This window comes from Trachurus japonicus, chromosome 9 (assembly GCF_045865225.1).
Source record: "Trachurus japonicus isolate A0001 chromosome 9, Traja_1.0".
Taxonomy (NCBI): domain Eukaryota; kingdom Metazoa; phylum Chordata; class Actinopteri; order Carangiformes; family Carangidae; genus Trachurus; species Trachurus japonicus.
In genome coordinates this window covers 22801965-22924502 of record NC_140915.1, presented here as the reverse complement: position 1 = coordinate 22924502, position 122538 = coordinate 22801965, and the positions used below count along the sequence as shown (strand labels likewise).

The following is a 122538-nucleotide window of genomic DNA, read 5'->3' as shown; positions in this document are numbered from 1 at the left end:
GGGTGATGTATCCAGGACAGGTTATAAGATCTGCAGTCTACAGTGGCCCTCTTGGGACACACAGAACTGGGGCCACATTGTTCACCACTGTCATTGTGCGTGAGGGTTTCCCATGGATCGAATGTTACAGACTTCAAACCCAGGGGTCTCAGCGCACTCGTAGCTGTTGTTCAATGGGCACGATGGGAGACGAGGCTGCTCACACACTGTTTCTCACTGATCTGAATGAGACCACACTGGATGTGGTCCCACTGGCTCGGCGTCCGTATGCGCAGAAGGAGTGAGGAGGAGGGTAGAAGAGAAGATGCTAGACACACTGATAACAACAGGACTGAACTGTGAGGAGACAGGGAGAGTGTGAAGGCAACGGAAAACACAGAGGAAGTCTAGACACTCAGTTACAGTAGCAGACTGGGCCAAGATGGCAGAGTTTACCACACAGGAAAACAAACTTCCCGTGCATGCAAACAAAAGGAATCAATTCTGTTCCACACTGTTGATGTGACAGAGCAAGAGGCAAAATGAGACAACTGTCGAGGGTTGAAAACACAAAACACATAATGTGTTTTGATGAGAGCATAATTGTACACATTTAATTGTGTTTGTATTGCCCCCCCCCCCAATTACATTTATCTCACATCTTTAGCAATCTGATCAGATAATGCCACCCAGCCTGGACTGAGACACTGCAATGATTCTTTTTAGCTGTTTTACAGTTTTAAAGGTCATGGGATGTTCAAATTTCATGTTAGTGGAATGAAGAAACTCTCTTTTTGTAACTTTTGATGACATCATGATATGATGATGATGATGAATGGTTGTCTCATCATGACAACAGGTGATTAATACTTGTAGCATCTGTTTGTGTCATAGCCAAGCCAAAATACATTCATAAGAAGAACATACTCATGTATTCTTCAGACATTAAAAATAAAGATTGTAACAGAAGTTGTGGTTTCTCCTCCTGGCTAGTTGTTGAGCCAGAATAGGTGTACATCTTTCCCTCGGTTATTCACTGATCAGTCATCCTGACACTTAATTGACCTCCTCCCTTATGAGGGCAGCAACAACACATCAGTGGTGATGGTTATTTTGAGAATATATATCTAATATATACTATAATTAAGTTGTGATTTAAAGATGAAATAAAAAATCCATGTGATGTACTGACTGAGCCTTGAAGTTTAGCTTCACAACACTTTGTGACATAATTCACCATGTAAACCAGTTACATACTAAACTGGAGTAATCTAATTTTGGTGGTCACAGAGGCGTCTGATAATTATATTACAAGATTAAAATAGAACCAGTCATGGCTTGTGAAAATAGGTAAAACAAGACTTTACTGTGAGAGCTGGAAATTGACAGTGAAAGTGTGATTCCCCTAAATACTAACTATGACTGTAACTATAACTTTGGTTATTTGACACATTTGTGTTAAAATATGCAGTGTAAATACTGCCAGCTGTATAACTTTCAGCAATGCTGACTCCTCCTTTAAAATCATCTCCCATAAATTTGACAGTATAATTTCAGATTCTGATTTCAGGTGACACAGGGGTTGAGTTTCCCAAATAATCTGCGCCCCACGGTGCCAAGGGGAGCGACCAGAAACCTGACCGTGTTTTTGTTAAAGATGTATTTGAGGTTCTCAAAGACTAAAATATGACACCCAGCTTTTTTGTGTTGTAAACAACTGGGCAAATAAGCCTGTCTCTCTCTAAATAAGAGATGAAAGTGATTAATGACAGCAGAATAAAAAAGGGAAAGACAATAGCATGAAGTAGAGACAGCTATCTCATCTCATCACGGCTTGGTTTCAGTCTCCACCTCTGAGCTGAACTTTCCTTCAGATGAACAGGTGGCATGCATGTTTGTTTTTTTTACTTCCTGCTACATCTTCATGTTTGGCTCTAACTGAAGACATGCCTTTGCAGACCTGACTGCATAATTAGATGTTATATAAACCCTGAGCAAAATGACCATAATGCACACAGAACACCATAATCCTAATCATTAGCTTTTCCATTTGAAATAACTAATGCACTTGAAATTCTTTGTTAAATGGTAAACTGGATTCATTATTTCACAAACTTTATCTGATTCCCCTTCCCTTGCCTTGTTTGTGTAATGCTTCATGGGTTTAAGGATAGATTCATTACCTCCATCTAGTGGTGGCAACTATAAAAGTGTTCCGGTTTGTACAGCAGTTGCTTTTCTTTGATCTTAATTGTATCTTTCCATCATATCAAAACATTAGTTATAAAAGCAAAAGCTATTATTGTTTTATTTGCTGGAGCTGTTAAATCAACAAAAGTGGAAACAAGCAAGATTGCTGTTTTATGATGAAAATGACTTCTATTTCAATAACCTAAAATGAACAGAAGGGCTTTAACCACTTAACAACAAATCTTTACACATTTGTCATTTCTTGGCCCATGGCATCAAGTTTAAGCCAAGTGGTGACATGTTTCCCCTTCCTCACACGGTCCAGACACCTACACATAGGTGTAGAGTCTTTGTTTGTAGGTGTATATGTATGTGTGGAGTGGAGTGTCTGTGTCAGTGAATATCAATCACACAGGTTCATCAATGAGAGTACTGATTATATAATTAGGACATTGGGGCCTGAATGGTCACATGGTTTATTGCATTAATCCAGACGAGGCAAGGAGAGAGAAAGGAGGGGTGGCTATAGGGGTTAAGGTGAGATTGTAGGCTGACAGATGGCCTCACTAAGCACCTGCAAATGCTGCCAGGTTTTATCTGCACGGTAAGTGTTTCGCTCAGGAAAATCAGCCTGAACAAGATGGAGGCAAAGCAACAGAAAGGAATAACGCAACACTGCAAATGGACCAACTCTGACGACCTCTCTTACATGATTTTGTAAAGAGTTAAATATACAGAATTTCTCTGGTCAGGTCTGGAGAGCGAGAAACCAGATGGAGCTGATGGATAATTTTCTAGAGGACTGGCCAGAATCTCTGGACATTTTTGGGTCGGTTTGGATGGATGCATTGGAGGTGTCCAGAGCAGCTGGAAACTGGTCCATCTGTCTGAATCTTGTGGAGCATCTGTGTCTGGGTCTGCTGAGCCAGATGGATTTTTTACTGGAAGACCAAGCTGTGTGTTTCAACGTACTGGGCCCACTGTTTGCCGACGACCCATATGTGTGGATGTTTCTCCACAGTTGAACTGGATTGAAGATTTGTATCTTTCTTTGACAATTTTCAGATTTGCTGCTTGGCAAATTTTTGTGAAGCACTTGAAGTACCTATAACATCTCCGGTGATTTTACTGTTTCAGCCAGAAAACTGTGGAAAAATGTATGTCTAACCCTAAAACTGAGTGAGTCTGAAGCAAAAGAAATTTCCAGTAGGCTACACGATGAATAATTCTTTTTGGATGAAAAGTGTCTGTGAGCATGGTTTTATTTTTTCTCCCAGGAGTGAATGAATGTGCATTTCACATGGATAATGGAGCAGAGCTGCATCAAGACTGTAGAACAATGGCATGTGTCTTGTGCAAGACCAAGACTAAGACTAAGACTTTGCAAATCAGTTCAGTTTGAACACTGGATATAAAAGAAATCTTAGAAAGCCACATCTAATAAATATGTGTTAATGTGTGTGTATGTCTGATCAAGCTGTATTGAACATCTGAAAAACTTGTTTTGTGTCATGAGTCTTTCTATGAAGGTGAAAAGAGATGAGAAACTGAAACAGTATTTTATACCACTGCAATAAATTGTCATGAATCTATGTGCAAAAGCCAATGATGATTATTTTATTACCATTAATGACTTTCATTTCTCTTTATCTTAATTGTTCCATAATTTACACACCATATCACCAAGCAATACATTCCTTAGCAGTATCAATAGAGGATATTTGGTAATATGCTTCAGTCCAAATGTAAATCCACAGATGTTGAGACAGGCTTTATTAATATATTGATACATTAGCCTATTTTATTGTATTCATTTATTCATTTTTACTTCCTTACTTACCGGTATTTAGGCCTACATACTTCAACCATTCATTTGTCTGTTGATTTTGAGGGTCCGTTCTTAGGGTCAATAAGCCTACAATACCCAGAATTCCGTGTTGCAGCAGCGTGAGCTTGTCGTTACGCTCGTTACGCAATGTTGTTTCAAAGGTTGTGTACATTCGCCGACGAGAACACATTGTGACAGCGAAATTCAGACGGTTTTATCAGTTTACAGGCTTCAGTCTGAGAGAAGCGGCTTCAAAGGTAAGATTCACGTCGACTGTGCTTCAATTGTGTAACTAAAAGGCTGTTTGTTGATAAAAACACACATTGTGGTTGAGAAATCAACGTTACGAGCTGCTTAATAAACAAAGTCTAATGATAGCTGTCACTTACCACGAAACACAGTGCTCATCCAAAATGTTCCTCGAAAATACGAGACTGAGAACAGACCTACAGTAACTGGAGGCTGATAATAGTTTACATTTTGGGTAGGTTAACAAAAAAACAAACGCTTTAACTGTGTAGGCTATTACACAAACCTGGCATGTTTTACTGTTTATTTTTGCTGTATCAACCCTTTTTTGTCATCCGTCCTAAATCTGTAATTTTAGATGAAAACTTTAATCATATTACGACAATAGAAAATAGGCTAAAGAAATAGAAATACCAGACTGACTGGGTTCAAATTGATAAGCTCTGATGTAAAATAGATTAGACTATAGCCACCATGTTAACAGTCCAAAATATTGCAAAACCACTTATAGCCTAGTCTATACAAACAGAGTTTTTTCTTTCTACCTCCCTCTAGCTGTTTGACCTCATCACTGGATCATGTTCAGTATTGCCCTATGGTATTGCCCCCCTGAGTGTGTTCAGCGTTATCCTGTAGATAAGAGCTGATCTCCAATCTGTTTGCAGTTTGTCCAATGAGCTGCTCCAATCTCCCTCTCTGTCTCTTGCTCCCTCCAGTCGGTCATCATGAGCTCCTGACGTCTGCCTCTTCATTCCTTACCATGAGTGGTGCTGCATTGGCTGTTGTGGTTGTGGTTGTCTTCTTCCTGGCCCTCTACCTCCTCCAGCGTTATGGAGATTTGCGGAAGCAGCAGCGGATGGTCTTGTTTGGGACGTTGCTCTCCTGGTTCCTCTGCTTCCTCATCATCTTCATCCTGCCCCTTGATGTCACCACGGTATGAAACTGTGTCCTGACCGGATAATCGGCCAAACGGTTTAGCCATCTGATTTGAGCTTTTCTCAGACATATCAGTATCAGTGTATGCGTTGGCCGATAAAAACTCATGTTAACAGTTACTTTGCAACTTCAAACATTGCAGGTGAACTGCAAAGTGGCTGGATTAGATTCAGATCTGACATTGGTTTTCCACTGCTAAAAATTAATGTTAGTGTTATTGTTCAATCATGTGCTGTTTATCTCATTTGTATAGGTTTGCCCCACACAATACTGTAGGGCTGATGGTAGCTTATGAAAGGATAGTGTCTAATGTTTCACAAGAGGCTTTTGCTGCTTTTTGTAGTATTTTATTGATTTGGTTTATATACAGGAGTTTATGGCAGTGCTGCACTGATTGTTAAACAATAAATTGTTGTCGCTCAGTTACATATTTGTATCGTCGATTTGAGAGATCGCTGCAAAAAATGTGTGTTCATGTCGGCTATACGTGAGGAATATCAGTCGATTAATCAATTATTGGAATGTTTTACTCCCTAATATTGATACTGGCATCAGCGCCCATATTGGCCGGGCCCTAAATGAAACCACTGCAGCTGTTTAAAGCACGTGTCAACATAAGGTCATTTTTCACTTCTAACGATAAAAACGTAATCAGCAGGATGTGAGTCTGTGTGTGTGTGCTCTGAGAACAATCTGTGTGTGAGTGGCAATGCAGAGCTGTGTGTTTACTTATGCTGCTCTTGCCCCGCCAACATACTTGTGCCATTGTAACGTGATGAAAAGGTTTTATCATGAGTGTTTACCTGACTGTGCAAACTCTGCTCCTCTCTCAGACCATCTACAAGCAGTGTGTTCATGACAATCCAAACCAGCCAGACCCTGTAACTCAAGCGAATCGGACCACAGCCGGCTCATCTCTTGATTCATCTGTGAGGTAAATAATATATTTGATTTAAGAGTACCAGGGCTACAGTTTGCTATTTTATTCTTACATGTTGTGTTTGTTTGAACGCCATCCAAAATCGTACACAGCATTTTACCATTCAGGTCGAAGTGGGAGGTTCCTTTGACATGGTTTTCAATGTATTCAGTTGCTTTAAAGAATAGAAATGACACATTTTGTGTGGTTCATGTGTGTAATTCAATTTGATTGTAGCACAGTTGGTCAGGCCAAGCATATTATGTCAACAATGTGTGTGCCTTTGTGTGTGGCAGTGTACTGAAGGTGTGTGAGAAGCCCTGGAGTTATATCCCAGATGGCGTCCTGCCAGTGTTTTGGAGAGTTGTATACTGGACATCCCAGTTTCTTACATGGTGAGACTCTACCACACATTCGCTCATTTGCTCAAACAAAGACTATAACTTCTGTTAGTTCCACACATTGTTTGTTGGACAGTTATATGGACAGTTTTTTTTGGAGGGGGGAGGATGTTGACTCTCTTTCTTCTGTGTGTGTCACAGGCTGCTGTTGCCCTTCATGCAGTCTTACGCACGATCAGGAGCTTTCTCCAGAGTTGGAAAGATTAAAACAGCTCTCATTGAAAATGCTATCTACTATGGCACCTACCTCCTCATCTTCATCTCTCTGCTCGTCTACGTGGCTGCTCACCCACAGTGGAAACTCACATGGTAGGTGAAGAGTGACCTGACCCACCCATATCCACCTCAAACAAAAGAAAGAAGAACAATTGCTCATGTTGCACCATGATTGTGTTTCATAAGTGGGTATTATGCATTTATGGATTGTGCATTGATGTAATACTTCTACTGTTGATTTACATATCTATTATCTGCCTTTGTAAAAACGTATTAAGGGCAGATCTGCAGACCATCGGTATAGCAGCTGCCAACAGCTGGGGCCTCTTCCTCCTGGTGCTGTTGCTAGGCTACGGCCTGGTGGAGATTCCACGTTCTTATTGGCTCTCATCCTCCCACGGTTACCTGTTGGCAAAGGCCTATTTCAAGGCGGCAAAAATGGCTACTGAGAAGGCTGAAGCGGAGGAGAACCTAGCAGATGTTATGGAGGTCAGTTTTATAAGCGGCTGAGTTCTGTAAGAGCTTTCAGAAAGTGTTAGATTGTTGTCCTTAAGTGTATGAAACACTAAAGAAAATAATCAACAACAAAATCAACATATCACCAGCATTTTGGCTTGTCTGGCTTTTACATTGAGAACAATATTATGTATTATCAGGAGGTGGCTGCTGCACATCAATCTGTCAGGTACAATCACTCTCTCAGGAAGTGTGTGGACACCATTTTGACAAAGGTGAGACATCTGTGAAGATGATTTGTTCCCTAGATCAAATGCACTCAGCAATATAATTTTCCCTTTTATATGCAGATGAAAAATGTAATGTTAACATATTTTACTTTAAATTTCAATTGAGAATCATTTCATTCCAGTGTCCCACTGACTACCAAGAGGAGATGGGAAGAAGTGTGGAAAGCTCTGGTGGGGAACCAAATGTCTTTCCCACCAAAAGAGGACTAATTCAGCTTCATAAAAAGGTAATTACTATGATTTAACCTTGCACTCTCATTTTAAAAGAGGAAATGCCCTGGGTGTCTGATTGTCTGTGTGTGTTTCAGGTGATCTCTGCAGTGCAGCGACACGGTCAGGCTCAGGTTCAGTGGTCTATCTTATTGGACCAGGCTTTTCACCTGGAAGACGTGGCTAAGAGCAGCAGCAGCCTGGTGCGACACTTTGTCCACAGCTTACCCTCAGTGCACCACCACAGCTGGATCCGTAGGTTCATCTACACTCCCACTGTGGGTGAGTTCACTCATTACCTCTATTTTGTGTGTGTGTGTGTTTGGGGGGGTGGGGTCCTGTAGTCTCTCCCATCATAAGTCCCCTGGAGCTGTCCCTATCTGCCCCGCAAATTGTGTGCGTGGTGCATTAAAATCGGAGGACGTGGAAAGTGGCCAGGTATCCACCTCTCCGTCCCCCGAAATGTAAGTGTATGCTACTGCTGTCTCATAGCCTGTCCCACCATGAGCCCCCCTGAACCCTCTCCAGTCTGCCCCGCGATGTGTGAGTGTGTGTAGTGCATAAACCCTGAGAGGTGTATGCTGGGCGAACTATGTGAGGTTTAGGAGGCCAGGCAAGTGTGGGTCCGGTCCGAACAGCTGTAGGATGGGACGATAGGAGCGAGACAGTGGTGCCAGCTAGACCGCGGTGCAACTTTCATATTCAAACAGCCAGTTTTTATGTCCAAGCTTTTGAGAAAAAACCTAAATAATGGCTTATATTTGTACATTTTGTTGAAGTAGTGACTTTGCAAAGGCCTAATTTATCCCAGAACTCCCCCAGTTAAATAGTGGTGGTGTGATGTCACTGCTGAACTGTGTTACTGTTGTTGAAACACAAATCTTAGGGAATCACTGTAATTCAATTCCATGGGATCTCAATTATTGGAAGCTTCAGTTCAAGGCCAAGATTTTGGATGTACCTGACCTGTACATGTCCATGCACATCATAGCAAAAAGTATGAAGAACTGTTGTATCACTAGGACTGGGTACAAGTCAAGACACACTTCAGTAACACAGTTTGCTTGTTTGTGAGTTCAGTATGTGAAATATTTAACTCCAATTCCAGTTTGAATGTTCCTCCTACATTTTTATTTACGCATGTGTGTGTTTGTCGTCCCCAGAGTGGTACTGGGAGTGTGTGTTCAGGCAAGGTTTCTACAAGCTGCTGGCTGTGCTCCTGGGTCTCCTCTCCGCAGCAGTAGTCTGGTCCGAGTGCACCTTCTTCAGCACACACCCGGTCCTCTCTCTCTTTGCTGTCTTTATTTGGATGGCCGAAAAACAATACAACTACATTTGTATCGAGGTAATCGACCTGTAGTCTCACCTCCAATATCTTATGAATAATCACTGAACAAACAAATTAAACAAAGATGTATTTCTACTCTCTTCAGTTGTGATACATTGAACTAATCCAGCCATCCTGTTTCTTTTTTCTTTTCCCCAGATGGCATGCTTCATCAGTATCCTCTTCCTGTGTGTGTGTGTCTACTCCACGGTATTCAGGATACGATTTTTCAACTACTATTACCTGGTGCCACATCACCAAACTGATGCTTACAGCCTGCAGTTCAGCGGCATGTAAATCCGACACACATCCCTCATGAAGTCACAATTTAAACACATATTTACTTCACATCATAGGCATAGAGTGTTGCTTCAGTTATTCAGTTTACAGCACAGCGCCACACTCTACACTGTTCAGTTCTTGTATTATGATTCAAGGTTTCTTCCTTTTACTTATTTTATACTCAGGTTGTTTTGTCGCCTGACTCCTCCATTGTGCCTCAACTTCCTGGGCCTGATTCACATGGACTCTGCCATCTCACACCAGGACAGAATACAAACTTCCTACACTTCTGTAAGTCACACATGCGCGCACACATGCATGCACAAGCCAACAAAGGCATTTATCACATATAAGTATTCATGCACCATAACAGAGAAGAGCTGTTCAGGAAATGCAGTGTTAGCACTTAAATGTACACAGATGGTCTCAAATGGAGTGATGCTATGTCTCTTTCTCTCTCTCTCTCTGTCAGATCATGGGCTCTATGCATCTGCTACCTTTCATATCTGATGGATTCTACATTTACTATCCCATGCTGGTTTTGCTGCTTTGCTTTGCCACTTTTTACAAGTAAGCCAAATAACCACGCTGATCAGATATTAGCTTATTGCAGATTTATCAAAATCAGTAGTATCATAACAAAAAAACAAGAAATAACTGATCAGAAATGGCAAATAAGTAATTAGGTACATTAGAAAGTACTTCTCCATTTCAATGTCCACCAGAGAGCATTGAAAAGTTGTTTTTTCAACTTGACTCGGTTATTTTTTGATGTTGCAAATAATGAAAATGTGTTTGATATTTGAAATTGTCTTTGTAGCCTGGGCTCTCGCTGTTTGAACCTCCTGGGCTTCCATCAGTACATTACTGATGATGACTTGACCTCTGACCTGGTGGATGAAGGCAAAGAGCTCATCAGAAGAGGTAGTTTCATCAGAGAGTTATATTTATTTCTGATGTATCTGTGTATCATTACTTGTTAATCGTATACTATATATTTATATCTGACATGTCAGTTCACCTTAAAGGACAATTCCAGGCATATGGTGGTGTATAGCCATCTGATGTTGTCTGTGAAACATCAGACAGAACTACTGCATAACAGGAGCAATTAAAAATAAAATCTTCAGATTCATCCTTTTAGACCTAAAACATTGGGAAACTATAGCCCCAGGTTGAATTTGCCTGGAATTGTCCTTAAAGTTGTTAAATATGTGAATTTAATAGCAATTTTAATGAGCAAATGCCTGTTAAGAAATTGTAATGACATGAACTTCAATGTGTTCCTATGTAGAAAGAAGGAGAAGACAGAAAGCTGAAGACGCAGAAAATCGGAGATGGGTAAGAAGTTTTTATTCTATCAATTAATTTCTCTCAGAGGCCAAGACAATCCACGCGATCTATTAGCTCACTGTTTTAACTGGTCTGTGTATCCAGGTATTAATGAGCCTGCTTTTTTTCCCCCTGTTTAAGGCCTGGAGGGAGCGATTTGGAAATCATGGGGCCACTGGGCAGAGCAGAGCTGGTTACACTGAGATAAAGGATGACAGCCCTGTAACAGAGACCAAGAAAAGTGGTAGGGATTAAAGAAAGCTACTATACCTGATGATAATATTAATACAAATATTTCTTGCTGTTGCTAACAGTTACTGAAACTGATATGACAATACATGTCAACAGGGGTTGGCTGGATGGCTTGATAATACATAGTACATATCCTCTTTGTCAGGTTTAGGTGGTTTTTTATAGACCATGTACTTACTGCCTGTACAGGAAAGTAAACAAAAGGCACCCCACCCACATAAGGTTGGTTGAGGCTTTGCACTGTGTCAGGGTGGGTTACTGTGGAATTTGAACCACTCATTGACTCCCATGTCCCAACAGTAACTTACATCTACGAGACATCTATTACAAAAAAGTAATTTTATAACGGCTATTCTGTCCACCAAAAAGTAGTGTTAATATCTGCATTTGTTGTCACCTCATATCTTTGTCACTTTGTTGTCATTAAAATGTGCATTTGTGGTTAAGGATCACTTAATTTCCACCATGAATACACCTATACATTGCTCTTTGTCATTTTCAGTCATAACATTCACCAGAGGAGATGGAGAGACAGATGAGCAGCAGACTAGTTTACTGCGAGACAACTACTCCAGTGATGAAGATTCACCAAACAGGAGGTATGGTTCTCATCAAATAAAAACACTTGGTGTTTGATAGGGGCTGAATGTCCCACAGAGCAGCCAGACATGTTTTCACTTACTCTGCCTCTCTGTGTTTGACATAACAGATCTACAGGAGGACGTTACCGGTCTCTGTCACCCCCTAGGATGGGCATCTTTGAAGATGTGTGATTGAGTGAGGGCATGGAGAGAAACCAAAAACCTAACATAAAATGACTCTTACACTAACACTAAAGTACTGTATATTTTCTTGACAAAGGGAATATGAGAATGTGACATGTACATTATCAAAAACAGATGTGAACTCTGTAAATAAAGGTTGTTGTTTTTTTTTTTAAATCTTGTCTGATTTATGGAACTGGTTTGTAGAAAGAGATTAGTAACTGTTAAGGGATGTTACTAAACCTAAGACATGCCCTGTTCGTATACAACCGATCCCCCTTGATAATCTCTTGAGCAACTGCAATAAGCAGGTGTACAGTAAGAGATGAGTGAAACAGTGAGAACATACAAACTCAACCCTGAACTCTCTTGCTGTAAGGACATGTGATAAAACACTTCACTGTGCTGCCATACATCCATTGCTTAGGCTATGTGAAAATTTAATATTGACACATTTCATTGATGAATTAAATGTTAGGCTGTGCAGAAAGGAAGACACATTAACATAACTAAATGCATTTGAACATAGGCCTATGTGATATTCTTTATTGATGTCGTTCGTTAATGTAGCCTCTCAATTTAATTGAATGACAGAAATAGTTTTATTTAGTTAATTAATTTACTTAATTTAACACAAACTACATAAAATGCTCATTTGCATCCAGGTAGCCTATCATACCACAGTAGCCAGCAATATGCTATTTGCACCCGTGGTCTGGACCACAGCCATGTTCATTTCCTGACCTATAGTTTTAGTGATTAATTCAGTCAACTTAGTGAGTAAAACTTTTCGCTTTTCACACAGGAATTGAATGCCAGTCTTTTGGAAGAAAGTGCTACCCTTGGCCTTAGCACCACAATACTTCTTTGTCCTATCTGACCCATAGATCTGACCTGACCACATAAAACCTTTCAGCTACAGAGGCGTTCAGTTCAGGAGCACTTTGCCGACACAATTTGTTTTCTCACATATAAAATCAGACAGCGGTTAGTAACGCTTGAAAGAAAATTCACACCAAAAAAAAAATGATGCAAAAAATAGCGATCGTTTCAACGCTTCGATTTTTGGTCGTTTGCGGCACCCGTACCGTAAACACAAGCGGAATGCGCAAGGGGAAAAAAACACTCGCCACTTGGTATTCAACACAGAAACACAGTCTGCCGTTTGTATGGCAATAATGGATACGAGCTAACTGGCCATCGCTGATAACCCGGCTACGTTTTTAGATATATCGACCAGCGTCACTCTGTGTGCAACACCTTGATATTTATTAATTCCCGTCGTTTCGTGTCTCTGTAATCCACCGGGTGAGTAAACTGTGGTTTGTAACGTTATTGAACAGCAGCTGTGGACAGGCTACGTAGCTAGCTCACCGACGCAGCCTTATGTGGAATCGCTGATTTGCTTTTAGCATTGACTCAGTTGGTCAAACTGCGCCTTTTAAATAATACGTATTTGTAGATTTTACCTTTATTTGTTTACATAAACTATATAGTCGCATGTATCTCTTGCAAAACCACAAGATAAGACCAGCTGTAGCGGACGACAGCCAGAAGTCAGTCTTGACCTGAGTTTAGCTGGTCCACCCTTTTGGCTAACTTAGCTGTTAACGTTAAATGTTAGGTTGGAGACAAGAGGCTCAGTCTTGTTACACTGTCAAACACGTTTTAAGAAGCTGAAGCTTGTAATTTAGCAGCACAGGCCAGAGTTTCCTATTTTTTATGCTGGTGCTTGTTTGTCAGCTTGGTCTTCCTGCGCCTTTAGCTTTTGCTAAACCTCAAGGATTCATTCATGTAGGCATCATCTTTTAGTCCCAAACGCACCTCTGTCTGCTCTCCTTTTTTCTTCTTCTGCCTTCTCTCCTTTTGTAATGTGTATATGAATGCATGTGCTACGAGGGATAAACAATCTCGTTGTGTGGTCATATGCAATGACAATGAAGTGTTCTATTCTATTCCGAATTCCGTTCCGTTCCATTATCACGACTGACTGTATCCGTGGCGTTTGATTTACAGCCGCAGTTTTATGATTTACCACCGTGAAATCAGTTAGTGCTTTAACCTATGAGAAACCTGCAGTAAGTCATTCATGATGTGACACACAAGCGGGTGTTTCCCAACTGGTTTCTAGGTTGTCGTTTGTATGGAAGCGGTCACAGCATGGAGATAGACTGGGGTTGATTGGACGTATTAGTTACATGGACAGTATGCACTGCCACCACCAGATAATAATAGGATACTGTAGCCTACTAGAGACGTGTGTGTGTGTTATGCTTGAATAGCATAGAGTTTCAGCACTCATATGTCCGTGGGAATGTCCTGCTAAATGAGGACTTTCTCGCTGTCTTGCAGGCAGATAAAGAAATGTCAGCATTGACAGGAACAAACTGAGACCTACCTGTTGAGTAATACAGTGAGTGTGTCTGTCATGAAGGTTCCTTAAAAAAGTGGTCCTAATATTTGTGCACTTGAAAACAAAATTGCACATACAGTATAGTTGATTGGCTATGGACTTTTTGTACTCAGCATTTTTTTTGTCACTAAAGACAATGATGCAACTCTCAACTGATGCCAGCAGAAGTTGCTCAGAGCTACTTGCAAGTCTGACAGCGAGTTTTTCCACATCGACCTGTAAAACCATAAATACCTTAGCCATAGCTGGCAGACAGAAATGACTTGTTTCAACAGGTCATTATAGAGTTAAGGGAAAGTGAGCTGACCCTCCCTGTGGTTTCTATTTCTCCAGTCTGTAGACAGCTATGGGTGGGCTGGGGAACGGCCGCCGTGGAGGAAGATCACCCCCTCTAATGATCGGCGCTCTGATCGCCTGCATCCTTGTTCTGGGCTTTAACTACTGGGTGTGCAGCTCACGCAACCTGGAGCTTCAGGTAAGTTAAGCTATCTGTTGTTTATGTGTTTGCATATCTTCAGCACAATGTACTCCCCTTTTTAAAAAACCAACAGCAATCTACTGGAAAAAGTCAAAAGTGGTGTGAGCAGTGCCGGACAGAGACTGTTGAAATTTTAACTTGAAAACAACACTGTTCCTTCACAATCTGCATGCCCCAAATTCATAGAAATGCATTATCGCTGCACTGACACAGTTGTGGTCTCCAGAGCTGAGAGGACGTGCAACCGGATACTTTAGTTGAAGCAAAAAAAGGCTTATGGTTAGCATCAGACAAACACCAGGCACATAAACAAAGTTAAGTTAAAGCTAGTGAGACCTAGTTAGCTTTTTTTTTTTATAATACTACAGTGACAGAAGAGAGGATTGTAGGTGTGAAACTGCTAACAGTGCAGGTAACGTTGCAGGTTTTTAGGTCTTCTTAGTTATAAGCTATAAGCAATAAGTTACAAGTTGTACGGATAAATGCCATGATACAGGGCAGATGAGACAGCGTACTGTGGCCTGGCTTCAGTTTGCTCTCTCAATGTTACCCACCTACCAAGCAGATTAACTCCTTTACAGAGCCAGGACTGTGCAGGGACACACGATGTCATGCTAACTGAATGAACAGCTAGCAGATCATAAGGACATATTATGTCCTGAATTTATTAAAAAATGATCGTAGAGTACAATTGCCCACTTCTGCATTTTAGTAATTTAAAGGATACCTTCACTAATCATACTTACCCGGTAATTTGAATGTAGCTTAAGGCCACATGACTCTGCAGTTCTTTATTCTTCTTTCTCATCAGTTATGTTCCTCATTTGGTCCCCCTTTTTCCTCAGGCTTTCACAGTTTTGTTATGAGAGAGTCTTTTTGTATGCTATGCAATTTTCTTATCAACTGTCACAATAGCCATCACCATTAATTTGGAAGACATCTGTAAGCAACTTTACTGAGGAACTTTTTATTTGGTTGTTGGAACAGGAATAGTGAAAAGGCTTGAGTAAAGATGTCCCGATCTTCTTTTGCTGTCTTGGATCTAAATAGCGTAAAAAAGACCCCCACCCCCAAAAAAACAAACAAACAAAACAAAAACAAAAAGACTACCTACAATAACGCTTTATATTGTGTTCCTATCAATTTTGTCTTTCTGTGTGTGATACAGACTAAGCTCTACGAGTTGGAAGGCCAAGTTCGACGGGGGGCAGCAGAGCGAGGAGTAGCAGAGATCAAGAAGAATGAGTTCCAAGAGGAGATCCAGAGGCAGAAGGAGCAAATCAGCCACATAGAAAGCCTCTACAAGAGACAGCTGGAAGGAGCCCAGAACACTTGCAGCATGGAGAAGGTGCAAACAAACGCCTTCGGGAGGTTAAATGGGAACAAAAAGCAACCGGAACAAATTGCACATAAAACTGTTGTCTATAAACAGCAGCCACAGTAGTTAATTTGGGACCAATTAAAACATTTCTTTCCTTTATTGCTTGCTCACTGTTTTTGTTCTCACTAAACTCATAAATCGAGAGGAGAAATATTGACTGAATATTGATTGTTGTCACTTTTTTTTTTACTTTTAGGGCACACTCCAGCAGAACATTTCCTCCTCTACCAAAACCATACTGGAACTCAAGGGTAACTGTTAATAATTAACTTCTTCATTTCAAAAATGGCAGATTTCAGTCTTGTGAATTGTTATTAAGATTTTATATTGCTTTAATATCTTGTTAGGTCAGTTAAATCAGCTGAATGATGACCTGGGGAACCTGCAGAAGGAGCTACAGGGTTGCCAAAGCAACATCAACACACTTGACAGCAAACTCACTTATGACATGTAAGAAAAAGATTCTTTGCTGTGGTAAAATGTATGCATGTTGATGGAAGAGAGTTAAAGATGAATTGTTTTTATCTTGTTTTATGGTTCATTCATTATTAACTCAACCTCACATACATCACATTAACACAAAGCGCTGTATAATATCAGCTCAGTCCAGTGAATAGAGTTTTGTTTGTGTGTGCTGGTACACATTTGCAGGACCCATTGTCAATCCCAGGTCCTGTCCCAGAAGGAGTTGTGTGATGAGAGAGTGGCAGCTGCAAAACTTGAAGTTCAGAAAAAAATGGAGAAGCGTATCATCCCTGCTGCAGGTGGCACAACACAGGTAGGTTGTTTGATAACATACCAGCCTCTCCCCAAGATTAGAATTGGGGCAGATGGCTGTGAAGTATCAGCTGTACAAGGCCTGATCCAGCTCTCACGCTTTGTTAATTGCAGTTTGAGAAAACCGGTTGTTATTAATACTTCACTTAGGGTAGAAACCATAGAAGAGTTTCTCAACAAAAACATGTGCCACTCACCCATCTTGGTGATGTTTTAATCCACCCACCTGACAACTTTTTCTTAGTTAGTTCACAGTCATTCTCTGCAATCTTTTTGCACACATGTTTGGAAAGGGGTCTAAAAGCATTGACTGGCTTTTATGTCACCTCTTTTTGCAATTATTGTTAAATCCAGCTGTTTGCTTTTGGTAATGTAAAAGATATATCATGATGTTTACCCCTCAACAGGAAAATGCAGTGGATGGAGCAGTCAAAGAGGACAGACCCGCCATGACGGAGGCAGATGGGGTGAAGATGGAAACAGTTGTTAACCAAACTCCAAGTTTGTCTCAACCCAAAGAAAATGAACCCGAACTTCTGACCAATGAGATCATTTTAGACAAAGGTAAAAAAAACAAAAAACATGGAGAGACTGGGAGGTAGTGGCTCTGTGTAGTGAATTGAAATTTAACTTAAAAACTTTAAAATAAGTGTTGTTTTTGTTTTTTTACTTAACATTTGATGCATTTTGTATATGTTTATATATCTACATATTTCCAAGTTCACTTGCAAATACAAATGTAATTCCTCACATTGCACTTGCTTCCTGCTCTCTTATATCCCAGATATTGATGCTCCTGCGGACCTGCAGGCAGTGAAAGAGTCTGTTGCCCCTGATGCAGAAGTCAGGCAGGACATTTTGCTACCACCAGAGGGAGCTGTCAAAACACAGGAGGATGAAGCAGAGAGCAACAAACTCTTGAAGAATAATCTGACTGAGCAGAAAGAGATGAAAGTCATGGATGCTCATGAAGAGGGAGCTCAGACAGAAGGTAAAGGACTTGGAGGATCGTACCATACGACATGCTCAGTGCATCAGTTGACTTTTTTTTCTTTTTCAAATTACTTGTTCTACATGTGGCATACCTTACATTACGCTGTTTGAAGACACAGTTTTCACAATACATCTAAACAAAGTGCTGAATGTGACTTTATGCCCACAGTTGCTCATAGCACTGTAGCTTATTTCCATAACACATTGACGTATCAGAAGTTGGTGCCATTCTGGGTCCGACTGAACATGTGACATGACACATGTTATTCTATCCTCAAATGCTTCTTTTTTGCAACAGGGCAGATAATATATACCGTACATATTTTTGATTTATATTTTTACAAGTAGAGGGCATGTATATCCTATGGATGCATAAGTGTCTGTTCCCTGCTTGAAGTGTGTAACGTATCTGAGACAGAACGGCAGTTCATGGTCCCCTCCACCTCATTAAGTAGCAGCAGTTAAACACAGTCATAGAGAAGAGGAAATTGTTCCTAAAGTTAAAACTCCAATTTGTTCTTGTCTTTTAGAGGCTGACCCTGGGATGGAAGGCATGTTGATTGGCCAGGGGAAGGTAGACGAGACTGCGGTTGGTCAGAAACTGGATGAGCCAGACGAGTATGATGGAGACGAGCAGATAGTGGGTGGAGTCGATTTGGAGAAAGATCACCAAAATAACAAGCCGGAAAACACAGGTGTGTGTTTGATAAAGTCCAAAGTGCATAATCTTTATAAAGTGCAGATTGACTAAGGGATAACTTGATTTAAAGAAATAAAAGTGTGAATGTGTTAATTGTCCTGTTTGATAGATATGGCGGAGGAGCTGGCTGACTATAACGGGGATGATGAGAATGAAGGAGAGTTTGAAGCAGACAAACAAGCTGAACTTGCTCAAAACTAAGGTATACACAGAACAATGCATTGTCTCCTGCACTTTCTTTCACTTGTTTTATGCTCAAACGGTTTTTATGGTGTAACGAAACTGACTTTGCATGTAGTCCTATCATATTTTACTTTTCGATAGCTGTGAGTTCCTATAAATCACTTCTGAGTATCTTTGCTGCATTGAAGGTTGTACATGTCATATTTCTTATGACATGTTCGGTTAAAAAAACAACAAAAAAAAAACTATATAAAGAGCATTGTCTGATGCAGTTTTTATTGTTGAACAAATTTTATCTTTTTGTGTTACATACAGTTTATTTCTCATACAGGGATGCAGCTGGAGAAGGATCCTGGACAGGACACCCGGAAGCAAGACCTGTTTTACACCTAAGCACAATTGCACCGTACAGGTTAACGCATCCCTTCAAACATAGGTGAACACAAAACAGACCCGGAGGGGAAGAATTACTACACGAAACACTTTTCATGAGGATTTACTCCCGTGTCTTTTCATTTGTCATATTAATTCCATCTCAGTCACTTGATTTTATTACATTTTGTTAAATATTTCTTCCTTCGGAATCATCTTCTCTTATTGTAGTACATATCCAAATCACAATTGAGTGCAATATGCCCACACACCTTTTTCCATTAGCATTCATTTCACTGTACATAAAATCCTTTAAGGTCTGTGCTGACATTCATTGCTGTCTATCTTGATGACATGAAAATACTTGGTACAAAGTATTTTCATATCACGTGCTTTGTAGCACATCATCAAGATTTGACAGCATTTCGCTTGAAAAATTCAACATACCTGGTAATCAGTGATAATAGGCGTATATTTGCCTGTCATGTCCACTCTGTAGTGACTGTACCTGGATGATAGTGTGCAGACCCCAGTAGGGTTACAAGATGTCGAATACTGAAGCACGTGTAAATGATCTGAGTGATCCCAGTGACCCACTGACTCCTTCAACAGAGGGCAGGTCTCCTCACTCCGAGGTTCAACAGCATCTTAATGCCTTAAGATACTTTTGTACAGTTTCCAATTGCGAGGATGCTAAATTAGGGAACATTTCATGCAACAAAATGTCCACAATAGCAGATGTTCTTCTTGAACTGTTGTTATTTTGATGTTACCCCATTCAAATGGAAAAAGAAACACAGCAGCTCTTTTGATTCCTCTGCAGCCAAAGATGCTAGTGTGCCACGTAACATCTTATGGAATATAAACTGCTGTAACTTTTTTCAGGTTTTATGATTGCTGTAAATTGACATGTATGATTCATCTCTTCTAAGGCATCACTTTGATTTGGTAGCATTATTCTCAGCTGCACTTCAAATCAAATGTCCTAAGGTTAAATATGTGCTGTTTTCCACATGTAAGATCAGTGACACAGGACAACAGGATTATGTTATAATGAAAGGAATACTCTGGAACATCTGGATATTTGTAAATGAACAAGTTTATTTTTATTATGATGCATGCCTTATTGATTCCGTGTGCACCAGTTTCCTCTACAGCCGTGTACTTCTGACTGTGGACCGGCTCAGATATTTGTGACGTTACTTTGTGGATACTGTCTCTGATCTGCTGAATCGGGTGAACTTTGTACACTTTGTTGAGAATGTGGAAAGAGTTTTCTATGAATTGCTGTAATATTATGAAGGACATTTCCTGGAAGTAGGACCACTGTGTTGTCCGTTAAGGCTCCTGGAATCCAGTAGATGTGAATTGGTCAGTAGGTCTATTAAAATGTATTTATCTGTCCATCTTGGAACTGTACTAGACTGGAAATTGTGTGGACGAGCACAAACCTGAACTAATTATAGGCATCGGGAGTAACAAAAAAGTTACATTTGTGGCGGGTTATTTTGTTGCCTTGTGTTTTATACAGATGTCAGATGACTTGTTGTATTTTTCAGCTATTCAGCTTCATGTAGAAGTGTTGAATGTGACTACAGACCCACAGTTACTCATTACACTGTGGTTGTATTTGCCATAATTTCCATAATGCTTTGACTTATCCAACAGAGAATAACTCACTAAAGCGGTATCTTCATAGAGTGCTGGTATTTGCCTAACTGAAATCTTTAAACACGTGCATGGTTGGTGGAATACAATGGTGTGAAACACAGTTCAGCTATTTTGCACATGGATGTTGCAAGGTCAAGTGTGCAGGAGAGAACTGAATTTTACTACAAGGATAAAGTCCAAGACAATGGTTTGGTCCTTCCTGATGTAAACCATAAAAAACTTGCATTATCAATTTAAAATTTTGTTAACTTATTTTTAATTTATGTTATTGTTATTGGTTTTTTAATCTGGGCCTTGTTATCATGTCATAACCATGTAAATACAGAAAAGCAAAGCTGATTTAACATTAATGGTGCAACTAAGATCAGTGATAACTATTTGACAGTTACAAAATGGGAAACCCCTTTGCCAGTAGGTTAAGATCAGCTAGAAGGCAGTCAGACCTGTTCACCGTCAGCACCTGTAAAGACCATAATCCCTTTTGTTTGCCTTTTATCTCCATTTTGGATGATGTTGCAGGGGAGGCTCCTGGGATATTTTTTATGATGTCATGTTGTTTCCACAGTTGCTGTTCTTCATTGTCTGGCCAATGTGGCAAAGCTTAGACAACTACTGCTTTGTTTTGTCTGAAACATTTCCCAGCCCAACTGTAAATGCTGAACTACAAGTCGATCTACCTGGAGAGAAAATGTATGATTTTTTTTTATTATTATTTAATAAATTTGATCAATGGGTTTGGTTGATTTGTTGATTTTTTTTTGTTTGTTTCATTCTGTACTGCAGAGGAAATTTGTGAAATCTCTAAATAACCATAGCATTTATTGAATAGAGAATAAAATAGTTTTTACTACCACCTTCAAGACTTTTTTTTAACTTGTTTGTGATGAGAACATTTTTATCTTTATCTTCTGAGGAGGAACTGCAAGATTATTGCAATTGAAGAACAAGAGAACACATTTAACACACATTAGACTATTAAGCTCTACTTCAACAGCAAAAAAAAAGACAATGTACAGTGAAATGACAAGGGGTATCTAAGTTTTTAATTTGCATAGATAACAAATACTTTCCACTCTTTCCGCTTGTGACAGTTGAAGATGACACTCAGTTGTTTTACATTTGTGACAGATTTCTGAAGAGAGCTAAGAAAATTAAAAACTGAGTTACAATTCACTACTCAAACACATTCAAGGCATTCGACAACATGTTTTACAGCTATTAATTACACTTTGCATATGTATACACAAATATGACTTGAGACAATACTGAAAGTGTGAAATGTAGAAGTGTGATATCTCCACATCTGATGAATTTGTAGGAAAGGGGCTAATTTTCGCAATGTAACGCTCCTAACACAATACAAAAGAAAAAGTGCAAGATATATATATATATATTTTTTACAGCTTTACCTATTGTGAAAAGTTTGCAGAGACCATTAACAAAAATAATGTTGTTGAACATAAATTTTAATATCAAAGCATTCAATAGCATAAGATTATAAATCGATATTTACCAACATGTTTTATTGATGATTTACTTACATTTGAAATGAACATTAATCATGTTTGTCGATGTCCTACAACTGAAATAATGTGGTACTGAGGCTTCAGCTACACTCTATAAATGAGAGTTAAACAAAGTGTTGAGTTTGAAGGAGGTGAGCGAATGCGTAGTAAACAGAGGTTTAAATAGGGTCTACATGTAAAAACTTAACAGATACCATTTTAAATGACAGCATATCCACAAAAACTTGTTTCGACAGACAGCGCAACAAAGGTGCACTGACCAGCCCCTCCTACTCTAAGGCTCATATCTGATGTTCGTGTGCATAATTATCTTTTTTTCTATACACTCTACTCTTTGTCCCACCCCAACACTTCATTCTGTTGCCTTACTAGGAATATGAAGTGAGGTAAGGACAGAGCTGGGCGGGGCGTACTCATGGTCATCTAACACAACTTTCTAACACATAATTGTTGCCAACCAAAGTGGAGAAAATATTAATCTGATACTCACTATATATAAGGCTGGAAAAATTGCCGAAGGGCCACATGATGTGGTCCACATCCCAAGCAAGCATGGTGAAAGTTGCCTTTGTCCTTGTGTTGGTTCTAGCAGGTGAGTTCCCTTTTCTCTCTTCTTGAAGTTATTTTCTTGTGCATATACCGCACTTAACAAGCAAAATGAGGAGTAGTATAATAGGGTTAAGTACAACAACTTTTAATATTTTGGACCCATCCAGGCTGAGGTGTGCCGCTGTTTCACATGATGTCTGTTCTGCTTCTATACATCAGATGCTGCATTCGGGACCATTGAGAAGAGGATTGTTGGGAGTAAGGCCTGTGACAAGGACAGGCAGTACCATGTGCAGATAGAGTCTGTACAGAGGGGGAAGTTCTGCGGAGGCTCTTTGCTGAACACCCGCTGGGTCATCACTGCTTCCCACTGTGCAGAACAGTAAGACACTGTCATTTTGCCATGTGACACAGCTTTCATGTGTTTACAGAAAGTCAACGCAAAGACTTTCTTAACTGCTGCCATAGTAAAGTTTCAAATGTCAGAACCACTGTATGGAGAGGAATGCATACTATTTGCATGATTTTTTTGACTTCAATCTCCTGACAAAAAGTTTCCCCCTCCTTTGTTTCTGCAGGCATGTGAAACTGAAGCTTGGCGTGAATAATGACGTGTCAGTTTTGACAAAAGCATGGTGGATCGTCCAAAAAGTATGAGCAAACCATTCCAACTGACCGTCAGTTTACCTACAAAGAGGAGGAGAACAAACATGACATCATGCTTATAAAGCTGATTACGGACATGCCTGCTGGCCTTCCCACCATCCAACTTCCTCCTGTTGATTGTACACCACCGGAGAAGGGACAGCAGGTTGAGATTGGAGGCTGGGGTGCCAAGAAAGCGGATGTGGAAAGTGAGCAAAATCTTGCAACTTGATTCAGTTCTATAATAGCTGATGTGTGTATGTGTATGTGTGTATACAGTATATTCAATATAGATATTCAATGAAACTGACATTTCTGTTTTGATTTAAATCATCAGACCCCAAAAAACCAAAGCATTTGAGATGTGCACAGACATCAGCGAATGTGGTGAAAATGACAAACCTGGGTCTAACTACTTCAGTGATGAATCTACCACCATGTGTGCCTTCAAATCTGGCGTGGAGGCCTGTTTTGTAAGCAACACATTTTTTAAAATGTATTTCTGAAATTTTCTGACTGACCTTTTCTTATAATGACTAGTGAATGACTACAACTCATCTCTCTCTCTCTCTCTTGCAGGGTGATGCAGGTTCAGCTGTGGAGTATAATAATGTCTTACATGGGATTATTGTTAGCAACCCTGTGGATAAGTGTGCAAACCCTATTGTGATGCTCAATATCTGTCACTACAGGAAGTGGATTGATGAAACCATGCGGAACAATCCATGAATAAACCTCATACATTAACACCCTTTAGAAATTGATTTCACCTGTCAAATTTGGTGCAATTTGGTATTTTACCTTGTGTATGGAGGCAAAGACATATATTCAAAGTGCTGTACTTGTTCCCTCTGTTAAATCAAACTTGCATAAATTACAACTGGTCTCCCAGAGTCTGTGTGTTGGCTGTTGAAAGTTTATTTGAATGTCAAATGTGTGGTATGCACTGCGTTCAACTTCATGCATCACTAGCTGCGTTTCCATTACAGATTTTCGCAAAATAAAAGCGATATTTCTGAAACTTCGAAAAAGTGCAATTGCTATTTGCGGGTGTTTCCATTGAAAGGTATTTTGCGAATGAGCCGTAATGCGTCTTGCGTTTCTATGGTGACGGCACAGCGATCTCAGCTGCCGACAGCTGTTGCTGTTATTGTTTTTAACAAAGACAAAAACAGCGCTTGATTACTGAAAGGCAAAGCCCGTGTGGCGCTGCAGCGGCCACAAATAAGGACGCACTCACACGGGCCAGTTGTTCCGTGCTGAAGCTCTAATGCCCCCTCCTCTGTCCCCCGCTGTCCCGCACTCACACCACCTCCAACCCAAGCTGCTCAAGCACGGTTGCCTCCGTTGATGTAGAGGGATTATTTGTTTACCAACACGGCGGATGTGCGCTTTAACCTGACTGCAGAAAGAACGGAGCCTTTTAAACACCAGCGGTGATGAGGCGCTGATGGTTGTGTGTGTGTCCACACACCCATACTGGTTTATGTGACTTAAGGTGACATTTCGGCGCAGGAGGGAGTGGGAACGTGGATGCGAGCCAGTCTCCTTCAACCATGCACGGAAAAGGGGAATGATAGAAAAGGTTTTTCTAATTTAATGAGAAACAATGCCCAGGTCAGCAATGCATTACAATAAACATGTGGTTCATTTGTCCCCTCAAGTTACATAAACCAACACAGCGTGGACACACACAACTCCGGTGACGTGTAGAAAAGCGAAAAAAGTGTTTCCACTTTTGCGATACACGTTTGTATCGATACGTCTCAAAAACCACCTCATGAGAGCGCAAAAACTTTTTTGCGATATTTGAGAGTTTTTTCGAAATGTAGGTGTTTCCATTATCAGTTTTTAATTTCGATATTTAGGTTTTGCGCATTTCAAGGGGTAATGGAAACGCACCTACTGTCTCTTTAGGGACTGTTCGTTATTTATCATCAGTGCCACCGGAGGGACTCACAGGACTTTTTTTTTTTTTTACATGACCCCCCTGTCGGAGTCAGTAAATTTTAACATGACCCTGCATTAAGCCTTATCAAAAGATACATGACCCCCCCCCCCCCCACCCCCCAGCCATCGACACGTGACATCGTATCACGTAGCGCGTGACACTACATTATTTCATTTTGACAACTATGTGCAACACCTTCTCATCAATCCATGCCATTTATCAGCTGTTATTAAAACCCAACTCATCAATAACAGAATCGCGATTTTGGACCAGCTCACATTACACAACAAGCCATTAACAATTAATCCACAACTCAAACCGAAGCAACAATAATGTGAACCGTACTCAACAACAACGTATTATTACAAGGTTTACGACAGAAATGACAGACAACTGTGTGTGTGTGTGTGTGTGTGTGTGTGTGTGTGTGTGTGTGTGTGTGTGTGTGTGTGTGTGTGTGTGTGTGTGTGTGTGAGAGAAAGAGAGGGAAAGAGAGAGAGATAAAGTACGTACAACCAGCTAACTGTTAGCTACCGTAGCTCAGGCGTCGGTCTCCCGTCAGGTAAAAGCTGCCGTTTATTCCTCAAATGTAGTTCATGAAGTTGTCTCCGGTACAGTTATCCATCACTGCAGTTGAATTAGCCGCTAGACTGCTGGACGCGAAAACCGAGGGGGCGTCTGTTTGTTTACAATTCATGAAAGCAAGGTGAACGTACGTGGTGCTCAGACTATGTAGAGTTACGCAATGAGGCAGGCAGGCAGCGTAGCCTCTGTACGGTACTGAAGTTAAACTCACTCACCCATAAAAGACGTGCTAAGCCGCGGGCAAAACCCTTATTGAGTTCTTGGCGAAGCGGTTAGCATCGTCGCCTGCGGTGCGGGAGACCCGGGTTCGAACCCCACTCAGGGCAGATCAGGGCAACATAAAATAACGTTGTGATTCGGGGGCCGTTGCTCTCATTGTCATCAGTGCTTGCAGCTTTGAAATGTCCCGTTTTTGTTTTGTTTTCTGCGGGCATTGCAGTGTCCTCCAGACAAAATGTTGAATGACCCCCCCTCACTGACCTTTTTTTTTAGTGGACCCACCCCTCAACAAAGAATATTATGACATGACCCCCCCCCATTTTCCTCCGGTGGCCCATTCCATAAATAACGAACGGTCCCTTATAAGGTGCCTTGGTCTAACGATATGTAACAATATGGCGTTCACAACATAGAATACCAATTCAGAATCATAAAGCAAATAAAAACAGACAGAGAAAGACATATCTAGCTGACAAAGTCCAATGGAATTGCTCTAAATCCTGCACATCATTTTTAAAAGACCTAATCCAGATCAGCTCATCTCTCTGCAGACCTTCCTAATATAAAAGTGTAAACCTCAGGGACAGCCGGTGAAAGGGTGCCATTAGAGTACAAACAATGATTACAGGTTTTAAGTGCAATACAGCCCCAGACAGACCAAGGATGGACTTATAAATAGATGCCATTAAGTGAGTCTGTGAATTAAGGGTCAAAGAAGGCCACTGAACTCTGACATACTGGGTGAGTGGGATCTTTACAGCCTGTGCCAGTTGTACACCGAGTTGAGCAAACGCAAGCACTGCACAGAGGTGTGCACATAAACCAGGTCACCGAAGGAAGGAACTCAACCTCAACATTTATTTTACTGGTTTAAAAAGAAAAACTCTCAACTCTTAACCAAGACTAATTTCATCTGACTGCTTTGCATTATATAGTCAAGGAGAGAATCACTGCATTAATTAGGCATACACAAGGATCACTATTATTTGTGAAGTGACCACCAGTCTCAAGAGTACCTATTTATGGTGGCTATAATTAAAATTAATCCATTAAAGATAATTGTTCTGCGCAGACCTATCTGAAGCACCAGATAATAAGTGTAAGATTCAGTGGGTTAAAGAGGTCTTTAAATCAAAACCCAAAGTAGATCACCTGTCAAGATGGTATCGCTGTACGGCAGCTGTCACATGATCTAGCCATATCTTCATTTCAGTGTCAGCTGGGTCAGAGCTGCGGGGCGTACTACTGTAGGGCGACTCCTATAGGTAAAATGTATCATGTTGTCGAAGTCATAAAACACAATACAGCTTTTCAGGGCAGAGAGCCACAGAGAACCAGCTCAGTGCATGTCTACCACAGCTAACATGTATGTATGTATGTCTAACTCAAGTGTGTCATGTCTGCTTTCAGTTGTATATTCTTTCTGTTTCTGTATATACAGTCAAGTGAAAACAAATCTCCCTTCTGGGACAAATAAAGTCCAAGTCTAAGTCTATAATCGATGATCCTTTCCACATTGTTCCACATTGTAAACTAGTGCTGTCCAAGGGTACAGGATTAAAAAAAATAAATAATTCAGATACACACATGAATACATAGAAAGGTTTCAAAATGGTTTAATGATATGCACACACTTTCATTACAGCAATCTTTTCAAGCCTTAACAAGACAGTTCTGGAGGTGGCTTATAAAAAATGTCATTGGCTAGTTTCTTTTTTTTGCACAAAAAGCACCTCAACTTGTGTCTGACCTGCACACACACAGACATGCACACACACACAAACAAGATTTTCACAGATGCAGATGTGGATATTGTCGCTCATTTAGGTCCAGTTGTGACTCTCATTCAGGTGAAAAAAAGAGTGGGTTGAAACAAACACTCCTTTACACAGCTTTACAGTTAGGTGTATAAACACACTCACTCACACACGCACACAATTGTTCTGACATGGATTGGATCGGGGCCATTGCACACTTGTTCATGTACGGCTGATGCACAGAGACTCATCCTGAGATACAGAGCACAGTCAGATAATCTTGACCACAGGGAAATACTTGTGAGCGGAGAAGTCAAACTCTGGTAGCACCTAGAGGACGCAGACATAGTATGTAATGAACTGTTACAAACACTACATAAAGGTCAGTCAATCACAGCGCCTGGTTATACACACATTACATCACTTTAAATAAACCAATCATTTCACAATTGTGTCCTTTCCCTGTGTGTGGCTGCTAAACACAACTTTTGTATGTTAACCACAGAAGTAAATCATTTAAATTTGAGAATGTGTATATTGTTACCTTGGTCTCCTTCTTGTGTCCTCCAGCCAGGAGCTTCATAACCACAATGTTGGGTTTGGCTACCTTCAGTATACGGTTCACCTGTTGGCAATTTTTGATATCTGGTTACTGACAATGGAAAAGGTAAAAAAAAACATGCAAAGAAACACTATATCTTAGGTTAGTGCCATGCAGCAGAAGAATATTGTGATCCTATAAAAGGAAAGTCATAGACCTGAGAAGTACCACAGGTCTTAGGGAGAAAAACTCTATTCAGAAATAGATTTTGATGACAAATAAATTGCATTTATTTAACAGCAGTTTAATGTCCTGACCTCTGGATCTGGGCTGGGCACATTTTCTAGGATGAGCTTGGCCTGCTGGAAGTGTTTGCTGGCTGCCAGGTAGAGGTCAGCAGAGCCTGGGGGAGGATTGTACTTCTTCAGATCAGACATCTCCTGCAGGAGGAAAGAGCAAAGTCAGGGGGAGCATAGAAAAGCAACGACAACAAGAACGAAAGGGATAAAAAAAAAGAAGGATAAGGGAGGATATGAATTACTCCCCCTTGCACAAACAGTACCTTGAACTGGATGTAGTGCACAGGTGGAGGGGTGACCACACTGTTGAAGGGGGCAAAGCGATGCTCATAGCGAACCTGCTCGCTGTCCAGCTCAAACTGAGGCTTACGCACCTTTCCATCCATATCCAGAGCTACCATGGTCTGAAGAGAGAGAGAGAGAGAGAGAAAGGGGTAAATTACACATCAGTGTGCAAGAAATGGGTGGGAAATGGTTGTGAATTTATGCCTTACCTTGTACATGCCAGCACACATGTTCTGGTAGGCTTGACTCATGGTAATCTCCTTACTGAGGGGACGAACTGAAAAGTAATTCCAGATATAATACCGTTATCTTAAAGATTCCACACTGACATAAAATGAGAGTATTTCTTTACACTTTTGAGCTGTGTATCACACACACAAAGAATCAACTGCAGATAAGGATGATGCAACAAAGCGGACCTTTTTTCTTCTTCTTGGTCTTTTTGCTGCTGCGTCCTTTCAGCTGCTCCTCCAGAATCCGCTCCTCTGCCATCTGAGAGGAGTCTGCTCTGCTCAGAGTGGACATCAGCCACGCGTAAAGGAACTCCGATAGGTACCTGCAGATAGAAAACAGGCAGATATTCACTCACAGATAAACCACAGGTCTGTCAGTATCTGCGCACGATACCGACATAATGTGCCTCAACCGAAGCAGCAGCAAACATGCAGGTGTGTGCTTACCAGTAGATGTAATAGTACTCGTGCATGCTGTAAAGCTCCAGTTCAAAGCCACTCAGCAGGTACTGGATCATGATCCTCAGGTTGTGGTAGAGGATCCAGGTGCCGAGACAGGCTAGGTGCTGTCGCTGGGGCTCAAGTTTCATTAGCAGGCTATGCAGCGCCGCATCGACTTTCTCTGCCTGCAGAGCACAAAAGAGGACTTCAGTATTTAATATTCTAATACCCTAATACCGGTAATTATCAATTTGTGTGGTAGTGGTATTGTATTTAAACGCTGGAAGGAAAAGAAAGGAGATAAACCACACAAGAAGCAGCCCCAGTTCACCTCATCCTGCAGCGTGGCAAACTCCTCAAGAATGTGTCCCAGCTTGTCTCTCTGCCGAGCTCGGTTGTGCCCGTGAATCTGGATCAGACTGCAGAATGGCTAAAGGGAAAGAATAAATATGTGTGAGGAGATTATATGTGTGTGAGAGTGAGAGTATATGTGTGTGTATGGAGAATATATGTGTGTGAGAATGCCAGAATGAATTATGTCTTGTACGGCCCCTCATAGGAAAATGTAAAAAAAACACACACAGTGCGCACGCAGTTACATTCAACATCCAAAGTACCAAAAAATCCTTTTAAAGTAAACTCTAAACTTCTTGTCCTTTCATTTCAGTTGATATCACGTCTCTCATCGAGCTCTTTTTATTAAAGCGATATTAAATCCCCCCTCCACACCACCTGTTTTTATTAAACTATTGGGGAAAAAAATGCTCCATTAAGCTCACTGGGTAACTGAGGTATTAAAATATATCAAACTGCATCAGATGCACAGACTGGTATGAGCAGTAACGGTGGCGGTGGTGACATACCCTGGAGCAGTGTGTAACAAAAGAATCAATGTAGTCCTTGGCCTGGTGGTTATTAAACAGACAACACCTGGAGAGAGACAGGTACAGACACGTATGCAAACACATCATCATCATCATCATCATCATCATCATCAAACTCAAGATAAAGAACAAAAACAATGACCCAAATTAACCAATGATGAAACCTACTTGTAGGAGAGGACAGGTGGGCTGACGAAGTATCTCAGAGCATCTTTAATCATGTCCTGCATCAGGTGTGTGCCAAACACCTTCTTATTATCTATCAGGAACGTTGTCTGGATTTAGAAAAAAAAAAAAAATCAGTTCAGTATTCATTTTTGCGACAACAACATGTAACAAATGCCAAGAGGTTTCTCTAAAGACACCAATAGTGATTTCTACTACACACAGACAGGAACGACTCACTTGAAGTAGAGATCTGGAGAGCACACAGGGAGACTGCTCACTGAATTCACAGAAGAAGTCCTTGTGAAGCCAGAGACACAATATTTAAGTCAACAACAGTTTCCACCTTTAATATTTACATGTTCTAGGTCAGGAGATTTGGAGACTTTTTTTGTATATGTGCATGTCTGTTGTTTTTTAACCATCTGTACTTACCAGTATGCCATGTAGGTTGGTGGTGTTGATTACGTCACAGACAGTCTTGATACGTTCAATAAGTTTGCTGAAGTAGGCCACCATGTCCTCCCTCTTAATGATCTTAGCATAGCGAGGGAAGGTAGGTGGCAGAAGTCTCTGGTTGACCAGGGGCTCAAACCCCATCATGATAGGGTGGTCTGGGGACATGCAGAGAAAAAAGCCCACAAAGGTTAACACAGGTCACATTATGTAGTTTGAATGTTCCCTATGAGTCTCCGATTGTAGAGCGACATAAAAATTAACTGAAGTTTTTACACAGACTTAGTTGTGCGTCTCTGTGTCACAATATTTCTTAAAGTAGAGGAGGTACACTGGAGTGGACACTGGATGTAACTGTCTGGGTGTTGCCACCACAACCTCTTCACTGGATGGCTGGAGAGCAAGAATGCGTATAATGGGTAAGCGATTTTGTGTGTGTGAGATACTGTTCCAGTTAAATATGTGTGTGTGCGCGTGCATGTGTGTGTAATACTTTAGTTTAGTTGTTGGTTTGTAAATTCATGCCAGGACAAATTATGGACTTGACTGGATGGCTGAAAAGTGTGTATGTCTCAATGTGTATGTGCGTGTTAAGTGTGTGTGTTACCTCCTTTAGTGGTGTCATTCTGGGACTGGATGCCGTGCTGAATACTGGAATGAATGGCTGATAAGAGGTCAGCTGCCTGAGCCACAAGTTTCTGGGCCTCGCTGACTGAGCTGGTCTGCAACAAAACACACATGAAACCAAATGTAAATAAAATCACAGACTCGATATATATGTATATAAATATACACACATGTGTATTTCACATGTTTTTAAAAAGTGTCTGTCATTAACTTTGTCACAGGCTTGTTTTTGTGTATTACCTCCTTTTTGGTAAAAGCAATCAGTGCAGTAAGTAGAAGCCGTGTGAACTTGATTCTATTGAAAAGTGCCAAGTACTGCTGATGCTGAAAAAAAGCAAAACAAAACAAAACATAGAGCAAAATTAAACAGGCACATGTATACATACAAAGCTATTAATACAGACACAAGAATTTACAAAGGCTGTTTTTTCCCCCTAACCACCCAGAATACGTCTATTTTTGGCTCTGATATTTTTCTTCCTTTAATTATGTTACTATTATGGACCGGCTGGAAATTCCAGTCTCTAAAGGTCATCTCAGGCCCACAGTCAGATATACAGGAGATGGGAACAATTTTTAATAAGCAAAATATTGAGAGGGTACATGTTTCAGTGTATGACTTAAATGTTAGGATACTAAATACTATTCCAAAAATGTACCTTCATCCGCAACAACAAACAAAAAACTATGCAACTTACCTCCAGCTCCACCTCTGGATCTCGCTGCTCACCCTGTCGACTACGCGTGCTCTGAGGGAGTGAAGGGTTTTAATTAGGAAACTGTGTAATATTCAGAATTATTAGCAGTTGCACTGGCAGTAAATCATTGAAACGGCAAATACAGGTGGTTAAATTGGTCATGAACACATACCTTAACTTTCCTCTGTAACTCATCCTCCACATCTTTTAGCATACCTGATGGGATGAACACATGACAGAGTTAAAGGGATAGTTCAACATTTTGGCAAATTGGCCCATTGCCATAATCGCTATAGTCATAGCAGTAGGTTCGTTACCTTTAATTGTAGGTGTAAGCTATTTTTAGTACAGCGGAGCGCAGCAGCTGGCTGCTCAGAGCTACGCTATGGAGGCTAAGGGAATTTCTTGGTTTCCCTCATTAAACTCATCAAATTCAACATCCCAAAACTCCACAGCGCTTTTGTAGACAAGTTGTGAGCTGCACAACCACCACGCTATGAGATAATGACGGAACGATACGAAACGGAGCCGTTTCGAGGTAAATTCATACAAAACCGCTGATGCGCGTTGCGTTCAGGGACAGTTTTTCAGCAAGCAGGCTCTGTATTTACCCTGTATTTACCTCGAAAACGGCTCCGTTTCGTATCGTTCCGTCATTATCTCATAGCGTGGTGGTTGTGCAGGTCACAACTTGTCTACAAAAGCGCTGTGGAGTTTTGGGATGTTGAATTTGATGAGTTTAATGAGGGAAACCAAGAAATTCCCTTAGCCTCCATAGCGTAGCTCTGAGCAGCCTGCTGCTGCGCTCCGCCGTACTGAAAATAGCTTACACCTACAATTAAAGGTAATGAACCTACTGCTATGACTATAGCGATTATGGCAATGGGCCAATTTGCCAAAATGTTGAACTATCCCTTTAACGTCAGGTATCTCTGGTCTGTTGAAAGAACTGGATGAATCTGGCACGGCTTCAGTTGTCCACAGCATGTGTGAAGCTGCAACCCTTATCATAATACAGTACGTGTACCTGTCACCCGCAGGTCTGTGACATTATTGGCCATTTTGAAACCATACGTCATGGCCTGGAAGTCCTCCTACAGAAAGGCACGAGGTCAATCATCAATAGCCCGTTGCAGTTTTATCTCATTATAAATAAATGTTAAGCTCAAACATTGTCACACACATTTGTAAATATAAAGCCTTCTCACATATGCACATGCACTGACGAAGACGACTGCAGACATCTGCTTACCTCTTCAAAAACAGCAGCCTTGTTGACTTTCTCTCGGGCGATGTCACACACCTTCAGGATGCCTAAGGCGAAAGCTTTGAGCGCTGGTTCCTCAATCAGGTCGGGGTTATGAACATACAAACAGGTGAACACTGTCTGCGCCAGGGAGTGGCCCTCTAGCCATGTGATCTAGGTAAACACACATGGTAGACACAAAAACATGCTCCAGTGTGGATTTCACAAAGATGGATGTAGTGAAAAGGGTCTCAGTGATCCAATGCTTATACTGCCCTGCTGTTCCACTACATTACAATGTTATAGCAAAAGGTCTGAAAAGAGGGTTTCATTGTTCAAGAGAATGAAACTCACCAAACAACAGAAACATGTGTCTATGATGCCAATGAGTTCAGGAAGACTAAGGTCTTTAACCTTGATAGCACCTTCCTGAAATGAAGATAAGAGCATTATACAACTGCAGGGTTGGATTTAGTGTTATGATTATAAAAACAAGTACAAATGGAGTGGTACTGCACCTTGATGGCTTGTTCAAAGTTGAGCACTTTCCTGTTGACCTGATTTCCAATCATTCCTGCATCCATCTTAGGATCCATCATCTCTATGGCTGACATGGCCTCGAACAGGCCAAACCTGCCAACAGAGAGCCACAGCAGAGAGTTCAGTGTACTGTACAGTGTATTATCAACAGTATATATTGTCATGTTCAAACAAGTTGATTTCAAAACGTTTTTTTTTTTCTTCTGTTTTTCACTGAAATTACATTGATCACTGGGTTTTCAGACAAGAAACATTTTCTCTACTAAAATCAACACTAATAGTACATTTTTGTAATTTGAGCTAACTGACCCTTTAAAATGTAAGTTTGTGAAAAGTGTTTTGCTTACTCACAGTTTGTCATGAAGCAACTCCCCAAGGTTCAGCTCTGCATAAATAAAACAGGATGAGGAGCAGGTCAGTCACTTTAGCAACTGCAGACATATCACTCACTCACTCACTCACTCACTCACTCACTCACTCACTCACTCACTCACACACACACAATCTCTCACCTTTGCAAGCACCCTTGAATTCTTGCGTAATATCAACCCAGTTGGCATTGTTCTTCATTTTTTCTGGGATGCCCAGCCCCCAGCCAGCATCATCATCCTCAACCGCTGACTTCATCACCATGGTGACCACTGAGGACACACAGAAGCAGGACAAGGTGTTCAGAATATATCAAAGCGTTAGATGATTTTCCACGACAGCATGCCTCATTATAACAGGAACTGTCTTTAAATAATTCCTCCCATGTCTATGAACCATGAACTGGAAAATACACACACACTCATTTACTACATCCCTTCACTGGACATAACCCCCGGCAACTTGGCACACACTTTAGTGACTCATCAAGCTTTACACATGTGGTGTAGTGGCTTAAACAGCTCACAGGTTCAGGCTCCATCTCTGTACTGTATGTGCACTAACCAGCCATCACTGCCGTGACACTTCAGTGTAGCAAAGAGTCTCTGAGTGTAGCCAAATGTAGAAATAAGGGCAGGCTCAAATGTAACTTGTTGTTTCCCGGCAGCACTACAGCCTTAACTCCAACAGGCAATATTGCCAAACAGACAGACATGGTTATTAATACCTGACCTGCACTCCTGGAAAGCTGAACAGGCAATATATTATGACCAAGTATTACAGCAGAGGATTAACATCTTGCTCTGTCAAATGACTTCGCCTAAAAAGGTGTAAATTGCATGTGTGAGTGCTCTGGAAAGTCTCTGCCTCTTGAATCAAGAACATGTCAGTACTATGAAAAGCTCTTCCTCCTCTGCATGACTGGTTTACGCATCCTTATCTGATTTGTACCTGTTCATTCACATCATTTTGTTATAGAACATGTACATCATAAGAATAATGTACGGTTAATTGACATTTCACCAACTGAGCCACGAGACAACACATTAAAATCAATTCGACCTGATCTGCCGGTTAAACAACCACAGATTTAAGAAGATACTGATGTTTCTCCCTCAGCCCTGGTATTCGGAAAGCATTTCAATGACAGAGAAGCATTTTAGTTACATGCACCTCACATACACAATGATACAAGGCCGTTTTCGCATTGTCCATTTACAACATTAATGTAATCAGTTAACTTTAATTTGTAAGTTACTGTTTAGAAAAACATACATTAACGACGTAAGTTACAAAAACAGCTAGCTATCTTCTAACACCGTGTGCTAACAGGCTAATGTTGCCCACAGGGGATGTTTCCTGTGAATAAAGCTCGAAAATCGCGAGTTTAATACTTTATTGGATTTTACCAGGCACACACAAAACGATTACTGTAATCGAAAAAGAAATATTTTCATTGTGAATTAGCACGTACCTTAGTATTTAGTGTTAACCATGTAGCTAATGAAAACCTACTTCGGAGACTGTAAAGATTGACGCACACATTCGACGTCAGAATCCACTGTCAACACGGGAAATGTAGTCCCTCACGGTCATGAGAGGACTCAAGCCTCCTAACAACAGCTTATAGCTTAAAATCGAGTGAGTGTAACCGTGAAACAACACTAAAGTAATCCTTTTGGTGAGGCTAGAGGTGCACTTGGCTCATTCGGGAGCTTTCTACCCGGCTGTTAACTTCGCTCAGAGCCACACAGATACATATTCTCGCGTTGTTCAAAGACGGGTGTCTGAGTGTGACAGTTGGGGCTGGTCTCATCATCATCACATCACAACATCAACAGGGCGTTTCAGGCAACGCTCACACACACATACACACACACACTGACACACACAGTAGCACTGGAATTGGTCCACCCTGAATGGGACAGCAGTTCCTTTCCATACAGGTACGTAAAATCCTCTTTTTTGTTAATATTGTACACACGCATTGCTGCAGCTAACATCGTCCGCTTGCTCTTTATTTAGCATTGCTGTTAGCATACACCACAGCTAGCCTGCTGCAGCAGACAGGCGGCCGTTAAATGACTGACTAGTCTAGCAGGTGCAGCGGACACCAGCAGTAACTTAGCATCTTGAAAAAAACAGCCGTACCTTGTGGTTTATCTTTGCAAATAAACGTCCACTAACCCGTTATTTCTTAGCGGGCTGCTGCAATGACAGAGCTTATCAAGTTTTTTTTTTTTAAATTGATACAAGGAGGAGGATAACGTTACTGGGTTGTGGGAGTGGGCAGTCATGTAGGGTTGTTGTTGTGGCCTGGTTGCCATCTGTCCTGTGTAAGCTGCCTGGCCTCCTCCATAACATGTCAGTTTTATGATCGCCTTGGCTGTTTATTGTCTGACCCCCTCCAGCTACATCTGTGCTCCCCCTCGGCTCAAATGTACCAGTACAGGGCGGGACCTTAGATCCAAGGGCTACCTGGTTGTACCTGTTCAGCAAAGGGAGGAGGGCTGTTGCAATCTGACTCTGCAATGTTTGGGCTCACTGAGTTGTAATAGCTAGCCAGTTTAGCTTCAATCTTATTTTAACTCAAATGGATTTACCATAATTATTTTGTGTGTAACTGTATCTAATGTTTTTTTTTTCCCTCTTTACTTTTAATTGTGATTGTGTTAATGGTTAAATGTGTCATTGTGATTTTAATTGTGGTTGTATTTTGTTAAACACAACCACAAATAAATCACAGTCTGGCACCACTGGTGTAAATTTTACAGCAGTTTATGACTCATCCACAAATGCTTCACTGTCTGACCTAATCCAAGGCTCTTGGGAGACCTGTGAAGTTGCAGCACAGCAGGCAGTTGCAGAAGTTTTCTCTTAAACTAGCTGAATGATACAGAGATTTTCTTTTTTCTTTTTTCTTTTTTGCAATACGTTTTGGCTCATTGTTGTTTATTATAATACAGCTGAGCTGAAACCGTGTAATGCTTCTTAACCTGTTGGATTAATTTGTCTGCGGCTCTTTTGTCTCTCAACATCTGATATCTGCAGCATCTTGGGCAACTCCTTTGTTCTGTTTCAAATCAGTCTGGAGATTATGTGTATTTGATAGTGGTTCGGTTCTGGCACGGTCGATATGAAGCTGCAGGTTGCCCCAGCATTCACTGCTAGACATGTACACCCCAGACAGGTCACTAATGCATTTCAGGGCTCACACATATTGACAGACTATACGTTTCACAGCAATTGAAAGTTTAGATTTAGCATAATCTGTTTCTAACTTCAGTTTCCGTTTGCAACACATGAAGTTTAAAAAGTGTGTTTATGTTTGTCATTGATTTCTTTCTTCTTTTCTTGTCTTGCAGACGACATGAAATGTTGATTTGGTGAAAATGAACAAGCCCAAAATGGCCACAGAGAAAGGGTGAGTTGCTTTGTTATTTTAGAGCAAACAGATGCAATTTCATTATGCTTTCACAAACACACATACAGGCTGTGATACCTGCATGTGTTTCTGTGTGAACCCTGCTATGTCACAACCATCTGTTTACACTCTCTGCTTTCCGGTATACCCTCCTTAATATGGTTCTGCCCCTTAACTGTTTTACCTTTGTATCTGTGTTTTCCCTGTCTTTCATTGTCTTTTCACACTGTGTGTGTGTTTAAGAGAGACAGAAGCCTTGCTGGAACTAGTCATACATATTTGTTATTATTGAAAACAACCGATATGTATAGTTAATGTCGAAACTGCATGGAAAAAGCTGTTCATCTGTGTTTCTTATGTAATGTGTGTATTTAGCCTGTACTTGTCCTTCAATATGTTTTCCGTTCTCTATTCTTGCATCAGTCCTTTCATCATTCTTTCCATTTTCCCAGTTTTTTCTTCTTCTGTTTGTAGCAGTCTCTCTCTCTCTCTCTCTCTCTCTCTCTCTCTCTCTCTCTCTCTCTCTTTCTCTCATTCCCTCTGTCTCTGTCTTTATATGGACATATGAGAAACTCAGTTGCACTGGGTACAATCACAGAGTTTTGATTCTCTCTCCCATGTTTGCTGTTGCTGTACCAACAACTGACCTATAACCTCGTGTTTCCATTTGAGCGCCACTGGGCTAAGATCATAGGCGGAGGTTGGGTCAGTACTCCAGAAATAGTGAAGCAGGAGGAGACCTCTCCAACAGTCAGCTTTATTAAAATATATTGAGGAGAGTTCTGTGAGTCAGACTCAATCTATGTTTAAACATGGGTTGCCTCAGTTTTTAGCTCTGCATTACAGAACTGTCTATTTTTGTCGATTATTACTCTTAGACATACAGTATTTGACCCACTGAATGAATTCATGATAGAATTTGCATATTGGGGTTGTTTTATGTTTGTTAAACAATGTCACCCAATGCTCGTTGCTTTCACACCCTTTAGTGAAAAAACTGGTCTTTCCTTCTGTGTTAATTCTAGATAGAGAGGGAAATCATGTCAAATTCCTATGCCTCAGAACTAGTGACGACCAGTGCCAGAAACATTATGTTTTCATGTTGTCTGTCTGAACATATTTTCCGTTCTCATGGACAAGATGCCTCAGTAGTGCCTCGAGGGAATTTCTTTAAATTTGGCATTAATGTTCACTTGGACTCAAGCATGAACTGATTAGACTCTGGTGGGCAAAAGTCAAAGTTCAAGGACATGGCATCTCAAATTGGGACATATCAGGAATGTCCAGAGGGATGAAGGATGAAGAGATAAGAATTTAGTGGTGAAAGGTCAATGTCATTGTGACCTCACAACATCTCGTTTTCAGCCATAACTCACCATAATTCACCTATACGATGATGACGCGACTAGACTAAAAACTAGAACATTTTCTCCCAGTCAATCATTCAAGTAACTCGTCTGACCTGCTCAGGGTGACGGTTCACCAACTTGGAAGAGACCTGCTTCACCACTGGTGGATGTCTGGCTTCACTCAACTGATCTGATCGTGTCATCCGATAACGAGTGTTGTTTGAGTTCTCAAGGTGGCAATTATTCTCAAGGTGGCAGTGATTGACAGGTGATGTCATGCCAGGTCGGGCCAAACCATCCCGGTATGGGGGAGACTCTGCTTTTTTCTTTAGGATAATGAAATTGAGTAGCCTAATTTAAGATTCAGTCTATGAACTAACAGTCTATCAGTCTATGAAATATTTATGTAATAATTACTTTAATTATTATTATTTTTTAATCTCACGTACCACCTGGATAGCCCTCACGTACCCCCAGGGGTAAAAACCCCCATATTTTAGACAAAGTCAAGGCTCATTAAGCATCTTTTTGACATTAAAGTGTAAACAATAACTATTCATAACTATTACAAAAATTTTGTTTAATAAACAGTTACATTTTGCTATGAGGCATTTTGATGCCACTGGTCAGGACAGATTGGGTCTGTCAGATAAACGCTATGATTGATCCCAAAACACCTGTCATAGCAACACGTCAGTGGCGACCATTAAAAAAAAAAAAAAAAAGTTGCCATGGTGCATCCCCGATTGATTGATTTTTAGCAGCTACTGAGCGAAATACCAGCTTTGTGGAGCCTCCCATAACTCTGACTTTGGTCGTAGTCTCACGAAAAAAAAAGCTTTTAACCGTCACTGTGTCTGTGTGAGCGCCAGGAGGGCTGTTTTACACACACACAGAGACAAGGCAGGTCGCGCTGGAAAGCTAATAAATGCTAAAAGCTAATCGCAGAATTTACACACCTCCTCCCTCCCCTCACCCCCCCAAAAAACCGGCTGTATCAGCCTGTATGGCTAGAGAGAGTTGTGAGGAGTTGTGGGCACACACAAAGACAGACAGACAGACAGACAAGACTCCAGGTCGCGCTGGAAAGCTAATAAAGGCTAAAAAAAGATCGCGGATTTTTCTGCAATGCAGTGGCCTCACCCCCCCCCCCCCCCCCCCCCCCCCCCCACACACACACACCACACACAGAAGCAGACGTGTATCGGCTGGAGATTCTTGAACAGGGTTTTGGAACAGTTTACATACAGACAAAATATATGTCGCGCTAACCTAATGAAGCTCTAAAAGCTTTTCGCCTCTTTCCTCAACTCGGGTTGACATGGCTCTGGTTGTGAGGACTAAGGAGTTGGAGGATGCGACCGTTAGCAGACGGTTTTGTTCGCCGCCAATCCCTGTGGCACGTAATTTATGAAGTGATGTAGGATTTATTGCGTGATAAATCCCAGAGATAACTCCGCCCAATTCAAACCTACTGTACAAAACCTTAAAAGACAAATATTTTCAATTTGGATGGAAACTTTTTTCTAATTATTTTTACATGTTTAATAATATGTACATAAGACCCTAAAATACATGGTTAGGAGGCTTTGGTGGATTTGGGTTTCCAGAGGCTTTAATCTCACGTACCACCTGGATAGCCCTCACGTACCCCCAGGGGTACACGTACCCCCATTTTAGACACAAGGCTGCACACGTAGTCTTTTTGTTTAACTTTACAGTGTTACAATATAACTTTACATGGCATTTTCAATAAAAAACTTTACATTTTTGCTACATTTTTAGGTTTCTGTAAATCTGTCCAAAACACCTGTCTGTCAACCTGCCCTCAGAGGTTGCCATGGTGATTTTTCCCGCTTGGTTTTTACTGAGCGAAATACAGTTGAAATGTGCCTCCCAAACTCTGACTGTTATCACGTAAAGTTACCTGTGTGTGTTTGTCTGGTGGTGTTTTACAGAGACTTCATATAAATGTATGGGAGAATGGGGTCAGAAATATCAGTGAAATAGTAAACTGCAGAGATGTTGGAGGAGTGAGTCCCTAATTCATGAAATGGTTTCAGCCTGTGGCTCTGGCCTGAAGCTCAGAGGTTGCCACAGTAACTTGAAGTGTTACCATGACAAAAGAAAGACTCCAGGCAGAGGCAGGTAAAAAAAAAAAAAAGAGGGTATTTTTCTGCCAATGCAGTGGCCTCACACGTTGACTTATTGTGACAAAACAGTAGCTCCTATCAGACCAAGAAGCAGACCGTGAGTGGCGAAAGACCTTCTTGAACATGTTTTTGCAGTTTATAGAAAAATATTGTGGTAACCTTCACAAGCTTCTGCTTTTCCCGTCTTTTCTCATCCGCTCCAAATTTTGTATTGGAGTTAGCTGCTTCATAACTAAGGAGGTCAGTGCCTCGAAGCAGATCCCTGTGGCACTAATTATGAAGTGATGTTATTTTGTATCCAACTGGTCAAAGGTGAAATTCACTGTAACATCAAAATATCTCTAGCCATATTTCACGCCAACTGGTTAGTGGGATACAATCAGTGTCCAGTCTCTGAGTATACAATATCCAGAGGATTTGTACTTTAAGTATTAGATTTCTTTGGTACTTATTACTCTTACTTGAATACATTTCCAAGACAAATATTTTTACTTTTACTCAAGTTAATTTCTAGGAAGGCTGAAAAGTACTCGTTACTTTCAGGTCTGCTCTTTTTTTTTCTAAAATACTATTGGACACAAGCTGTGTTTGTCAAAGTGCACAGTGCACGCTCTCCACTGGGATCTACGTAAAAGTGGAAATATGTCATCCCTCCCCATAAGGATACCCCCAAAGCAGCCACTCTCTCGACTGTGTTTGTCAACTCAAAACTATACCACGAGTTAAATTAAGGTAAAAATGTCTGTATGCTTGTGTTTTTAGTGTTCCCAGTAACTCCAGGGTCCTGATGCTCCTGGGCCAACTCGAGAGGATGAATGGAGAGGCCATGGTGAAGGATGTGGACACAGCACGACAGGTCACTGCAAAGATACTTCATCTCATACAGACGCAGGGTGAGAGAAAATACACACACTCACACACGTAATGCAACGTTTCAGGTTCTCAGGTCGAGTTGTTTAATTTGTTTAAAAATGGGAGTCCTCTGCACTTGCAGCGTAAATAAAGCTGTGATGGGGCATTAGTAGTTAAAGTGCGGATGGATGGATACAGTGTCTCTGGATGTGGTCTCTCTGTTTACGTTTTGAAAGGAGAGCAGGGAAGAAGATCTCACAGTGGAAGAGTGAGGCATTTGTGTTTCCCTGTCATGTAAACAGGCTGAAACATGAGTGTGCCTCTTCCACACTGAGCAGGGATGAATGGAAATCTCTGATGAAGCATCCTTGCTCTAGTGCTTCTAATAATTAGAGGAGTTAGCGTGTGGCAAACCGACAAAAAACGTGAACAGTTTTGTTAAATCGTTTGATGTTTTACATTCTAAATTTAATACTGTATGTTGCACATTGAACAAAACTGACAGACCAATTGATAACTTGCTGGTTTCAATTAATCAAGATCCTATCTGTGGTTTTTCATCTCTGAATGCTAACCCACAAATCATTTTCTCTTTTAGTTCTTTTCCCTGGAGCTAGTAGTTTTCAGTCAGTGGCATTTTCAGTGTGGATCTTTTGACCGAAGAAAACTTGTAATGACTCTAGTCATGCCTCGGTGGAATCTGTGTGAATATGCAGCGTGTGAAGAATTCTGCTGAATCATTACATAGTATTTTGAGCCCGCAGGCGTATTTTGAACATGCTTTGAACTTCCTTCCACTCAATTTTTTTCAATTTGTTTCTCCTCTTACCACATTTGTTGCGTGCTTCTTCTTTAAAGTCACTTGTAGTTAATCCATCATGACTTATGGGCGCAGTGGAAAGGCTTCTGTCTGTGACCATGTCAGTCATGATATATCAGCTGTTCCCCTCTAATCTACTACTTGGCGGTGTGTCACACCCTGCCTGCCCCTAGCCTCAACTTAAAATGTGTCTGAGTGAGACGCTGGTTGGGGGGGAAGTGGGGGAGTTTGTGGCCCTGTCTGTTGTAACTATACACCCCACAGGACTTTGCTGTACTCTTGTCTCAAGTTCAGTTATTGGAGCTTAGTAGAAGTCGAGGAATACCATGAGAAAGAACAAGGATGATGGTAGGAATGGAAAGTCAGGACTTGTAAGTGAAGTAACCTGAAAGTCAATACAAAAATACAAAAAATAAAATTAATTTACATGACCAGAGGGATTTTAGTTCAGTTCAGTGATTCAGTTTTGGAGGCAGCACTTCTCTTTTTTTCTCTCTCATTTGCTGTCAGAAATCCAGCGTCTGTTGTCGTTTGAGAGTTTTGGCAGCTCTCCCTTCCACCCAGTGCTGAGTCTGGGAGAGGAGGGGGTAAGAGAAAGAGGAGAGGACGCGTGAGGAGTATCTTATGCAGTTGGCAGTTCTCTATAGGAGCAGTCGGTGGTTTAGTTTTCTTGTAGCGTACGGGGGAGGGGGGTTCACATTTTCCTCTCACAGTCAGAGAGTAGTAAGATCCATCAGTTCAACAGGTTATAGCTATTGTTAGAGGGATAGAGAAATATGAGTAAAGTTTTAAAGGGGATTTATCTATTGGCTGTTATACAAGATCAAACTCTTGAGTGTTAGATTCACCGAAGACATGGACTGAACTTGAAGAAATCCAAATGAGGTGGACCAGGAAATTTGGACAATAGAACTTTTTTTTTACCCAAAGCTTTGATGAAGTTTGGTGGAACTTGTCTTCAAATGGAGTACCGATACAGCAGGACGTACCGTGAGCCTGTGGTCTCTCCAGACTCACCAGGTATGGTCTAAATCATGACAATAAACTAGAACAATATCAGGCATTTAATTTGGCAGTTGGCAGTTCAAGGAACTTTTGTGTTACAAATATTTTAAAGGTTTTCCTTGGTTGGGTCAGCCGAGGACGGAAAGAGAGAATTGAGCAACCATGCAACCTCAGGAGTTCATAAGCAGTGCTAACCCAGCAGTCAATCTCAGCTGATTAATAACTGGAATCAATAAAAGAAATATAAGCTATATATATATTTATATCATTTAATATAAATATATAATATTAAAGGGCAACAGGTTTACAGCTCCTTGCGCAGGTCACAGTTAGCTCTGCTTTATGTTGGACATATATCTTTCTCTTGACATAATTTAAAATTGTATTTATTATTAATATTTTTTTCTTCAGTGATCGTCTATATATAATAACCCATCACGCTTTTGTTTTTGAAGATTGGTGTTGAAATGCCATTTTGTTTTGAAGAGCTTTAAAAAGTCTGGCATGACAGAAATGTTTTAAGAGGTCACTGCTCTGCAAGGTCCTGAAGTGTGTGCTTGTGTGCTCAGATACAGTATGCACATTGTTGTGCAAGTGTGGAAAATGAGTTTGTGGAAAAAAATGTGTGTGCACACACATAGCAGTTGTGTTAACTTTCACATGCATTTTAGTAACGGGATCATGAATCACAAAAGCTGCACGCTTGACACTTTCCATCTCCCCCGCTGTTAAGATGCCTTCCTAAACTGGGACGGTGTTCAGTGCCAAACACGGACCACTTGTCACTAAGTCATCACCAAGTGATAAAATAATTCAGTTGTGGTACCAGTGATATAAACTGATCACATATCTGACATAATCTGCTGTCATATAAAAAATCTGACAACATTATTAATATCATTGTCTTGTAGTATTTCATATATTTATTTATTTTTTCAAAATGTCACATTTATCTATGATCCTCCACAATCTTCTACGATCTTTTCTCTCCTAATATAATTTCTCTCCTCCTACTCACGTGTTTGTGATCGGAAGGTTTGCATTTGTCTCAGGACAGGACAGAACAGGACCGCTCACTGCGGCCTTTTCAAAGAGGTCAGGAATTTGTCAGCTCCTAAATTACAGGGCAAACATAAGAGGTTGAGAGGTGAAGAAAGGAGGAAGAAAATAGAGGCCGAGTAACAGTTGTAAGAGGACCTCTTGACTTATTTCACGTATTGTGCAGTAAACCGCATGTGTGCAGAAGCTAATATGTGACACAATCCAACAGTGTGCTTCACAGATATAGTATCTGTTTATTGTGAAATACAGCAGAATATTTGTTTGTTAATACTTGTCTTTCATGGCCCACCTGTGAAAAAGCCCCTCAGCCGTGTTGCACATATACAGCACTGTTTATCGTCCCATTTTGGATCATTTTACTTTGTTTGTGTTACAGAGAAGAGCGGAAAAGAGGTGATGTCCAAAGGCTCCAGTGGCATGGAGGTCATCCTGGCTTCACTGGAGGTCAGCTCGCCCATCAACACAACCTGATAAAGCTACAAAAGTATCTTTAACCATGGCATGGGATTTTTAGGATTTTGCTTGTGCCCTTCAAAAAATGTAATAAAAAATATTTGATGTTTTTCCAGTAGCAACTGCAAAATATTAAACCATCAGTACTTGAAAAGGTGTATACTCACCTATCCCCCCCTTAATGCTGTCTCATTAATCATACAGACATCCGTGTTTTGAGCTTTGCCCAAACATTAGCCTCACACATTGCTTTATAAAATAGTATCTCTTTCCTCTACCAAGGTAGTGAGGTTTATTTGGGTGTATCTGTTTCTTCTGATCTTAGTCCATCATTAATCCAGTGGAGGCTGTCAGTCCCTTGACAAAACAGCCTCAGGAAACCCGGTGTCACATTGATCAGTGTGTTTGATTTGGGATTAGGCTGTTCACCTCGGATCAATGACATTAAGTAGAGTTTTATATTTCTCTCTGGAGGCAAAAAAGAAGTCATCGTGCACAACTCTATAATTTAGTAAACTGAACACACCGTTTTAACAAATTAGCTGTTTGTGACTTTGACAGAACACCCGCGATGTCCAGACCACCCTGAACATCCTGTACATTCTCAGTGAGCTGCTGACTGCGGGTAAGTATTGATGAGCCTCATTTGTAGAGTCATTAACATTGTCCCTCTCTCTCACACACAAATGGTCACTTCATCATTCATGGTTGTGACAGTTGGTAAACATTTTCTGATAAATTGTCCAGTGGTGGTAAATTGTAGAGAATGAGCTCTTTCTTAGGCTGAATGTCTCTAATTCCTTCTTTAGTTTTTTATCACATTTAAAGTTTGTTTTATTGGTTGTTTTTTTTCTTAGGCAGAGGTCGCAGGGTGGGAGTGTTTGTATCCAAAGGAGGAACTGGGATATTATTCCAGATTTTGATCACTGCCAGTAAAGAGCTGCCTCCCAGTGAGGAACTCATGCTGCAGCTTCACTCACTGTTGGCCAAGGTTGGCCCAAAAGGTATGTGTAATGTGCAGCTTAACACAAACACAGTACACTAGTATACACAATGGTGTATCAACTTGTGGTCCTAGATATTTAATGGCTTGTGTTTCTGTTCTCGTAGTTTGTGTGTCCAAAAGTCATATCAGTTGCTCTGTGCTGTTAGAGATGTAGTTTCTTTGTAATCAAATAAAACATCAATTTTTCATCAAAATGTACGTCGAGTGTTGCGTTCTAACAAACATATTGATTTAAGGTAAAAAACTAAAGGATGGAGAATTGGGGACAAAAACATGGTTATGTTGTGCGCACTGACTTTGCAGTCTCTGTGTTCAGACAGGAAGTTTGGCGTGAAGGCACGTTTGAGCGGAGCTCTGAACGTCACAGTCAACTTAATGAAACAGAACCTACAGAATACCAAGCTGCTTCTGCCCTGCCTGCAGGTTCTCAGGGTTTACTCTACCAACTGTGAGTAACTTTAAACTTCAAAACACGTTTCTCAAAATATTACCTCTTTAAGAATACAAGCAGATTACTACCAAGAAGTCTCTAATGAAATGCCTGTCAATATACTGGCACTGTCCGATACTGCTCTCGTCTAATATCCCACCATTCATGTGTTTGTTTATGTACAGCGGTGAATGCTATTTCTTTGGGCAAGAATGGAGTGGTGGAGCTCATGTTCAAGATTACTGCACCATACAGCAAGAAGAACACCAGCCTGCTCAAGTGAGTGTCTGTCTCTGCTTCTGCCTGCATCAGTGTGGCATCCACAGGCGACATGTCCCTGATCTCTTCCTGATGTAGTCCCCAATGTTTGTTTGATAGACCATGTAACCCATTTGCCTTGTTTCTAAATCAACAGGGTAGCTCTGGATGCACTGGGAGCACTGCTCAAATCCAGTGAGTAATTTTCTAGCACTGACTTTTGACTTATCGGTGGTATAGTGTAGTGATCTCTAATTTGTGTTTGTGTCCATGCAGCTTCTGTCTGCCTTCTCACACGTCTTTCATCATGAACCATTTGTTTGTCACCACTGCTGTAAACCTACAACCTTCCCTCTCATGTTTCTGCTTTCCTTTTCACTCCACAACATCCCACAGTTGTAAGGTGCTATTCATTTTGTGCTTTGTCCTCTTCTTCCAATCCCTTGTACAGAAACTAATGCCCGTCGTGCAGTGGATGGCAAACACGTGCCTGTCTTGCTTGCTCTGTACCTGGACTGGCATCGCAATGACACACGGCATCGCCACATGCTGATTCGCAAAGGGTTACTGGTCTGCCTCAGGAACATCACCAACATCAAGCTTGGCAGGAAGGCATTCATAGAGGCTGATGGCATGAGGATCCTCTACAACACATCCACTGTGAGTGAGAGTATGGCATGCAAATGGAAAGCAATTAAAGCATGCAAACATCATAAGTACTGCACATACACGCTGACTCTCGACTTCTGTGTGGTTTTCGTTTCTAGGAGTGTCTCCCGGTACGGACTCTGGATCCTCTCGTCAACACTTCAAGTCTCATCATGAGGAAGTGTTTTCCTAAGAACCGTCTGCCTCTGCCCACCATCAAATCAGCCTTCCACTACCAGCTGCCACACATACCTGCTGCAGGACCTGTGGCACAGCTGTACAGCCAGCCTCCTGGGGGTGAGAACGGATACACACACACACACACACACACACACACACACACACACACACACACACACACACACACACACACACACACACACACTTCATTAGAGTGTGTCCTAGCTTATTGCAGTGTATGCACATAGCTACCATTGGCAACAGACAGACACCACACTTGTTAATCGCAGTCATCGTTCGTAGATTAAACTCTCATACCACAAGACACACACGCACAAATAATGCTTATATCCATGGACCGACTAAATGGATAATGACAACATTCATGACACTGCTGCACACAATGTGCCTTACAGGAAGAACAAGTCATCAGCTCAGCAACAAGCCCTTAAAGAAGGGTAAGACGTACGTAAGACATGACTCCATCCTCCGATTACATAGACCTGGCACGTCCAAACTATTCCACAAAGGGGCCATGTGGCTGCAGGTTTTCTTTCCAACCAAGCAGCAGCAGCAGCACCACACCAGACTTGACTCTTTGAATCAGCTGATCTCAGTCTTTAGACAGTCAGTTGGTCAAACTCTGTGCTTTTGATTGGTTTGAACAAAAACCTGCAGCCACATGGCCCCTTTGTGGAATAGTTTGGGTATGCCTGACATAGACTCACTCACTACTGCTTTCTCATTCACCTCACGTCATATTCTAACTTCACTAAACTAACACATGATATGTGTTAGTAATAAAGATTTAAAACAGATGCTTAGAGCTTACTGCATAGCGCTTGCTTACTCACTGGTAGATGTCATCTACTTGCACTGTACTCGACTAATTTGCTTCCGACGAAATATCTGAGCCTCTGTCCTCTCCCTTAATCCGTCTACAATTTAAAAAATGTCTTATCGAAAATGTTTTTTGTTTTTTTTTACCTCACATATAGTTAGTTTGTTTTCTTCCTTTCTGTTTAAGAAGTGCAAAATCAAACAGAAGCTCTATAAAATCGACACCATAGTTTTAAGGCTCTAATTGGAAACACAGTGATGATGTCAGCCGTAGCATGAAGTCATGCTGACTCATGTATACCCCAACAAATGTCTCAGTGTTGTCAGTAACTCAACCATGGAGAACAGTGTAAAACTGTAAGCTACTGGTATTGCGCTGACTTGTCAGTGAGACCACCAGCTGAATGTACTGGAAGAAATATACTCAAAATTTCTTCTGTCTTAAAATAAATCTCTCACTCATCTTGTGATCATGGCTGCTCACATACTTTTGTTAACATTTTCATTCTTCCTGTCAAAACAACGCGACTCAGTGACCAAAAATCATCTGAGATCTGCTGGTCTGGTTATATACCACTTTTGATGCACATTTTGATATACTGAACTCCAGAAGAAAAGGAAAAATATCAGGTAAATCAGTTTTGAGGATATAATCATTAACGTGTGTGTTTATGTTTGTTGTACCAGTGGATGATGTAGTGGATGAAAGCGATGATAACGAGGAGGCAGAGGGAGACACAGAGAACGATTCTGAGAACGACGAGGATGAGAAGGATCATTGCAGTGCGGTAATACTCACATACACACACGATATTTCACATGGCAGCATTATCTGTTACACTTAGTGTTCAAAATGTTCTTCCTTTTGTTTGATAGTGGGTCTCCAACATTGCTACGTCTTCGTGAATGACCTTCTTAAAGGGTTGTGATGTATAATGTAATTTGCCCTAGTTGGCAAGAAGATTTAAAATCATAAAAAGGCCATTTGACACCTGCAGTTCTGTTCGTTTATATATTTAATATTACAATTACATGACTCATTTTCATTATACAATATTGAATCTCTACACATTGTGTCAGTTGAGGACAGAATTTCTCTGAGAGGTTTCACATTTTTTGCCAGTCTCTATTAGTACTTTCACACATGCACTGCAGCCCTGAAGCTGAGCTCTATGAGAGCAGACAAATGTCCAAATCAGTTGGATTGGTGGTTAAACAGACTTTACCCTGTCAGCTCACCAGTATAAAGTCTGTGTAATGTCTGATTGAGCCAGTGTGTAAGTAGAACGGATCATTGTCCGGAGAAGCAAGCGAGTGGGCGTGCTGATAATGCCACTGCTCTCCTAAACTGAACAGAGTATTTCCAGTAGGTGAGAGTGCATATGAGGTGGGCAATCTCCTGTTGTGTGCTGAAAAGGCAACAGATCAGTTCAAATCAGCTTGTGTGACAAAAGGGCTCATGTCAAAAAGTCAGCCATGTGTAATATATGTTTCTGATTATTGATCAAAACTTGGTTCTGCCCTAAAAGAGAGTGAGAGGGACTTTGACCCACCCAAAGTAAATACAAAATATGGGATCCTAGTTCTTAATTTAAAGTTACACATCACAATAAATGGATTTTGGTTGTGGTTCTCACAGCTCTCAGACTCAGAGCTTTGATCATTTCTCATCCACTGCAATCCTTTTTGCACTTGTTTCCTTCATCTCAAAGTCATGAGAGAAGCTGACTTGATTAGTAGTCCAAATGCATCTGCACAACACATTAAAATGTACACTTCTTTTGTGTCCTGTTAATCAGAATGATGACATTGAGACTGACCTGAACAAGCTACATCCCAAAAAGAGCCCTGGCCGTCCATACGAGGAGTTAAGAGTCTATGAGAGATTCTTCCTGGAGCTGTCTGAAGACTTTCAGGTCAGTGCTTCTTCCAACTGCAGAAAATTTACCAGAACAAATGTCAATCCAAGCTGAGAAAAGTCTATCGGTCTGTTAATACTATGTTGCGGTCTGTTGTCCTGTTAACAGTATTTGACAATATATTGCCACAGTACTGTTTTTGTGTTGTCTGGCTGATTGGCGTAGTCTCAGTTATTCATATTGTGTATTTTCTGGCACATGGTCAATTGAAAAACAATTGTTAAAGATTTCCGTATTTATCTTGTTCCTACAGGGGTATAACTTTGAGTGCTCAAAGAGTGCCTCCACAACATCTTCATCATCACCATTCACCTCCTCATCAGCCTCAAGCAGATCCACTCGCCCAATCATAGTGCCCACAGCTCAAGCCCTGTCCCCAAAGCACGTCCCAGTACCAAGTTCCCAGGAGGATGGCAAACCTACCAAAGAACAACACACTCAGCCTCCTCCCTCTGCTCGTGCTTCGTCTACCCCTGCTCCTCTAACGCCTCTAGAACTAGACACCATCCACCTTACTGAGGACCAAGACAAAAAAGAAGCCCACATTCCTTCCCCAGTTGGACCTGCAACTTTGTCCTCCGTCCCCAGGCCTCCTTCTCAGGGGCAGACGATAGAACAAGAACTAGCGAATGTGTTGGAGTGCGTCTCTCTTGAAGAAGCAGGAGCTCTGAACGCAGAGGAGGGAATAAAGGGGGTCAAACAAGAAGGATCTCCAGTTAACGCCACAAGGCACATACAGTCTCCTTTGCTCTTGGGAGGCATTTCAACGCGTCGTGTGGGAGGAGGAAGCAGCAGCTGGGGTTCAGATTGTGGCTCGGAGGGTGCTGAGGATGAAGGAGGGGAAGGAGCAGTTCTGGAGGTGCCGGACACTGCGTTGCTCCTCTCGTTGCACGATCCTGACCTTTACGTGGAGATGGTGAAGGGAACACACTCTGTACCCCAGTATGCTGAAGTGGCTTACCCGGACTACTTCGGCCATGTAGCCCCAACATTTAGAGAACCCCTTTTGGAGAGAGTTTATGGTGTTCAGAGGTGAGATATTTTTTAATTAAATTGGTGGTTACAAAAAAAGATTTAGCCAAAACATTAAGGCAGATATATAAGCTAGAATAAAGCTGAAAAAGTACATTAACAGAAGTATGCTGGAATGTTTTCTATTTGTGTTCAGATTAGTGCAAATATTTTACTTTTAGAATATTCTTTTGTTAAGTCTTTTTCATACACTGATTTAAACTTTATTTTGGGGCTCCAGACAGATGCAGACAGGCATAATTTGGTAAATATTAAATGCATTCATGTGGGTAATGCATGGCATTCCAAAAAAGGCTTTCCAAAAAAAAACCAAAAACAAACTTTGCTGTGAATTTTTATCCATTGTGTTATACATGAGTTTGTTTGTGGGTGTAATTCTGCAGGTCTAAGATATTCCAAGACATTGAGAGGTTGATTCATCCTAACGATATCGTGGATAAAGTAGTTTACGACCTGGATATTCCCAGGTGAGTTCATGTTACTGAGATGGAGATACAGTTTATTGTTTTTCTGGTACTGTTGAGAACTGTGACATTTACATAGCGTAGAGTATCTCAATCAATAATCATCTATATTTTAAGAAGGGTAACAACATCTCTGGACTGTCATTTATTCCTTATCACATTTCAGTTGTCCTGTGATTGAAGACGATGGCGAATCACTGAAGTTCAACTCTCAGTTTGAGTCTGGCAACCTCAGGAAGGCAGTTCAAGTTAGGAAGTAAGTATTTACTGTCACATCAGCTGCAGGGGAAGCAATAAGAGTCAACATTTAGATGTCCAGTAATAATCTAAATCACCTTGATGCAGACAACTTTTACTATAATTTAATAACACGTGGCAGATGTTTTGGGTAGGTAATGTTTGGGTCCATGTTCACAGCTTGTGTTGTGTATTTCTCCAGATATGAGTATGACCTTGTGCTGAATTCAGACATCAACAGTAATCACTACCACCAGTGGTTCTACTTTGAGGTGAGCGGCATGCGGGTGGGAACTACCTACCGCTTCAACCTCATCAACTGTGAGAAGTCAAACAGCCAGTTCAACTACGGTGAGAAGCAAAACAACACCAGCAACTCCCAAAACAAAGTCTGACAGTTGTCCACAGCACACATTCTTATCTGTTGTTGGTTTCCATTTATGTCTGTGTGTTTGTGTGTGTGTAGGCATGCAGGTGCTCATGTACTCTGTGCAGGAGGCAATCAGTGGCCGACCTCGCTGGATCAGAACAGGAACAGACATCTGTTATTACAAGTAGGTTCACTCAAAATACAGTGGACCCGGAAAATGGAGAGACGAAAAGTAGTGTTACAGATACAGGGGCAAGATCAGGGCCGTCATGAAGCATACTGATTTTTCCATACTACACCATGTACATATACTGCATCAGTCCTGATGATGTTACATACACCCAGTGGACATTTTATTTGACACATCTTTGGCATTGTGTCTCTAATATCATAGAGGTGCTTTTATTTTCTATTTTCATACATTAGGGTGCAGATGCAAATCTTTTACATTTTGCATAAGTCTTTTGCATACACTGATTAAAACTTCATTTTGAGGCACTAGACAGATGCAAGCAGGCATGTATTTACATACATTAGAACACACTTGGAACACTTCTTAATATTTTACAGCCCAGACCCCAATATCAATTTCAATTTCAATTTCAATTTCAATTTGAAATCACCAAAATCTGAGCATTATAAACTTGTAAGAATTCATGTCTGACTAATTGTAACGCATAGTACAGGTGTAGCTAACACAGCAATATGTAACACAGCGGTATGTGTTGTGGCTGCTACGTTTTAAAACATTTACTCAGGAAATGTCCCTCCTCCTCCACAGGAATCATTTTGCGAGGAGCACCATCGCAGCTGGTGGTCAGAAAGGAAAGTCCTATTATACGCTGACCTTCAGCACAAGCTTCAGCCATAAGGATGATGTCTGCTACTTTGCCTATCATTATCCTTATACATACTCCACTCTTAAGGTAGTATTTCACTTCCACTGTTTGCTGTAATCTGGACAACATTAGCAGTTAGTGGTGTACATAATATATCTGACCTTTAACAAATTTCCCCGGTCCCTTGACCCTAATGTCTAGTTCTGGCTTTCTCCCAGCGGAAATGTCAATTGTGATTTTTTTTCTTTCTTCCATAATTTTATCCTCAGATGCACCTGTCCAAACTAGAGGCTTTGAGGACTCCTCAGATCTACCTGAGGCAGGATGTCCTGTGTGAAACCCTGGGGGGAAACAGCTGCCCCCTTCTAACCATCACTGCCATGCCTGAGTCCAACTCCAATGACCACATCTGTCAATTTAGTAAGAAACCTGGCACGAACCTGTGTCATTGTGTCTTTCATTGCAGATCTGTCAGATCAGGATTTTTATATAACCTGGAAAAACTGCAAAACCTATGTAGAATCAGCAGTAACAGTGCAGCCATCAGGCAATCATCTTGACAGGGCAAGAAGTTTTTAAAATGTAAACTGACAATCTGGATGATGGTACAATTAATGCTTGACTGCTTGACATCTGCTGTGAACCGTGTTATTGTTTTTTTAACCATGACTCCAAAGAAAACATCATTGATATTGAATTGAATATTCTGCTTGAATTAAATAGATTTAACTGAGTCCTGGAACATTATGAAAAAAAAAACATAGTAAAAACTGGCATGCCAATATTGCCAGGGTTGTTGTATTTCATTGCTGTTCATGCTGTTTTAAAAACGACTAAATTAAAGAATCTTTTTCTTTTTTCTCATCACATCTTCCTCCGTGTTTGTGTTTGTGTTTGTGCTGCACTCCCCGTCTTTCTCCCTCCTCAGGGAACCGTCCATTGATCTTCCTGTCAGCCAGAGTGCACCCTGGAGAGACCAATGCCAGCTGGGTAATGAAGGGCACATTGGAGTTTCTGATGGGCACCAGCCCGCTGGCAGCCAGCCTTAGAGAGGCCTACATCTTCAAGATAGTCCCAATGCTCAACCCTGATGGAGTCATAAATGGAAAGTGAGTAAAAATATTCTAGTGATGGAAATAGATTGGCAAACATTCACAGCTCTCAAGTATACACTCTGAAGACACACATCTGCTGATCCTGGGCCTGCATGGTGGTCACAGCTTTATGAATATTAACACACACAAAATCTTTTCCTGAAGGATCCTCTAGCTGTAGCTCTGCTCTCCTCCACTCTGTTTCCCTTCTCCTCCTCTGCCATCTCCTTTCTACTCTAGTCATCGTTGTTCTCTGAGTGGAGAGGATTTGAATCGCCAGTGGCAGAGCCCCAATCCTGAGCTCCACCCCACCATCTTCCACACTAAGAGCCTGCTGCAGTACCTTGCACACATACAAAGGGCACCGCTGGTATGACCTTTAATTAACTGGACCTAAATTACTTAAGGGCATTTAGCACTTTGCTGCATCATCTTCCAGTGGCTGAGTACACGGAATATATTCTAGCATGTTGTTAATGGTGGTGTCATTTCTCCTGTTCAGCTGTGCATTCTGTTTGGCTGCATGTCCACTAAATTTCACATCAGTAAATCACCACATTAGTTGTAGGGCGTTAATGCAGCTACCGTAAACAACTGCCTAGGCTGGCCTCTGTGCTACACTTTGTGTCAGCAATTCAGATATAATGGGATAGTCCTCTTATGGGAGACTTGTTTACTGTGCAAAGGGTGACGACTTAAAGGAATGAAACAGGGTGAGGCTGCTGTGCTTTGTCTTCAAAACGACCGGAGATTTACTGCCAGTAAATCTACCAGTCATCTTATCAGCACGATAATGTATAAACTTGCTATAAGTTATTGGAACTGTGACTCCTGTCCCCAGCCTCCTCTTGCTTTGTTTGTTTTATGCATCAATTGAACATATTACTGCTTCTGTTTATTCCAAACACTCAACCAAACTAGTTTGGAAAAGGGGAGAGACAGATTTTGGTTACCAGAACCTACATACACACCTGCAGTATGTCCTAAATTAATAAGGTTTTCTTTGTCTGCTTCCTTTGTGTGTATGCATCCGTTTGTGTGTGTGTGCGTGTGTGTGTATATGTGTGTGTGTCTGTGTCTGTGTGTGTGTGGGTGCATATGTGCAGGTGTTCTGTGATTACCATGGTCATTCCAGAAAGAAGAATGTGTTTATGTACGGCTGCAGCTTGAAGGAAACAGTCTGGCAGTCGAATATCAGTGCTACATCCAGCGACCTACAGGAGGACCTTGGATACAGGGTGAACATGCAAACACACACACACACACACACACACACACACACACACACACACACACACACACACACACACAAACACACAAAAGTGTGCCTGGAACACACACAAAAGTAATGAACAGTCCTCCAGGTTGTTTTTCCTCTCTGCATGTGGGAATGCAAAAATATATTTTTCTCTGAGCAGAATGCTAATAAAGAAGCCAATTCAATAAAGAGTTTCCTAGTGGATATGCAGCTGCGGGCTCCAAGCCCACAGCAAACATTTTGGATTTCAGCCGTCAATACTGCTTTTTTTCCCAAAGAAACTGCTTTGCACATAAACCAGTCTCTGTTGGATTCCATTATTTGTGCCTACTGTAATATGAATTGTACTCCATAATCTGCCCCCCAATGCACTAACACACACTCACCTGTGCAGTAAACACTCCGACTACTAAAACATTTCCATGTGTTTTCAGGCACTTCCTAAGATCCTCTCTCAGATCGCCCCAGCTTTCAGCATGGGGAGCTGTAGTTTTGTTGTGGAGCGGTCCAAGGAGTCAACTGCTCGTGTTGTTGTGTGGAGAGAGATAGGAGTACAGCGCAGCTACACCATGGAGAGCACACTCTGTGGTTGTGACCAAGGCAAATACAAGGTAAGAGATATGGACAAGTAGAAGGCCTGGTCAGTGTTAAGAGGTTCAATCCAATAAACCTACAATCAAATATATAGTGCCTCTTGTTTATAGAGATGCTTCTTATTGGTTTATTTTTAAATTAACTGTCAGTGATGTCAAGGAAAAATGTAGCATTTTATCTACATTCAGAGTGTATTCAGACCCATTTAGTTTGATCCAGGGTCTCTGCAGCTCAGCCGCAGTGACCACCAGGGCCTTGGTCACCTCTGGTATCAAGGCCTTTCTTCCCAGATTGCTCAGTTCGGCCGAGGCAGCCAATCTCAAAAGCGTCCTGGTTGCAAAGGCCTCCCATTCAAAAAATTATGGAGGCCACTGTGCTCTTGGGGACCTTCAACTTTTTTTTTTTTGTAAATACCCCTGATCTGTGCCTCAACATAACCCTGTCTCTGTTCCTTCCTCCCCATGACTTGGTTTTTGCTCCAGTTTATATACAGACAGGTGTGAGCCTTTCCAGGTCATGTGCAATCAGCTGAATTGATCACAGGTGGACCCCGGTCACTAAGGTGATCTTGGGAATGGGAATCACCCGAGTTGAAGATACTTTAGTTTTTCAAATTCCTAAAAAATTTGGTAGCACTTTGTCATTTTGAGGGATTGAATGTAATTACATGAGGAAATCTTTTTTTTTCTAAAATCGTAGCATAAGCCAGTTCATGACAAATGTAAAGCAATTGAATACAGCTGAACTCTGTCTGGATGCACTGTAATCAGTAAGCATAGTAAGTGTTGAGATGATAGATTATGATAGAGGAAGATAAGAAGCGATTTTCCTCTCTGAGAAAATCATAACATTACATGGATAATTAATTACTGGGATGATGCATTTGATTTTGTTGCTTTAAACAGATGTTTTTATTCTGTCTTATTTTCTTTCCTCCCTGTGTTAAGTGAGAGGGAGGTGCCCCATAAATCTCAAAGAATCCACCAGGTGGAGCTGCAGTTCTTCTCGTCTCCTCTTTGCTTTGTCTGTGTCTTTACTCCTCTTTTTACTATAACCCCTGTCTATCGCTTTCCTCTCTCTCTCTCTCTGTCTTTCCATCCCATTAGATTTCCTTCCGCCTGAACTCTGCTAATGTCAACATCTAACATATCCCACAGCAGTCTTGGGATGCCATTTTGGCTCCGATTTGCACCCCCACTGGTTTTTGTGGAATTATTTGTCCAGATGTGCAGGAACTAATGTGTACTGAACTCTGGCTGCATGTCTTTGTGGCCAGGCCAAGTTTAGATTTTCCTATCTTTGCTCTGGGGAAAAAGGAACATGAAAGTTTTGTGGTTGAGTGAGGGGTTAGCTCTGTCATTGTCTCCTTCCATGGGCGTTCAATTACTTGTATAATTGTACACTGCTGTGTAGACTTTGTTGGGTTTATAAGTATGGGTGCATATACATTATGCTCTAATGTGAGCGTCTCACACCTGAAATGTACTTCTATCACATTTCTACCTAAAAAGTTTCCTCTGCAAGTGCTTTCCAGCATTGAAAATTTGGGCGTTTGAAGATGGACAGTAGCTCCATCCCCAGGCTCCAGAGCAGTTATGGGAAAAAGAAACCCACAGGAGGCATTTTAAAGTACACATCTGTTGGAGTTTTGAAATATTTTAAGACTCAGCTCTGTATCGAGAAAGTGGGTGTACAGTACCTGCAAGTGTGTGTGATTGTGATGTCTTTGTTTGAGACGTTTTCTTCTGGTGAACCTAATGTATTTTAATCACTTTAATGCGCATGTGCATCTTCTCTTTAGGGTCTTCAAATTGGCACCAAGGAGCTGGAGGAGATGGGAGCTCAGTTTTGTGTGGCCCTGCTGAGGCTGAAGAGGCTGACGGGGCTGCGCAACCACCAACACCTGCTGGATTTGGAAAGCGACATCATTGGGACACAGACTAAAGTGGCTAGGTTAGTAATATGAAACACACTGTAACCACAACACACAGTCCATCTGGGTTCATGATGCTGTGAGACTATTCAGAGTGTTGTTTTGAGGGTTGGAAACACAACTCACAAACGAACCACTCACACGTGAGGATTTTTGATTTTGTAAAAACGAGAAGGCAGGATAAAACTGCAGATGTCAGATTTTCTTTTCTAAGCATTGTAACTGCAGTGTTGTTATCCTCATGCAATCTCCCTGAGATATCTGAGATTTTTAAAAGGTGTGCTCTCTCCCCAAACTTCTACCTGATAAAGAGCAAAATGGTTACAAGCTAGTTTTTGTTCTTCATACATACAAAACACCCTCATTACTGCCAGACACATCTCCCCTTGGCACTGTTACTCAACGGTGTGACTGTCACTCCTGCTCTCCTCTGAAGCACCATTTGAGAAACAAATGAAGGCCTGTATATATGCAGGGCTGCTATGAGCATCATTGAAATTCTTTCAATGTATTATGTGTGATGAACATAATGAAAACTCAGGAGTGAGAGGGGATTGGGCATGAATAATTGTTGGCAGGGTCATTTTTCTCTAAAACAGAGTAAAGCAGCCAGAAGATCTTTTTTTTTTTTTTTTCTTCCCTTTTGATAAAATAGTTTCCACCTACATAGTGGGGTTTTCCAGACAGTGAGCAGTCAGTGGGACAGGATGATACTGTGTGGATCAAACGCACATGAAAAATGCAACCACAATAGTAGTCATAGAACCACAGTGCGTACTAGTCACACTGACAAGTACTGTGCCCTGCTTCCCCATACAGTTGCTTGTGTTTGATACTGTACATGTCAACACAAAATAAGTAATAGATATACTAAAATGATCCTTGTCAGAACATGAGAACACAAGGACATGTCCAAGTGGCAATGGGAGAATCAAATGTGCTGCTGTAAGATGAGCACTATTCTCACTGTTAATATCTCTAGTCGCATTGTCTTGATCATTGTATCAGAGTTCACAAGTCAGTACTCTGGTCTCTCTGTGTCTCTGCTCTCACATTATGAAACATCTCACAACACCCCAAAGTATGTTCATATTTATAGTAATTTTTTGTGGTCACACAGACCACAGTTTTGTAAGTTCAAAAATAGTAATAAAATTGCAAAAGTGGCCGACAATTTTCTATCAAATTAGTGCTGAAATTATTGGTCTATTTAGTCATTTCTCATAAAATAGATCAACCTTGGTGTCAATGTGTCAATGTTGGTATTTATCAGAAAAATACCAAACATCCTCTGGTTTCTGCATCTCCGAGTTTGAGGATTGCGTCTCTGTTTAATAGCTCTGAACTGAATATTTTTGGGTGTTAGAGTGTTGTGTCATACTGGGTTGTGGGAAGTTGCCATTTACTCTCCCACTCTTTTCTCATAGTTTAGACGTCAAACAATTAAACAAGAAATTACTAAAATTTTTCAGTGGGATAATTCAATACTGAAATTAGTCATTACTTGAAGCGTCAGATTTATGTTTGTATGTGTATGGCAGCTTGTAATGAGCACCCACAATTGAACATAATGGGTAAGAGATAGATAAGGAAAAGCCATGTTCCAAATTTGAATACAGACTCATTAAAGAAATTCTTAATCCCCAGTTTAAGAAGTGGCATCAAACAATGAATCAGCAACACTCTTTGTCTTCTATATACAGTATTTACTCACGGTCTGCACAGATTAGACTCTACTTTAGTTCAACACCACAAATGCATTATTAAACTTGGTCAAACCCAAGCCGTGACCACTAAGGTTATCTTAATTTCTTTTTTATTTTAAAACGTCAACATTCACTCGTTTAAAGATTTGTTAAAGCAGCTCATTTGGAAGAATGGCTACATGCTCAAAACCACTTAATGCTCACGTCCTTTTCTCTTTGTGTCTCCTCGTCTCTCTCTCTTACTAACCTACTCTACTCTCATATTGATATATTCATTCATCATTTATGTGTCTGATCATTAAGGGACTCCAAAAGTGTTCTGGTGCTTGTGTGTGTGTGTGTGTGTGTGTGTGTGTGTGTGTGTGTGTGTGTGTGTGTGTGTGTGTGTGTGTGTGTGTGTGGTGTGTGTGTGTGTGTGTGTGTGTGTGTGTGTGTGTGTGTGTGTGTGTGTGTGTGTGTGTGTGTGTGTGTGTGTGTGTGTGTGTCCTTTGGGATTGGTTGCTCTCATCCCAGGTTTATGGTTTTATGCGTGGGGCTTGGTATTGTACCACTTACCGTTTAATAGGTCATCACAGCAATGATATTGTGGCCATTGGGAGGCGTCTGCAAATAACTGGGCGTCTCGAAGTGTGCAAAAGGGTGGATACGGGCATGGGTGTTTATTTGTGTGTGTGTATAAGGAAGACAAAAAGAGATGTTTGTATGTACGATTTTTAAAATATAGAGGTTTCTATGTACATAAATGGATCAGAATATTAAGATGGAGTGTGTACAGAGATGACTCTGACATTGTTACCCAGAGACAGGAGAGATTGGGTCTGGTATTTCTATAATGGCCTGTAATGGTTGAGTTACAACTCTTGTTTATTTGGAAAACATGCTGTCCATCCAGATCATTGCGCACATACACAAAAACACAGTCACACACATACACATTTACTGTCCATACACTGACGCACAATTTCTCTCTCTGCCTCTCTCACTCTCTCTCTTGCACTCACACACTGGTAAACTTGGTGGGAGATGATTGTCTGAGCCCCCTGATCGACTGTCTCCCTGGGATCACATTTCAGACCATTAACACCATTAAAAACCCACTAAAGCCACTAAAACCTCAACGAACCAGCAACCATTTAACCATTAAGACCCACAGGGAAAAAAAACTGCCTCACCAGTCAGAGCACACAGGCTTTGTTAGCAGCAACTCTGTTGTTATGATTTTAAAACATATCTTTTTGCTCATAATGCAGTTGATTTAATTTCTGTTGTTGTTGGGGTTTTTTTTTTTCATTTTTTCATGTCATTTAACAAGTAAACACGACTCTCAGATTCTCAAAATGTTCATCAGAACAAGAAATTTGACCTCATAGTCATTATATCAACAAATTAATTGATTCATAATTTTTAAACACTGGATAAGCTAATCAGTACCAAGAGTAATCGGAAATGAACATATTCACTGATATGATATGGACTATATGCAAATGACAATATGTATTTCTTCTGAAATACATAATTTATGACATCATTATCTTAAAATAACACATGCAGAATTAGGTTGAACATCATCCTGCTAAAGTTTTGAAAAACAGAAAAAAAAGTAGATATGGACTTTCTCTCGTGACAAACTTACAGCAGTATTTTGTTTCATTTTGTCATCCAGCAGCTGCTCCACTACCTACGTGTTGGATGAGGACGAGCCGTCCTTTCTGGAGGCGATAGACTACAGTGCTGAGAGCAACGATGAGGATGGAGAGCCTGAAAATGAACATGTCGGCGAAGTCCTCAAGAATCCGGATCACCTCGATCAGCTGTCCGACACGGAGACAAATCACAGGGACTAATGCTGAGGTGTTTACATCTTCTATACCTGGTAGTTTGAGCTTATTACCAGCCAATGCTTGGGTTGTCAGCTGATCTCAAATACAAAAAACATAAAACAAAAAAACACAACAAAAAGAATCACAGGTTAAATAACCAGAGCTCACAGTTCTCACTTTGACTCAATAAATAGCATAAAGTTACAACTGACCCTAATGACATGGCACGTTACGATGGTACATAGGTTACACTGGCACCATCCTGGTGCTTTTCTCCCAGATGGATTGATATTGTTTGCCCACTGGAGGCAACCGTGTTACTCTTGAAGGTGCAACTCCACCTGCCTTTCCTCTTAAATAGGCTGATATAAGCCCTCAGTAAGATTTCAATGAATGTTCTCACCTTCCTCCACCACACTATAACCTTCATGAACTGTAAACCCTGACCTCAGACACCGTATAGCCTCTGAGATTCACATATAGCTAGCCAATGCAGCAAACAAGCAGGCACCGCCGATCCTTAACTTGAACCCTTGTCCACTCGCTCATTTTTGACAGCCGATCTCACCCTGAAGCTGAAGCTACCTGACGCAGCTGTGGTAGTGTTGTAGAGCCAGTGGCCTCTGTAGGTACTGTTATTGAAACCCCTCTTACCCGTGACACTGTTTGATCAAACTGGATCTCCTACACTGACCAGCTTAGAGATCCAACCAACCTGCCTTTGTATTTCCTTTCCTTCTTTTTTTTTTCAGTGTCATCCCGCACTTTAAATTTTTACTCTCTCCTCATTTGTCTGGGCCTATCTCTATTTGTTTCTTTCTTTCTGTCCTCCTTTCTTTCCTGACAAGCTATGATATTGGTGTCTCGATGGGATGCAGGGTTAACCAAACAGCTTGCCTGCTGGTTAAACCCACTCAGATGCGACTATACTTGAGTTACAACCCCCCCCCTAAACCCCCACACCCCAACCCATCCCTCTTCGGTCACAGTGCGCATGGTACAGTAACCCACGTGCTGTTTGCCTTGCTTCATCCAAAACTGAAACTATTTATATCACTCAAATGTAGAATGTTCACGTATTTATTAAGACAAACCTTGTACAGTAAATGAAAAACAGATATAAACTCACACCACAAACTAACTAACACAGATTTGGTTGGAGTTTCTTTGTCACGCACAGCAGTAAAGTGTGAAGATACAGTAGAATATCAAATATCCACATGCACTGTAGGTGTTTTCATTATTTGTAATAATAAACAGTATTATAATGTTAGACAAAGCAGTGACGGACAAGACGCATGAGCTGCATAGAGCAGAAAACCCTTTTGCACTTTGAAGGAGCACTATACTCACAAAACTTAGATGGAAACAAACTAAATGGGAGAGAAATATCACTTTACGACATGTCACAGTCTGTGAACCTCAACTTCAGTCACCTCATTAGTTTTTAAGTTCTCAGAGCCCAGCCTCAAGCTGATGGTAACGTTGCTGTGATGTTTTAGAAATTATACTGGAATTTCATTTTATTTGAATCCTTTCCTCCACTCTGTGTGTACATTTTGTGAATTTGCCTAGATGAGACCCATGCATAAAAACAGATGGTGCTTTGTATTGAGAGTGTAAAGTCGTTTTTTGGGATTTTTTTTTTCCTTTTTCTCTTTCTCAAGGAGACAAGTTGAGTTTCTGTTGCAATTGTACAGCTAGCGCATGGCTCGTTTTTACTTTGTAATTTATTACATATTGTTTCTGGTATGCAACCTGTATTGTATATGAGGCATTTCAAGCGTGAGTGTAAGTATGTGTATGTGTGTGTGCGGGAGATTTAAATTATTCCATTATTCAGCTCATCTAATGCTCTTACTGTGTTTCTTCTTTCAATTTGATTATCCCCTCTCACTCTCCCTCACTCTCTCCAATCATTTTCTCTCTCTCTTCTTCCCTCTAAACCTCTTTCATTCCTCTTTTCCTTTCTTTCTCTCAGCTCTACTTCCTTTACAAATTTTTACTCATAAACATCCTTCAAACCCAGGGATTTCAATGCTCTGTGTGTTTGTGCGTGCGTGTGTGTATGTGTAATAAGGATATATGATGTGTAATGTAGCTGAAATAATGTTGGAACCATATGAGAATCTGTTTGTCTGTAGCACTTTATGTTGCTGGGTGCTGGGCTACTTTAGTTTTGTTTGTTTGGAGGTAAACAAGTGGAAATAGCAACTCATCTTAAGTCGATTGTAATGCAGAAAAAAAGAGTGAAGACATGGGAAATAAAATGTGAATGTGGTTAACCGTCTCCTTAACATTTCTCCTGATGAAAACCTTTCTCCCTTAATGTGGTGAAGGAACTGCAACTGATCCTTACTGAGATATGGGGAGACTTGGTGTGAAAATATTTTTTAAACTACAGTTTATATGTTTGGGAAATATGAATGGTTACAAATCGGGTTTTGTTTATATAAAGTACCCAGAAAATACCCAATACATACATTTGAAGTTCATTTTTGGCTGCTGCATATTTTGCTCCCATACATTCTCATAAAAACCTGTCCTAACACAATTTTACTGGAAGTAAAGGCCAACAAAAGCCACAGGCCTCATCCTGGGTAAAAAAAAAATATCATCAGTTTAACAAAAGCTAATATGAGGCTTCAGTAGTCCAAGTTAGAAAAATTTACTCTTCTCTACTATGTTATCCTTCACCAAAGCTCAGCACTGGCTGGTGAAACAGAGGAAAATGTGATACACAAACAGTGAAATTTGGAAGATATTGACTTGATTTTCCAGACGGCTGAAGCCTAATATTATGCATTTTTGTCCCTCATCTCTTACACTGAAATTGCTTCAGAGAGGGATTTATTCACAGCCAGCATGGACAGAAGGAGCAATTACAGCGAGCAATAATTCTTTCAGTGGAGATAAATATGGGCATCTGAGTATTGTTTGAGGACAGATGTGAAAAAATATGAGCCTAACCTTTAATAGTGTCTTATATACAGTCACTTATTCACTGCCTGCAGACTTTGGTGCTTTGTAGTAGACTTTGTAGCTCTCTAAAACACAGAGAGGAACTTCCACACTCTCAGATTCGACCTGATCTGCTTCCAAGATCAGCAACATGTCAGGTCTTATGGGATTTCCCTCTTCTATCTTTTCCTTTTAAATCTTTTATCCATAGATCAGTATTGATTCTTCCCAGATATAACATTTTTATCACCATTTTAATTTTAGAGATGGCTGTGTGGTAATAATCCAGCCTTGCAATGGAGGGTGCAGCCATCAAAAACATGTTTTTTCAAGCAAATCATATTTAACTCAGTTATTTTAAAGCAGAAGCCAGTGATCCGGTCGTTTTGGCTAACTTTCTGTCAGCTGATGGAGTTAGCAGTCCCCGCCCTCGTCCCTACGTCACCACATTCACGCGCATCCCTTGGCTGCACACACAGAGAGGACCGCCCCTTTATGCCGTTCTCTCTCCTCATTGGATAAAGGTTGTAGGATACAAGGAAAGTTTTCTTACAGCAGAGCAGAGTGACTGACAGACCCGTGTTTCGGACCAAACACTCTACTGTATATAAGTGATTGCTGTCGGAAGATATAACTATTTAAGACTTAAATTAACACAAACATTCCGCTGACTTCTGCTTTAACCAATATCTGGAGGTAGAACTACAAGTAATTTTCTCCTGCTACATCTTTAACTATCTATCTATCATTCGTTTTATCGTTCGTTCTATCTATCTATCTCGTTCTATCTATCGTTCGTTCTATCGTTTGATCTATCTATCGTTTGTTCTATCTATCTATCATTCTATCTATCTATCTATCATTCTATCTACTTTGTAGTATTGACTTACTACAAAGATAATTTTCTTTTCATTTCTCCAGACAAATGCAGCAGTTAAATGCTTCAAAAAATCTGATGATGTAATGCTTTGTCCTCAATCAGCCTCTATGAGTGCAGCGGCTCAAACATTGAATATGTTTTTCTCCACAGAGGCTTTTTCTAGTGGTAAAACTGTCTTGTTTTATCAATATTATGACACTAATCTGAAAATGAACCTATGGGACACAAAATATCCCTGGTATCAGCACCTCTACCTGGTTATGTCTGCAAGTCACTGTCTGGGTTTGGTTTGGTTTGGTTTGGTTTGGTTTTAGCTGATTTATTTCTGGGCTAATAGGGCATAAGTAGCTATTCAATCACTTCATGTCAGTGGCACAGTTGTATAAGCATTTGTTTAGCCGTGTACCTCCGCTTTAAGTGCCCTGGGTAACCTAATCGTTTGCTTCGGAGGAAATGGACAAGGCGAGAAGGGGGCAACAAAAAGCCAGCACAAATGTCTTTAAAAGAAGTATTGTATGATGCTGAATGTAAATGGATATAAATGGACAGAGGACCGCAGAGGAGGAGGAAAGTAAAACATGGCAGAGGGAAGAAAAAGAGTGTAAGCGGAGGAAAGGCAGAGTGGAGGATGAGAGGAATTTGAAGAGGTGGAGGAGAATGTTAATCTGAGGAAGGCAGCATAGAGAGAAAAGCTCTTTTCCTCTCTGAGCCCCACGCCCTCACTTCCTGTCCCTGCTGTCAATCAGAGCAGCTGAAGTGCATCAGACAAAAAGACACCCCCCCCCCCCCCGCACAACACACACAAACGGACACACACACATACACCTTCCAACCTCCATCACAAACACCAGAATCTACCAATCAGCTACTCCGGTCAGAAGATGGCAAATGTGCGTGCATGATTGAGTGCATGTGTGTGTGTGTGTGTGTGTGTGTGTGTGTGTGTGTGTGTGTGTGTTGCAGGGTGTAAGGTTTTGAACCGCTTCTGTAGGTTTCTCATGTCCATCAGAGATACCTAATTAGAAATCTCTCTCCCTCTGACCCTCTGTCTCACGCATTCACGCGGGCACTGTGCCCAGCCTCCATCCCCACACTGACGAGCTTATTTCTGTAGTCTAAGTGTGGCTCTGTGGGCCTCTAATAGCGTAGCCAATTAGTGCCAGAGTCCGACTTGGCTGTTGCTCTAACTCACTGGTGGTCCCACTGAGGGACAGAATGGCTCCCCTGAAAAGGTACAAGCCCACAAAGAACAGCCTGACAAAGAAGTGTGTGTGTAGGCTGCATGTCACAGCAGCACACAAGCCTGGAATAACCGTGTGTCTATATGTGTGTGTGCAAGTGTGCATTTGATCTCATTGCAATTCAGCATTAGAAGTCCTCAATAAAGAGTTAGGCAGTATAAGCTGTTACACATTATGATAAGGAGAAGTGCTTTTGAGGATGGTTGAATGGTTAAAAACGGTGCCACTGACACTGAAGGTACCACACGTCCACGTGTTTCAGTCTGACACCTGCCACAGTGAATTTACACTTGTAATTTCACAACATATGCCTTTTCCCCCAATTCCAATAATAGTAAAAATAAACACTTTGATTTAAAAAAAACTGTTACAAAGTGAAAAGAAAAGAAAAATGTCATTTCAATGTTAGTTTTAAAAAAACAAACATCACCACAATACAAGCTAATGCACCTCACATTCAGATAAGATGCAAAAACAAGTTCAAGATTCCAGAGGTATAAAAATAGCACGTTGCCACGCTGACATTAGCGTTTAGCTGGAGGCAACACTGTGCCAAAGTAGGACTTCACAGTGTGGCTAGCATGGCTGTGGGCGGTCAGTCCTCTCACTTTATTTCTATGACTCTGGAACCTTGAACTTTATTAGCATTTTTGTATCTTAGCCAGATCCTGTCTTTATTATTCTGTAGTGCAAGAGGGATGAGTTAGTGGAGCGGGGGGCATGATAAATCCTGCATGGAACAAACAAACTTTGAAGAACAAACCATTTTTGCTTCCCTATGCCTCCCTGTGTCTTGACAAAAGCAGATGTCCCCGCTGACAAGGTGACCGACATAAAACAACCCCAAAAAATACAGAGGTCCTACCGCATGGCAACAGTGTGCCATAGATTGTATCTCTCACTAGGGGGAGTCACTCGTGACTGTGTGTGTGTGTGTGTGTGTGTGTGTGTGTGTGTGTGTGTGTGTGTGTGTGTGTGGCACGCGTCTGTAGAGGATGGAAACTGTGACTGGTGATAAACTGACTGAAGGCAGTTTGACACAGAAAACAGATGCACACACACCGCGTTAAAATAAAATGCCTTGCAAACATTTTTGCAGAAGCTCACATGGACCTGCTCTCTCTTTTGCATATCAATAGCCCCCAGATAGTAGATGCACACACACACACTCAGACATAATTGGTTACGTAGGGAGCAGAGCCAACTTGCACCTCTCGTTGCCATGGTAACCAGAGAGGCTGATTTTTCTAGAAGCACTTACTCACATCCCGTCTGTTATTCACTTGTTTGTTCATTCATTCCTCCTTTTAGCCTTTCTTTATACAACACTCTCCCCCCTTTCTCTCTCTCTCTCTCTCTGTCTCTCTAGGTGCTTTTCAGCCCATTTTCGTTCCCACCTCTCCTCCAATAAGATGCCCTCTCTTAGCATGCATATGCAAATGAGGCAGACTTGAAACCAATTAAAAATTATTGAATAACGAACAGCATTGTGTCCCCAGAGGCTGGACACAGAGATAGTGGCTCAGACCCACTGACACATCTAAGCAGTTACTACAATGTCTGTGTAATTTACCAACAGCAGAGCGTCAGCAGAGGATGTGGAAATCAGAGCAAGTCGCTTCTCTCATGGTGGAGATCAATTCAAAGAGCTCACACTGTTAGCTCGTTTTAACAGCACAATAGGGACTGATTTGATGATTCCATCAAGTCTTTTCTTCACTTATAACCCAAATGTGGCGTCGCTGCACTATCCCATCTCCTTCTACTTCTTTCCCATCTCATCCTTTGCCTTTTTTCCTCCACTTCCCCCTTTACTGCCCCCACAGCTCTCTCCAGGGTGTATCAGGTTATCATTGGCCAACAAAGCAGGAAACAGGAAGTATATATTGCCCCATAGACAGAACTCTGGAGATACTACTTGGACACACACACACACACACACACACACACACACACACACACACACACACACACTGAAGTACTATTGCAGCATACCAATAATAAACAGTTTCAGACAAAAAGACAATATTTAATGAAATGTCATAAGTCTGTGACATTTACAACTCAATGATTTGAGATATGTGGGGGGGGGGGGGGGGGGGGATACAGTGGAGTGCATGACACACATTGACTGATACAAAGTTCACTACTGCAATGTTTTCATTTCACCCTATGTGAAATATTTTTGACTCAACTAAGACACATTTATTTTACCTGCAATGCTCTCGGTGACATTAAATGAAACAAATGAAAATTGCTGCAAGATTGAGCATACAAATGGAAAATCAGGGTGTAAAGAAAGTGGAGAGAGGAAAGAGGAAAATAAATTGAATATAAAGAATAAAAGGTAAGACTCAGATAAAGTACTTTGACAGAGGAAAAACAACAGGAAGAAAAAGATGCTGAGAATGAGAGAAGAAGGGAGGGGGCAGCTCTGTATTCTTGTGTCAGCTTTCTGTCAGAGAGAGAGAGAGCGAGTAAAGAAAAAAAGAGACAGTGAGCTCTAATTTTTCCATGTCAGCGGCCAGTCAGTCCTCAGACCAGGGCGACACGGGGATGTCGATGGATGGACGCCAGCAAGGTCGCCAGCCATAACCTTCAGGTTAAAACAGGGACTTACCACACACTAAACACATCATGCAGATGCGCGCGCAAGGCACACGGACACATTTACCATAAAGCATAAAGCATGTTAAGTTCATGGGAGAGTGCACATATGGTACTAATGAATGTGGTGAAACAGTGAGTGAGTGGTGATGATAGATCCAGAGAGAAACACACGCAGACACACTGGCACACACACTGTCTCAGGAGTGTAATTAAGGTGTAGGTTAAAGTATGCCTGCTATAGGAATGAGAGTGGGGATCCCTCTGTGTCCCGCTCACTACACCCACACGCATTCTTTACTATGATGAACACACAGGGTTAATAGCAAATTAGAGCTGTTCCGACACAGCCACCGGTTTCATAAATGGCTCCAGTAAAATACTGTGTTGGCTGTCGGTGTATGCAGCCTTAACACCTTGTAATTAATTAGTTAACGTTATGGTTTCACACATTGCAGTTTTCTTGGAAAATTAATTATTCGTTTGGACTATAAAACAGTATGCCTGTTCTAGGGAGTCACACTGTGCAGCCACTGGTGACCACTGGCATCTACTGTTTTAGAGAAACCCCTTATGTCTGTATGTAGCTTTAATGGGCAGAGATAATTGCTAAAGGAGAAACAATGATGAGGAAACTGACAATGGTTCAGCAGCATCAATGAGACATTTGGGAACTCATGTGTGTGACAGGTGACAGACAGGCTTGAGCATCCCTGACCTGACAAGTAAAAAAAACTGCTTGTCAATGTCTAAACTTTTTCTTTCTTTTTTTAACATGAGGAGAAGTTATGTTTTCCTCCAGTGTATTTCTTTAAACACTGACAACACATGACATATTTTTCAGCTAATTCTGTGGCCTCTCTCTCTGGATCTCAATCAAAGCCTCTCTGATCCATCAAAGGTGAAAATATTTGACCTCCTCTGTGACCCTTAGGGGTGAGTGACTGCTGAGTGACTGCTGAGCCGCGCTTCAAGGTAATGGGTAGCTTCCAATCCCATCAGCAAAGAAGCTGTGTTACTCTCCTCCAAGATGTAGAGGATAATTTATGGATTGAGGCAGGCATCCGCTACTAGGCTGTTGCAATTGACAAGAGAGTTGTTATCAATACAGAGGGCAGAGACGGGATGAGGAGTGAATTCCTGACTGAAAGAGGCTCAAAGCTGGTTGGAATGTTAAGAGTGAAGACACATGGGAGCCTCAGCACAACAGCAACAGGACACGCAATACATGAACCAGGCTTGTTTATTAGCTGATGAACATAGCTGATGGTTTTTCACAAGCCTTTTGCATATATAAAATATATAAAAACCCTTATGTATGATTTGTTGTGAATTCGTCAAACGAGGAAAGAAACACATGAAATAATTCTATTAATATTCCAGGTGGTAGGCTACATAAATCAGCATAGACAAAAAAGACTGAAAACATCCTGGTTATTCAAAGATGAAAAAGACAACCTGAAAATTGTATTAATTAACATATTGTATTTTGTTTATTTAATCAGCACAGAAGCACACATGTAAAAGGGGCAAGCTGTGGTTTTATGGGAATTTATAGTAGAAAAAAAAGAGACAGATTGACTTGTAAGCTCTTATTGCTCATGCAACAATATGTTAAAGTACATCACTACATTTCTCTTTGAAGTTCTCTTACTTTGAAGCAGATCTCTTTGTCAGCGGAATTTATTTTTTAATTCTTTTATTTTGAAGATGTAATAACCCATACAGTAATATCCTAGTCAGTCATGTTTGAACAGCCCAGTTTGAACTTGTCATTGTCCTAATGATGGCTATACATTAAATGAAGAGGAGGAAGCAGTTTCTTTTTATCAGTTTATCTAAAGTCCATGTTTGAAGTTTTAGAAATAATACTCCCCACAAAACTTCCTATTTCTACAGATATTGTATCATATCACGTTTCAAGCTTTTATTATACAGGCTCTGCAGAAAAATCTAATCTAATCAGAGTCTGTACATTCAGTAAGTTGTTTCAGAGTCATTAGGTTCTGTAAAAAGTAATTCTGAATACTTGAGTATTTTTTAAAAGCAAATACAATGGCACTTTAATCCAACTGAGCAAACTTCCCAGTAACATTGACTAGGAGGATCTATACTTTGTAATTTAGACTCTGTTTGGGTTTCCAATAGCTGTTAAGTGCCCCACCATGCTCATCAGCTATTTGCAAACTTTAGATACAAAGTTTAAATGAGAGCTTTTCTTCAGCAGCTGCACCTCTGCCTGTTGTTTCTGAAAAATACTGGTTTATAAAAACTGTGAGCCAAAAGACAAGATGCTAAAATACTGTGAAACTGAGAAAGCCTGTGGTGTCATGTACTAATGCCCTACGTGACATATTAGATGCAATCTTTCTTTTTCAACATCACTGTAATATAATGTTATAATTAGTGTAGCTTTTAAGTGAAGCACCTTGGTAATGGAAGTGTAACACTAACGAGTAAATGACAAACGTTTTCCATCTTCGCTAAGTAAAAACCCAAGCAATAAAATGACATGTATGTCGCATGAATCAAATCATACCTTTGAAAATGAATACAGTAAGTGTCTGTGAAATGCAAACATTTAATTACATCCACTGTATTAATGCTACATTCATGTTCAACTTAATTGCAACCTTTTCATATAGCACAGTGTCCCTGAGAGCTGTGTTGTTGTTTCTTCTTTTGTTTGCAGCACATACCAGTATGTTATGAAAGGAAGATGGTTTCTGAATGTGTGTGTGTGTGTGTGTGTGTGTGTGTGTGTGTGTGTGTGTGTGTGTGTGTGTGTGTGTGTGTGTGTGTGTGTGTGTGTGTGTGTGTGTGCGTGTGTGTGCGTGTGTGTGTGTGTGTGTTGAGCTCTCAAGGCCATCGTATTTTCAGGAAGAGTTTCAAAAAACCATAATCCTTCACAGCACAGGATCTGTAGTCTGGCTCAGGTGGACACATGTAGTAAATAGTAGTAATATAGGTCACTGCTCTTCAGGAAAAAACAGTGTCTGGATGGAGAGACACTGCCAGGATACAGAAACACATACGTATCATATTCATACTACATTTAGATATACATTCGATCCTTATAAAGTCACATGATACAGGGTTAGTGTGTTTGTTTACCCCTTTGCACCTGTGGCTTAGTCACACTAATTACATCCATTCATGGCTCTCTCCTCCTGCGTCTTTAGAAATGACAGTTAAGAGTTTAATTAGTCCTCCATGACCCTGATCACAGCCAGTCTACCTCAATAACAGTCACCTCAATCAGAGGCAACAATAAGCACATGCAGGTGCACACAAATGCAAATGGATGGGACCCTCCAAGGGGGTGTACGTACTGTACAAGCACTCTCTCTCTCTCTCTCTCTCTCTCTCTCTCTCTCTCTCTCTCTCTCTCTCTCTCTCTCTCTCACACACACACACACACACACACATACTCATTGGGGGCCAAGGTCCCCTCAGGATTAGTCAATTATTAAACGGTCTATCCCTCTAAGAAAGAGTGTTATTGATTGATTATCACTATAGGTTTAATAATTTAGCTGTTTTAATAGCAGAGATATGGAGACAAAGGAGAAGATGAACAGCTTAGGACAAGGGTGGAGCCACAGGAGGAGGACGAAGGGGAAGGGGACAAATCATAGAAACAAAAAGCAAAAAGAATAAGAACACAGGAACACAATACTTATTTAATTCCAGCAGGTATTGTTCACTTTTTTTTTTGCTTACAAATTTAGATTTGCTTCATCAGTGATATTTTTAAAAAAATCTGACTAACTTGTTTTGCAATTAGGGCCATGGTGCCTAATCACACTGTCATCATCATATCATCTGCACGCAATTAGCATCTCCTTCAGTATTCTACAATCAGCATCTGTGAAATTAATGTCAACACAGTTTGAAGTTCAAATCTGGGAGTTCATGGAAATCATTACTGGCTGTAATATAACCAAACCAATATGCTCCGCTATTATGCCAATTTTATTTTCTTTCTTTAATGTTGACACTGAATAGAGGGTGAATATGTGTCCTCCCTCTTTCTATTTTGTCCTTCATGCTTGTCTTTTGGGCCTCTATTTCAATTCCTCTCGTGTTTCATCTTCTGAGACAGGCTGTGTGAAAAGGGTTGTGTGAATTGCAAAAACAGTAAGACACCAGGTCAGCTATCCTCATACCTGCACTTTGAATCCATGGCATTTTGTCCGGTGTGTTTCTCCTTGTTAAAAATGTATGAACTGACTGTACAGGAGAGGCTCTTCTGCCCAAGAAGTGCGGCTTGTCTGAAAAATTCATGAAAAAGGGTTTTTATCCCCCCACTGTTTTGTGGAGGTGGAGAAGAAGAGATTGTTGTCCCATGTCGTCAAGCAGTGCATCCTTGACCCTGTTAGTCCTGGACAAAAAAACATGTTGATCCTGATGCTTGCACACACATACACATGAAACAATACACAGGCAGGTAGCAGAAGACTATAGAGCTAAGGGACCTTATTTTTGTAAGAGGATTTTTGGCATGACAACATTCAGTAAAAGGTTGTTTTTTTTGGTAAGAATTACAAGCAGTCAGAGGATCAAACAGATGTTACACTAACCAGCCAACAAAGGAAATATTAGCAAAACAAAAAACAATCTCCAAGGTACAAGTGTGTGCAGGATATCATGTGGTCTTGTGCAGATGAAGTTTGCCTAGTTAGTATAGAGTTACGCTGTCACTGCTCTCAGCAAGAGACTGAAAACGAGTCAAGTCAACCTTGAACTGAGATTGTTTTTTCGAAACAACTGAGAACAGATGCTCTCAATTGTTTCAGTAAGGCCAAGAAATAAAACAACGACAAACCACCGCTGTTACCACATAGACATGAAAAAATATAAAGCAGGGTTTTTTTTAAAGGCAATTACAAACATCTCGATGATAGCCTATTTTTAAAGGACTTGTTGGGTCGACTGTTTTTGTCAAAGTCAAGAATTAATCAAGCTCAAGTTTAAAACCACAGTAATGGATTTCCTTTTTCCTTTTGGGGATCATAAACAAATGTATGTAAATCCAGTATCCATTCTCTTTTAGCTTCTCTTTTAACTCAGTTTTTGGTCTGCACCAGGCAGGGCACGCTGCTCCACAGTGTTCACTGGCTAACTCTGTGAATCTGTTTGGTGCTAAGCAGATACAGCACAATGGATTTTGGAAGTTTCTTTTTAGTTTTTCTTGTTTCCTTTCGGTTCTACTTCCCAATAGTCTGGTTTAGATCGTCTGGCTTTGTTGTTGGCTTCTTTACAAAAGCTTTGATCATCTGACTGTTTCTTGACCCCTTTGGACTGTTGCAATGCCTCATTGTTCGCAACTCATTAGTGAGGACAATGTTGTCATAGCTGATAGAAGCGAGAAAGGATAGAAAACAGACATAAGACCCAGGTCGCCAGTATCCACACAGTCGTGATTATTATGAAATAAAACAGTTTAGGCTCATATCCCCTGTCCTGGTGGTCATGGTGGTTTAGCCACGGAGCTGTGAGCCAAATCAACTAACTGTTCCACTGAGGCCACAGAGGTTCAAAGCCCAAATACACCATGCACTCTCCTCTCCTGACCACAACTCCCAGCTGCCCCAACACCACTCACACAAATAAGACACGTCCACAACTCCTGCAATTCATGAAGCAGGTAAATGTTTGGTCCTTAACACTCACCGCACTCACACAAGCCAGCGCATGCAATGCATACAAGCAAACAAACACACACCACATGCACAAACATCAGCACATCGTCCCTCCTCCACTGGCTGTACAGGAGAGTCAGTGGTGTGATTGCATTATTGATTGCCCTGGATATGTTTTTTTTTCTTCCGTTTTAAAAGCATTTAGCAATCTGGCAATTAGTTAGAGCTTAATGTAGGATGTCAAAACAGTGCTATTGATCCAGCAGAGCAAGGAGGAAAGATTGATCAGTCAACTCATTACGTTGCTGGCGCTGCCTCGTCATAAACACTCCAGATGAGACTCCATCAAAAGCCCATCCCTCGCTCACTGACTGTCTTCTTCTGCTTGCTCTGTCGCTCTCTCTGCATCACTTTCCCCCAGTGTTTTCTGTTGTTGGCTCCTGATGTTTGATTGCACTGTCTGCACCTCGTTTAAATCTGGCCATATGTTTTGTTCTGTTTATTATTGCTCCTTGCTGTTTCTCCTTTATTTGTTTGACTATACCTGAAATGATCTAGTCCATTGTCATGTTGTCTATCCTGCCCCTTTTTTCTTTGACTGTCATCATAGGTATTATAACCTATTAGCAAAAGATTTATTATTTCAGTTTGTACCGTCTGTCTCTTTCCACCAATGCTCCTATACCATCCTTGACATCCAGTAACTCTACTTACAGAGAAGAGACATTTTGCACAGTTATCATTAAAATCTCAGAAAGGGCAAATGAAGCCGATTGCATTTGGTTTGTATAACTCACATCAATTCATTAGTCAATCATATGAAAATCAGGCAGTTGCACACATACTTGATTCGATTTGCAGAAACACATGGCTCAGCAGTCATTTTATAGAGTGTCGTTTTGTTCAATGGACAGATGCTAAGCTCATTAAAGGTAGTCCAGGCTGGAAGAATAACGAGTGCTGGCATTTATCAAGCTCTTCAGACTCCGAATTTTGATTAAAATTGTATTTGTCTTTCACACCAGTAACATTAAATAGTCAGCACATCCCTACAGAACAGATGGGGTTGAATTTAAAGTCCAAGTGATAAGTTTATAGACAACACTGCCATAACAAAAGTCTGGACCTGACAATTAAGACAAATGAGTTTGGTTAGTTTACTGGCCTTATTGTTGAATTTATCTTTCACACTGAGGCATATGTTCATTCATTCACCTAAAAATCCTCAGATAAAAATGTTGAAGTATGTTGCACTGTACTTTTGATAAAAGACAGAAATTCTAGTTTCTCCATGATTAAATTGACTTTTAACTTTTGTAAACCTTCTCCAAGGTTTTATTGTTTTTTTTAATGCAATACAATTATTGGGAATTATAACTGGCTTTCTGTTTAAATTGTTTATTTTTTATTATAAAGACAATCTATATCACAGTAATTCAAAGAAAACTCTTTTTGAATTAGTGAGTAATTATCTCTATGTATCCTTCAGTTTAAAAGGATAATAAAGCATAGATGCCAACCCCCTTTGAGTGTCAATACTCCTGAGAGCTCAGTCATCAAAATAGCAATGGGACAATGCAGATGGACTCCAAATTTTACTGAAATCTGTAAGATTAAAAGTTTTAAGCCAACAACGATGAGAAGTGCTTGGGAAAAAACAACCAACCAAACAAAACAATGCATTTGAACATTTGCAATTACTAACAACATAATCAACTGTTGTACATAGGTTGTTTTTATACATTATATTCTATTATATTTCATCTTATTTAATTTTTTCTCAAGTACTTAATTTATATTCTATACTGTTCATTTTAAAGGTGGAGACAAACTGGACCCCCGATGCAGATCAATGCAAGAAAAGTGTTTATTTGCAAAAGTGCAGGTGCTCGATATTTATGGTGACTACTGAAAACAAAAAACTGTAGCAGCTACAGCGGGCAGGAGAGTAGAGCAGATGTCAAGGGAGTAAGACAAGACAACAGGAGGGCTGGGCAGCGAAGAACTGAGGGCAGGCAGGTGGCAGGGCACGAGAGGTGGACGACAAACTGGCAAAGAGTGGAGAGTGAACCCAGGCTAAATACTGCTGCAGTAGAGGTATAGGTGCATGGCGGTCAGGACTGACTGGCAGCTGTGAGGGAGAGAGACTGCAGGAGAACCCAGAAGCCCTGCCCAGACCTGGAGAATGACAGACATGAAGACCAGACCACACACAACACAAAATAGAGAGAGGGAAACAAAATGTACGGAGGGGAAGACAGGAGATGGGCCAGATCCTTTTTGATTCTTCTGTCTGTCCTGGATATAAGGAAATATAGAGAATTGTCAATAAAAAAAAATCTTGAATCTTGAATCCTCTGCTGAAAACTCAACATCACAACGACATAAGCCTGGAGATGAGATTAGTCAAATGTAGTATGCAGCATTGTTGAGAAAGTGCAACATGGAGCTCAACTTAAAATCCCAATCATGTTGCTTTTACATTTCTTTTTGATGTCACTTCAGGCTTGGCTAGGTGTTTCCCCTCGCCTCAAGCATGTACATGTATGCTAAGCTGAGCACAAAGCCTCCTGGCTGCAGCTCTGTACTGAGGCTGATAGTAGCACTCATCTAATTCTGAGCCTCTATGAGGATTATGTGATCTACAGTACATATGTTATATATGTGTAGAAAAACAACTCTGGCTGTCCAGAAGCAACATATCATGGGACCTGTGTGATTTGTGTGCTGTTCTTGTCTCAGCTTTCTGTCTTCCATATCATTCTTTTCCCAGCAAAGAAATCTGAAGTGCGAAGGATAAGAGTGTCATCAGGAGGGATCGTGTAATAGAGCAGCTGTGGCTGATGGACTTTGAGATTCACCTCATTTTCCATTTATCCAGTCTGGAGCCCCTTTATCTCTGCTGCTTGTTTTGAGAGAGTTTCATTTGATAACAGCATTCAAATGCGATATCAGCGCATTTAGAGAGACAAACAGAAGGATCATAAAATATATTACTGAAGATGGTCGTTTGGATCAGGTCTAGACATCTGCTCTTACCAAAATCCTCTTTCTCTCTTCATCTCTGTCGCTTTCTGTTGCTTTCCCTCTCACTCTGTCTCTTCTTTCTCCTTTTGTTGCACCATCCCTCTCTCTCTCTCTCTCTCTCTCTCCCTCTTTCTCTCTCGCTCCCTGGCTGCTTCCCCTCCTCTCCAACCTCCCCTTGTGCCCCAACAAGTGTCTTATATTTCCAATGATGATTTAGCTCATAAATCTTGATAAAGCCATGGGCTGTTCCGTCTTGGTGGAACAGGAAACTCTTGCAGGAGCAGACAGAAGATGAGGAATGGCTCTCCGTTATGAGACTGTCCTGTTTTTCTGTTTTTCCATTTTGATGCTGTCCTCTGGGAGAGGCCACTCCTGTGCATTGCGAGCACCTCTTTCACTCGAGGGATTTGGAGAAGTGTTTGTTTGTGATCATATCTCTATTTGTGCAGCCACCTTAATATTTGTATCTGTATCTAATCCTTTTTGTGTTTGTTTGAAATGAGCCATTGCTTCCAGTCATTTTCCAACCACCTCATGCATTTACCTGTTGTAATTAAACCAGTCAGGAGAAAATCTCTGAAAAACAAAATGTCTTTCTGCCTTTGCCCCAGCCTGGGAAGTGAACAGTAATTAAACTTTTTCTCCTCCTATTACATTTGTATACTAATTTGTTTTGCAGGAAGTAACCACAGCCCATTATGGTGGCCAATGTTAGCAAACTTTAGATATTGTTGTGGAACTAATATGGCTGAGTTGGTTTGATGACTTCATGACTTTTTCTATGTTTTAATATGTCACACACTCAGATTCAAACCGTTATCACAAAAATGAAAGACAAACTGAGAGAGAATGTGGAAAATAGTAACATGAGCTATTACATTTCCATCCAAATAAAGTTCAAGCTACTACGTAATTTAACTGAATTTCCACAAAACCTGCAAAATGCAAACAATGAGAGTTGACGGATGTTAAATTGCTGATCTAAACTCAGGTGGTGTAGAACCAAGGCAGATCCGCAGGCTGCTATGGGAAGAGTAAATTAAAAATGAGCCAGCCATACTACATGTTAAAAAACTGTGTAAAACATGAAGGAAATTATGTATTTCAGTTTGTTTCATGTATTGATTTGAGGAAAATTACAGTCTCCTCATCACCTCGCACAGATTTGAAGTTTTCATCTGCTGCAATTTGTAATCCCTTATGTCATGATTTATTTGTAGCCTGTTTAATGTCTTATACACAAACTTTTCCATCTCACCCAGGTGTAAGACATTTTTTCAGCATTTCTAGTGGAGTTCTTTTTTACACGCCCAGTGAAAATGTGTATAAAAACCGAAGCATGAATAATGCACCTGCTTCAACCCAAAAGCACAATCTTTCTCTAAGCTGAACCAAGAGACTCAAGTGCCTGAACGAAACTATAAAAACATTAATCAGGTTTCACTTTCTGAATGGGTATTGTCAAGAAAACAAATAAAAAAGTGTTTTGCAGTTTTGCAGATAGGCTTACATTCATTAAAATGTTCCTTTATTATGTTGGCAAAGTCATTTTGTTGGCATTTTATTGTTTAAGTGTAATTGCTTTGAAGTAAAAATGTACCAGTCAGTTGTAAAGTTACTCAACTATAATAAAATTCAAGAAGGAATATGGCTTCATTTAAAAAAAGAAACATCCATTATGCTCCATATTGCTGTGCTGGGAACAGCTATAAATCACTCTCACACAAGCAGATGCTCAGATTCGTGAGGCAGCACATCCACATAAACACTCCTCCCTGTGGCGGTGATGATGTCACTGTGCAGGTGCAGCGGTGAAGGATTAACCGCTAATGACTGCCTGTCACTGCCTTAAAAATCTCTAATTGGTCCACGTCATTACGAGGCAGCTTTGGCTCGCTTCGCCTTTGTCTCCACTGAAACATTGTCCTGTTGTGTGTTTTCTCTCCGAGCCTGGGTTTCTGTTATAATGACACATTTTCTTCAGGCAACAGTTGCTTTTCCCGCTGCTTTTAGATCTTCTGGGATGAGAGTATGGCTAATAGTATAGTATTAAGACAAAGACAGGCTATAGTTAGTAACAGCATTACTGAGGCTTTGATGTGTAGCCCTCTTGATAGAAACTCTAAGCCTTGGCTTGGCGGCAATTATTTCTGTGGCTGGAAAATGATGAAAAATGCTGGGATATTGTTCTTCAGTCACTTGGGTCAGGTGACATGTTACCTTCTCCGACGTCTCAGCACTCACCTCACAGGCTTTGTTAGGCTTTGAACTCAGGATACATTATCACAGCCAGGTAATGCAATGGAGAGTTTCCTCCTCACAATTTGGTTCGTCTGTCTCGTATCAAAGCACACAAAACCTTGTTTGCTTTTTGTTGAAACTCACAGGTATTTATCAGTGACTTGACGTTACACTCACTGTTTTCTTCTGTGTTCCAATCCAGCTCATAGTTTCAGAATCAAACATTGCTTCATAAAACCTGCACACAGGCGATGTTTGGGTTTCATGTGAGAACTTATAGCTCAGTCTGTCAGTCTGCACAGTGAAGGTCAACCACTGATAATAAGCAAAATACATTTTTGAGTGGATCTCAGCTACAGACATTACAACTAATGATGTGAGAAATTGAACCTCCCAGTGCACATTCACTAAGAATGAATGTTTCATTGAAAACAGAGAACTGATTATCATATTATTATATTGTCAATTTTTCAATGAAGGAAAAGGAGTAAATACGTAATACAACAACTTTCTCTTCATTCAAGGACTTCTGTCTGAATGTCTGCTACATTTTGATTAAGGTTAAGGAAAATTCGTGGTTTTGGAAAAATGCAGATTTATATTCCCAGTAAAACTACGAGTGCTGTTGCAAATTAGTTGTATATAAAACAGAAATAATGATCCTTTCTGAGAGACTGGTCTGATCTGGGGGAGCTCCGTAATGATCCGAGGGTCAAGCCGTATTTACAACTCAGCTCAAGGCCTCTGAATCTCAAACCTCTCACTTTACAGGCTGCCAAAACAATCTGCCAGAAAACAGATTAGTATTACTTAAATATGTCCTTAAAGCAAATTTAGTTTTGATTAATAAAAAATTCCCAGAGGAAATAACCTCTTGGTCTCGCCCACAGTGGCACATTCTCAAGAAGCACAGTTTTAGACCAGAATTATTGAGGTTAAGCATGTACTAATTGAGATTGAGGGTGTGGTAATACTGTCTCAAGGCGGAGAGGAGGCTCAGTGTTGTGACAAAGATGATTAGCAGGATTTAAAACTCAGGACGTTTCGGTTACTGCAAAAGAAGCGCTGATATTGCCCCAGGCTTCTGAGAGTGGCATCAGCTCCTGTATTTGTCTTACCAAGACACACAGTAGATGAGAGTTTACATTCCCTCATTTCCCTCATCCTTACAACTTGTGTGTGTGTGTGTGTTGTTATTTATGAGCTTGAAGTGCTGAGTACAGGACTTCTCTACTGTAGTACACAACGGAAAGCACTACTACCACTTGATCTTTTTTTTTACACACATAAACACACGCATGCACACTAAGGTGAATTTTTTGCGCCTTATGCATTTCTCATTTCCTTTCCAATGACGTTTTTATTAAAAGATAAATTGTAGACAGAGCTCTGTGTAAAAAGAACAGATTAATTCAGCTGTTGCTTAATTGCATCAGGGATTTAGGGGTACTCTTCTGTCCAATTTGCTTGTTCTATTCCCTGCAAAAGCTCTCAGCCTGTTCCTAATCTGCAAACCAAGCAAGTTTTTTTTTTCTTTTTTCTCTTAAAAGACACTGGATTTATACTGGGATTAATAGAATGAGAGAGATGTAGCATCACTCACACACTCCAGCTCTATCACTGAATTCAATTTAGCATATTTTCCTGTTTCTCTCACACTGCCCTGAGCACGCCTGAGTACTTCTTCTGTTACTAACAAAACCTCTCGCTTTCTTTTGCATATTCCACTTTGCTAAGTGTGTATGTGTGTGTGTGACCCTTTCTAACACACACACACACACGCACACACAATCACACACACAGCCAGTCATTATACTTATTTACAGGAGATTTGATGTGACATAACACTTTTTATTAATTACATTGTATCACGACAGACTGGTCCACGTTCAGAAAAATCATATCATCGTCATCATCATCACCATCATTGCCAACATGACTCACTATGATCATTTCCACCACGCAACTGTATGACTGTACAAGTTCCTTCTGGTGTGTGTTTCTGTGTTTGAGTGTGTGTGTGTGTGTGTGTGTGTGTGTGTATGAGAGAGAGAGACTGAGTGTGTGTATGTGTGTTCGCCAGCTAAGCACAGATTGGTAGCATCAAAACTTTTGATTTATCGAGGAACAACCTGCTTGCAAAGACAGAACATTGGCTGCATCCGACAGACTATTCCCAGCTTTTAATTACCTTGTGTGCTTTGCAATAGCTACAGCTGCTTCCAACATTTTTGAAGAGTATTTTTAGGCATAGAAAAAACATTTTAACTTCTCTTTTAACACAGAAACCTTTACAGCGCTTTGTCCTATTTTAAGCCTCTTACAATCAAAACATCCAAAAAACATCCAAAAATCCTCCCTATTTTCTACCACAGTGGCAGCAGTGAAACCTTTTAACACAGAGACAAATAGCACAGAATCAAAATAAATAAAAAAAAAATAAAAAAATCTGGCACTGAAAAACAGAGATACTGCATATAGCAAGATCGGTTCCATTTGTTCTTTTTCCGGTTTTTTCTTTTCTTTTTTTTTTGCAGAGTAGCAGTTTTTTTGTGGTAATACATTCCTCAGGGCTCCACAAGCATCCAAGCACAAAGGTAATCTCAGAGTTGACCTTTATGATATTTCAGCTCTAATAGCTAAGACTGTGATGTTAGTGTTGGGAGAGAGACGGGAGTAAATGTGATACGGATAATAATACTCCTTTAAGTTGAGGAGACCAAACTCATTTAGAGTGAGGGGAAAGTATCTGTTAATATTGCTCATATATTTCTGTGAGTCCCAGGCTTTTTGTAAAATATGTAATGTAGAGAAGAAGGCTGATTTTCTGGTCGTAAATAAAACAATTGAGTGAGTCCATAAATCTTAGCTGCCATAATAACAACCTCAAACCTACACAACTAGGTTAAGTCATTTATCATGAATCTGTGAACGACGACAACAAATCAGTTCCTGATTCCTCCGTTGAATCTCTTTGCATTTCAACAGGGATTTCACTCGAGTCTGAACCCAGCCTACGGATCCCTCCTGACTCACTAAGGCATCAATCAGCCTTCTCCAAACACACACACACACACAGACACACACACTCACACAAACACACCGCCGGGAGAATGAGCAAACATCGCTCTACATCCCGGGGGCTGCTGTATATCATTTAGTGTATTTGTGAGTCCCATGCAGCTTCCCAATTCTCTGCCCTCCACTTGTAAGACAAAAGAAGAAAAGAGTACAATCTAGATACCGACACAGTCTCGGACACAGCAGTTAGCGACGCTTATTTCTTTCAGCAGCTTATTCACATTTGTACATGTATTTTTGTTCATTCCTCTTGCTTTTACTTCATTTTTACAAAATAAAAAAAGAAAAGAAAAGTAGCACTTCTAGAGACCAAAGTTTAAGACTATCACATACAGTATAGGCAGCATAGAAGAGGAAAGTTGGTTGAATAGTCTATTTTACAGTAGGTCACTTGAATAAGAGAGAGAAAGAGAGAAGTCTGTGATTGTCAGTCCCTCCTTTTCTGAGATATCCATTCATACAGCAGTTGTTGTTTCGCCTCCTTTTCTTTGAGTTTGACCAGAACCTTTGATCTGAGGCATCGATGCAAAGAGAGCTGATCTCCAGCCACAGTTGTGTTAACAGTTCACACAGCGCTCCTGCGTTGTGCTGACAGGTCTTCATCATAACAAACATCCCTCTTACTAGAACTGTCAAGACATCACTGCCATCCAACTCGACACAGTTCATTATTGAAAAATCAAATAAATAAAAAAAAGGGAAACAGCAAGTACTCTACTCTTTTGACATCTGAGACGTTCGTACTGTGTTTGTTTCTCACAGTTTTTTCCAGCTCACACACAGGCCCTCACGCGCCCTGCCCTCTGTTATTGCACAGAGATACTGTGTGGCAAGTTAGTGAATGGAGTCGAGTATGCTCACTTAGTGCAAACTCTACTGGACTGTACAGCAGGGATGGATTTTGGAGACCCTGTAAGCCTGCACCGTCAATGCTGCAGCCGTTAACCCTTTGCGTTGTGTGCTGACAGGTGACAATAATTTTTGCAATACGGCAAACTAAATCTACAAATGTGACAGACCGGTGAAACATCCATCCCTGTTGTAGAGTACACTGTACATGAGGACAGGCTAGGTAGCTGTTAAGAGGGAGCCTGACATACAAATACATAATACACTCAAGATTATCTTACACATTTGCTAAAATGTAATCAATTAAACCAGAGTTCAGTTTCAATCAGTTTTTTGTTGCAAAAGGCAACTTTAGATATAGAAAGAAATGTACAAAATGCTTCTTAATTTATAAATAATAATACTATAAATCAATAAAATCAACATTTTCAAGTTCACAAACATCAATACCATCAAGTGCTGTTTTCAATAAACAAATAAGACTTATAATTCCAGATTGATGTTTTACATCTAGTTCACATGGCTGTTAGTGAAACTGCAGTGGTTATGACTTTTTAATATGTGTGTAGAGTAAAATATGCCCCCGTAAAATGCAAAAACAAACATTAAATGTGTTTCCTTGCATGCATGTGAGCTGTTGTATATATACAGTGTGCCTGGGAGTGTTTGACCAGATATGTGAGCTGTACTGTAAGTGAGTGAAGCGGTTCTCCATCATCAGGATGTGTGGTGCATTATTGAGTTTATTTTCTGTTTAAGCTGTTGGTGGACTGCCAGTAAAGTGTGTGTGGAGAATTTGTGTGTGTGTGTGTGAGAGTGAGAGAGAGTGGTTGAGGGCAGCCATAGGAATGTGACGGGAGCGTGAAGTTGAAGTTGCGGCTTATGAGAACATCTGCAGGCTCCAGTAATGATGGATGCTCACTCTCACTTTTTCCCAAAGGACATTCACACCTCCTCTCTTTCTCTCTCCCTCCCTTCTCTTCTCTCCACTGTCGACCCTTCCTCCTCCTTCATCTTTTTCTACACGACCCATTCCTGCCTTCTTGCTCCCGCACCATCTTCTCCTTTCTACCCCATTGCTTCTCTGTTCTTGCTCTCCATTTCTTCCCCCAATATGCGTTATTACCTCTGGTCTTATTTCTCCTCTCCACCGTTCCTCAGTCCTCTCTCTGTTTTCTTCTCCTTCCCCTCTCCATCCCTCCATCCCTCCTTCTCAGCCATAAAACAATAAGTCTTGAATGTCTGTGAGGAGACTGTGCTAATGGAGCCCATTAGGCTGTAATGAAATATACATTACACCATTACAGAGGACGGGCCCTGGCTAAAGCACTGCACCGCTCAAATAATAAAACATGCACAATTCAATTTCCTTCTCGGCCCGTTTTGAGTGTCTTTCAGTGTGTGTGTGTGTGTGGAGATGGAGGGATGACAGGATAAGGTATACAGTGCGTGTGTGTTTGCCTGTATGTGTGTGTGTGTTTTGTGTGCAACCCCTCTAGCACAGATGTGGTTTTCAAGGATGTCTGAGTGCTGAGAGCCTTGATGATTTAATATGGGTTGACCAAATGAACCACACCTTCTACAGCGCCGCCGCCCACACATCTGACCGTGATCTGACCATTCAAAACCAAGTCTCCCACAGAAACCTTTACCACCACCACCACCACCACCAGCACTACCTAACCCCCCACAGACCCCCACCAACACCAAGGCCTTCAGCAAAATCAGACATCTGTGGACAAATGAATCAATTGACCTCCGACACGAGTGCTTGACATCACAAGTGCAGCATCTGTCACTTTGGTGGTGAAGGGGTGGGCGTGAGAGAGTGGCGGGGGGCGGTTATCATGTTACCATGTTCTGTATGACAGTGCAGTGCAGTGCAGGCCTGAGCAAAGTAGGATGTAACAGAAAACAATGGAAAAATGCAGTGTGCAGATGTGAGTGCATACATCCATAAAATTATATCTATTCAACGTGTTGCATGAGGAGATATTGTAGTGTTTTTTTTTGTAAGTTGTTTTTTTACAGATCTCAGAGTCGTCATTACAGTGTAGAAAGATACCTTAGCTTTCGTTTCTGAATAGTTTCTTCCACCACAGCACGTCAGTCGAGCCTCAGTTGACAGTGTTATTGTTATTCTTATTTTATATTTTTGTAATCGGACCAGAAATCATCCCAACTCCAGATTTTATCGTCAGGAAGAGCGAAAACCAGGATGTATTTAAGTTCCTTCCCTTTTCTTTTTTTTTGGTCAATATTCTGTTACACTCAGTCTACGATATGTTAACCAGTGTGTTAATTGTCACGTGTGTAGTCTTCTCCACAAGCCTTGTTGGATGAATGCTGACATTAATACTTGTGTATAGTTCTGAGAGACAGACAGAAAGGAAGGACGAACGGACAGACAGACAGACAGACAGAGTGAGAGGGGAAAACACAGTGTCTTTATGGCTCAACATCTCGCGGAGCCACTTCCTCTGAAACGTCTCACTGTCGTTCAGTCTCTTATTTACACGCAAAAGGGTTGAAGCTTCTGGAAATCCTTCCTCTCTCTGCTCCTCCTTGAAATTTCCTGATGCTCAAATGAGTCCTGTTGTCCAACAGGCAGCAACGAATGAGTCACTAAATTTAAAGTCCCGTTAATCAGGTTTCATCAGTTTAGCCCCAGTCAGTTTAAAGCATTTGAAAAGAAGCGAGAACCTTTTTTTTTTTTCCCCCTCCAAAGTTAAATTATTCTTAGTAAATGTCTCTTCGGGAAGGAAGGAGGGAAGGAATAGAGGTGCACAAAGGAGAGGAAATTGGTGGGAGGACAGAAACGATTGGGGACGGTTTGAAGAACTTTTTGATTGCCTTTTAGAGTTTGATAATAGCTTCACATCCTGTACAGCACTACCTTACACACACACACACACACACAAACATCATTCAGAGGTATCACCATATCATCACTAACATGCGCACATACGCACACACGCACGCACGCATTCAACTTCAAATGTGCATACACACTTGGATGAAGTAACCATCCTCACCATGACATCTCTCTCTCTCTCTCACACACACACACACACACACATACATACACACGCGCACACACACACACATGAACCCAAAACTCTCTTTTGTCCTCTGCCTGTGTTCAGCCGAGTATATCCAGGTATACAGGCGAGGCCTTAGCCAGGTTGAGGAGCAGGCCGTGGATTTCTTTGATGTTGAGTCTCATGTGGGGCTCTCTCTGCCAGCAGCCCAGCATCAGGTCGTACACTTCTTTAGGACAGGTCCGGGGGCGCTGCAGCACCCGGCCCTGGGTTATACACTCTATCACCTGCACAGAGAAAGGATAGGAATGCATCAGGGGTAAAGTCAGTCAAGGTCTTCATGAACCTCGGTTGCTCAACAAAAGGCACAACCAACTCAATTCGAGCTAAAATCCATTGCTTTCTGCATTTTCAAACCCCAGTGAAGATGATGGAGCATCAACTTTGTGAAGCTGTTTCACCTTGCTGCAGCGGCGCCCAGTGAGAATGTCAGGGTGAATAAATTATTTACCGAATTGATGAAATTACACTGCACTGGAGCAGTCATCCAGACAAATCCGAGGCAGGAGAGAAAAATCTCCTACTGTATATCCTATAGATTTATCGACATAAACTTTACAATGAATGCGGTGTCTCAGCACACTTTTCTCTGGAATAAATGCAAAATCTACTTTAGATGAAAATTTGTGACATTTAACACTTTTGAAACCTAGCTGCTGTATGCAGTGGAGTATACATCACCCTCCGGCAGCAGTTTGGGAAGTATCTACACTGTTATTTGCCTGTAATATGACTGAGTTTTTATCATTTCCTCAGACACTTAAACACACCCTGCTGTGTGTGTAGAAAGAAAACCAATTATTGGCTTCTATTAAGCCCCAAAAAGCTTGTGTGTCTTTCAAATTGCTAAATAACCATAAGATTACTATTTGATACCTCTACATTACTAATGATCCCATCAGTATCATCCTTTTGCTAATCAAGGCGTCACCAGCTCCTCCTCCTCATTCTGCTATGGGAATCGTTTTGTGAGAGTCGATACATAATGGAAATCTCATTTTGAAACAAAAGCCTGTATCCTGTAATGAAGATATCTGAGAATCAGATTTGTGTCAGGAGGTGAGCGAACTGTGAATCAGCAGAAATCTAATAGATGTAAATGATAAAGAAAAGGCTGGAAGGGGGTAAAGGTTAATTTTGGGATGAAAGGAGTCAAAAGAAAAGGAGTGGCTGGCATGGGCTGAAACCAGAGTTGAGGTCATAGAGTGGTTCAGCTTGTTGAGGTTAAGGTTAAGGTGAAGGGTTGAAAGGCCCTGACACAGCTGAGTTTACCGGAAAACTGGGTCAAGACCTTGACTCTGGTGAAGGGAAGATTTGAGATATTAATTATTCAGAAGCAGCAGCCAGTTGTTTACTTATTTATGTAATGCATAATAAGAAGAATTGCATTTAATACAGCATTTCAGATTGATGGATTTGGTTTCCTGTTATGTTATTAATCTGATAGTAATTTGAGGGAGTGTTTCATAGAGCAGAAGCGATAAGTCAGCTGATTAGTCAATCGACAGAAAATCTAAATAATTTCCCTATTATAGTTTCCTAATTGTAACAATAATCTTATTTCTCACTATCTGACAGCATCAGATACATTGTCCCAGCTTTCATGGTGTTTACACTGAGTGAAATCCTTTACTGTAGATACACAGTATTTACACATTTCCCCAGAGGTTCGGCCTCTTCACAAACATGTTTTGCTTCTTGGTGTGAGTCTGTATTACAGTAACTAATCCATGGGCAGGTTAATGGCTGCAAGTGGGTTTAAACGGCAACTCTCTTGGTAAATGGTTAAAGGGACAACGAGGAGTTTCTATTCGGTTATAAAAAAGTCTCACGTTAATGTGGATGAATCTCCGCTACCCACACTTGTTAATGGGCCCATTTTCGATAAATATATCGTTCTGTCTCTATCGTTATTTTGTTATTATTAGTGGTGGCGGAAATGCTGGTCGAGCCGACCAGCGTTTCCTTACTTTCGGTTTCGTGGCGAGTCATGAGAATAACGCCGCCGAATCACCGTTTATGGTCGGAACTACGACGGTATGTGAACCTCTTTGAACCTCTGACTTTAATTATTGATGAATGAAAACATGAGTCCGTCTTGCGCCGGTCAAAGAATTTTACGGTGTGCGGAGGCTCATAAATGTAGTGTGAAAACGCTTCGCTTTTCCAAAACTCCTCGTTGTCCCTTTAATTATTTATATTTGTCATGAGAAACACTCACTGGTTCCAGCTTTGCAGATGTGAGGATTGGTTTGATTTCTCCCGTTTATAATATTATATTTTGTCATTGTATATTGTGTGTCATCTTGATTGGCTAAATTAAGCAGTTGGGAGATTATGTTCTTTAACAATCTGGCACATTTGTCACTATTTTCATTTTTTGGGATCAAAAATTAAAAAAATAAAAAAATAAAATAAAAAAAGCTGTTCTTGCAGCACTTATATTTGATATGTATCCTTGGTGGAAGTCCTTATTCAGAGCCAAATCGACTGGCTGTGTCACTGTTTGCTGTTCATAAAGTAACACCTGGGGAACACAGCCTCACATCCTGAGCAAAAAGAATAGACACTTAGTTGTCGCATTGCCACCAGACCACAAAATCCAGAGTGATCCATGTCAAAAAAACAGGAAGAGGACATACTGTATTGTGAGTCCTTTTCCAAAACAGCCTTTCTACTCAAAACACAAGACACATCTGCTCCTCCAGCCTGACAGCGATGCCAAAATCTGGTTCCCCAGCTCTGTGTCTCACCTTACAATTAATTCATGACACGACACGCCAAAATGATAAACAACTTATTACGTTTCCAAGTCAGGTGCTTAAGCTTTACAGTATATAATGAGATGACTCAGGCCAAAGGACTCACAGAATGTATACAGTGCCTATGAGAAACTTGCTCACACAACTGATCAAATATTTAGTTTTAGTTTTACCGAAGGGCTGTTTCCTCATATCTGGGGGCTGCAACATCTTGTCTGGCATTACTTATTAAGTTAAAAGTGCTTCCAGGGTAACATCTACATAAAGTTTCTGCTTTGTACTTTTGACTACACTAATGTTTTGTTGTGATGGATCTGTTATCTTCTCTGCTGGCGTACTGTATTTAGAAGTGTTCAAAAAAGATTGTGTGATGTATAACAAGAGGCTGTATTGTGTTCTGTACCTCATTGTTGGAGAGCTGGTACCAAGGCTGTTTTCCATAGGTGAAGATCTCCCAGAGAACAACTCCAAGACTCCAAACATCACTTTCCGTGGTGAACTTTCTGTACATGATGCTTTCAGGGGGCATCCAGCGAATTGGCAGCATAGTGTGACCTCCGACCTTTTATTGCATACACAAACAGGGAGACAAGGAGAGAGTGTCAGTATAAGTAAGTATAAGTCAGTATAGCATAAAGTGAACAGTGGAGCTGTAAAGCATCTTCACAGTCATCCCTTCCTCTGACAGACAGGAATGCTCAATATTCAAGTCTCTTCTCTTCATTTTTATTCTAAGGCATCACGCGTCTCGAATGCATGGTCACGCAGCTTTTCACATTTCTCACCAAGGTTCGCTCAGAAATTTCAATATAGTTTAAAGTGGTGCAGCAAACATTTCATTCCTAAAAAAAATGCTGCCAGAGGCATTTAAATAAGTGAGGCTTTGTGGTATGGCACAGTAGATTGCATCATCTTCTTGGCTGTTGCACACCTCATTCCTGATCAGAATATAATTTTATTTAACTGAGGTCTAAGAGAGTATTGCTTTACATTCCCCTTGAACATCAACTGGCCACAGATCACAATTAAATGGACCGCACTTTATAGTGCTTTTCTAGTCTTATTGACCACCAAAGTGCTTTACACTACAATAACATTCACCCATTCACACTTTCATAGCTTTTAAGATGATTGTTAGAAAATAATGAATAGTCTATAATCAGCCAGTGGATCAAAAAAAGGAAGGTTGTCGAGAGAAACAGTCACATTAATGCTGTGAAGCCAGAATAAACTATTGCAAAAATGCAGCTTGTGCACTGCCAGAGTCCCATGCAAGTGAATTTTAAGTAAGAAAAATAATTGAATTTGTTGCATCAAACAATGTGATGAGTCCCAGTGACTCTCAGTTCTCAGAAATCAGCTGTGGAGGAAGTCACAGGCACTCTGAGAAACTGTTGGTCATTTCATTATTCTCTAATCTGAACTGAGCCTTTGGAGCCTGTTTGATTGTTGTATTCATTTGATGTTTGTGCTGCTCATAAACACTGACAGCTCATTTCAGACTCCCACAGACTGTGACTGTAGCCTTGAATGAGGTTAATGCTGCAGCGGGGAGGGGGGGGGGGGGGCGAGCGTGAACCACTCTCCATGCTCCAGCGGTGACCAAAGGTGAGTGAACACCTCAGCCATAAACTATCATGTAATTATTACAGTGCTATGTTTGCATAGAAGCCATTGTGTCTTATGTATTAATTATGTCTCAGAGTCAGCTGTAAAAACAGAAAACAGTGCAGTATGCTCAACCATTGAACACAGAATTTCCCTCCAGTTGTCCTTCTGCGTCAAATTGACCCAATCTGTTCCCTTCCTCCATCCTTCCTTCTTTCCATCCTCTTTTGATCCAATTGACCTGATTTGTTCCCTCCCTCCATCTTTCTTTCCTTCTTTTTTCCCTCCCTCCCTTCCTTCCTTCCTTCCTTCCTTCCTTCCTTCCTTCCTTCCTTCCTTCCTTCCTTCCTTCCTTCCTTCCTTCCTTCCTTCCTTCCTTCCTTCCTTCCTTCCTTCCGTCCTTACTTCTTCCTTTATTTTTGACCCAATTGACCTAATCTGTTCCTTCCCTCATCTATCTTTCCTTCCTTTCCCCTTCCTTCTTTCCTCCCATCTTTCCCTTTGTCCTTCCTTCCTTCCTTCTTTCCCTTCGTCCTTTCTGCCTTATTTCCTTCCTTCCTTCCTTCCTTGACCCAGGAGGAAAACAGGGGAGTTAAGTATTTTTAACTAGCCATGTAAATGATATGATCTTTATAGCCATTCAGCAGGAAATATTCTAAACATCTGTTATTCACCACCAAATCACCAAATCATATTGATTGTCATGGAAAACATGGGAACTAAATTTTGAATCTTTGAACAATGTTTTGGCTGTGCAGCATAAATGTAATGATGCGCCCTCTGGCAGGTCAGTGAAGTTCAGGGGACTAAAAGTTAAATTCAGTCAGCGCTTGAATTTTGAACCGTAACCTATTTAAAGTGGAGCTGAGTGAAACCTAACCTTGTATTCTGATGCTGATCTCTCTCGTACCGAAACTCCCCTCTCCCTTTGCTCCGCTTCACATGAATCTACCGACCAATCTGCGCTCCATTGCTCCACACAGACAGCACGATCCATTCTCTGAGGTTTATGCCTGTTATTAATGGCTTGGTATCCACACTTGGCCTGTTTCTATGTTAGTCAGTGGGTTATTTAATGTAGTAATAAAACGTGCACGGTCACATAGATAGCCATCAGGTTCACTGGTACGTCCTGGGAAACATATCTGCCTCCATCTCTGCAGCTCTTACTCTTCATAAGCATGCCCCGGCTTTCCTCCCTGTTAACGCCACCGTCTCCCTCTCCCTTGTTTGTCTGTGTCTCATTTTCCTGTTTCTGTCAAATTCACGTGTGATTTACTGGTGTAGCCATAATGAAGGGATATTCTGCCACAGTGATGCAAAAGCTCTGTGTTGTGGGTAAATCCGACACTGAGTTTATGATAAAAGGACAGACAGTAAATATGGAACACCATAATAGATGGTGATTTTGGACAGGGTCATTGTTTATTCGGCTCTGTTCTATTCTGTACTATAGACAGTATTTATTATTCACTGATGTGTCTGAACCTGCTCACATCCATTAGTCTTTTTGTTTTATTCATCATTGCTGATCATTTCCCCCTGATAGCCTGAAATATTAATATTGGGCTCTTGAACTGCTGTGGTACATTTCTTTATGTTTCATAACTTTCTCTCTCTCTCTTTCTTTGTGTGCGTGTGTGTGTGTGTCTAATAGAGAGTATGAGGAGAAAGTTAAGGCAGTCTCTTCATCAAGGCTATAACAAGGATTAACTGAAAGAGAAAGAACAGGAAAGAAAATGAGTGCAGGAGCAGGGAAAGCCTCACGTCAAACCCTTTTTCTTTTTTTTACTGGGATAGGGAGGGGCACAAAAAACTAAACGAAACGAAGAGAGTCCCATTTACAATGGAGCGGCCTGGAGACCACGATCCTCCCTGACGGAGCTCCGGCTCTGTCTCTGTTTTCTTTTCACTGTGAGTTGCTTCATCATCAGTCTTTGTCTCCTTTTCTGTTCCTTTCCACCTCCCTCTCACTTGTTCTCACCTTCTCTCACCCTCCATAACCTGCCCGTCCCCTCTCCCTCTCCCTCTCCCTCTCTTTCTCTGTCTTATAAATATGCATCATTTCAGCTAGATCACTGCCTGACTGTTCCAGGAAAGCCTAAATCAGGAGGAAAAACAAAGCAGAGGAGGCTGTGGGCTCTGTAGTGACCTGCTGGAGGCTGTGGTATCCATGGGAACTGGTTTGGTTAAAAAAGAAAGCATTATGGGATGTGGCGTAGGAGGAGGGGCCTATGTGACCAACTCCTCCTCCTCTTTTTTTTTTACACAGGAACCCTACCTTAATTACCCTCTGTGTTGCTATGGAGACGAAGCTATTTCCAAGAATGCTATGCATGCATACAGTATGTGTGTGTGTGTGTGTGTGTGTGTGTGTGTAGCGTTACAGTACATGACCTGGTGTTGTTCAACCCTGTCCCTTTTAGCTCATTCATTTGTAACACTCATTAGTTTTGAAGGGCAGGTGCTTGGATTGTGTCATACACACACATCCTAAAGTTATGTTATTGAATTGAATTACATATTTTTTTAAAGTAACAAAAGTGTCCTGTAGACAATAAAAATGTAAAATGCTGCAGTAAATTGCTATTTTACAAATTTGAACAGATTTGATTTGGGTGATTAAGGTAAATTTGTGACTACGCATTTACCTACGTTTCAATTGTTTTTCCAATATGAGAGTTGGGACGTGATGTGATCAGTTCACAGTTTTTTTTTGTTTTTTGCTTGTTTGTCATACAACATACACATGTTTTTTTATTGAAATGATATTAGAAAAGGAAATGATATGAAAAGGAAAAATAGCTGATGGAAACTTTTACAGATTGATCAGTGAAATCTGGTTTTTATTTCAAATGGAAACAAAAAGAAAATGTGTCTCTATTTGTCAGGTGTTGACAGTATCATCTTTGTGCTGGTGTGTTTTGTCTGTCCATGTGAGTGCTCACTCCTGCACAGATAACTGTTCCACTCTGGTGTCTCCAGGTGAGCCATTAAAATGCTGTTTGTCTGTGCCGGTAGGGACCCAGCAATGGTTTGGAGAATAGAAAAAGAAAAAAAAAAACTTAAAGAGCCAAATTACTCTGCAGAGATTGTTTAGCTCTACTTTGTTGCCAGCGTTTCCCAACAGCCTGTGTCAGCAACATAAAACAGTCAGCCTCCAACAGTAAAACGTAAGCAGACAATTAATTTTCTTCCTTCCTACACATTTGGGCATGAAATCCATTTAGGGAGAAAATGCGTTGTATGTATGCCTTCACTCCACCCACACATCAAAAAAACAAAAAAAAGGCTGCATGGAAAGGCTCGTGGTTTGCATCCTTGTCTGCCTTCTGAAGCATCTGTCAGGTTCATTGTGTAACAGGGGATTCAATGACGTCACCACAGCCCCTTCGGTCCTACGCCTCTGCTTCTATTTCCTTACACCAACACATAGATAAGCACCGAGGGGGGGCCTCCGATTCCTCTATGACTCATCTTTGCTCCTGTCTGACGCAAGAGCATGACTGGGTAGTGGGTACCTACACATCATCCACACACACACACACACGCATGCACGCACGCACACCTATGTGCTGTTTTACCTCCCACCATCCTGTACCTCTCCAGCTTTGCTGTTTTCCGCCTGTCTGTCTGTGTCTCTGTGTCTCTGATATCCTGCTCTGTGGCTGTGTGAAGAAGGCGCAGCTCCTCTGTGTGTTTCAGTCTCAGTGTACGAGGTCTTCTCTGCGATCGGCCTCTCCTCCAGACACCTCTCCTCTCTCACCTCCCTCAGCATCTCTATGTTTCTTTATTGCTCTATTACTGCCTTCACTCATTTTGTATTTTCATTTGCATTTTGTTTTCTCCCCTCCTGGCCTCCCACTCCTGTGCCTTCTGCTTTTTTCTTTTCCTGCTGCTCCCTCCCTCTCTCTCTCCTTTTCCTGCTGCTCCCTCCATCTCTCTCTCTCTTCCTGCTCTTTTCTCTTCCCCTCGTTTCTTTACCACCTTCCTTCCTCCGTCTCCCACACTTTCATCTCTCTCCCTCTCTCATACTGCCACAGCATACTAAACAGAACTTCTCTGATTACTTTTCTTCCTGAGAAACGTTGGATACAACTCTGAGGCTCACCGCCACTGCCTTCGGCCGTTGCTATGACTACAGCCTCGGCGCTTAGCTTTATTGAGGAGGGGTGAAAGGAAGGAGAGGAAGAGGAGGAGGGGGAGATTGCTGTGTGTCGTCACACAGAGATAGTACAAAAGAAAGCCGTAGAGGAGAGACCTTAATCTTTTTATTTAATTTGATGTCATGTAGAGCTTGTTATTCCAAACTGAATCCGAACAGTATTCAGAAAAAAGTCCTGTGAAAAATAGTTTTTCCATGTGATACTGTAGCTACAGATTGAATGCAGATTGAATTTTGAATATCTACCATACTGTAGGTCAAGTCACATTCTCATATTGGCATGCTACATTCATGCATCTGCACCATCATTTTAACACCCTCATACATAGTAGTTGTGTATATAAAATGGTAAATATCAACCACTACTGTCCCTCAAAATTATGATTGAACAAATTATTTTGTTTTGTGTGTTTTTCAAAAAACATCACTGCTATTGTGCAACACAAAATGAATGAATCAATGCCATTACTGAATTATACATCAATCACATGCCCTATGGATCATTGATATCTTTCTTTTTTCCCAGAAAATGTCTTTAATGAGTTTCTGCAGACAGCACAGGAATTGTCATGTTTCTGTATATTATTGTTAAAGGTATTATTTGTTGAAAATTGAGTTTTTTCTTGTCATTGAATGGTTGCTCCCTTCCTCTGTCTCTCTCACCCTCCTCCCCTGAGCTCTCTGTCACTGTCGCTACTGTCAGTTTGTCACCGTGGACCGGAGAGAGGGCAGGAAAAATGGACAGTCACTATCAATCAATCAGTACAATTTATTAGATTTCGGCCTTTTGGTAAGCTGACAGATTACTGGCCAGAAGAGAAAAAAACACACTCTCAGCTGTCTCTGGTACCAAGGTGTTTCTTGACATTCGCAGTAGAGCTTCACACACACACACACACACACACACACACACACAAAATACATAATCCCTTTACACTTCTCTTTAGAAATGCAGCCACATTTCCTCTTTCCCTTTTGCAGAGCAACCCTTTTGACACCACACTTTAGAATAGGTGCACGTCTATTATATCACACTGCCTGGGACTTCCTGCAGTGTGAATAGATATGTTGAGTACAGTATTGTACATTATTGCATAGTGTGTTGTGTGATATGGCACTCTATTTACTGATTATTTCAGGCTGTCACACAAATGACACATCTTCAGATCTGACAAAAAAACAAAAGAAAATTTAATATTCAATCGTCAAGATTACTTGCTGTCAATTAGACCCCTGACGATCAATGACCAAGCTGTAGAGTTAGTGCAGCAGTATAAATATCTTGGGACAGTAATTGACGACAGGTTGTCCTTTGAGCATCAGGTTGTTGCCGTGTGCAAAAAAGCCAACCAGCGCATGTACTTTCTTCGAAAGCTCAGGAACATAAACATTGACACCAAGTTCATGGAAATGTTTTATTCCTGTTTCATTGAATGTGTCCTGACATTTGCTTTTATCTGCTGGTTTGGGTCAATTAACCTCAAAAACCGTAACAGACTCCAGGGCATAGTTAAAGTGTGTAGTAAAATTGTTGGCACTCCACTAACGGACATTTCTCTTCTACACAAAACTATACTGTAGGTCCCTGAACAAAGCAGAACTTGTCCTGTCTGACCCTAGCCATCCTCTAGCACCTGAATTTAAATTGCTTCCATCCAGACGCAGATTTCATGTGCTGAGATGCAGGACAAATAGATTTTTTTTAAAAATCCTGGGTCCCAGTGGCTGTTGGCCTTCTTAACAACTGATTAGCACTGTGGTCACTTGAACTCTCTTTTCAATTGTTGTCCCGTGTCGTTGTCCCGTGTCTTTGTTGTGTATTATATCGTCGTTCTTTTAATTATTAGTTCCATGTCATCGTTGTGTCACTGTTGTGTATTTTACTGTTGTTTTGCTGCTGGCTGCACTGCAAATTGCCCCCCAGGGACAATTAAGATTTCTTGAACCTCTTAAAGACTACAAGATTACCTATTTTATATTATTATATTTTATACATTAGTTACCTTAGTTGACTTTGTGCTGTTGAAAACTGTGCTAAGATAATTGGAATAACACAGTCATTTTGGAAAATGTATGATAAGTAATAGTAATATTTTTGTTGTGTTCGATTGGTTGTTCAAAAAACATCAAACCTTTTGGGAGGAGTTTGTGTTTTTATCTTTTAAATTTTTTTAAATTGTGTCCCTCAGTGTATTAAAATGTGTCTTGACATGTACTTGTAATATTAGCCACATTTCCAATGCATTGCAGATAAAGTGCATATTGTATACAGACAGTACAAGTGTAATACTGCAGTACTTACAGTATTCTACTACACAGCTCTTATTTTAATCTAACTATACCTTAAACCCACCTAACAAAGCATGCAACTTATTCCCCTTCTCCTAGAGTCCTATCAGTTACATACAATATACATTTCCAGAGAGCCATTTACAACTACATGTATGTTTAATTCCCCCACACTACACTATGTTCAGTCAACCACAGCAAGCATCTTACTGTAACTCTGGCAGAGTCCGTCAGTCATGCCCATGCAAGGGAGGAGCAGCGAGGGACCCATGCAGCAGGGAGGAGGGAGGCAAAAAGAAGGGCCAGAAAAGATATCGACACATACACCTACCCTGTAGTAGTCAGTGCTGTAGACGTCCCTGGACATGCCAAAGTCTCCAATCTTTACCAGCAGGTTCTCACCCACCAGACAGTTTCTGTTGGACAACAAATAAGCATATGCAAACTAAGTACAGACATGTTTGTTTTAGCTTGAGTTTTGATGGCAGATTGAAACACAGCGGCCAATATGCAGATTTGATGTAGCTGAGTTGAATGAAACTGCATTTTTATTTAGTTTGAAAGGAGCCACATGCCTTTCCTATTTGGAAACTATATTGTAGATGTAAGCCCATTATAATGCTGGGCAAACATCAGATGAAAGAATCAACCCATAAAGATAACAGCTTAACAGGTAGCCAGAGGAAACATGCCTGTGTATTCTGCTTTCTAAAAAATATAAGACAGTCGTCAAGATTATCACTATGATGCAACTGTCTTGGTTTGTGCATTTACCAATAATGTCCAAGTAACTGAGGAAACATGATCCTTTCTATTTTATTACATTTGTGGAAATGCTAAAAACAAACATACAACAAAATGCTATGTTTTCACTTCATTATCAGGTATGCAGTAAAATATAGAGGGTCTGGACAAATGCCCCAGCATGATGACATGTTATTTGAGACCTGAACACATAAACACACTGTAGTAGGAGTGGCAAACCTGGTGGCGAGGTCGCGATGCACAAAATGCTGTGATGCCAGGTACACCATGCCAGATGCTATCTGCTGGGCGATGTGCAACATCTGAGACTGGGTCAGCTCCACAGGTCTGGTGGTCTGGCCCTCTGCCATCAGGACTGCATCCGGACCGTGAGCCCTATGCAGGATCAAGGAGAAATGACATGCACGTTCAGTTGCTGTCACGTTGTTTCCTGTCGTTTCCAGTGTTTTCATTGGAAGTGAATGCAAAGTTTCTTAGCAGTAACAGGTGCCATGTTGATGAAAATATTACACAAGTAAGAATAGAGACATGCCTGAGGAACTTGTTGAGGTCTCCATGCTTCATGTACTCAAACACCATGATGAGAGGGTCACTTTCCACGCAGACTCCATAGAAAGTGACAATGTGTTCATGTTGGAGGTTGGTCAGGAGCTCAGCCTCACGGTGGAAATCCTTCCTGGCATTTTCACTCGCCTCTTTAAGCGTCTACACACACACACAAACACAGAGGGAGAGAGAGTGGAGACATTTTATAAACTGACAAATGAAAACTTGCACATTATGCCACGCACACTGTTGCCAATTAGTCATTTTCACAGTGCACCTAGGCGGCTCCAATTCATTTGGCTGATGTCCACTGTGGAAAAAAAAGTCTTGCCTTGTAAAAGTAAGTTACAGCCACTGTGCATGCATGGTGTGAAATTACTGGCACTGAACCACGACTGATACAATGGCAGAGCAGGATGAAGTAGAGACATTTTATATTAATGTAAGCCATTACCGTGTACAATACTGTTTACATTAATTAAATTCACTGCTTCCCTTTGAAACTAATCTTTGTCTCCTTTGCATGAATCAGGAAATCTGTCAGGCAGGTTGTGTAATACAAGCATCTGTGACAAAGACGGAAAAGGAGTGTGTCAACGACAGAGAGAGTTGCAGGGAATGAATGTGATATGGGGTCTGTATTAGTTTCACATCTATAGAAGGAAAATATAGAAAATTCCTCTTGTCCTACATGAATAATTGATTGTCTTCCTACTAATGTATGACATGGATATACGTTCCTTCTTCAGCTTGTGTTCGTGTGTTTGTTTGCCTGTGTACCAACGCTGCAGGTAGAAGCTCCTGTTACAGTCGTACCGTACAGTCGGTCTAAAGGACAAGGAGAAGGAAATGACCTGTGATCTTTCATCCAGAACGTTGAGATGCCATAAAATGAGATGGACTGTGACCCCACCCACTTTTTTTTAAATTTTTTTTTTACACCAATCATGTATCACGACACAGAGGCTTGGTCATGTACATTACATACAGTAATGTGATACGGCTTGATACGATAATGACTTGATGGAGTTACAGTATAGATACTGTATCAAAGCCAATGCGCTGAATTCAGTTTGAAATGTGATAATGGACCTTTGTGGGAAATCTCTGTTTTGACTTTCCTGTGATGAGTTCTCACGTATTAGGGGTGAACGACCTTTCAGTTTCACTTTGTGTGACTACAGTAAATACCAGCCTGCTCCAGATGTTATGTCTGACGTAACTTTGACAATACATATGACACCTATATAAATGATTTAGAAATTGTAATTTTGAGTGTGATTTATAGTTAATAAATAATTAACTGACCATTAGAAATCACTTGTGTTTCATTATAGACATTAGTAATATTAACATTAAAGAATTGATTAAAAAAAAAGTGCTACACGGTTTCTAATTTTCTAAGAAGCCACAAACCTGCAGTCATGAATGTTAATAAGTCTTGAACCCAAAATAAGAGATTAAATGATGAGATAGAGGGTTACTCATGTAGAACTAAAAAGATAAGATGAAACTGGAAAAGGATAAGACACAACCTGGCAACACAGATTCCTTTCTTATAACGATCTATAACTCATGTGTAAAGGATAAGTGAATATGTAGAAATCTACAAATTAGCTTACACAGAGAGCGCCTGGTAAAATAGAAATCTGAAATACATAATATATTATGTGCAATGCACCACTGAGCTCAATCAGCTAACTGAACTGTTCAGTGAATCAAATGACCACTGCCACAAAACTATTCATACTGAGGAGAAGATATTAATGTTGAACTCAGGAACGTTACAACAGAGACTTTCCTGTGAGCCGGAAAGTCTCTGAACTCAGTGTTACATTAATTCTCAGGCAAAAAAAAACCATAATATTGCACACTTGCACAGTTAGTCATCTGGTCTACTCACATTCAGGTCCCTGGACAAATAAAAAGCAATCAGCAACCTCCGGATTGGGGAGTTTGGTGACTCACATTTACATGTGCAAGGCAATGCTATTGGATGTAGAGGGTGTTCTTGATTGATGGCATGCAGGAGTGTACAGTAAGTGTGTTTGTATGGATGTGTATAAGAGTGTGTGGGTATGTATAGGCCAGTGTGTATTTGCATGTGTTGAAGCGTGCCTGTGATCGATGGCAGCTCAGTGTATAATGTACTGTAATAGTAAAACTTGCTTCTGTATTATGGCTGACTGGCTGATTGATAGCCGACTCCAAAATCATGACCATTAAGCTCTATTAGTAGTGTAGTCTATAGTAATGTGGTGTACAAGGGAGAACATGTTCCTCTAATGTACTGTAGCATGCATGCGTGAGCTTTTGACTGGGAAAAGAGGTGTGGTGATGATTAAGTGCACTGACAAATCTTGGAGCAACTTCATGTGTAGTACATCATTAACGGAGTTCCATCAAAATGTTCCACTTTTTTTTCTCCAAAAAATGAACAAAAGAAAATGCAAATTACTGTTCAACAAGATTACATAACCTAAAGGGTGCCAGGAACACAGCATTTTAGTTCTTCATTGAATTAATTTGTGTAGGCTATTCATTGTGTGTTCATTCAACAACGGCCACAGAAGCACGCATCAGCAAAGGCCTGGTGCTGAGAAAACTAAACTGTTAGTTCATTGAGATCACCAAAAACACAGAGATTCTCAGATATAGTGGTATCGTACCACACGGTCATGGACTGAATTGGTTTTCGACTGTAAACCACAGAAATTCCCGATGAGAAATGACACTGATTTACTGGAGCTGGTGGAACAGAGGCTACTGTATAGGACATATGTCACCTGTCGTGCAGGTACTATGTTTATTTGAACACGCAGTAAATGACTCGCTTCATGTTCTCAAACACCATGACAAGGGATGGACAGGCCCAAACAGGCCCAAGGGGGTCGGAGGGCCCCGGGGCCAGAGCCACTGCATTAAGTGACAGAAAGACAGGACCTGACCACAAACATGCAAAATGACTGCGAGGATGAAAGACTATAAAGGAGGAGATGCGAAACAACCATAAAGAAGAAAAAGCACCATAATGAAACACAAAATGTCCATAAAAAGACCAAGAACCACACAGGGACTCAAAACGACAACAAAGGGATGGTACATAAATAGTCACAAAGTGACTTTTCAAAATATGTTTTCTGGTCGTTTTGTTGTCTCTAAATTGCCCCCTCGGAATAAATAAAGTTTGTTTTTTTTAAATTAAATTTATCACACTGGGGGTCCTATACAAGAGCAGTGAGGGGCCTGTTTCATGTCTATGCCTAGGGCCCTATTTTACCTTAATCTGTTCATAACCATGATGTAAGTTTTAGTTGTAGTTGTCCTACTTTTGAAACATCTCCCAGAAACAGTGTTTTTCATTTATTATGGATTATCCAGGGTCGTCACCGTTAGTGTATGAACGACGTTTGAGCAAAGTAATAGTCCTTCTTAGTTTGTTTTGTATTTTGGATGAAGTAGCCCTTTAAATAAGAACAATCGTTGGAAATGTCAATGTTTATTTGAAAGTCTGTTTCCAGCAGCCTTCATCACTTTTTATCTGTGTTGATGCAGCAACAAGGGGGAGGAAGAGACAACGGGAGAGAAATGGTGAGTCATACCGACTGACAATAAGACGAGGCCGAAAAGAGCAGGAAGAGTGCATAGTACACTCTGTAAGCAAGTGGTACATTAGCTGATTGAAAAGAAAAGTGTTCAGAGACTTAAATCAATGACTTGACTCTAATGACAAAATGATTCATCTTCATTCATGACTATATACAGGTGCAGTTTTAGTCCAAGTGCTGGTTATATAACATGTTTGACATGCAGTCAGCAACATACAGCATTTTGTTCCATAACCAAGAACTCCTTTACCCGGGATTTTCAGGTGCATATTTTACAGAGTGCACAGACTGAGCTGAGACTATAAGCTGGCAGCAAACATCAGTGGGCCAGCAAGCAGTTTAGAGCTAAGCTGGAGGGAAACAGGAAGTGTAGGAAGTGAAATGAAGGTGGAGGATTTGAGAAAAGGAAAGCATCTGGAAGCGTCAGGAACACAGAGGAGAGAGACGAGAGTCGGATGATAAGTAGAGTTAGAGGTGGAGGTATAAGAAGAGAGAGGAAGTGGAAGGGCGGTAAAGGAAGATGGAGTTAGTAGCGAGAGGGGGTGGGGATCTTGCAGGTCATGTATTGTTAATGAGACGTTCTTCACCAATCAGATCCAGTTTCACCGCAGACCAGCAGAGAGAGCACGCTTGATGGGGAGATGGGTGGATGGATAGACACAATGAGAGGATGCGCTCTGAGAAACCATTCAATTTGACCCCGGAAGTCAGTGGTTTGAGTGTAATTCCACCTTTTGCTTACAAAGCTTTTGAAAGGAAGGACTTTCTAACAATAGCAGAGGACGAGGATGTGAGGAAATTGCGAACAAAGAATCTGAACTCTGGACAGATGCCATATGATATAAGGATTGCCTTTCAAAATGCCGTGTGTACGTTTCAGGAACAGAACTTTATCTGCTGTAAATTGTTCAATATTTTAAAATGCAGTTCTGGTCTCAGATCTCATGGCAAAAGTAATGTAGCAACAACTTCCTTAACCTTCAATCAAAACAACACGTTTTATTTTGGTTGCACCAATCAAAATATCTCCTCTGCAAAAGTCAGCAAAAATTGGAATAGATTATTTTAATGGCAAAATAGATGGTATTTATTTCTTTTTACAATCTATCCTACAATGTGTGCTCTTTGCGGTTATGTGTTTTTTATTCCTCAGTCGATTGCACAGTAATGTCCCATTTTAAAGATGATAAGACAGCAGCAAATAGTCACATTTAGGCATATTTTGGAGGTCAGGAACTCTCTTAACATAGAGAGCATGCTGCATTTTACACAAAAAAACCAACTCCTTACAAAATTAGGTAAGTAAGACCATGCAGATGTGGGTGACCAACAGCAGCTTCATACGTAAGTGTTTCCCATGAAGTTTAATGGGACTGGAATCATCTACCCGTAGCCAGAGAAGACATTCACACATCCTCTGACTCACATGCTGACTGTGTACTGCTCATTATTTTCTCTTTGGTGCTGAGCTCACAAGAGTTCAGTCACACTCTACTTTTAAAATAATGTGTCTCAGGGACTTTCAGTTTTTTAAAAAAGGGATCAAGATTACCTTGACAGCCACCAGTATCTTCTCCTGGTCGGGTGAGAGGTTGTAGCACTCGGCCAGGAAGACTTTTCCAAAAGCTCCCTCTCCCAGCTCTCTCTTCAGCACGATGTTGTGTCTCTTAATATGTTGGACGACTGTTGGACAGGGAGAGACGTTGAGTTCACAAATGTGTTAGCTTCAAGTACAGAAACTCTACAGGTCATCTAAGTAGGTCATGTAAGCATAAGTCAACAACATATCTGTGTGATACATTAGTCATTCAACTACAATATAATGTTTTATTATAGATTTGCTTTATACCCTTAAATACAGCCCGCACTTTGCCTTGTAATTTTGCTGTATGCTTTAGGTGCCAATAAAATACTGACAGGTGCCCGCTGATGCTTACAGAGAGAGAAAACAAGGCTGTAAAGTACAAAGGAGTTACAACTCGGCATTTTAGCTGAAAGGAGGAATGAATTATACCTCTGTTTTTTGTAAAACCTGGGTACCCACATGGCACAGCGGTAGGTGACAAAACTGAAGATTGTGAAAAATGGTCTTATCAACCCTTTTCCTCTTACTCTATAATTACAGATAAAAAGGGGAGAACAGCCACACAGTACATTACAGCCCACATACCTGGTTCTGACCACGTGATTGAAATAAACGAGATAATAATTACTAGGTTCCTGATTGAGCATTAAAGATTAGTCTTCAATAACTGTACATGTACTAAAAGTATGTTTGTTTTCCTTCCACATGACTGTGAGGAGCGAACTTATAAATAAAGTCCAATTTCTCACCTCATACTTATTCCAACTCATATTATTAAGTACAGTAGACATATTAACAAATCCCATTGTGGGTGGTAATGGACTAATTTGCATTGTATCATCTCCTACACGCCACTGTTCCCACATTTTTGTTTTATTACCCACTACTGTACCCTAGTGCCCAATATTTACAAAGATACTTGAAGTTGAATTTATCCTTTTTCTACCATGCTCAGTTGTTTCTCCTCTGTTCCCCATAGTCATGCGTTCTTCCACTACCACTACCCACATTTACATATCTGTTGGAGCCTGTCAGTATTTCATTAGTACCTTCTTCATACAACAGAATTACCTTGGCAGGGCTGTATTGTAAGGTGCTACTGTAGATTTTCCTCAAACATAGCTGCAGGATGTGCAAACCGTGTAGTGGAAAACATGTGTATGATATCTTATAATTTCTTTAAATGTTTTCTTGTCACTGAGAATCCACACACTCCTGAGGGCATATTTCTCTGCCTGCCAATTTTATTTTATTACCCAAGTCAAATTGGAATAGGGAAGATCATTAGTTAATTCTATTTTCTGTATGACATAAATTTCATGGTGTCATACAGTATACATGATATGAATTTTACAGTAAGTAATTAGATTCACTGTATACTAATTTGATCTCATTTCTGCTATGATGTCAATTTAAGAAAAAAAAAAAAAAAAAAAACGTGTTTCTTAGTGTGTTTCATGAACGTAATCTCTTCCTGTCTTCTGCTCACCCACAGTTGGATCAGAGTCAGTGAACCTGCTCTCTGTTGCTAAGTAACTCGTGACTCCATGCCAGCTGATTTTTTGGGAAAAATTTGGCATCTCACCACGGTGATGATACGAGGTTTTATTCTACAGAATGATTAACAGTGTGGTGCCCTCACTAAGCTAAACCCTGTCATTCTGACTGAGCGCCAGATGTTCAACTGTCTGCATGCAAGGAGACACACATCAACCCCGTAATACATGCACTTGGGTAGCCTATCTCTTCAACACACACACACACGCTCAGAGGACACCAAGAGCTGAGATTTATCTGTGATGTGATTAAGAGGTGCATTTGAAGAAAAGCTGTCCACTCAGAATATCACATTAAAGCCCAGCTAGACTCTCAGAAGCTGCATCGATCTACGATGTAAGCTACTGAGGTCCACCATAACCCAATATTGTACAGACAGACAGGGAGAGGGAGAGAGAGGGAGAGAGAGAGAGAGAGAGGGAGAAGGAGAAGAAAGAAGGAGAGAAACAGAGAGAGAGAGAGAAGGAGAAGAGAGAAGAATTGCTGGTCTACATCAGATAGCCTAAAAGCACCTAATTTTCAGTGTAAGATTGAGGTGGAGCAAAACACACCCACCATGCTGTGCGTGTGTGTGTGTATGTGTCTCTAGGCTTTGAACATGTCCAGTATAGAGTCAGTTGTGAAGTGAAGATCAGTTTCAAGGTCGTACATAAGTTGTAGTTCTGGTTAAATGTTACTGTTATAAACAGCTTAAAATTTCTGGTTATTTAACCCAGATGATAATCGTTCTCAGAGCTCTCTCTTCAGAGGAGTTTCCTGAGGCCTACTGTAAACACCAAACTTAAGTTCAGTAAACAGAAAAATGTAGATGAACTATTAACATTTTAAGATTTGGCAGCTTCTTTCATTAAACATGTTTCCTAATTATGTCAATAAAAATATAATTCATGCAAGCCATTTTTCAATTGAAGTAAACACAATATCTAAAGGCGACAGGCTGAAAACCGGTTGTACGGTATCTACGTCCATCAGTGTGGCTGAAGTCTGCATGCACATGGATGATCTATTGCTCATGATGTTAAGGCGTCAGTTAAAGAAACAATGGAGGCAGGTCACAGAACACCCACAACTCCCTGTGCAGCAGCAGCATACAATAAACCCACATCCCCACAAGACAACTACTGTACCCACCATTTAACCAGCTAATTACCTCACCGCACCATTTCCTACTGCAGTTGTGTAATAAGCGTTCACCCATGACAACGCCTCGCACCACTTCTCCTTAATTAACGCCCTCAAATAGCAAATAAATTGATGTGTGCAGACCAGTGCCTCCGCTATTGCTTGATTTTTTTTTCTTTTGGCAGGAAGATTTGGTGTGGGCTCATTGCACGTCATGCCATTTGTGTTTTTTGTTTTACCTTTATTGTTGGATTGTTAGATGTCACTGTGCCATTGCAACTCATTTTACATTCATACATTCAAGAAATTTCCATTATTACACAACTAAGAAGAACTTTCAAAATTAAGTTATATTATTTTTACATCATGATTCCTGCTTTTTCCAGCTTTTACATTTTACACTCCTTTTTTCACCCCACTTTCATTATAAAACTGTATCTCTACAGTATGTGCCATGCAAAACATCACCCCCCTGCTCCTCAATCAGTATCCATAATTAAGATCTACAGAAATATTATTCCCCATTTACCAAACTTTGCACTCTCATTCTCTGATATTTTTCTTAATTAGTACCCGTTTTCCATGCTTATCGTGTTCGCTCATTTTCCCTCATTTAGCATCCCTCTATCCAGCCTCATTATCTTCCTCTCACTTTCCATATTTCGCATGTCTCTGTTCCATCATTTATTTCTCCCTGCTGCCATTCGCTTCAGCTGCTAAACCTATCACTTTTTAATCAACATCGTCTAAACATTCACATCCAGGCACATGTTCTTCCCCCCATTCGGTGGCTCCATCAGTCTTTTTCCATCACCTGTTTATGACAGCGCTCACAACATTAACATCAGGGGGAATAATATTTCCCATCAACCACCTCCTCTCTCGTCTTTTCCATCTGTCCCTCTGCTGCATCCTCCAATCTCTCAGCGCCTCCAGTCCTCATATTGCCAACTCTCACACCTATTCCCCTTAATCAGCGTCTTATTAACAAGCAAAGGAATTAATGTCTCGGGACGTAATTATTCCCTATTTGCCATCTGCCTCCTCTTCTCCCCCTCCTTTCACTCAATGGCCCAATATCTCTCCATGACCCTGCTGACATAAGACAGCTTGAACAACTTGAGAATTGTATGTTTGGTAGTTGGAACCAAGCAATGTGATGGGTCAAAGCCGCAGTCATGGCGGAGATGCCTTGAAAACAGAGACCTGCTCCGCTACACCTTCTTCTATGCAGCCACATCTCCCAACTATGCACCGTCCTATCAGAGGGCGTAGCTAATTGTGACCTAAATTTTCATAAGCTTAGTGTGCATGTGAGTGTAAGAGTGTGTGTGTGTGTGTGTGTGTGTGAGCATGTCTGTATAAATGGGTGTTTTCATACTGTACGCACGTGTGAACTCATGAAAAACATTTTCCAGAACATTGTTAATCCTCATTCCCTAGAGACGGTAAAATACATGCTGGGATGGAAACTGTGGAAAAAGTGAGAGACACTGTTCACAGAGGCAAGAGCAAGATGTAACACAACATAAAAGACAAGGACATTGAGGTAAAGTTTTTTTTTTTGTTTTTTTTTAAACCATCTCAACAATTTTGAGACTCTGGATAACTTTAAATTTGACTCATTTAAGGAATAGTTCGACAGTTTCCGACATCGGTGTCAATCTTCCAGTCAAATTATTCAATAAATAAATATATAATAATAAAATAATAATAATAATAATAATAATAATAATAATAATAATAATAAAAGATAGAAAAAAAATAAACATATTTAATCTCAAATTCAACATTTATACTTTATATTGAAGAATAAAACATGAATTCTCCAAATGTGAACTGAATAATTTATAATTACTTTGTTAAAAACAAACAAACGGACAAAAACAGAGACTTGGTTTCTGGGTGGGTCTGTTTGTGGGATGTGGGCACATAATCTAAGTATTTTTTAAATCCTGTCTATGCCCCAGCTCCAGTGTCTTGACACACGTAAACAGGCTGTGTATGAGGGATTAGGGAAACGTAATAACAGAAGTTGCCACCTATGCATTTACTGTGACTCTTTAATAATGCATGTGAATTGCTTTTCAGCATTGCTTAGTCCTCTGATGTTATTATTGTTAATGAGGTGTTCACTACAGAAGTGAGCTGCACAACTGAGGCTTTGCAACACAGCGAACAGTTCCCATAATCACACGTGGTTCCTTCATCTCTGCAGAGTAATTGTTGCTTTATTGCTGCCAGGAAAAGGTCTGTGCCACCTTTTTAGTAGAAACGTGTACCTGCTACTGATTCCTACGTTCAATATTATAGGGCCACGAGCTAGTTAAGATCGCTGTTTAAAAAGAGTTCACTTCCTGGCATACACCCTAATGTCCCTTTGCCAAAACTGTCTCCATCAAAAGCTATTATACGAGTCTGAAAAGGCAGAGTGCCAAATAATCTGTCAGATACTTTCAGTATTTATGCTGCCTGTCTGTGAGTCAAAGAAGCACGCAGAGTAATAGTTGTAATGGCTGTAATATATTAAAAACACACACGTAGGCTCATACACAGCAGTCCCTTATTGACTTTCATTGATTCTGTGCGCTTTCGTTCTCGTCTTTGGGCTGTAAATCCCGGTCTATCTTTTAGTTATATCGCAAGACTGAAGAGGTCAAGTCCCGATCCCCCATTATTATACCTCCTCAACCTTGCCCTCAGCAAAAAGAGCCTGATGGTGCACGCATACACACACACATGCGGCTCCATAATTTACTGAACACAAGGCCAAAGCTTGGAGGAGCTTTTATTACTTGCCAATAATCATAATGTCATGTTGATGGACCAGGTCAATAACCTTGTGTGCTCTCTGTCTGTTTGACTGTTGCTCTTTCTCTCTCACTGTCTCTCTCTCTCTTGTGTCTCTTGTCTTCTTTTCCTGTTTGTCTCCATCTCCTCCGCACTTTGACTGCTTTCTCTTTATGATTCTGTTTGCCTTGCTTTGGGAAATTGTGTGTATTTGTATGTTGTTGGATAAACTGACGCCATTCACACTCAGAAAAAAAAAGAAAAGAAAACGCTTCCTCCTGCCTGTTTTGCTTCCTTCGGCTCTGGGAATATATATGTGTGTATGAGTCACACGTAGAAGTCATGAATTTATGAATGGATTTGTACCTGACATATGCCTGGACACACACATACAGACACACACCCACACACACACACACACACACACACACACACTGCATATAAATGGACTTTCTGTTTCTCCCTCTGAATTGGAAGCGCCAAGGTTATTGCCATGACAGCAAGAAAAGATGTTGCTGTGGTAACGCCTGTGTATCACACACACACACACACACACACACACACACACACAGAGATAACTTGAATATTTGGAAGGACAGTTCTCACAACTGATTGATAAATGTTTTTGTTTTTTTCCAGCATTGTTCACTCAGGTACACATCTGCAGTTTCTTTCTTACTTACAGGTGTCCGTTTTCAGCAGACTGTTTGTGCTCCTGAAGTACTGAGGGTTTTCTATCACTGGGATCTTGGTCATGCCGATGATTACGGCGTCTGGGCCCATCTCTGAGGACGAAGGAGTGTTGCTGCCATTGGAGACGTGGTGAAGAGGAGAGGCCGAGTCATCATCGTTACTGATCACCGAGGACGGTCCTAAGAGAGCAGAGAGATCGGAGGGGGAAAAGCATTGTTGAGTTTGTTTATCTTATCTTAATAGTGATCGAGAAAAAGATGGAAAAATGTTTCCACACACACGCCAACCATGTTAACAGCAAGGACACAAGAGAATTAATTATGTTGTTAAGTTGTTATTAGAAGAGATTGAGGCAATGAGATCATAAAGTGGGGAGGTTAAGCTTTTATTATCGATCATAACAGACCTCTAAGAGAAGGAGCAGGAGATGTCAGCCACATTTTACAACAGCACTTCTTTGATCATATATTATAAATGAGAAATCTGTTTGAAGTTGCGAGGTTTATTTCACACCAACTTCAGAAAGATTCCTCATACAATGACATAATCACTTTCTGTGTGTACTGTACAAACAAGTGCAATGACATTAATTCCTCTGAGAAATGATTGCCTGAGAGTGTACGCCATCATCCCCAATTGAACTGATTATCAAGCCTCAACCCCCGATGTCAGGCTTTTCACCCCAACTCTGACAGTGACTGTTCAGAGCAGCTATAATCGTTTTGCATGACACGTTGTACAAACCAATTTGTTTTGAGCATGTGAACGTCTGCCTGTGATCACAGAGACAGGCTTTGTAACTACGCAGCTGCGTACAGACCAAATTTAGAACTAATTCATTCGAATGAGGCCACTTCATTGGCTAAGGCAGATGCAGTGTCATCCAACAAGGCACTACACACCAATCTAATACTTGGAAGCGAACATTCCCAGTATATCACTTTGTAAAGCAAATGCTGTTTTTCTACTGGTCATTATGTAAAATAGTCCTTCTTCAGAAGATTATCAACAGTTGAAAAGTGTTTTTACTGCTCATAAGCTTCCTAACTCATCTTGTGTCCAAGACCTAGACCAGCAGGTCCTCAAAAATGCACCCCCTTGCATTATTTTACATAATGTATTTTGGAAAATTTCTAGGGGGCGCTGTTGAGCCATTTTGCCCCACCCATGTCGTACGACTTTAAAATACGTACATTTTCGCCAGTCCCTATGTGTACACCAAAAATCACATGTTTTCGAGCATGTTCAAGCCACCAAATATGCAATTTATTGTTGCTAAGAAGAATAAGAAAAATAGCAATTTCAATAGGGCCTTCGCCGCCTACAGTAAATACACCCCGATGACTGTAGATAAGTCAGGACACACCCACTTATACCAATTGTTACAAAAGGAGGTGGAGGGAGCTACATCATTGGGCCCACCTGAAATCCCCAACTTACAGGGCAACACACAAAAGAGGTTACACAAAGCCTGGAGTCAAGTCATCCATGACAACGATATTGCTTTTAGGAAACGTGGATGAGCAGCACCAGGAGCAGCGCTCGTTGAGCTGACCTAGATGTTTGGATGGGGAGAAATTTGCAACTTTCAACGGTAAATGAGTGACTAAGCTCATAAGAGTCCCATTAGAAGGCACCTAGGTACAGCACTTAGTCAGATGTGGTTCATTGATGGGACATTTATTTAGGTCAGGTTCTGCTGCATTTAATGATGGAGTCAAAAAAGAGAGCAATGAAAATGTATCTCTACAAAGCCAGAGGGTAACCAAGGAAATCACTGTATACCTTCAAAAAGACAAACGACAAGAACCCAGAAACCTGGAGGAGGAAAAATAAGCTTTTCTGTGTCAAAACTCAAAACTCAGACCTCTCTGTTTCCATGTTAGCATAAGACCTCTTAGTTCATGTGTCATATAATGTTTTTGTAAGCCAAAAATAGATTGACAACATGAAGCTGAAGAGAGTGAAAACACAAGAGGTGGGATGGTGTGTGAGTCACACACTGAGCCCAACCCTTTTACAGAAAATAGTTTGTTTTGGCAAGAAGACGGAGGTGTGATTAGTTTCCAATTAAGACAGACAAAACAGCACATGACGCTGATTCCATGTTTGTCATTTGCAGTAAACCGCCATGACATTGTTGCTAATTTTCTTTACGTTTGCTGTAAGTCGAATGCCAAAGCAAACAAACAATATCCATTTTATCCGCACACAGACTATGGCTAACATCAGGTTCTCATCCTCTCATGTAAAGATCAACACACATAGAGATAAAGCTACAAATACTATAATGATCTTTGCTCTATACTTATGATATTAAAGGAGAAGCCCACATCCATATACTGTACCTATAGTTACATTGACAGAATCAGAATCCTTTTACCGGCTTCAAATGAACCTCACATGTCAATTTGACACAAAATGAGCGGTTCATTGCAGCTTCCAGTGTAGCTGATGTGCAGTAGGGGCGTTAGTCTCAGTACAGTAGCTTTCACTTATCAAACTGAATGATCTCATTCAACAGCAGGAAAACTACAGTACAGTACTGTATATTGATGAGGAATGAATTCTGTTCAGCTGCCTTAGATTCAGTCCTGCTAGTCCTGCCATTGTGTATGCTAGCTCATGATATGTTCACCATCCTACTCAAATGTAGGCTGATTTCAAGTGGCCAGACGTTACTTTTTACGCAGTTTCAGCTTTGATGTGTGATAAATGACGGAGCACATCTTCATGTTTGTGTGTGTAGTAATGAGTATGCGACTGTACTGTAGGTGTGGTCTTGTTTCATGATAACAAAGCTTAAGAGCTTACAGAGATTGGAAGACATATGCCAAAGCGGTGACATCTTCACAGTCCCATTGGGCAGAGTAAAAGGTAAAAGGATGCAGGGTAATGGCTCCGATGAATTTTTCATTCCCTTATTTCCTTATTTTTGGACTGGCTTGTATTTTTGTAGGCCCGTCATCATGGCGTCATTTCAACTCCACCCGAGTTTTTAGTGCTAGTGCACAAAATGAGAACATGCAACACTTGTAATCACTCAGGTGCATGGAGGGCTTAGTCAGTAACTTCTTTTCAGTGCAAGTGCTGTGATAAAAGCATGTGAGTGATCATCTATTTGATGCTTGTGACTCTGTAACGTCACGTAATGTATCATTTCCTCTCTGATTTTGGATGATTTAGCAGCGTGAACAATGACACGTGCATGTTTGTGTGTGTGTGTGTGTGTGTGTGTGTGTAGGTGTGCAAGACTTGTTTAAAGACCATAATTGGATGCTTCCTAGTCTTGGTCTTTCATCAGCTTTTCAACACGTGTCAGTTTGAGAAAAATAGCTGGAACAGGCCAGAGCATGTCTGGTCACAGACATGGAAGCGTTATCCAGCATTACACACTCACACTCCGCACAGGGAGTGAGGACAAGGAACAGTGCTTCTTCTAGACCTCTTCAAGACACAAGTATAAGCCTGCAAACACTGTATTATGAATTGAGATTGATTTCCCTTGAGCATAAAATACAGCTGATATATTCCCTCTCCTGGTCAGTTGTGCTGAATTATAACACTGGTTGACATTGTTCATTTCCTCTGTCCCTGGCCTCATATCAGGCACTACTGCTGCTGACAGGCCTTGATTAAGAGGGAGAAACTGAGAGAGTTTGTTTGTGTGCGAGGATGTGACTGTGTGTGTCTGTGTGTGTGTGAGATAGAGAGAGAGAGAGTGCGTGTGTCTAAAAGAGCTGGCGTGTGTGTGTGTTGGTGACTCGTGAGGATTGAAAAGGCCTTGAGAGAGAAGAAGAATGGGAGCGAGAGCACAATAGTTTATTATTTTGTGTGAAGAGATGTTCAAGCCTAGTGTGCTGTGTGTGTGTGTGCATGTGTTATGTTACCAATCATCGAAAATCAAGTTTTAGGGTGAATTAAAAATATTCTCTGTGACTATCGCTTGTGACCAAATGCTAATTTTCACACGTTACAAACTATTGATGTAAATCACACATTTGATATTAACATTATTGCTATTATTACCATTATTGATACATTTTATGTGTGTTTAGGACAAAAACTTATCTTTATAATTGTGCTGTAGGACTGAATTTGTAGTGTATTTCATCATTTGCATGTGTTTTTTTTTTTTTTTAATATTTCTTATTCAGTGCAGGTGTTGTGAAGATGTTTTGTGAATTTGCAACATGTTGTGTATTTGCATGTGTTTTCTGTGGCAGTATGTTGGGCTCTCAGGGCCTCCATAGCCTTTATCTCAACTAACAAAGGGAGAAAAAAACCATGATGCACATGAGAATTCAGGTTATTGTCTGTCAGCATGTGTGTGTGTGTCTGTGTCTGTGTGTGTTTGTGTGTGTTTGTGCTGGGAGGGGCTGAAGATCATTAACACAGAGAGGTCCCAGGGTCAGATCGTTATAAATACCGTTAAGCCGAGGGGCAACAGGAGCCTGTGTGTGTGTGTCTGTGTGTATGAGACGTGCAGAGAGGTAGAGGTGGCAGTGGGCCCACAGGGAGTGACTTGGTAAAAGGGGGATGAGAAGCTGTGGGAGATGAGAGGCGGCTGCAGGAAGAGAGAGATGGACAGGAGAGGTGAAGGTGTAAGTGGGGTCAGGTCACGACTCACGACCCGACACTGTTAATGGAACTGATGTTTAAACTGGTGGAGACTGGTGGGGAGAAACCTGGGTTAACAGTCAATAAATTACATTGCCTTGCTTTCAAAGTTCAGGTCATGAGTGAGAGGGAGTGGCAGGAGGATGAACATTAAAACCGCCAATTACTGCATCTTAGCGCTTTCAAGTCTATTTGTCTTTTTAACAACAGGAAAAAGCAGTGTGTTGTGACCGTTTAGCTTCATGAGACACCGCTCTTGTGAAGTAAATGTGGGGAATTCAAAGGGAAGTGTTATAGATTGTGGATTTTATTAACAGAGGATTTCATTTATGGGCAGCTTGGGTCTTGTATTTTTTTTTTGACATATTGGTAATAATGACACTGGACTCAGCAAAGGAAGCAGGAAGTGACTGCAACATCGCTACAATGCAGTCCTACTGTATAGTAAAGTCCAACCAATTCAGCAGGTTAGCTACTACCAAAGAACTAATCCCTAATCATTCATTAATAACCCCTCGTTTGATAAGAACACAACTGTAAGTGCTGTAAGACAAGTTTAAGAAGCAGAAAGTCACAACATAAACTCTGACAGACATTTAAACAAATATTTTGATTACTTCATTTCCTTGCATGTGTGTTTGATCATTTAACCGCTTGGTGCTCTGTTTGTGATTCGCAGTCTATGCTTCTGCCTATTTGCAGCCAATGCACCTGCTGGACAGATGTGAGCTGGAAATAATGAAACATACACACCAAACGTGTATGGACTGTTGTCTCTTGTCTCCATACATTATCAATTGAAGTCACAGAGCCTCACTGTATACTGTATATATGCAGATTTACATAAATTACTTCCACTGAGGTCATGTTTGTGTCCATGTGTGTCACTGAATTGGCCTGATAAGTAGTCAGTCATACTCTTCAAGTCCACATGGCTTGTTCTCTTAGACATTTATATAGAGGGCTAGAAATGAGCAGATGTTTCAGATGTAAGTTAATAATAATAATGATAAAATAATAATTAAAAAAACAAAAACAACATTGAACCTTATGGAGACAAAAAATACTTAAAGTGCACAGGGCTTCCAACTTACTGTATAGAGGAGCAATGCAGCTAATACTCTAATACAAGTCTTTCCATTGCTGCCAGCAGGACAGAGCCAACTGTAGCAAGATGTGAGGACTTAAAATTGAATCCCATAATTCATCCAAAATCCAACCTTGAAGCTTTCTGCACAAACTCAGACATATTCCAGCCGTTGCAAAGAACTTGGGCCATGGTGAAGCTACCGGAGCTACACATACAACAAGTTAAGCAGTGTTACACATGCTATGATATGAATATGCCCATATGGATGGACGGTCCATCCTTTAACTCTTTCAGTTGTTACTGAGGCGCCGGTGTTGTTGTGAGGGCCTGAGGGGCTTCAGGCTCTGGGCCAGAGCAGGAGTTTTATGGCAGGAGTCTTACACCGGAGCAGAGTTAAAACAATGACTGAGTGACTGTATCAATCTCTTTTAGGCTCTCCGGGTGCACCTCAGACAAACAGAAGCCATTTACTGCTGGATGTTGCTCAGGGCAATGGACGAACAGGGGCTATTATGGGATTTAAGGGCATCAGGACCTGTCAGTCAGTTTGTTAAAACAGCTGGGTTGTCTTATGCTCGGAGAAGAACAGCAAGAACAGTTGTTGTAGCAGATAATGGTGGATTTGATGATTTGAGCTTACTTTATTGGTGGTGGTCCCAGAGGTCAGACTGTGAGATTGGTCAATTAACAGGGTTTGGACACTTTCAATTCAGAAGAAATGGACAATGTGGACATCTGGTACAAATCAGCAAAAACAAGCAATTGTCAATCTTTTGTTTGGGTTGTGTTCTTGGCTCTAGTTGCTGAATGAATATCATGTGGCACAGCTGAAACTACTTTTCATAATTTCACAGGCACAAACACTTGGCCACATTTTCAACTTGGCTAATGTAAAAAACATTGCCTGTTGATGAAAAAATAACTAGTTACAAATTAAAAATGCAGTAAATTCCCTCATGTTAATCTTCTCGTTCTGTCTCGTTTCAATGTTTATTGGAATTGGTCACTAGGATTTCAGTGCAAGAGCAGGACTGCTGCCTCCACTGACCCCAAAGGCCTCGGTGACCCCTCGAGCCCTTCACAATATGTGCAAACACACACACACACACACACAAACGCACGCGGATGACTGGTAACATAAACCCCATGGTCTCTAAATTTCGCTGTCACCCCACTGAACACAGGAAGTAATTTATCGATCCAGGATGAAGAGGAATGGAGGGATGAAGTGGAGAGAGACAGACAGACGAGAGACAGGAGACAGAGGGGAAGTTTAATAAAGCGTAAGGAAAGAAGAGCAGCAGATTCACCGAGTGGCTGGCTGAGAATGAATTCCAAAAAAATAAAAAAATAAATCTGGAGGAAAATAGTAGAAGTGTAAATGAGATTCAGCTTCTTTTAAGGAGCACTCGTTGGTTTGAAGTGAGGAAGGTCTGAGGTGGAAAAGAGTGATGTGACATGTGTCTGTGCACCAATCAGGAAGCAACATCTGAACCACTTGTGTGTTGTGTTGCCTTCAATCTAATCAGATCAAACAGAAGCAGATCACTGTTTCTGTGTGTGTGTTAAACTCTACTAATTTGGATGTTTGACCAAACTTAAACTGTGGTTACTGCTTATTTGATCTTCAAACAATTGGATAAGTGTCTGCATGAAAGCACAGCTTGAACAAAAACAAGAGCCCTCCTACATACACTGTCTTGCTGGTCTATTAATCTATTCACAGTGTTGTGGTCTGTGCTTTATTCTGTCTGCTTCTCATTCTTGCATTCGTGAGATTTACATTTATCTACATCAGCCACAAAAAATAAACATTAAAATGATCTGCCCTTAAATTCCACATGAGTGCATCTCCACAATATGCTTAAAAGGCTTTTCCCTGGACACTTTTGATTTTCGTTTTTCAAAGAAGAGAAACTGAAAGATGTTATTCATCAGGGGAAAAAAGCCAATTACAACTTCTTCAAGTTCATCCAAGTTCATGTCTTAAAATGTCTTGTTTTGTTTGATTTAACATCCTCTCCCCTCTTTGTAATGATCAACAAATGGATTCATGAATTGACAATTGCAGCTCTATATTTTATTCTATGACATCTATCAATAATAAGCTTTACCTATCACTGTACAAACTAAGAGAAACAATTGAAATACTAACAAAGAATTGATTGTATGTTTCCTGTGTAGAGGGGCAAGGACAAACAAAAATGAGAGAGCAGAGACACCAAGGGACAGATACAGTGGATAGAATTTCCTCTACACTGCAGTTAGGTAAATGTCCATGAATCTGCCTGTACAAGCCAGAAATCCTCCTCCTCTCTGGCCTAATGCAGAGGCCTATCACATTCCCCTTTCCTCTGTTCCATCCTCCGGTAAAAATAGACATTTCCTCTTCTCCTCTCTCTCCCTCTCTGCTTCTGTCTCAAATCTCTCATCTTCATGCATATGTCTACCACCCTGCTTTCTTTCGTCATCCTCTTCTATTTTTCCCACATCCTCCTCTCTGTTATGTCCTTGTTGCCCCCACAGTCAGATTTTTTCTATAAATAATATTCAACCCACATTCACCTTCTCATATGACACACTAGTGGGGAGGATGCTTGTTTTGCCAAGTTGAAAAAACGTGTTTTTTTTTTCAACCCCTCACTGTTAATAAATCAAATCAGAAATTAATGATGATTAATATATCTCAATATTCTGAATCAATTGAACCGACTGTGGAGGAAAGTAAAATAATAATCCATTTACCGTACCTCCTGAAGTACAAATCATTTCCACTTCTGTTGAATATTTCCGTTCATGCCATTTTATACCTAAAATATTATTATAGCTCCTTGGACCTAAAACAGTTAAGTTCAATTGTGACGGTGGGAGCTCATCACTCACAGCATCATTGTCAAAGTATTGGAAATTCTTGCAGATGTGCAGTACTAATGGAAAAGCCATACTAAATGACAGTAATGACGATTACATATTATTGCTTCCTACAGTCAAGAGATGGACTGAGAAAGCGAAGGAGGGAATAAAAAGATGATTTACAGAGAAGAGGAAGAACCACAAAAAGAGGATTTGGATGCTGCATTGATTTCAAAGCCAGAGTGGACACAGATTTATTCGTTTTCATTTATTTTGCCTGACTGAGCCTTTTGTTCCTGATAAAGAAAGGAAAACTCGGTTTAAAAAAACAAAACAACAACAACTATGCATTGACATAGAGACGCACGCCTAAAAGCTCTTGCACTTTCAGATGAAAAAGACACATTTACACACAAGGGACGCCAATAAATGATTTCTTTTATTGAAAAGAGAAAAAAAACCCTGTCTTTCTTCTGAGGAAGGAAATATCTTTTTCAAATGAGCCTTTTAAGCAATTATACAGAACAGTCTCTTGAACGCAGCTTTAATGTCAGTTTATGGAAGAGGATCACGGCCTAGAAGTCCTGCTAACTAGAAATGTAGCTATTTCTTTCGGTTTAGCTTTGTGCTTAATGCTGCCCATGACATGACTTACAATTCACACATGTTTTTGTATCCTGACTGTGGAGAGGTATAAAGGTCATCATTGTGCAATTATGTAAATGTATTTTTCTCTGTAAAAATGCAGGGTGATGCTTTACGGATGTTGCTGCAGTTAAGGGACAGACCGAGACACATAAAAAAATGAGGTACAGTAATGTGTGTAACAACCACAAGATGATAAATGGTCACTTGATAATAAAACAATAATACTGTGTAACAGAATGTCCAAAGGAAATAAAAAGGACAAATAAAATAAAGATAAAACAACATTCACTTTCAAAGCCTACAGTATTATACTGTTCTGTCCCAGTGTTAGCATTTTTTCATATTATAGCTCAAACATCTTAAATACAAGAAAATCTAAAGTTTGCGATTAACAATGGTTGAACAATCAATCATAAACTATGTACAATTGTGTGCGAAAAAGAAAAAGAAAAATCAAAGCAGTTCAACCCTAAAATGAGCCTAGCATCCTCGAACTGTAAGGATTTACAGGACAATAACTCATAGCTTCTGAATTGCAGTGTGCTGTATTCTGTTTAGATGTAAGGACGAACAACGACTACTTAAACCCTACGTGTTAGAACAGAGATAGATAGTTGCCTGTAATAATTCAGTATTCAGCTGAATTATTGAAATATAAAAAATATATAACACACAGTTAATTGAAGCCCTCAGTTTAAACAAATCCTGATTAATCTTGTGTAGAAATCAACCATTTAAAGGAAGAGTTTGACATTTGGGGAAACGCAGCAGCCATTTAGCTTAGCTTAGCACAAAGACTGGAACAGGAACGAACAGAGCTAACTGGCTACATCTAGCTCTAACACAAGCCACCTACAGTACTAGCACCTGTAAAGCTCATGAATGAACCCATCACATCTTGTTTGTTTAATCCAACAAAAAACCAAAGTGTATTTCACAAAATATCCATTTAATATTCCAATTCCTTTAAGCTGTGGACACAATAAATGTCATTTTAACCTTATAAGCCTGTTATTTAGGCCTCTAGCTCAGTTCATTCTCATCAGTAAGTTTAAATACTAGTCATGTCACATTTGGTAGCTGCTTTAATCATGTGTGGATGATAAAATCCACTTTGCACTAGTATGCAGACAAATGTGCTGCATACCTTAGAAATGATTTTGTCATAGTAATTGATCAGGATCTAAGCTGCTATATTTCTATGTAAAAAAACAAAAACAAAAACAACATAGCTTCAAGTTCACACTTAGAGCAACAGCCGCAAATCTGAACTGAAAACATTACATTCATGTTGCTGAAGAAGCTAAAATGTTTGAATATTTCATAAACAGACTGTTGAAACGTCTGGATGAAGTTTTCTTCTGTAATTCAAAACACACACACAGACACACACTTTGTGTCTCAGTCTGTCTTTCCGTCTGTCTTAAACATACACAGTCTGATCTATACACAAACACACTGTCCATGTCACCACAGACACACAAACACACACCCACATAACCCAATCTTCCCCCCTCCATTCACTTTGACTTTTATCATTAATTGCCTCTGGGTTCTTTTTAATTGATTTTGTTCACCTTTTGTTTTTATTTATTAATTTTGTTGCATTTTTTAAACATTATTCACTCTAAGGGGTTTTTGATGTCATTTGGTTTCTGATGCCTAATTACCAGTTTGGCAGATTGATTATTTTTTCCCTTTCTTCTTAGCGCCAAAGGGATTGTAATATGGGGTTTTCTTCTAATTATGAGCTTTTCACTCTTCTTGTATGAATACGCAAGTGAACTAAACCTTCAAACTAAACTGACTGTAAAAGTTCAACCAATCAAATGCTCCCATTTGC

The 122538-nt window shown here is 40.7% G+C and overlaps 5 protein-coding genes and 1 pseudogene across 15 annotated transcripts in view; 4 read left to right on the top strand and 2 right to left on the bottom strand.

Moving 5' to 3' along the window:
- The first annotated feature begins 4154 nt into the window (after positions 1 to 4154).
- Positions 4155 to 11799, top strand: lmbrd2a (LMBR1 domain containing 2a). Of its 2 annotated transcripts, none has more exons than XM_085786606.1 (18): positions 4155 to 4254; positions 4963 to 5180; positions 6016 to 6116; positions 6398 to 6496; positions 6644 to 6811; positions 6997 to 7207; positions 7375 to 7449; positions 7587 to 7691; positions 7773 to 7956; positions 8838 to 9019; positions 9161 to 9294; positions 9469 to 9574; positions 9756 to 9853; positions 10104 to 10207; positions 10578 to 10624; positions 10757 to 10859; positions 11370 to 11466; positions 11577 to 11799. In XM_085786606.1, the coding sequence occupies exons 2-18, from the start codon at positions 5007 to 5009 to the stop codon at positions 11638 to 11640; spliced, it is 2052 nt and encodes a 683-aa protein (XP_085642732.1). In that variant the 5' UTR covers positions 4155 to 4254; positions 4963 to 5006; the 3' UTR covers positions 11641 to 11799. The 2 variants fall into 2 exon arrangements, with proteins under 2 accessions (XP_085642732.1, XP_085642731.1); XM_085786605.1 differs by having other exon boundaries at positions 11574 to 11799.
- Positions 11800 to 12751: 952 nt separating this feature from the next.
- Positions 12752 to 21453, top strand: golm1 (golgi membrane protein 1). Of its 2 annotated transcripts, none has more exons than XM_085786602.1 (11): positions 12752 to 12939; positions 14378 to 14519; positions 15691 to 15870; positions 16100 to 16154; positions 16251 to 16353; positions 16555 to 16681; positions 17088 to 17244; positions 17465 to 17671; positions 18204 to 18368; positions 18483 to 18575; positions 18888 to 21453. In XM_085786602.1, the coding sequence occupies exons 2-10, from the start codon at positions 14391 to 14393 to the stop codon at positions 18572 to 18574; spliced, it is 1215 nt and encodes a 404-aa protein (XP_085642728.1). In that variant the 5' UTR covers positions 12752 to 12939; positions 14378 to 14390; the 3' UTR covers position 18575; positions 18888 to 21453. The 2 variants fall into 2 exon arrangements, with proteins under 2 accessions (XP_085642728.1, XP_085642730.1); XM_085786604.1 differs by having other exon boundaries at positions 12762 to 12939; positions 14385 to 14519.
- An 834-nt stretch (positions 21454 to 22287) lies between these two features.
- Positions 22288 to 24083, top strand: LOC146981425 (trypsin-1-like; annotated as a pseudogene). The gene is made up of 5 exons (XR_015036642.1): positions 22288 to 22717; positions 22894 to 23056; positions 23253 to 23528; positions 23657 to 23792; positions 23899 to 24083. The product of XR_015036642.1 is annotated as a trypsin-1-like (transcript).
- Positions 24084 to 27674: 3591 nt separating this feature from the next.
- On the bottom strand, positions 27675 to 36294 carry naa35 (N-alpha-acetyltransferase 35, NatC auxiliary subunit). Its single transcript, XM_085786600.1, has 23 exons — positions 36090 to 36294; positions 34759 to 34887; positions 34598 to 34631; positions 34225 to 34339; positions 34061 to 34135; positions 33713 to 33880; positions 33488 to 33554; positions 32633 to 32676; positions 32461 to 32511; positions 32003 to 32086; positions 31743 to 31857; positions 31115 to 31293; positions 30920 to 30979; positions 30683 to 30789; positions 30494 to 30560; positions 29962 to 30060; positions 29637 to 29815; positions 29376 to 29512; positions 29166 to 29233; positions 28935 to 29075; positions 28690 to 28812; positions 28376 to 28456; positions 27675 to 28161 (listed from the first exon to the last, which is right to left on the bottom strand). Exons 2-23 carry the CDS (start codon positions 34877 to 34879, stop codon positions 28102 to 28104), a joined length of 2175 nt encoding a protein of 724 aa, XP_085642726.1. The 5' UTR covers positions 34880 to 34887; positions 36090 to 36294; the 3' UTR covers positions 27675 to 28101.
- A 27-nt stretch (positions 36295 to 36321) lies between these two features.
- On the top strand, positions 36322 to 64642 carry agtpbp1 (ATP/GTP binding carboxypeptidase 1). Of its 8 annotated transcripts, none has more exons than XM_085786592.1 (27): positions 36322 to 36561; positions 37981 to 38039; positions 42304 to 42434; positions 45657 to 45724; positions 46295 to 46358; positions 46591 to 46737; positions 47056 to 47187; positions 47355 to 47448; positions 47585 to 47622; positions 47879 to 48087; positions 48195 to 48372; positions 48672 to 48713; positions 49783 to 49883; positions 50895 to 51011; positions 51268 to 52046; positions 52430 to 52513; positions 52677 to 52766; positions 52950 to 53098; positions 53214 to 53301; positions 53899 to 54043; positions 54226 to 54376; positions 54885 to 55065; positions 55291 to 55420; positions 56157 to 56288; positions 56743 to 56919; positions 58704 to 58855; positions 62205 to 64642. In XM_085786592.1, exons 2-27 carry the CDS (start codon positions 38008 to 38010, stop codon positions 62383 to 62385), a joined length of 3792 nt encoding a protein of 1263 aa, XP_085642718.1. In that variant the 5' UTR covers positions 36322 to 36561; positions 37981 to 38007; the 3' UTR covers positions 62386 to 64642. The 8 variants fall into 8 exon arrangements, with proteins under 8 accessions (XP_085642718.1, XP_085642719.1, XP_085642720.1 ...); XM_085786593.1 differs by having other exon boundaries at positions 62208 to 63967; XM_085786594.1 differs by lacking the exon at positions 48672 to 48713 and having other exon boundaries at positions 62208 to 64642.
- A 22416-nt stretch (positions 64643 to 87058) lies between these two features.
- ntrk2a (neurotrophic tyrosine kinase, receptor, type 2a) overlaps positions 87059 to 122538 on the bottom strand; it is a 74627-nt gene continuing 39147 nt past the window's right edge. The window contains exons 14-20 of the mRNA XM_085786601.1: positions 111475 to 111663; positions 105290 to 105420; positions 100116 to 100288; positions 99803 to 99958; positions 99144 to 99234; positions 91160 to 91318; positions 87059 to 88221 (exon numbers count right to left, since the gene is read on the bottom strand). Of these exons, the coding sequence (XP_085642727.1) occupies positions 88036 to 88221; positions 91160 to 91318; positions 99144 to 99234; positions 99803 to 99958; positions 100116 to 100288; positions 105290 to 105420; positions 111475 to 111663 (1085 nt within the window). The 3' untranslated portion in view covers positions 87059 to 88035. The remainder of the gene's footprint in view (positions 88222 to 91159; positions 91319 to 99143; positions 99235 to 99802; positions 99959 to 100115; positions 100289 to 105289; positions 105421 to 111474; positions 111664 to 122538) is intronic.

Excerpts from the sequence above, each read along its gene's own strand:
- lmbrd2a (XM_085786605.1), top strand. The coding sequence starts at position 5,007 with ATGAGTGGTGCTGCATTGGCTGTTGTGGTTGTGGTTGTCTTCTTCCTG. Across the intron at positions 6,812-6,996 it reads CCACAGTGGAAACTCACATG|GGCAGATCTGCAGACCATCG; the intron begins GTAGGTGAAGAG and ends AAACGTATTAAG. Across the intron at positions 7,692-7,772 it reads TAATTCAGCTTCATAAAAAG|GTGATCTCTGCAGTGCAGCG; the intron begins GTAATTACTATG and ends TGTGTGTTTCAG.
- golm1 (XM_085786602.1), top strand. The coding sequence starts at position 14,391 with ATGGGTGGGCTGGGGAACGGCCGCCGTGGAGGAAGATCACCCCCTCTA. Across the intron at positions 14,520-15,690 it reads CACGCAACCTGGAGCTTCAG|ACTAAGCTCTACGAGTTGGA; the intron begins GTAAGTTAAGCT and ends TGTGTGATACAG. Across the intron at positions 18,369-18,482 it reads TAACAAGCCGGAAAACACAG|ATATGGCGGAGGAGCTGGCT; the intron begins GTGTGTGTTTGA and ends CCTGTTTGATAG.
- naa35 (XM_085786600.1), bottom strand. The coding sequence starts at position 34,879 with ATGGTGATGAAGTCAGCGGTTGAGGATGATGATGCTGGCTGGGGGCTG. Across the intron at positions 30,790-30,919 it reads TCTCCAGATCTCTACTTCAA|ACAACGTTCCTGATAGATAA; the intron begins GTGAGTCGTTCC and ends TTCTAAATCCAG. Across the intron at positions 30,061-30,493 it reads TTGTTACACACTGCTCCAGG|CCATTCTGCAGTCTGATCCA; the intron begins GTATGTCACCAC and ends CTTTCCCTTTAG.
- agtpbp1 (XM_085786592.1), top strand. The coding sequence starts at position 38,008 with ATGAACAAGCCCAAAATGGCCACAGAGAAAGG. Across the intron at positions 47,449-47,584 it reads AAGAACACCAGCCTGCTCAA|GGTAGCTCTGGATGCACTGG; the intron begins GTGAGTGTCTGT and ends CTAAATCAACAG. Across the intron at positions 48,088-48,194 it reads TCCTCTACAACACATCCACT|GAGTGTCTCCCGGTACGGAC; the intron begins GTGAGTGAGAGT and ends TTTCGTTTCTAG.